General features: G+C 50.7%; 3 protein-coding genes and 1 long non-coding RNA gene across 8 annotated transcripts in view; 2 read left to right on the top strand and 2 right to left on the bottom strand.

Annotated features, from left to right (window-relative positions):
- Nucleotides 1–399: 399 nt before the first annotated feature.
- On the top strand, nucleotides 400–4,779 carry rad52 (RAD52 homolog, DNA repair protein). Of its 5 annotated transcripts, XR_010331225.1 has the most exons (13): nucleotides 400–541; nucleotides 850–962; nucleotides 1,208–1,309; nucleotides 1,414–1,507; nucleotides 1,590–1,657; nucleotides 2,076–2,194; nucleotides 2,705–2,780; nucleotides 2,940–3,196; nucleotides 3,375–3,580; nucleotides 3,768–3,866; nucleotides 3,945–4,190; nucleotides 4,288–4,441; nucleotides 4,567–4,779. XR_010331225.1 is itself a non-coding variant. In XM_064343400.1 (12 exons), exons 2-12 carry the CDS (start codon nucleotides 891–893, stop codon nucleotides 4,629–4,631), a joined length of 1,401 nt encoding a protein of 466 aa, XP_064199470.1. In that variant the 5' UTR covers nucleotides 400–541; nucleotides 850–890; the 3' UTR covers nucleotides 4,632–4,779. The 5 variants fall into 5 exon arrangements, 4 of the variants coding, with proteins under 4 accessions (XP_064199470.1, XP_064199467.1, XP_064199469.1 ...); XM_064343400.1 differs by lacking the exon at nucleotides 4,288–4,441 and having other exon boundaries at nucleotides 3,948–4,190; XM_064343397.1 differs by lacking the exon at nucleotides 4,288–4,441.
- Nucleotides 4,780–5,757: 978 nt separating this feature from the next.
- On the bottom strand, nucleotides 5,758–103,982 carry wnk1b (WNK lysine deficient protein kinase 1b). The gene is given in 33 exon segments (XM_064343396.1): nucleotides 5,758–10,778; nucleotides 11,976–12,184; nucleotides 14,976–15,017; nucleotides 18,620–18,712; nucleotides 19,903–20,097; nucleotides 20,357–20,559; nucleotides 21,061–21,557; nucleotides 21,743–21,819; nucleotides 22,048–22,084; nucleotides 22,821–22,907; nucleotides 24,061–24,141; nucleotides 25,219–25,773; nucleotides 25,775–26,586; nucleotides 26,842–26,985; nucleotides 27,311–27,353; nucleotides 27,506–27,628; nucleotides 27,919–28,035; nucleotides 28,400–28,562; nucleotides 29,243–29,334; nucleotides 29,835–30,086; nucleotides 33,089–33,220; nucleotides 33,751–33,786; nucleotides 34,027–34,110; nucleotides 35,934–37,202; nucleotides 43,838–44,019; nucleotides 44,481–44,814; nucleotides 45,280–45,499; nucleotides 48,020–48,108; nucleotides 54,818–54,975; nucleotides 56,891–57,111; nucleotides 61,123–61,295; nucleotides 99,007–100,287; nucleotides 102,425–103,982. Coding segments are annotated over 32 exon segments (7,818 nt in total). The 5' UTR covers nucleotides 99,760–100,287; nucleotides 102,425–103,982; the 3' UTR covers nucleotides 5,758–10,433.
- A 5,510-nt stretch (nucleotides 103,983–109,492) lies between these two features.
- Nucleotides 109,493–113,690, bottom strand: LOC135259253 (uncharacterized). The gene is made up of 2 exons (XR_010331224.1): nucleotides 111,388–113,690; nucleotides 109,493–110,955 (listed from the first exon to the last, which is right to left on the bottom strand). It is a non-coding gene; the product is annotated as an uncharacterized LOC135259253 (long non-coding RNA).
- A 6,320-nt stretch (nucleotides 113,691–120,010) lies between these two features.
- Nucleotides 120,011–121,896, top strand: part of ninj2 (ninjurin 2) — a 23,461-nt gene continuing 21,575 nt past the window's right edge. The window contains exon 1 of the mRNA XM_064343394.1: nucleotides 120,011–120,266. Coding sequence (XP_064199464.1) covers nucleotides 120,234–120,266 — 33 coding nt within the window. The 5' untranslated portion in view covers nucleotides 120,011–120,233. The remainder of the gene's footprint in view (nucleotides 120,267–121,896) is intronic.

Raw genomic sequence — 121,896 nt, 5'->3', positions numbered from 1 at the left:
CAGATCTCCATCTTTCTAGGCTCTACATCTGCGGTTATCTCTCCGGGATTCATTTACATTCGCCAAACACGTATTACTATATGATTACTTGTTGTTGTTATAGAAATGCAGTTTTTGTATTAACACTGTTAATAATTTGGCAATAATATTAAAATATGATTAAATAAATGCAAATTCGCGAAATGGCGACTCCTTACCGTCGTTTGAGTAACTAATGCGCATGCACAAAGAGCCTCATGGCTGCTTTAAAGCGTAAACATAGCTTTTTTATTAGACGTTAGAATGCTAGTTTGCTACTAATGTTCTAAGCATGTCTAATGTAAATTCGAACGTTCTAAACATACTTTTCGCACTAAAAACGAGAGATTCTTTCTTAACTTTTGCTGCCTCTACCAAGATGGCAGTAAACGTCCACGGGCGCAAGTTTTCTACGTTCAGTATCCCCATCATGCCTTGCGCTGTTGACAGCCTGAGCGGGAAGTTAGAAAGACAGATGTGCTGGGGTCCAGTTGTTAACTTAGCTCCTCATTTGTACTGCATGGTAATGCATTTTCTGCTTTTCTCTATCTGGTTATCAAATTCTCACATACTTTCGCGTTATATAGATAAACGATATAATATGACATAAACATACTATGTTTCGCTGCATCTGAGAGATGAGTCAGGAGCGTAGGCTAACTTAGCCTAGATCTAGATATTATTCGGCGATTATCTGGACAAGCTACCCGAATTTGCATCGCCAACATATTAGCTAGTTAGAATATGTAGCTAAATGGGAAACTATCATTCAGACAAGTATATTTTAGAAACTAGATATTCCAATTTCTCACAAAACCTGTTTGACTTCAGCCATCTGAAATTTTATCCGGAACGCCCAGGAGTGAGCGAAAATGCACAATGAGACCGGTCAGCATAGTGACAGCAAGGACGACGGAGCCTCCACCACCATGTCCTTCGGAAAGGTCTGTGGATAGCATTGGCTTTACCACACAAAGCTCTGTATTTTGTCCCACTCCCACCTTTCCCTTTCCAAGCAAACTAAAATGTTTTTTTTTATTGAAACGGGCAATTTGTTAACTTACTTGATTTGGGAAAAAGCTGCTTTATGCATAAATGTACTCTTTTAAAAGGCACCGTTAAAAAACTAAGAATGGTAGACAGTAAAGACGATGCACTAGTAATGCAGTTAACCTGTTGTCATTAACAGTACAAGTACACCGCCGATGAGTACCAGGCGGTCCAGAATGCACTGCGACGGAACCTTGGACCAGAATACATCAGCACCAGAATTGCAGGAGGTGGTCAAAAGGTTAGTTGTTATCTTTCACTGCTAATTCCCGTTCTACTTCATACATGTACTACTATATGTCCTGTAAGCAACATGTGGATTTGTGCTACATTTTTCTGGTTAAGGTCTGCTACATTGAGGGACACAGGGTGATCAGCCTGGCGAATGAAATGTTCGGGTACAATGGCTGGTCACACTCCATCTCCCAGCAGAACGTTGGTGAGCAGCAGAGTACATAATTTACGTCTAGGCCTTTATTGGCCAAACAGAATGTGATGTCATTTGCTGTTCAACCTTGCAGATTTTGTGGATCTCGTCAATGGCAAATTCTATGTTGGAGTCAGTGCATTTGTCAAGGTCCAGCTGAAGGTAAGCACATTGATTGGCAGAAGTGCAGAAATCATTAATTGGGTTTAGTAAATGTTCTTGTTAAGTGTGTATGGTGGTAAACTGTACATTTAGTAAATTTGGCATGTACAGTAAAATAGAATCTTAGGCTGTGTGAAAATGAAATGTCGCCATCTCCAAGTAACTACATTTCACTAATGATGGTAGTATGATAAAACATTTGAAATTTAAGCTCATAACTTAAATATTTTTCACTAGCCTAGTTGTGCAATTCCTTTGATCTGTAAGCCTATGTTTTTACTCTGAAGGCTGAAATAAGAGTGCAATCCATCCAGTGGATTGTTCTCTCATTAAATGTCAAGTATGAATTCTTTTATTGTATGTCCACATATGTGCTTGCTTTTTCAGAAATGAGTTTGGGTGTCTTCTCTTGTTGCAGGATGGCTCATACCATGAGGATGTGGGCTACGGTGTTAGTGAGGGGCTCAAGTCCAAAGCCTTGGCACTTGAGAAGGCGAGGAAAGAGGCTGTTACTGATGGTTTGAAGCGAGCCCTCAAGTAAGACAAATAACCATGCTGTACCACATACAGGTGTGGATCAGGGAGAGCTTGAGGCCTGACTGGAATCATGTTTCATAAACAGAACTGTCCCAAGGGCTATTATTCCTACTTTACATCACCTGAATTCAAATATGTACATTTCAGAGAAGTGTCAGCTTCACAATACCCCAAAAGTACACCAGTCACTTCATTGTCTTTGATAGAAAAGCTATTCTTAACCAGACTTGAGGTCAGTTGCACTTAACTATCAACTATGATTTTTTTGAAACTTCAAGCACTTGTTACTGTTGCTACACTTGCACCTTATTGAACCTGTGTTTTGTAGTTGTCCATCTTTGCTGTGACTGCTTCACGATTTCAGTCAATATTTTCCATGACAAACACCCAGACTATTAATCCTTTAAAAAACACAAAAAAAACAAACCATTGCACTTTTTGCCAATTGAATATTGTGCAGAAATTCTGTGGTATTACTGTACCCATAGCAATGATGTGATCTTCTCCAAGGTGTTTTGGAAATTCTCTGGGGAACTGTATCCTGAACAAGGAGTACCTCATGGCCATCAACAAGGTTCCCAAACAGGTCAGGATTCCCAGGAAATATATTTAATTAAATTTTGGATAAAAGGAGAAAAAGGGTAATGGATGTGTAACATTTTTAAAATTTCAACGACATGGAAAAGAAACTGTTGAGCATATGTTATGTTAGTAAGCTTGACATTGTGGTGCTGTTATGATTTAGCCCCAGCCACCCCTGGACCCTGCCCAGACAAAGCGCTCAGAGGGTGAGCCTCTAGTGGAGAAGGCGAGGTACTGCAGTCTGCAGCAGGGGGACAGGTGTGGGAGTGGGGCCAGCAACAGCTTAGGAACGTCGGTTAGGGGCCCTGTGGAGCAGCCCAAAGCCGAGCCGGGGCTCCAGGAGAACGGGGGAGCCAGGAACCCGCCGCCACAAACCCCTGCCCTGCAGGACAGCGAGAACAGGCGCATCAGCACCTCCAGGTACCCCAGCAGCACAGTGAACCCACTTAGGCCCCCAGTGCAGCTTCTAGAGCACACATTCTGCTACTCCATTCTTGGCTGAAACCTTGTTTTTTTTTTTCCAAAGCGCCACCCAGTTCCCTTGTTTATGTGACAGACCACCAGCCTATCATTTCTCTCTCTCCATGTGCCTGGGTAGAGAGTCAGCAGCAGACGTGGGGGACACCTCTGGCTTCTCAGACACGCTCACAGACCCCAGACAGCAGAGGAAACTTAAGCAGCAGCAGCAGCAGCAAAAGTTTCGGCAAGAGATGGAGGCCAAGAAGATGCAGAGCGGGCAGCTGCAGCCCAAGGCAGAAAATACAGCGCCACCAAGGGGAGAGGAGGCACCAAGCAACCTCCAGGGTAAAGAGGAGCCGACGGGTAGTGATACGGAGACTGGCTTGGTGTTATTTGCCAACAGTAGACTGTATCTACTGGCTGTCAGTCTGTATACATGCAGTGTTCTTTTGTTTGTGGAGTGTCAGGGCATGAAGGCATTACTGTGTGGTTGTCGGGGTGACAGGCTCAGGTGCTTCTATGTCTGTCTCAGGGCGGTCAGGCTCCTCGGGCCAGGGTGATTGGCAGGTCGACCACAGCACGCCCGCCGGACGCCGAGCGACCGCGACCGCGGAGGACGAGTTCCTGGCAGGTACAGAACCACGCCCATCGCCACATCCGCCGTTACACGCGGTTCCTGATCCTAGCATCCCACCCCCCCTCTTTCCAGAAGACTCACAACTGTGGGATTTGAACCTGGAAGACATCGACGTCCTGGAGGCTCAGGCAGGGGGCGCCAGGGGCGCGCACCCATCCACACAGGGCAACGGGCACCACCAGATGACCACCCGCAGCAGGACCCCACAGAGAGTCCAGTCACTGAGACCTCCCGTCAGACCCCAGCCCCCGAACAGCTACCAGCCCCCACACTCCACTGCCCACTCCACTGCCCAGGCAGACCATACCGCCCACAATGGTAACAATGTACCAATTCTTAAACAATTTACAATTCTCAAATCTCTCTGACCACGTAATACGATAAAGCCACTGTACATACTAATCACTCTTTACAGTGGTGCAGGGGTGACCAGCTGTGGTCCTGGAGAATCTGTGGAGTATTGCCATTTCGGTCTGTTCTACAGAACACTGCTCTTGGAGCAAATAAAGCGGTTGATTTAACCGTTTCCTCAGCTGGTTCAAGTCTCTCACCTGGCTCCCGATTTTAAGGTGGGAACAAAGACCAGCACACCTGTGGCTCTCCAGGCTCACGGTTGGCCGCAGTCAGTCTGGGAACATTCTGTACTGCTAATATCCTGCTTGTTTAAATAGGCCCCATTTCTCCTTCAATGCAGGAGCTTCCGTCAGCCCGTACAGACAAGGACAGCACGTGAAGAAACGAAAGCTGGACCCCAGATGACTGCATACTAGAGACATTTAAGACTGTTCCTACAAGTTACACATGTAAATATGTTATATAGATAATTTTAAATGATATTTTATTGAGTTGTTGTGTTAATAAATAAGAGAAAAAGGATTGGATTGGCTTTTTTTTGTAAAATCAAGAAGGGAAGTTATCTTAGAATTTTTTAACATGAGAGAAATCAACATTATTGTTTACTGGACTAAAATGAAAGTTCACGTGTATAAAACCAGTACAGTACATACTGGTTTAGGGACTCTCGTTACACCCTGTACTTGTACTGGGCATGCCCAGACAAGCCGTCTGTAGTGAGCAGTGAGCTGAATGCAGGAGACGTGATTCAGCAGGGCCTCTAGAGGCAGACCACAGCACACAAGACAATAAGGACCTGCTGAACGAAGCCAGACATGGAAAACTACTAACCAGGATGTTGCTCTGCTAAGATCTGACACACTTGTCTCATATGTTCGGTAACCTGGACCAAGCCTGTGTGTTATAACACACACAGCTAGTCACTTCCCCAGTAACCAGTTCAGGTTTCCTTCTGTTCTGAGCCTTTTATATTTCACACTGAAATGAAATGACAGCTCTTGTACCTTCTGCTTATTCCCCCTTTTCTCTCCAATTTATAAATACCCCGTCATGTAGATCAGTGCTCTGCTGCAACCACCAATGTCAGCTGTCGCTTCTTAGCACACTAATTCAGGCTCACAGACGGGAGTCTGAATAACGCTGCATGCGCAGCTGAGCAGCTCGACTTGCAGGCTCCCGACGATCCAGCAGAGGTCACCAGTGAGCAACGAGGCGCTGTCATCCGGGCCAACCGAAACCCTGCAATCACGGGGTGACGCTAGGGCCAGCTGTGTTGTCCTACGAGGCTGCCAGTCACAATCAGCACTAGCGGTCCCGATTGAAAACCATGCACCAGAATTTTCCCTCAGCAGGACGAGCCACCCAGCAGCCCAGTGAACGCTGTAATAAAGCAGGGCGTCCATATGAGGGTTTGTAATTAACAGCTAGTTTTAGCTCCCCGTTGTTTCTCTAATAGATAATGCTACACATTAAAGGGGTGGATGGGCACATGCTGTGCGCAGGCAGAGCTGGGGAAAGACAAGACACTCGGTTCATTTGAATGATTTTTGTTTATTAAGTTTACAAATAAGGTAACAAATTTCTTTTATTGGAGCGCAAAGCGCAGTTTTATATGAAGCTTGAACACCCTATACTTAGTGCAAACATACAATTAAATGCTGCCAATGATTCCCTACATGTTTTGTTTTTTTTTAAACATTTTTGTACAATGTTAAATAGCATACGGAAAACCATTGACGAAAGTCACTAGAAGATCTAGAGACACAAAAGAGTAAAACAAGAAATCAGATAGTAGTACAAAACAAAATAACTTAATGACAGGTCAGTAGCAGTAAGTAACAGTATTGTTCTGTTGTACTTTTTTCCACAGGAGGGCTATCTGCAAATAAAACCAGTTACTTTAAAACAATGTTTTCATTCAATGGACTTTATGCTTTGTGTGTGCATTGTTTTTTTTTTTTCTTTATAGAAGTCATTTGTGTGAATATAACCAGTGACATAACTTAGCATGCGGTTTTTTTTTTGTCGGGATAAACAAACAAGGTCATTACTGAAACCCGGTGCGTTTTGTTACTGCATTGAGAATGGCGTTTCTATGCATCGGCACGTTGCAGAGCATTCATTACAGGAAGGCAAAGGAATAAAATAAAAAAAAAACAAGGAAACAAGTCTGCATTCCAAATAATAGAATATTAATACACTTTTTTAAATTCAGTAACTTCCCTCTGTACAAGTGAGAAACCGTAAAAGGGTCTTTCTGCTAGGGCACTCCCTGAACACTGCGTAGTCTACACTGCAGCCACGGCCTCCTGTTCAGTTCCAAAGTGAGCGGAGTCTGCTCACGTTAACTCTGCGTGGGAATGGCACTCAATTGGCATTGTACACATTTCATTTTCTTTTTTGGAAAGCAAAAAAAAAAAAAAGAAAAAGAAGAAATGCGATTTCACAGCTTAAAAAAAAAAATCATGCTATGTAATACTGTACTGATTCTTTTCCTGTAGGAAAGTACAATCTGCAAGTGGGCAAAGCAATGTTCTGTGAAGTGGGAAGAAAAAGAACACTTGACCACAAAACTAACATACCCACTCAAAGACTCAAAAATGTACTGTAGAGGATCCATTTATCGGTTTTAAGAGAATTGACTTCCTGTACCAGATGTTTTACTGATTTAAGAACAGCTATGCGGTAAGAAAAGCCTTTGAATCTAGCAGTCCTGGTAAGCTATCAGTAGTTAAGGTGACAAGTGTTAACACCACAAACTTCACTTTTCTAAGGTATTCACTTTAAACATCGACCCAGCACTGCACTATGGCTTTGTACAGTCCTTGACTCTAAATGAACTGTTTTTTTTTCTTCTTTGCTCTACAGGTATAAGATCTGACTAGTCCACGACACCCACCCAGATGACCAGAGACACAGTTGCTACGCTATGAGTCGACATCCTGATGTCACGTGACTGGTGCAACAGAGAGGAGGACCTTTGCCGGAACGTGGAAGTGCCGGCCATGTGCACGTTTACGTTCTCGGTTCGCTTGTTTGCCTGCTGCTTTTATGACGCTCTAGCCGGTGCTTTGGAGGCGTGTGGAGAGCCGCTTGTCCCGGTCTCTGCCCAGCCAGGCTTGGGAGCGTGTCCTCGGGTGCGAGGTCATGTTCTTTCTGCTCTGCGTAACCAACCGCAACGAGCACAGCCAGAGACGCCGTGGTGACCTCTCACAGCAAACGCACCGCCCAGGTTAACCCGCGACCCACACCGACCGGCACGCACCAAAGGCTAGTTTTCAGAATGCTTCAGCTACTGTACGCAGGTTAAACACAAATGGAGGAACAGAAACGTCAAGGAACCACATACAAAAAAGTAAACCAATCCAAGTGTGATTGCTTAGTGAACGGCGTTATTACTGAAGAGAATTCCCTTGAAGAGAAGCTACTAACCTGTGCTAATCACAGGGACTGCTGAACGCAAGGACGGCACAAAAGGAAGTAAGGGAACTGGTGTGCTTGCTTGACAGAATACTTGTACTGAGCTTCCAGCAGTGCGTGTGGGACGAACCATGCAGCACACCTTGAGCCTTGAGTTGAATGTCCCTCTACTGCCCCCTCTGGTCCTACAGTAGCACTGCACTTTCACTGCTGACATCATTCCAAGGTCAGTCACACCTACTGCCTGAAGGCTCCACACACGGGCCGATGACTGAACCTCCAGGCTGCCTCTTCAGGAGCCTGAGCTCGGCTCCGTGTGGGAGAGTTAGTACTAGAGAACGACATTGTTAATTTTCTCAGACATCCACACATACTCTCACACTTTTGTTATCGACTTTCCTGACGCAAGCTCACCTTCTTTCCCCTTTCTTCTTCAACACAAGGCTCTCGTGTGCTGCCGTAATAGATGGAACTTTAGCGAGGTTTCACTTTCAGCTTTCTAAAATTATGAAGGGTAATACGAAAGCCAAATTGGGATCATTTCAATGGTAATCCACATGTAGGTAGGACCAAAGGGACTGAGCGTGCCTAATATGTTATAGAGCTCAGAACCAGGACAAACACGCGCGCGTTTTCAACTGCATTAATGTAGTTTTCAGCTGTACCTACCCCTGTTCTTACCAATGACATGCACTGCAATGGGGTGCACTCACCTCATATATAGCTGTCCAAGCTTCAATACAACTCGGTCCGACGCTCAAACGAGTCTAGGACGCAAGTCATCAGAATCCAAAGTTTTTTTTTCTTTTTTCTCTTAAACAGAATAAAAAATGGCACCAAAACAAATCCCACCCCCATGGTGTACCTAAACCGTTTGCTCAATCCACAGGGCCAGTAAAAGCACTCCAATTTTAGCACAAAGTGTTAGTGCTTCCGCTACTCAACGTCAAACCCAAAGCAAATGAAAGATGCAAGGCACTATAGACTCCAGCCAGCATACTGGGTTATGGGGGAGGAAAGGACCAGTTATTCAAGTACATTAATTGAAACCATTTTACATTCACATTTATCTAATATAAAGAAAGTACAAAGGGTAAAGTTTAAAGTGTCTCCAATAAGCATTGTATAAGGAAATAGCTAGCCTTACTTTACTCTATTCTTAATAACCCTCCAAGTTCCACTTTTTTCGTGAATTTTTTTTTTCTTTTCTTGCCTTTAAACTAATGTTGTCCAACAACATTTATAATAATCACAGTGTTTCAACATCAAAAACTGATGGGTAAATACAGGTCCATACAGAACACTTATCTTTTTTCTTTTGCTTTTTTTAAATATACATTTCAATCAAACTATTGACAGAGGCCCCTAATGCTGTCATGATTATAAAAGCTGTTACCATAGTAATAGATAATAGATTTTGTTTTTTTTTAAAGCTTTAACAGCCTCACAAGCATCGTGTGCAGAGGCACCAGGGCTTTTATATACCATGCAGCCGACGGTCTCCTAGCAACCTTCCGCTCCCCTCCCCTACACTTGGCCAGACAGGACAGATGGAACTGATAATACTATACAACCCCTTATTTCATAACCAATCAAATAAGACAAGAAAGCAACTTAAGGACATACTCCTCCACTGATGCCGTAACTGAAGTGGAAACAATCTGGCGATTTCTCAAATTAGGCACCTTCCCCCCAGAAGAGGGGGTAAGTCATACCCCACCGTATTCCCAGACCGGGACGTCCCGCTCGCACACCCCCAGTCTGGGGTATAGATGCTGTGGTGGGAAGGGGGGGGTGTGACGCTACAAACACAAGCAGGGATGCCACGCCCAACTCCTCACTCTCACTCGCTCACCCAGCTATCGGGGGTAATGCAGAGAGGGAAAACAACCAGAAAATAATACAGCTCAACATAAAGGCAAACATAACCGAAAAAAAAACTAAGACAAAAAAAACTGTACATGGACATTTCAGATGAAGGCCACTTCGCTTGTTTTTTTTCTTGCGTAAAAACGGACACGTCGCATTACACCGATTATTGCATCGCGTGGAAAATACACTGGTTTGGGGGGCGGGGCTTATTTACATCTGCCGTCTGACCAGCAACGGGGAGCCAGTACCGACTCTTGCTCCAGCCCGCGTCCTAAAACGACAGGCCTGTCTCAAACTGGTGCGTCACACAGCTTGCTTTTGTAAAGGGAAGCAGAGAGCGTGTGCTTGGGAGGAGGGAGGTGGGGGGGGGGGGGGCGGGGTTAGAGAAGGGGTGTAAGACGGCCTCTTTACGGCGGCCCACACCAGCCCAGTGAACCCTGCGAGCAGCACCTCCTGCGGGCTCGTCCCGCTGTGGAGCAAACGCCGGGGGTCCACAGGGACCTCCGCTGCAGTCTCCGTCAACGCCTTCTTTGGCCGCTAAACATTGCACCCTTGTGTCCATTGGTTTGCTCTGCGTTGCCGCGGGTCCCCTCGCAGACTGTCCGGGACCCCTTCAGGGGAGGGGGGCGTGCTCTGGAGAGGCGCACCCTCCAGCGCGTGGCGGTGGGAAATAAAAATAGTAACAACAAAAAAAAAAAATAGCAGAAGCGCTGAAGACGATGAAGACCCCGCCTGGCTTTGCTTCTGCCCTTACTTCTTCCTCCTCCTCCTCTGCCTCTTTCCGCCCAGGGAGGGGAAAAAGAAAAAACAATTTCGGAAGCAGTCCGGAACCTGTCGCCACCCTGTCGCACGCACGCCCCCTCCCCCTCTGGCCTACCCCTCCCCTCTGTCTGGGCCCCGGCACTACCCCGGGGCCTACGTGGTCCTCAGGTTGGGGCCTCCGGGGTTGCTGACGGATTTCTGCAAAGTGCTGATGTGGAAGCCCTGCAGGGCGGCCCCGCCCACGGGCGGGAACTGGGCCAGGGGCTGCGAGGTGGCCAGCAGCCCGGCCTGGGTGTGGCCCGCCGAGCCGGCCCACTGGCCGTAAGGCGCGGAGGTGAAGCCGTACTGCGGCGTGGGGCACAGGGAGCCCTTGCGGGTCCCCAGCGAGGTAGCGGGGGTGTTGGGGAGCGCCGCCGAGCCGCTCAGGGAGGACCCCAGGGTGGGGCACAGGTGCCCCGGCGCCGAGAACTTGCGCCCCATGTTGGCTGGAGGGATCATCTGCAGGACAGGACGAGAGAGAGAGAGTAGAGAGAGAACAGAGAGATAGAGAAATGGAGAAAGCACAGGAAAAAAGAGGGGGAGAGGAGGGAGGGAGAGAGAGAGAGATAATTAATAAAATAGCAGCTTCCCCTCATTAGAGACCACAGCTTGGTGAGCCAACTTCCTGTCTCACTGCTGGCTGACCCTACCGGCTCGAGGGGCAGAGCCCTGCTCACAGCGCGAGCGGCTAATGCTAACACACGAGAGAGCGAGGGAGAAACCTGCTCACAGTGCGAGCGGCTAATGCTAACACATGAGACAGCGAGGGAGAACCCTGCTCACAGCGCGAGCAGCTAATGCTAACACATGAGACAGCGAGGGAGAACCCTGCTCACAGCGAGCGCATGCTAACACACGGAGAGCAGAGAGCCCTGCTACAGCGCAGCGCTAATGCTAACACATGAGACAGCGAGGGAGAGCCCTGCTCACAGCGCGAGCGGCTAATGCTAACACATAAGAGAGCGAGGGGGGGAGCCCTGCTCACAGCGCGAGCGGCTAATGCTAACGCATGAGACAGCGAGGGAGAGCCCTGCTCACAGCGCGAGCGGCTAATGCTAACACATGAGACAGCGAGGGAGAGCCCTGCTCACAGCGCGAGCGGCTAATGCTAACACATGAGACAGCGAGGGAGAGCCCTGCTCACAGCGCGAGCGGCTAATGCTAACGCATGAGACAGCGAGGGAGAGCCCTGCTCACAGCGCGAGCGGCTAATGCTAACACATGAGACAGCGAGGGAGAAACCTGCTCACAGCGCGAGCGGCTAATGCTAACGCATGAGACAGCGAGGGGGAGAGCCCTGCTCACAGCGCGAGCGGCTAATGCTAACGCATGAGACAGCGAGGGAGAGCCCTGCTAACAGCGCGAGCAGCTAATGCTAACGCATGAGACAGCGAGGGGGAGAGCCCTGCTCACAGCGCGAGCGGCTAATGCTAACGCATGAGACAGCGAGGGAGAGCCCTGCTCACAGCGCGAGCGGCTAATGCTAACGCATGAGACAGGGAGGGAGAGCTCTGCTCACAGCGCGAGCGGCTAATGCTAACGCATGAGACAGAGAGGGGGAGAGCTCTGCTCACAGCGCGAGCGGCTAATGCTAACGCATGAGACAGCGAGGGAGAGCCCTGCTCATCACAGGGGCACACAGGAGGCGGTCCTCACATCGTAGTTGTGGCCCTGGGAGGGGGGCTGCGGGTGGGAGGACTGCTTGGAGCCCCTCTTGCCCTGCGACAGGCTCATGGCGTCCCGGGCCCAGTTGTCCACCAGCTTGTGCAGGTCGTCGGTGAAGGTGCCCTTGCGGGTGGCGGGCAGGGTGGCAGGCTGCTGGTTCTGCTGGCCCGCCCCGCTGACCGTGTTGGTGCTGCTCGTCCCTGGAAACACAAACAGGCACCCAGAGAAGGGGGGGTTACGCACGGGCAAGGCTCTCAACACCACACATCGTCACGCAAACCCAACCATTTACAGAACTGAAGAAAAACCTGAAAAATGAGCGCACCTCTAAGTCCTCACATCGCATTTGTACTGATCTGCAGGGGAGTTCTGTGACAAGCCAAACGATTGGCTGATTTCATCTGTCGAAAACTAGCAAACGCTTTCATATCAGTTTCTTTCTTCCTTGTAATGTTGCCGCATTATCGGTGCTGTGCAGTAAGAACACGGCATACTTCAGGTGAAATTGGCCTCCATTTGTAGTCTCAAACTGCAGGTCTGCACTACGACAGCAGAGGGAGCTCTTGTACAAATAATGCTTAAGGCACTGACCGTCAACTGCCACTCAGTCTCATTCCAAACATAACTGCAAAGGTCTTAGTTTGACATGGGCTAAGCCTCCAGCACCAGAACCAACACAACTTGCTACATAGTGCATCAGTATAGTTAAGATATAGCAAAAAGAGTGATAACTGTATCTATATGAGGAAGCTGAGAAAACATGACTGATTAAGTACAAAGGTTCTCAAACTATAAATGGCTCCCAAGTGTCCAATGCCATGCGAAATCAGTCAGATGATAAAATATGAACCTTTCAGCAGAAAATACAGGTACACAGTCATGTAATCTCGGGGCGAAAGACGAGCATTATGGGGCAGCAAGCGAGACTGGCATTCGACTGCACGCGGTTGTTAGGGACACATTCTGACCGGCAGGGAGAAAACGGAAAACAAATCTGAAACAAATCGGGCAAAATGTCAACGTCTGGTGGCAGCAGGTGGAAAATACCTCAGCCCCTTTTCTGCCCGGCCACTCCCACAATGCACAGCGCAAGCCGTCTCTGTGCCTTACGCACGCATGCACGCCAGAACAGGCCACAAAGCAGGCATGACTCAACGCTCGCTGCGCCGACCAATCCCAGTCCTCAGCCGCGCTGGTCGGAGACGAGCAAGGGGCTGACGCACTTCAGTGCTATTTCTACTGCGCAGAGCGGAAGGGGAAGGCAGGGACGGCCCCGGGACCTTCTCACCAAACCAGAGACGCGCTCGGCGCTTATAAGTCGACAAAACTTGTAAGCGGTTAGCAGGCACACATTCGGCACGTATGAAGAGAACCTTTAGAAAAGGAACAAAAGGAAAGAAAACAATATAATGACTGAGCAGCTCGGGAGGGACATGACAGAAGCAGAGAGACGCTGCGCAGCTGGCGAAGTTCCAGTGGGAAGCTGGGTAATGTAGTCTACGTAGCAGGCCATGCTTGGGGTAGGCAGGCTGCACACAGCTTAACTTCAGCATTCACTGGATGACCCCCCCCAGTTCGTTTAGACGACGATAAAGCTCAGCGCCCCAGAGGGCCAATTCCCTCCCTGCCTGAGCACAGATGGGGGGAAAATGGATTTCTCCTGGAGGAGCGAGAACACAGTGTCACGCTGCCGGAATGTTCTGGAGAAGCCCGCTTTAGCGGGGCGTGCCGTTAGCCAGCCGCAGACAGCGTACACTGCTACCTGCAGCTAAACAAAGGAGGCGTTCAATTCAAATGTGATCACGGGATGTGCAGGAACAGAGCAGGCCGCTTCTTAAAGGGACCACGGTCAGAGCAGAGCACAAAGCTCCCGCAGGGGGGCTGTAATTGGCTTGGATGTATTAGTTTCCAGACTATGAACATTCAGTGCTGTGCTATAGACTAGAATGGACTCAAGTGAACAATGTTCCCTCTATAAAAAATGTTAGTTTGTAGTCCTGAAACCCAGAAGTGAGTTTGCATTTTTGAGCCATGGGTTCCCTTGGCAGATCTCCAATGCTTTTTTCCCATAGGGATTTCGTTTTCTGTAGAAAATAAAGTCTGTGGTGAACGTAAGCCTAAGTTCTAGGTTCTACGTTTTGTTGAGATAAATTACACCCATTAATGATTCAGCTGTGAATTTTGAAGTTATGTGTTTTTAAAAAGTAAGTAGCTAAAAAGGCGCTACTTTGAACCTACAACAACGGCCGCATTCTGGCGACCGCCACCCAAGGTTCCATACTAGCCCGCCTGCACGCGACAACCGTTGTAGTTTCAATGTAGCAACTTGTTAGAAACGCACTTCTTTAGAGAATATAACAGCCCCTCAGAATTCATGGCCAAGATATTAATGGGTGTAATTTATCTTGTAGAACAAACCACAGACCTTACTTTCTCCGCAGAAAACTAAATCCCTTTGGGGGAGAAAGCACTGGAAATCTGCCGAGGGAACCCGTGGCGGAAGAAACTTCCGAGTTGGCCCACAAAAAGAAGTTATCACTGTGACACTCCACTGGGGAATTCCCCCCACAGAGATCAGCAAATTCCAAAACTGTTTTTGAGAAACTTATTTCCGTTTGTTCAGATGAGTTATTTCATCTGTGGCTTGTGGCAACGCAGGCACGACGCTGTAAGATGTGTCATACGACGCACAGCGCTCCACGTGCGCACTAGCGAAGGACAGACGGGCGCAGTACGGACGCAGTACAGACGGCGTTGGCGAGCCGCGCGTGGCGTACAGACGTGCTTGTGCAGGGTCATCGCAGCAGAAATGCTCGAGTCAGGCTGGGAGCTGGCGCCAGGCAACGGCTGTTAAACACGCGCGCTGCGGACCGCAGACAGACAGACGGACGGACAGACGGACGAAGCAGGGATCGCGGGGGTTGCCAGGTGTAGGGGAGGAGGGCGGGGCAGGGGAAGAAATGCTCAAATAAAAAAGAGAGAGATAATTACTACAGAGCTGGTTGCAGGGGCACACTTTTTTCACCATCTTCCCTGAGGCGTGGAGAGAGTATGGGGGTTGGAAAAAGAGCAGCGTTAAATCAGCCCTCCAACATGGCGAACTCACACGAGTGATTCAGAACACGCGTTCCTCAGCGCTAACAAACGCAGTCCTCTCTGCAGTGCACCCCCTCCGGCACTCACACACCCAAAAAGAGGGGCGTGGGGGGTGTGGGGAGGGGTTGGGCTGGGTGGAGTGAGCCACAGGGAGGAGCTAAACATCTGCTCAAACTTTACATTCAGGAGCTCGCTGCCAGCCTCGTCATTCCTGTCTGTGAGGGAAAAAGGCCCAGACCAGGCAAATGCTGGGCGTTTACACAGAGCCCCATTAATCAGAACCCATACAAACCCACACTGTACCGTGCTGTATGTAACAGGAGTCAATCAACCAACCAATCCAAGCCTCTTATTTCAAACAGCTGGGAGAAGGGACATAGACTGTTGTGTTGGTCCGGGCAAATTTACTGTCACATTTCAACTGAAGTTAAACGAATCTGCCCTTTTTGTCTGACTTTAAGGACTGCCTTGATATTGGCTGGAAAGATGCACCTGGGGCTCAGGAGAGGGGCTTCTCCGACACAGGAAGTGACACGTGCACAGCTGGCCCTGGATGTAAAGCTAGCAGATGTTCTACATTAACACTTGTACAGAACAGGTTTGCGACTGTACACCTGATACAGGTAGAGTCACTTCAGAAAAAGAAATATCAATTAATCCATCAATCAAATCTAACAAAATGAACTCCTGATGAGTCAAGAGTTAAGGTTTATCAAAAAAAAACCAAAAGAATGAATGAGACTAAATAAAATAAAGAAACCATTGCGCTGGTTTGGCAGGACTTGTGTTTGACAGTTTTCTCTGGCTAATTTTAGCTTAAAAGAGGTTCTGTGAGTTTCAGAGCCCTGGTAGTCTGGATATCATAGACTGTCTGCGTCATCACAAGTCCACGCCAGTCTCCATGGAGACCACAGTGCACTATTCATGAGCTACACCCCCTCCCTCCTGGACGGAGGGCGCCAGGGAAACGCTGCGTCATCTGGCCTGTGTTTTAAGCCAGCGTCAGACGCAGTGCAGTGACCTCCATGAATGACCTGCACTGTCGATGTTAAAGGTGAAGTCACATGGCCGGGCTGGGTCTGCAGTTTGGAAGAGGAGGTGGTGGGGAGGGTTTGCATTCTCCAGTGCTATTACAATAATACTAAATAAAATAATAATAAATAATAAAGGCAATTACACAATTACATTACTTCACCATAACTGCATTTTCACATAAAATCAAGTAGCACTTATATCAGCTTGAAGTGTAAGACTTCACACACTGATCAATGCAAAACCGAAAATTGAAGGGGTTCTGGATTAGGAATGTTACGGTGGTGCTCGATTAGGAATGCTGGGGTGGGCATGGCTAGATTAGGATTGCTTGTTTGGGTATGGCTAGATTAGGATTGTTGGGGTGGGTGTGGCTAGATTAGGACTGTTGGGGTGGGTGTGGCTAGATTAGGAATGCTGGGGTGGGAGAGGTTGGATTTGGGAGGTGGGTGTGGCTACTGTGGGGGGGTGAAAGGCTTTGCTGCAGTGAGGAAACAGTGCGCTGCTACAGTATCTGAGAGGCAGCACAAACGTCACAACACGAGACTCATCTCCTAAAACTGCAGACGTCTCAGTCTGACCTGGGCTAAGGCCTCCAGCACCAAGCCCTGCATAATAACGCACTACACAGTGTATCAGTGAAGTCACAGCAAAACCAACAATAACATTAACATCTCTACGAGGAAGCTGATAAACCACGACAGCTACAGTACAAGGTTCACCATCTATAAACGGGCCGACTCACAAACGTCCAGTGCCAGTCCGGGGAACGGTCAATCTTTCAGAACCCTACTCTCAGTAGGATTACAGACCAGCGCTGTTAAAAGGGTCCAGAGACTAATCAAATACAATTTAACTTACTAGTTCATTTAGCAAAGTTAATGCGCATTAATAACATTCCTGTAAATGTGCCAGTTAGCCAAGGAGGCTAATTTTCATCTGTAGACCTTGGGCTACGTTAGCCTTAGGCTTTTTTATTCTTAAAATAAAAGATTTTTATCTTAAGACTGACAGCCAAAGAGAACAAATTCAAAAGGAAAATGATGTGTATATATTTTTGGCTGCGGGTCTGAGGTAATGATGTTCAGCACGGCGTCTGTGTGTGGCCAGCGATGAGAGCAGCAGTTGGAGCTGCAACTGGTAAACATGAGCACTCGCCTCCGTTTCCACACAGAAGAAACAATGTGTTGCCCTCTGCTTTTAAAATCCATTTAACGCTCAGGACACACTGTCCGCAGATTTTCTGCCACCCACTCTCTTTACGAGAGTCTAAATTTCATCAGGTTTCAGAGGACCCACAATGTGCAGCAAGACACAAAGGCCATTTCGCAAAGCTTTCCATCAGGGCTGCCCAACCCTTTTCCAGGGGATCTACAGCCCTATAGGCGTTCACTCCAACCCTAACAAAGCACACCGCTCTCCACAGCTAGAGACCTCATTGAGCTGCTCATTAGCAGAATCAGGTGTGATTAGGGTTGGAATGAGAAGCTATGGGACGGCAGACCTCCAGGAACGGGGCGGGGCAGCCCCCGCTCTAAGTAATGCTGTTCCTCTCCCGTTTCCCTGTCATGTGTGAGAAAGGGCCTCCTGTCACTCAGCCGCTGGTTTCATTAGCGATAAAGCAGCACCCGCAACACGGCCCCGCCCACACCGTCACTCAACAGCATCTTTCAAAGGAGCGAGGGCTCGCGGGGCTCCACCACATTCAACAGCCAATCACTGAACTCCTCTCAGGAAGATCTGATGACTGCTCCATCTACAAACAGAATCCCTATTTCAGAAAAACCAGGACAAACCAACATGGCCAAGCCCAGTAAACAACACCGTCCAGAGTTTAAAATCTGCAACATGACATAACATACATAGTCCATAGTACTCGGATTACACCGTATATCACTACATATACATAGCTTCAAGTGGGAGCATTGTGGGGACAGGGTTCAACATAAATCGTCATTAAATGAGCCGTGTTACTTTACAGTAATCTGCAGTTCTCTACCTAGACGTGATCACTGGATAAAAGATCATGGCTTTCACAGTCACTTGCAGTGTGGACACAACCATAGAGAAAGAACCACCACACACTTCTAAGTGGCTTGCGGCCTATGCCTATATGCTGTGGTTTTAAAGTAGAACTGGAGCAAAGGATAACGTTAGCGGTGTTTGTACTGTTTTTGCATTACATGTAACACAATTAAATGACATCTGAGTTCTTCAGAGAGAACATTGTCCCCCAGCAGGGAGCATGAACGGAAGACCAAAAAAAAAAAGGGATTTTGAAGGTTCTGCCACCTCACCGTCAGCATTTCTATAGATGTGCAACCAGTACGAGTGAAGTATGAGAGCATGGTACTATATTCATGTATAAATTAATACAATTAAGTGATGTAAGGAGACCAGCGATGAAGTTTCCCAGGACCAAAGGAAAGAAATAAATGAGTAAAAGAAAAGTAAATGAAACATTCACATGACAGTGAAGGAGAGAGACGAGGAAAAGCGTTACACACAAAGAGCCAAGCAGGGCGTACTCAGAAATCGGGTCCTTCTGCCACCTGGTTTGAAGGTCACTCTCTCCGACCCACAGCTGAACTTTACACAGCCTGTGGCACAAAAACAGGAGAGAGAGAGAGAGAAAGAGAGAGAGAGAGGGAGAGAGAAAGAGACGTACACAAATACACAGTAAGAATGGCACACAACTCGATAAGCTATGAGGAGCGGAGGGGAAGAGGTGGAGGTGGAGGGAGAGGAAGGCTGCGAAGAGATGAGAACTGGAGCAGAGCACCGGAGGCAGGAGGGAGGGCAACAGCGCCCCCTGCAGCCGAGCTAGTTTAAACGCCTGCCTTACCCCGGGCAAGACGCGCAAGCTTTTATCGGCCAGAAACGTGAATACGGCGTCGGACGCCGGTGTTCCGGCACGATAGGGTTCAGACAGGACTTTGGCGGACAAAAACACAAACGCTAAAAAAACACAACTGCGTATCCAACCGACCAGCAGACCCAGCTAAGAAAACAATCAGGCAAGCTCCTTTTAATGACATGGAGAGCAGCCAAACGACTAGACAAGTCTACTGAGGACTGGAGAAAAAGCAGTCATTCCAAACAAGAATGAAGTAAAAATAATCGTGCAGATGGAAGCAAATGAGAAAAAATGGGGAAAACGGGTAATGGCTTTTTTACAGTCGAGTTGAAAACTGGACAGAGTGGAGTCACATGACTCTGGTGGCCCGTGCAGTTCACGGCTGAGAGAGAAATCTGATTGGCTGGGCCTCCGTTCCAGATACTACTGCAGCAAAGCTGATTTAAACACAGGCGATGATGTGAGAGACACACACTGAACACACAAACACACAAATCTGGTGCAGTGGAACGCATTGGGGGACATTTTACAGTCATGCCCAGCCTTGGTCAACAATAATTATGTTTGCTATGACACCGCAATGGATATGGGATGTGCCGTTACTATTTTCCCCTTTCAATTTTTGACAGAAAAAAAATGATAAAAAATACAATTAAACAGAATACAGGAAAACAACGAACCCACCGTTTTCCCCTGGGGTGTGTTTGTAGCATGATTCTGTTACACTGAATTTCACAACAGCAGTCTTGGACAGCCCAGTTAGCCTCATGCACGGCCTTACTACACGCTGAAACACGACTGCAGCCTTCAGTGCTCTGTAATGCGACAAGACCCTCAGCATACCGAGCCCCTTCAGGAGTGACAGGACACAAAAACGGGCCTAGTCCAGAGAAGAGGGGAGGGAAAGCCTGGGGCTCGCGGCGCGGGGCCTACCTGCTGTGGGAGCGCAGAGGGTGGGCATGGACAGGGCGGCGTCGCTGGTGTAGGCCGAGCACAGGTTCTCGCTGGAGGGGGACAGCTTGAGGGGCTGCAGCATCGGGCTGCTCCCCGAGTCAGGGGTCCCCCCGGGGGTCAGGAGGGCCTGCTGGGGGGAGAACCCTGCGGGGGCGCTCTGAGTTGCTAAAGTGCCTGCACACAGAGCAGAGATGGGGGGGTCAGAGCAGGCAGCAGGAACAGCAGTCCACACAGGCAGAGACTGCGCTGCAGCAGTATACACCAGGAGCTACCATTCAATTCAGCTAAGGGGAGAAACCTGCTAGCTAAACAACTAGTGTGTGCACCCAGAGTGAGAAACAGTCTTCTATCAATCAAACCGTCGGTACAAATGAGTGTTGCTGGGAATGTGACCGCGCAGGCAGGAAGTTGGCGGCGGGTGCAGTTCCGCTACCTGGCTGCAGGGGGCTCTTGCTGCCCTGTGAGCTGCTGCGGCTGGACTTGTTGCCCTTGCTCTTGGTGGGCCGCCTCCTGCGGCTGGCCGGGGCCACCACGGGGGGGATGACCACCGGCGGGGGCACTTTCCCCAGCCGGGCGAACAGGGCGTCGATCTCCTCCTTCTGCCGCATGTGCAAGGCCTGGATCTCCTTCATGTGCCTGTGGGGATGGGGAACGCAGCCAATCAGATAAGCTCAACGGAACAATGAGTATGACACTGCAGATCGTCCTGCTATTCACAGCTGTCACTGCTACTATTACCTCAACCACTGCTGCTAAAGCAGCGGTGTCAAACTCAGGTTCTCGAGGGCTGTAGCGTCCGCACGTTGCTGTGGTTGTGGATTGTGTCGCCAATCAACAAAAAAATATCACTGGGCTGAAATGCACCGAAACCAACTGACACTGCAGCCCTCCCTGATTAATTCTGATACCTGTGTACTAAACCACATAACTGCATTACTTTACTGCCATTTAGCAGACAAAGCAACGTCGCTACAACTGCTACTGCTCCAGCTAATAAGAAAACTGAGGCTAGGGCTCGGACGTGGCGCTCTGTGGGGCACAGGGGTCTGGCTGAACACTCATCCGCTGGGCTCAAAGGACGCCCAGCCCCTCCTTCCGGCAGTGAAACGTGCGAAAGCGGACTCCAGAGGCACTCACTTCTCCCGCAGCCGGTTGACCTCCCTCTTGAAGTCCTCGTCCTCGAACTCAGAGTCGTTGTCGCTGCTTGGGTAGGAGTTGAAGGAGTTGTTGAGGTTGGGCAGGGAGGCCTTGGTGTCCGGGCTGAGGGCGGGGCCGTTGGGCAGGGTGGACGGGGGGGCGGCCGCGGGGGTGCGGACGGGGGGAGGGGCCTCGTCCTGAGCCCGGCTGACAGAGAAGCGGCCCACCTTGGTGTCCGCGCTGGTGGTCACCTGGAAGCGGCCGATGGTGGTGGGCTGTGCGCCGGCGGCGGCGGCGGGCTGGGGGGGCAGGCCGTCCACCACGTCGCCCCCCGACCCCCGGAGAGGAGGGGAGGCCTTGTGCAGCGTGTTCTCCGGGCTGGAGGGCGCAGAGGAGGAAGAGGAGGAGGAGGCTACGGAGCGCGTGGTGGAGGAAGAGGAGTCGTCCGTTGAGGTGGGAGGGGCGGGGCTGTGGGCCTCCTCTGTAGCCACAGACACCTGGATGGACGGAAAGGGGAGGGGCTTCGGTGAAGAAGGCCTGCCCTATGATCTTCTGCATCATTAACACAGAACTAAGCATAGGCATCCAGGAGGGTGTCACTCAAACTGCTGGGATAGGGAAGGGGGCGGGGTTCAGGAACAAGGTGTGGAGGTAACCATCAGATCACTGTAGGGGGACTCACCTGGAATCGTCCCAGTTTGAACCCTCCAGGGGCGGGTGCGACCACCGTCTCCGCCTCAGCAGCAAGAGAGAAGGGCACTGAAACAGTCCCAAACAGAGAGTTAGCCCTAAAGCCTTTATTAAACCTATTATTATATCTACTACCTCTTTCATTCTGCACTAATATCTGCTCTGTGGTTAAACCATAAGAATGTGAGGGCAGAGATAGGCAGCATGTCTATATCAAACCCAAAGTCTGACACAAGCGCCCCTACACTGCCCCCTGCTGGGATAAAAAAGGCTTTTGTTAAGCAGCGGTGTACACACCTGGCTGTACACCTGAGGACACTCCAACCACCGGAGACTTGGGGGGGAAAGAGAAAAAACAAACAATCAAAAAACAATAAAAATGAAAACCATTACAGACATGGGAAGCCATGTTTTCATGGGGCAGTGCAGCTGTGATGACATGCATTGACTTCATAAGAAATCTCATGAGCAGGATCAACTCCTTAAGAGGGGCCAGCTCATTTTGGAAGAGAGTCCTATGTCATTTGCAACAGCAGCAGAAACGGGGGCTGCCGGGTGGTTCATGCAGATAAGGCCCTGTTCTAGTGCCTTTGGATGGGGTCCCACTGACTCCCACACGGACTGCAGAAACTGCAGCAAGAAGCGCGGCCCGTACACGATTGGCCATTCAAAATACTGGGTGAAAACGCACCAGATGAAAGCAGGTAATAACATCATTAAAAGGAGAAACAAAAATAAGTTAAAAAGGGCTGCAGCTATGACAGGGTCCAGGAGCAGCTGCCCTGAAGAGCAGGGGCCCCGTGGAGCAGGGGCCCCGTGGCGCAGCGGCTCTGTGGAGCAGGGGCCCCGTGGCGCAGCGGCTCTGTGGAGCAGGGGCCCCGTGGCGCAGCGGCTCTGTGGAGCAGGGGCCCCGTGGCGCAGCGGCTCTGTGGAGCAGGGGCCCCGTGGCGCAGGGGCTCTGTGGAGCAGGGGCCCCGTGGCGCAGGGGCTCTGTGGAGCAGGGGCCCCGTGGCGCAGGGGCCCCGTGGCGCAGCGGCCCCGTGGAGCAGCTATGTGAGGCGCACTCGTACCTGGGTCGCGACGCTGCTGATGGGGACGGTCTCCGGGCTCAGGGCCCGTCTCAGCTGGGCGTCCAGGTCCTCCAAGGGCTGCTGGGACTTTGCACGAAAACACAATAAACCAATTAGCCACCGAGCGGCAACTAAGCCCCCCGCTCCCGTCTCAGACGACTGGGCACCCAGACAGCGAAAAATGAAACGAAATCAGCTTAATGCCTGCTTACTCCCTGTCAAGTCTCCATTCATTTACGCCATTACGGGATGGACTTGGTGCCAAGCCCGAGCTACGACTTTCCCTTTTTCCCAACGTTCAATTTGAGAAATTGCCTGGGCTTCCAGTGAAACCTTTAATTGGGTTCTGCTCAGCTGCGCGAATGTGACCTTTAGCCTTGGTTTGGAGCCAAGACTTTTCCTGGAGAGATTTCCTATGCAGAAGTCGGGCATTGTAAATGAAACATAAAAATTTACGAGACTTGCAAAGGCGACGTACACAAGGCCTTTCATGAAGGCTGCCCTACGTAATAAAGCAATAAAAAAACATTGATATCCATAAAACACCACGAAACACTGCCAAACTATAAAATCTCTTTTGGCTACGTTAGGCTTACACCTGTGTCTTTTGCACATAGATTTAATGTTAAACAAACAGGCTTTTAATATCTTTGCGATTCCTTTTCCCCACAAAACAGTATATGAACCCGTAGCTGAGCAATATTGCCCCGGTATGACGCTCTGGCATAGCCTTTAACGGCTGTGAGAGCCAAGAGAAACTCGGCAGAGACAAAAACTGTAAAGTGCACAATGCGGCAGATTTCCCTTCCTTTCATACATCAGCCAAAATGTACGCATGAGAGATTTTGGTAAGGGGGGGGGGGGGAAGAGATCTGCTGTGGTATGTATATGCTAAAACACACATACATATTCACACTGCACAGGAGTACTGCAGATTCCGGCTCTTTCCTGAGAAAACGACTAGAGGTGCCAGCTGTAGAAACCTGCAGGGCACGGCGCCTCCCCCTGGTGGAGAGGGAGCGGCGCAGGGGTGAGGAGTTAATGAGAGAGAGGCTCTGAGTGGAGAGGTCATGCTCCAGAGCGTTTACAGATAGACGCTGGGCTCATGCACAGGCCCGTCTGATCAGACACTGTTTTGAAGGGAAAAGGAGGAGAGGGGGAAGGGAGGGAGGGAGGGAGGGATGTTTTGATGCTAGATTTGGCGTGTGGGGGCGGGAAAACTCAGGAAGTGGAGAAGCACCTGAGTTAGACAAGGTCCAGGGAAGGGTGCCAACTGCTCGATGGGTGTGATGCCAGCCTGCTCTGAGCCAACAGGCAACACCTGACAATGGAGAGGAAGATGAAACAAGGCCACTTCATCACAGGAGAGAGAGAGAGAGAGAGAGAGAGAGAAGACCAATGCCCAGAGGGCGTGCGCTGCTTATGGGAACCTGCGTGTTTAAACCTCAAGAATTTAATGTTTTTACGATCGCGCCAAGTTACGGCAGTAAGTAGTTCTCTCGGTGTGTAATTAAAATATTTGATTGAAAGTGCTATACATATAAAAAGCAGTCTATTTTTTTTTTTTTTGAGCAGCAAAACAACTGAACAAACTTTATATATTCCACAGATCTCCTGCAGGACTCACATAACAGAAACGCTGAAGCAAAACCTGCTCGTCTACTCATGTTTCAAGATCTGCATCAGTTCATTATAATCTAGGAATGCGACAGCTGAGCAACACTCAGGTCTTCTTCTTTAAAAACATCAGGTCATGTAGTTCTAATCTACAATTAAATCAGAAATTAATAAGCTCAGAAAATAGTATTATATCAGCTGAAAGAAGCTGTGGCATGCAACAGTGTGGTACATACTCCAGAAGGTGTTAGGAGACAAGACACTACTTCCAGCCAATCAGGGGTTAATGAATAAGAAGTGTTAAGAGAGGAAGTTTGCACCAACATTCGGAACGGGGACCCCGGTGGGGACATTAAAAGATTTCTCATCGGAGGCCTTTCAGAATAAAAGGATGTGTGCATTGCACCCAAATATTCCCCAAATATTCACCATACTTTCCCATTCTGAAAAGCAACGTTCCTGCAAGTTATTTCCCATTTACACACCGATTAATGGATGTTAGTCCGAAGATCCAAGTAATTATCTGACTGAGACAAAGTAATTCAGTTGTCCTCTGCCTTAAATGTCACAGGGTGTCATATGATACATATTAATTGTGTAAACTCAGTCAGGTTCGGCCATGTTGGCTCACCGGGACTCTGGACAGTGTGCCATATGATACATGTTAATTGTGTAAACTCAGTCAGGTTCGGCCATGTTGGCTCACCGGGACTCTGGACAGTGTGCCATATGATACATGTTAATTGTGTAAACTCAGTCAGGTTCGGCCATGTTGGCTCACCGGGACTCTGGACAGTGTGGCCTTGGCTGGGGTGGTCTGGCTGTAGGTGACCGGGGTGGCAGTCTGCCCTGGGGTGGCTGCGGGGCTGGTGGTGAGCTGCCCGCTGGGGCCCAGCGGTAAACTGGTGGGGGGCAGGGGGGCCCCTGAGCCAGAGGAGATGGTGTTGGTGGGGGAGGAGGTCCCGGGGACGCTGGGGGCGCCAGTGGGGTCGCCCGAGGCGTCGGGCTGGGGGGAGGACAGGCCCGAGCCCAGGTCGCTGAAGAGAGAGCGCAGCTTCTTGTCCAGGGCCTGGATGTCGTCGATGCCGGGCGCCTTGGCCTGCGGGTCGCCCTCACACTCGCCGCAGTGGGCGTGGGCCTGGTTGGGCGTGGTGGAGGGCTGCGGCTGGCCGTGCACCAGCGTGGGCTGCACCACCGGGATGGTGGCGGTGACGGGCAGCAGCCCCACGCCCGGGGGCAGGAGGGGGGCTGCGGAGGACGGGACGAGGACGGGGGCGGCGGCGCCGGGGACGGCGGCGGTGGTGCTGAGCGGGGGGGCCTGGGTGACCGTGGTCAGGGCGGGGCCGGGGGCGGGGGTGGCGGGGACGGTGGAGGCCGGAGGCTGCTGCTCGGCGCTCCCTGCTCCAGCGCCCCCGGCCTGGGGTTCGGACACAGGGGGCTGCGGGCCGGGAGGGCCGGACGGAGAGGTGAGGGGAAGGAGGCGGGGGTGCTCTGGGGCAGAGGCGCCGCCGGAGGGGACGTGGAGGAGGGGGGCTGGGGCACAGTGCTAGCAACCGGGTGACGGCAGGGGGCACAGAGGGCGGGGCCGGCTGGGCGTGGGAGGGGGCAGTCGTGGGGAGGGAGGCGGGGGTGGGGGTGGGGGCCGGGGCCTGCTGCACGACGGGGGGAGGTGAGGAGGAGCTGGGGGGGCTGACGGGGGCGGGGGCGGGGACAGGCTGCTCTGGGAGCTGGGCCTGAGCCTGAGCCTGAGCCTGGGCCTGAGCCTGAGCCTGAGCCTGAGCCTGGGCCTGGGCCTGAGCCTGAGCCTGAGCCTGAGCCTGGGCCTGAGCCTGGGCCTGAGCCTGAGCCTGAGCCTGAGCCTGAGCCTGAGCCTGAGCCTGAGCCTGGGCCTGGGCCTGAGCCAGGGCCTGGGCCTGAGACTGGGCCAGGGGCGGGGAGGTGATGGGAGCGAGGGGGTGGGCGCTGGGCGTCACGCAGGTGTCCACCACGAGCCCCCCCACGCTGAGCATGTTGGGCAGGTGGACGGAGGCGGGGGCGGTGCTGGGGCCCGGGTCGTACTGGCTCCGCCGCATCTCGATGAAGGCCTGCTGCAGGCTGACCGCCGAGGCCGACAGGGACAGGCCCTGCCCCACGGCCACCGCCGGGGCTGCTGGGAAACCAAACACAACACGCCATGAGTCAGCACCGCGCCCACTCACTCAGTACAGGCTTCACCTTCTCACAGCTCAAGGGTTTTTTGGGGCTATGTGTTGAGATCCCGCCATCCGCCCGCCATGTCAGCCAGTGATGCGTACGGCTGACGGGCAGATGCAGGAAAGGAGAGGAAAAAAAGAAGAAAAAAAAAACAGAAATATCAGAGCTTTAAAGATATTAACAGGAATGTCGTCACCACTCTGGGACCCACCTGCTACGGGGTCTTCCTGGACTGGAGGGGGCGCTGCAGGGTGCGCGAAAAACTGCTCTCTGAGCCGGGACTCGGGCACGGGGCTGACGATGAACCTGCGGCCGGCCGAGTGGACCACCTGCGTGGTGGAGCTCTGAGAGTCACCTGCACACACACGGAGGGGGAGGGGGAGGGTCACACACCGAAACACGGGCAGGGGGACGGGCCAGCCGCGAGCGAGCAGACGCACCGCAGACGCTCTCGCCTGAGCGGCTGCTGCCGCGGCGACTCAGCTGGCTTTGCTCTAAGGAGCGCGGCGGTGGGCGGCACGGCCTTACGCTCGCTGTGTGCGGCGCTGACTTTAACCTCCAAACGCACACAATGCAACAAATCCACCCCAGAGCTCACGTGACCCACAGCCTCCGACCGGGACCATGCACGGTTATCTGTGATGAGACTAGTGATGAGTTTGGGGGGGTCGGCAGCTCACCTGACTGGAGAGGAACAGCAATCGCGGGCACTTCCTGTGCCATCTGCAAGAATTCAAATTAACAACACCCACATTTCATTACTACATCCTACACTTCACACACGCTCTCAAAAACGGCTGAACCAATAAAACGACAGGGACCAAGACACACTACTGTGTTAAATGTAAAAAAATAATAAATTTCGGGGAGGGTACCTGGCTGTACCCTTCCTTCATGCCCTCCCGTTCCAGGCCTGTGTCGTCGGCCATGTCGATGACCTCGCGCACCTGCTCGATGAACGACTCGCGCTCGCTCTCCAAGATGAACTCGCTCTGGACCTGCGCCAGAAACAGCACACCGCTCAGCTACCGCACAGACGATGCTACAGAGCCCAGGCAAGCCCGGCCTGTGGAAACCCATCCACCTCAGATTAATGTGAAGCTGCACTCAACAATTCACATTCTTCACAGATTTGATTGGACTGAACAAAGCCGTTCTAAAGCCCAGGCTTCAAGCGAAACCGAAGCATAAATCTGATTTACCCGGCTCTGAAGCCAGGCTAATGGAACGTACGGGAAAATTCACCCACGGAAAGAGCGCATTTACACAAAAATTACAGACCAATTACCATGATCTGTGCAATTTCCTCTGGGTTGTCTCCGTCCAGATCGAACTTAAAAGTGACCATTTTCCTGTTGTGCGTCTCCAGCTGGCATTCGGCTACTCGGTCACCCATGCTGGAGATCTGCGCAGAGAGAAACAAACACGCAGAAGGGTTAGAGAGAGAGAGCGACAGAGAGCACGCCGACCAGACAGGCTCCAGCTTACATAACCAGGCGTAAACGAGGGCGTTTCATCAGCCTTTAATCTGTGACCTACAGCCAGGGACGTCTCTAAACGAACATGAGCCTTCAACAAGAGCATTCATCAAACTAATGACACGACATTCGTTCCAAAACAGCCAGCAGGAAACCAGCAGTGTCCCTCAGTGCGTATGACACACATATTAATCAGCAGAGCGCAAGTCCACAGTTAATGACATCACAGGCCTTTATAATGATGATTAGAAATAGAGCAGTGCAAAGGGCCCGGCGGCGGGCCGCTCTCACATTGAGCACGTTCAGCTTGGCCTTGCCCGTCTTCTCGTGGCGGGACCGGCTGCGGACGGACCGGCGCTGGTGCCGCTTGGCGGAGCGGCCCTCGTGCCTGCCGCCCGTGGCCGACGCCCCCTCGTTCCCGTCGCTCAGACCGGACGCCACGTCCGAGTGGCCGCTGGGGGAGAGAGAGAGAGAGAAGGAGGGAGAGAGAGAGAGGGAGAGGGAGAGAGAGGAAGGGAGAGAGAGGGAGAGAGAGAGAGACGCTCACTTCACACCTCAAAACTCTGGCATTCCAACCCAAAATGGTAGGGCTCCCCATTTATAAAAAGAATTATGGAAGGCCTGTGAAAACACACAGCTTATATCTTCATTACCAACTCACAGGACTCTGCGCCAAGATTTTTTCCAGAACATTTATGAGCACACCCAATTATTAGAGGTGTTCCTAAATTAATTATCCAGTTGGCACACATCAGTTCTCACACATCTATTTAGGAGAAAATGGGAGCACTGTAGAACCCTGATTCATCATCTGAATTACCACAAAATATACCCAAGGGCAGGGCTGCCCAACACAGTACCTGGAGATCTACTGCCCTGTGGGTTTTCACTCCAACCCTAACAAAGCATACCTTATTCAACAGCGAGAGATCAGGTTGAGCTGCTAATAAGTATAATCCATTTTGCCAAATTAGGGGGGGGGAAGTGAAAGCCTAAAAGTCGTGTTGGGCAGCCCTGCCCATGAGCAATCCAGACTCGGCATCTCTCTGTGGCATGTTCAGAGAGCACACTCCAGCAGCTCTCACTCTGCAGAGAGCAGGACAGTGCAGCCGGGCTCTCCGGGCCTGACCCTACCTCTCCATGGAAGAGGGCACCTGCGCCGCTTGTCCCTGCGTCGGCTCCGATGGCACAGGCTGAGGCTGAGGCTGAGGCACAGTCTGAGCCGCCTGCAAACGCACAACCAGAACAAAGAGTGAACAAGAAAAACAAAACACCCAACACACAAAGGGCATTCTCTCTACTGTCACCGGGAGGAAGGGAACAGAGAAACGGAACGCAGGTGTAGGAAAGCGGGGGAAAGCCAGCACAGGCAAAAAATGGAGAACCGTTTAAAACGTTAAAAAAGAGGGGAAAGGGGAAATGAAAGAGTAGCAGTATTAGCTCAACAAATCCGCCAGCCAGCCTTGTTTTGCGAACAGAAAGAAACCAAACCAAACCAAACCAGAAATGAAGATGATAAAGTCCTATGGACTGTGGCAAAGCACGGAGAGGGACAAAACCTCAGCGACTGAGCACTACCCACAAGCCACACCGTCTATGTGTCACGCGTGCTGCTTCCCAAACTGCGCTCTCCATGCGGCTGGCCTCTGAAAAGGTCCCGGGACGGCTGAGAGGGGTACGGGCGTGAGGTGGGTATGGCATGGTCCCGGCTCTGGGACGGGGATACCTGGTGAGCAGCGTCTCCCGCCTGATAGGGCAGCTCTGCCGGGGCGGCGCCGGCGTGGACGGTTGGCACGGCGACGGGGGCCAGCGGCTGAGGCATCGTTTGAGGAGGCAGCTGGGCGGCGTTAGGCGGCGGGAGCGCGGCAGAGGCGGGCGGCGGCACGGGCAGCGCCGCGGCGACCAGCGACACCGCCGCGGGGGGCGCCTGCGCGCCGGGCGCCATGGTTACCGGAAGGGAAGGCGGAGGGAAGCCCACCTGCGCGACGGAGACACGCGCCGTTGAGGAAGGAGGCGGAGCCAGACCGTAGGTCTGGGGGTGACACGGGAGGACGGGCGGGGTCAGAGAGGGGAGGGAGGGGGCTTCCCCGCGGCGGGGGGGCATTGACGGGGACAGTGGAGGAGGCTTCTGGGGTTTAAAATAAAAAATTCCCATGGAAGAAACAGCACAAAAGGAGAAATAGAAATCACTACACACAGATGACACCAGCACCAAAACTACACCGAAAAAGGGGGGCGGGGGACTTGCGGGATGCCAAAGTGCAACGGCTTGTGCAACGTTCACATGTGCAGGCTGGGGATGCAGGGACACGGGACCGCGTGCACGCTAGCAGGGTAACAATAATAATAATAATAATAATAATAATAGTAAATGTATTTTATAAAGCGCTTTTCACAGACTTTACATGGGTAAAAGAAAGCGGTGCTTAAAATGAGGCGGGGACTTGTCTGAAACGCACAGCGTGTGTTACTGTGGCCTGAGAGATGAGGTCCAAACGTCACCTTCCTCTTCAGCAGATTCAGGGCAGTCAGAACTGAGAGGAGGCTAACTGCACTGCAGCCACACACTGGTGCCAAGCCTGAAGCAAACTACGTGAGCATATGCAACAGCTCAATTAGGGCTTAGCACCAGTGTGCGGCTGTATCATTAACCCTGAGCATATGGACAGCACAGCCCCATTCATTATAACTGTGCCAGAGCAGCAGTCTTTGTCTAATGGCTGGGACTCCTGGACACAAAGACCAAGAGTCTGACAAACTGCCACCGCGACAGAAAAAGGCTGCCACACTACAAAACAAAAACAAAAAGGAGCCAGCTCTGATTATAATGAAATTGGAAACACAAATAGTACAAACCATGCACTTTAATGCAAGGGGCAAGAGGGGAAAAAAAACTACACACAACAAAAACACTAGGGGGTACACCCCCTGCCTTCAGTGAGAAAACACACAACAGCAAACACAGCACACAAATTCTCACTGAAACCACAAGCCAGGGACAAATGCCATGCTGGAGGCTTTTCACTTCACACAAAACTCCCTGTGCGTGTGGGGGAGTGGGAGGGAAGGGGGGCGCAAATCCCAAGACTAAACAAACAAACAAAAACATGTCAAACACACACCGACTACAACTATCCCTGGAGGACGACAGCTAGCCCAGAGCACGAGCACGAGGTGAGTTAATGCACACACACGGACACGCCCTCTGGGGGCGGGGCCTGGGCCAGAGCTCCGCCCCCCCCAGGCAGGGCTGTTATTGTACCTGCACCACAGACAGCTGCGCGGCCTGGTAGAGGAAGTACAGGTGCTCTGCGCTCGGCGACGGAGACACAGCGGGAGGACTCGGCTCGCAAGCACACAGCTGACGGCCATGCAACGCAGGCAGCATGCCACCCAGAGAACACAGCCACACAGGGGAGGAGCCAGCACAGCAAGAACAGCCATTAGAGAGCAAGAGAGAGAGGGGGAGAGACAGAGAGAGAGAGGGGGGAGATAGAGAGAGAGAGAGAGAGAGGGGGGAGATAGAGAGAGGGCAGAGAGACAGAGACCGAGAGAAGGAGAGAGAGGCGTATGGCACTAGCAGTCTGATTAGAAATAAAAGCAGACATCACTACAAATGCATGCATTAACACAACTTCATGATGCAACAATACAAGAATTGCTTTCAATTAGTCACTGAAGACACTTTGTCCACTGGTGTATGGTGGTAGGGGGTCTCTGTCCAGGCCTTTTCCCTCTCATTATTGCAGTTTTCAGTTCCAATCATAATTGCATAATTGAATTTAACCAAGCTGTCCTTGCGTAGGCACTTCAAATGTCTGATGAGGGATGACTCGGCTCTTAGGACTGGAGCAGGACTCAAAGCTTATGGTGCAAGCACAGGGACTGCTTCCTTAGCTTTGATCCATGGCCTGTACATACTCTCTCGGCTGTCCCAAGTTGCCTTCTGCTTTCTGAAGGTGCATAATCACCACTCAGATCATTTCCATGGCGCATTATATTTGCAGTGGAACGTCTGCTTAATCTTATCGGACTAATTCTATTAAAAATTCAATTAAAGACCTACCGGAGGCTGCCGGACGGTGCATTCGGCTAAGGCACCACACTGAGGTGCACGGATGAACCTAACAGGCTCAGATGGACCGAGTCTGGACCATGCCAGTGCCGACTGTGGCCGGTAGCTCCATAGGGCAACGCGTGATTGCGTGAGCCGCATATGAAAGGTCCGTCTCAGAATCCGCTCTGCGAGCTTAGCCGTAGTCTGCGGTGTGAAAAGAAGCAGCTGGCGACACCACGTGTTTCGGAGGAGGACCGTGGACGTCTACACTCTCCTGAATAGGCAGTGGGGTGTGTATACGGCTGCACTGCAGACGATTCCACTGGGAGCTGGATATTCTCAGGCCCGCACCAAGTTTATTTTAAAAAAGAAAAATAGAAAGGAAATTAAATCAAAGATCTGACTAATAACCTTCCAGCATTACAATATGTATGCATGCCATTAGGCATGCAAGGGCTTCTGGGAAATGCTGTTTTTATCAATCTGTACACTGTGTGTGTGTGTCTGATATATGACTTTAATAAATGGAAATAATCCCTCCTCCCTCATGTTTGCAATAATTATTTCATGACTTCCCCCATTAAGCACTGAAGTTTTTCATTTCCATTGGAAACAGTGCACTGCAAAGCACTTTGTGTAAGTTTTTCTGAACTGATAACTTGTATCAGTGTAAGACAGAAAACCATGTCTGCTACCTGCGCGTTTGTGCGTGTTAGAGTGACAGACAGAGATGTGGCGTCTGTGGGTCTAAGTGTGAGCGTGTGCACATGCATGTGAAAGCGACACTGTGCACACGTGTGTGTGTGTGTGTGTGTGAGTGTGTGTGTGTGTGTGTGTGTGTGAGTGTGTGTGCGTGAGTGTGGTGTGGTGTGTGTGAGTGTGTGCATGTATGACCCTGTGTGCACGCCTCAGGGATGTGTTACCTGTGCAGGCAGTGGGCTTGGCTGCAGGTGGGGCTGTGAGCTCTGAGTGACAGTGGCGCCGCCCTGCTGCTGTAGGGGCAGAGACGCAACGGGCTGGGAGGGGAGGGACACTGGGGCCGGCTGGGGGGCCACCTGGAGGAGAGAAACAGGCACTGTCACACACCGGCCAGCATGAGCGCACACACACACACAGTCTCTCCTTACCTGGGTCACACACATCAGAGGGGGCGGGGGTGAGGGTGAGAGAGGGGGGTGGGTAGGGTGGAGAGGAATTTAACCAAGCACGTCTCATCCACACGAAAGTTTGCAGCACGTCTGGTGAAGCCGTGGTTACAACACAAACTCAGCGGGCGTTTTTTTAAGGCCGCTCGACGGGGCTGCAGCGAGCCTGCTCTCCGGCCTGAGGCAAGGGCTCAGAATATGCACATCCCTCCTGTGCCATTACCCCAACACCCTGGAGCGACTTACCTCTCGCATGCGCCCCCCTCCCACCCCACCCGCTCTGCACTCAGCTTTAAGAGAGCGTGAGTGTGCAGTAACCCATGGAAACGGCAGGACATGAAGCACAGGGTCAGAGATGCAAGGACGTGAGTGACAGCAGCAGAAGTAAAAGGAGTGATTTTGTTTTTTGGTTGTTTGGAAAGAAGAGCTTTTTTCTCTACCTGCGGAGGGAGCGCTGGGACGTAGTAACCTCCGTACTATAAGAAACAAACACAACACACGTGAGAGAGAGGCAGCGCGGCCGTCCGCAGCTTTCACACGCAGGAGGAGGAGGAGCCAAAACCACGACGCGGCCCCGAACCGCGCGCCTCCGGTCTGACCGCGCCGGCGGGGGGTGGGGGGCGAGCGGTTAGCGCTCACCTGAGTCTCCAGCCCCACAGAAACCTGTGTCTCTGAGAGACGCACACACTGTGAGAGGGGCGAGAGAGGGGCTTTACCTGCTGGAGGGGGACGGGACCCTGCTGGGAGCTGGGGGCCAGGGCTGTGGGCGGGACTGAGGGCGGGGCCACCGACACCTGCTGCTGCAGCGAGGGACAGGGAGAGAGGCAGAGGGGGACAGGATCAGCACTGGTGTCACGGATTGCTGAACCAACCACACACAGGCATACACACACCCATACACACACACACTCTCTCTCTCTCTCTCACACACACACTACTTCATCATACAGAATCTGGGATGCTGTGCATGTATACACACAGCGCGGTTTCTCTGGCGTGTGGTCACGTGGCTCAGATGGCCCGCGTCCCCGTGTATACATGCTTGCACACTCAAAAAAACAAACAAAAAAAACAAAACAAAAATACTAACAAAAAAAATGAACAAACACGTGTGTTAGTTAGAAATGAGTAGGTTTCATGCATGTGAATTTCTAATTGATTTGTTGCTTCTGTGACACGACTACTGGAGAGCACAAGAAAGCATGTGGTGTCGGTAAAACGTTCGGCAAACAGAAAACACCTGGAACGATCTGGCTTTCGTTTGCTTTCGCTTTAGTCACCCTTTGCATCACACGATCACTTTTTTTTTTGCTACTGAACCAACCCTTAGAAGGCTGCAGGCAAATATACTTGTTCTTCAGCTCTTCTCTCAGAGAGCTCGCACAAGTATAATTGCACCTGGCGGACCTCCTTACCTTGCGCCTGACGTCGGAACGAAGAACGCTTTCGCAAAAAGAAGAGGCTTGTGGGAGCAGCGAGAGTTAAATACCTTTAGCCGTTAAGAACGACGACAACAAAAACAAAAAAAACACAAGAAACTAAAATACAAAGAACACAAGAAAAAAGAAGAAACAAAATGCTGCTCAGAGCAGAGAGGCGGGGTTTGCAGGGGGATGCTGACAGATCCAGCATTCTAAGGGTTAACCACCTTTTTCCCTGTACCGTAACAGGCTAGGCTAAGCCAGGCTCCAGAGGCTCCCCTCTGACCTAACGCACAAGCAGCGATTTCACACTCCGTTACTGCTACTGTGATTGGTGCCCTCGACAATAAGACAAAAATATTTTAACCATTTCCAGCCAACTATATCACAAATGAAATAGGTGGGTGGGAATAAAATACTGACCAAAGGAAAATAATAAAATGCTTTTTTTGTTACCATTAAACCGGTCTAATCCCCACATCTTTTGGTGCATGTTTCTGTGTGTTTGATCATATCAACCTTCAAAGTTAAGATTGGCCACCTTGTCCTTTCCAAACTGAACCATGACATATTAAACATACTTCTTACACAGAAGTGAAAATTTCCCTTTGTTTGTCTATCAATTTCTTACTGATTATTGACTGATATCAACAAAACAAATATATTATAAGAGATTATTTTTTCCTCTTTTAGGCCAACTGAACTTTGGAGTTGAATGTATGATATACAGAAATACAAGAGTATAGTGTATATAAACGCAAACACACATTTAAACATATATAGTAAAAATATATGCACATACACACAAAATTTTACTTAGATTCAACAAAATTATATACAAGAAAGTTATGAACAAACATATGAACAGAAATAAAACCTTTAAATTCACCCACAGAAGAGACAAGAGAACTAAAGATTACAAACAGGTGACAAAGGGGGATTTATACACCAGGTTTAACTCTGCTCTGATCCGAGCTCATCCAAAACCATAAAAGCCTCTCGATAAAGGAAAAAATAAGAAAAAAAAATCAGTGTAAAGTTTATAATGCAGAGCTTGGCTGGAAAGGGTTAAAACCCATGATGACAAGACAAATAAATCAAGTACTCAAGAGAAGGGCGAGGGTGGGAGGGGAGTTTTGGGAAGGGAGAAGGGAGAGAGGAGGAGGAGGAGGAGGAGGAAGAAGAGTGGGTTGTTCTAGTACCAAAGCGGAGCCCTGCAGTGCCAGGGCGGACTCGTGGTAAGAGAGGTCGGGCTGGTAGGGGGCGTGCCGCGCCCAGCCGTGCAGCAGGGCAGCGTGGGAGGCGGCCGTCCCCGGGCCCTCCGAGGGCGGGAGGAACAGAAAGGTGGGCTGGCTGGGCGGGTGGGCGTCGGCCGCGGTGCTCTCCGCTGCGTAATAGGAGGCGTGGGGGATGGACTGGGCGGCGGACGGCTCCCCGGAGGGCGGGCCCGCGTGCGGGGGCGGGGAGTGGAACTCGCCGGCGTCGGAGGAGGCCAGGGAGTCGCTGGAGGGCTCGGGGCTGCGGTCCTTGGGGCCGTGCAGCAGCAGGCTCCCCGGGGGCAGAGGGAGCTCGGGGCTGGCGTAGCTGTACAGCTCCTCGGTGACGGGCTGCAGGCGGCCGCACAGCGCCCCCGCCGCGCACGCCGGCTCCTCCAGGTTCAGGTCCATGGAGCCGCGCCGGGCCCGGTACAGTCTGGAGGCCAGCAGGGCGGGGTCCGCCGACACGTTGTGCAGGTGGAACTCGAAGACGCCGGCGGGGACGGGCTCCCCGGTGTGGGCCAGCAAGGGGGGCGCCGAGTGCGGGAAGGAGACCTGCGGGTAGCAGGGGTCGGCGGCGGACACGGGGCCGGGGGGGGCCGAGGAGACCGAGCCGGAGGCGCTCATGGGAGGCAGCGTGGGGACGGGGCTGTGGGTGAGGCGCACGTGGCCCTGCACGTGGGGGTGCAGGTAGGCCGGGCCGGGCTGCGGCGGCTCGTAGGCCAGGCCGGCCGCCTGCATCTGCTGGTGGTAGCCCAGCTGGCTGAGCTGGTGGGCGGAGACGGGGAACCCGCCGTACGCCATGGCCTCGAAGTGGTCCAGCAGCGCCGCCTGGTTCAGGCTCAGCCGCCGCACCACCTCCTCCTGCGGCTCCGCCCGCGCCTCCTTGTACCCGTACAGCTGCTGCTCCGCCGCGCCCTGCCCGTGCAGGGCCTCCACCAGCAGCAGCGGGGGCTCCGCCCCGGCCCCGCCCATCCCCTCCGCCCCCGCGAAGGGGTGCAGGCTGCTGCCGTAGGCCCGGTAGGCGGGCTGGAAGTGGCGCGTGTGCGCCTCCAGGATGGACGTGCTCTTGCGCCGCTGGACGTTCATCATTTTGGGCGGGCAGGCGGGCGGCGGCGAGAAGGAGACGGGCCGCTCCAGGATGGTGGGGAAAAATATCGGGGGGTCGGGGAGGGCCGGCGCCCCTCCACTGAACTGATGAGTCACAGACTGCGGCTGCAGTGATACAACAAGATACATCATCTTTATGAAGCAGAGAGCAGCAGGATACTCATAAGAGAGAGAGAGAAGCAGAGAGAGAGAGAGAGCGAGAAAGAGAGAGAGGTAGACAGAACAGCAGTATCAGCACAATGTGCGACAGAGCGCGTAAACCCCACCAGAATAAAAATAAAAGCCGATTTTAAACCCCCAAAAAAAAAACTTTCAAAAAAACGAAGAGTCAACAGACAGGACACGCAATAGGACGGTTTGTGTGGACTGTAATTAAATACAGGTGTGGCACCGGCACACTGGTCTCAGGTCACAGGCCCGCTGCTCCTCACAGGAGCCAGAGCAGACTCCTCTCACACAGCCCTGAGCCGCCAGGCTGCAGAAAACCGCCTTTTACTGGACTGCACCGGAGTTCGCCGGATTAAAGTCAACGGGGCAGTGATTTTAAATAGCATCCGCTGAATGTCTGAATTACAAACTGAAAGAAGAAAAAAAACTTATGTAAACCAAAAGTCCAATGGAATAAATGGGAGTGGAGAATGGCTGAGTTTATGGAAACGTGACTCTCTTTTTTCAGAAAACAAAAAAGAACTGAAAAGCATTTAAAAAAGGCACTAATGCTTCATACTCATCTCTCCTGCCCGACCCTTAAATCAGCCCCTTAAATGTGCCCCTGGTGGGGCCGGAGCGCGTGCCCCCTGTGGGCGCGGCGTGGCGGTGTGACCTGGTCCTCAGAGGCCGCGCGGCGCCAGACAGCGTGTATTTAATGCGAGCGCAGGACTCCGGGTGAGCAGGCCGAGCGGAGGAAGCGCACTGGAGCCAGGAGAGCCGGCTACGACGCTAGCTAAGCTGACCCAGTTCCCAAGGGTTCAGTCTATAAACGGCTAAAACTAGCACACATAGTGGGGCGTGATAAGGGGGGAGAGGGAGGAGGGAGTCAAATTTCTTTAGCAAATCAAATTGCAGGTAAGCTAATTACAACATGTGGGAGCAGCCTCGCCATCAGAACACTGAATCACGGCTGGTAATTTGCTTAATTTCCTTTTTGGGTCAGATCAGGCTTAAACTGGAGTTCAGTTTCAGGGTCATCCCATTCTAACGGTGGATGCAAAACATCTATTTAAAAAAATATTCTAATTCCTCTTTTTACCTCATCACTTTGGAACAAGCTAGTGTTATCTTTATAAACACTGGCCACTAACTGACAAATGTATGAAAGTCTATGGCTTCATCCAGAGCAACTTACACACCTAACAGTATTACATACCACCATCCATTTACACAGCTGGATGCTTTAAATAATTGGTAGTGGTGGTTGCCAGACATGGAATATTAACTGCCGATCTCTAAGTTACAAGCGCAGCAGCTTTCCCACTAAAGCACACTGCCACCCACTATAACTGTTCTCTCTCCTGCCCTCTGGTGGACACGCGCAGTACTGCTCCTGGGCCCTGTGCCTGCTCACTGGGCGGTCCTGGGTCACGCCACCCTGTGGCCTACAGGTGTGCCGACATACAGGGCTGGCAAAGAGGGCCGGGAGGCTGGCCCGTCGCCGCGGCGGGGCCGAGTGCAGGGGCAGGACGCACTCCAGCGCTTTCGACAGGCGTCCCGCAAAGGTGTCGCCGTCAGGGCTCCCGAGGCGGGGCGAGAGGGGGGCTGGCGGAGGAGTGGACGGCTGCTTGGGAGGGCAGGACAGAGGAGGGGGGGCGGAAACGCAGGGGACACACAGTGACATGCTACGGCCACGGCGTCGGGCAGGATGAGGAAGAGGAGGCGGCTGCAAATGGGGGAGGGAGGGAACCAAAATTAACCGGCGTGGACACACTGTTGAAATGGGAACAAAAAAAACAATGCATGTATATATGTCTTAAACACAAGAGAAAGAGTGAAAGGAAGACCGAGATGAGCAGATAGAGAGACTGGCCTGATCCAGTGTCAGTACGAGCAGAGACACACAGCCAGCAAGAGAGCGCAGCCAGAAGATCTTCAAACAAAATCAGACGATTCAAAAGCAATTTTTTAAGCTCACAAGCTTCAGTTGAGAGATTTATTATAGAAGCTTTTCTAGATTGAAAGTGGCTACTTTACAAGCAAGCCTTTTAGTATCTAAATAATTAAGAACTATAAAGCTACAGATCATTTCATTTTCATTTTTTGGTTAATAAATCAACATGAATGTATGCTATGCTACTGTCTGATGCAGGCTACATTAGCCAAAAGACCAGGGCTGGCTGAGTTTACATGAGGAAACGAAACTAGCCAAACAAAATATCTCTGCCAAAAATCCTTCCTGCTTATCAAAAAAGACATTTGCGTACCCTTTAACCAAAAAGAGCATCTAAATCGAGTTAGCAGCTGCAGTGGAGGAGGACACTGACGGTAAGAGCAGTAGCCAACGCTGTGTGTGTGTGTGTGTGTGTCTGTGTGTGAGTATGTGTGTGTCTGTCTGTGTGTGTGTGTGTGTGTGTGTGTGCATGTGTGTGTATCTGTACATTACAACTCCCAGGGCTCTAGGCTTAGGACATTTTCCTGACAAACAACCTGAACTCCAGGCACCAGAGAAACTGAGGCACACAAGCACCATTCCCAAGGTATTCACAGAGAAACATCAGCAGAGGAAATAACACCCTATTAATACTATAAAACTACGGGCTTTATACTTTAGCTTGAAATCCTGCAACTTTAATTTTAAAAAGAATTACCTGAACCCTAGATGACCAGGCACTGAGTTTAAAAACCTGCACCAGAGCAGGAACACACCCAACCGTGCATGCAGCTGACAACCAGAACCTCACGTAGAGCTGTACACATCTGTTAATCATTGAGCAGATTCCAGGAGAACCTATAGACACGGGAAACCTGCTGGGGACGGGGTGCTTTCTCTATTCAGAGGGCTCAATTCAAAAGGGGGCGGGACCGAGGAGGGCGTGTAGAATCTCGCGAAAAACCCCTCTGCCGAGAGAGCGGGGGCAGGGGGGGTTAGGCACGGGGCGAGCAAGCGAGGGGGCAGGTCCCACCGAAGAGCCCGGAGTCCGCTGCCGTGCCCCCCCGCCCCCGCCATCCTCTCCCGTGAGCTCCAGCAGTTTTCACGCGGGCGACCGAGACTCCTTCCCTGCCTTACGACCAAAGCCAGCCCATGGAGAAGAGTTAAAGAGCGCTCCTGTAAGAGTTAAAGAGCGCTCCTGTAGGAGTTAAACAGCGCTCCTGTAAGAGTTAAACAGCGCTCCTGTAGGAGTTAAACAGCGCTCCTGTAAGAGTTAAACAGCGCTCCTGTAAGAGTTAAACAGCGCTCCTGTAAGAGTTAAACAGCGCTCCTGTAAGAGTTAAACAGCGCTCCTGTAGGAGTTAAACAGCGCTCCTGTAGGAGTTAAACAGCGCTCCTGTAAGAGTTAAACAGCGCTCCTGTAGGAGTTAAACAGCGCTCCTGTAGGAGTTAAACAGCGCTCCTGTAAGAGTTAAACAGCGCTCCTGTAGGAGTTAAACAGCGCTCCTGTAAGAGTTAAAGTAAGCTCCTGTAGGAGTTAAACAGCGCTCCTGTAGGAGTTAAACAGCGCTCCTGTAGGAGTTAAACAGCGCTCCTGTAGGAGTTAAACAGCGCTCCTGTAGGAGTTAAACAGCGCTCCTGTAGGAGTTAAACAGCGCTCCTGTAGGAGTTAAACAGCGCTCCTGTAGGAGTTAAACAGCGCTCCTGTAGGAGTTAAACAGCGCTCCTGTAGGAGTTAAACAGCGCTCCTGTAGGAGTTAAACAGCGCTCCTGTAAGAGTTAAACAGCGCTCCTGTACGAGTTAAACAGCGCTCCTGTGAGTTAAACAGTGCTCCTGTAAGAGTTAAACAGCGCTCCTGTAAGAGTTAAAGTGCGCTCCTGTAGGAGTTAAACAGCGCTCCTGTAGGAGTTAAACAGCGCTCCTGTAGGAGTTAAAGAGCGCTTCTGAACACATCCACCCGGGCGCAGGCGCTCACAGATGTTTTACGGTGTGCGAGCGAGACGCGCGTTAGGCAACAGCGGTCAGAGAGAGGGCGGCAGACAGATCACCACAGAAAAACAACCGACGCAATGCTGCAGTGACAAAGAGACACATAAAACAATGAAACAAATCCATAAAAAACAACGGGCATGTTTGGCAAACTTCAAGAGCTCACCATCAATCCCTCATTCCCCCTGCAAATGCTCAACCAGTCATAAACAGTGGGTGGCTTTGCACCATGAAACAGACAAGTCCACAAGACCCACAAGTTTTTTGAAAGCGAACAACTTTATTTGTATTTTGTTCCAGTAATACTGTGACACCCAACCTAGTTTGTTCATGAAAACGGTGGAGAAGCAAGAAAACTCCATACCTAATTTTGGAGGAGAGGCTTTTGGTGGTTCAAATGCATGAGTCAAACTGAACGAAGAACTAGTCGAGAGGATAGAGAGGGGCTGATTGCTGGGGCAGGATAACACTGTGCTAAACGGTGCTCTGTGCATGGGGAACTGACCAAGCTGTGCCAAGGAAAGCCTCCTGCTGGCAACCAAATAACGAATGTCAAATGGCCGAAAAGCTAATAATAAGTGAAGAAAATGTGCATACATGTGGCAAGCGTGTGAGTGCATGTGACACAGCCGTGTAAAAGCCGACCAAACAGACAGGCACATGAATCCAAACATGCGTGCCCGGCAGGGATGGAGCCCTCGAACCGCGGTGGATGTAAAGACCCGTGTGATCACATGACGTTCTCATGCTTTAAGTATGCGGTTTAGTCTATCTCCAATCACACCCAGCCACCGCATCCCGCTTGCTGGCATTACAGGGCCAAAGCCTCTTTTAAAGCTGCTTTAACTGCCGTAAGCTGTCAGCATGCTTTATCTGAATGACGGAGCGGCTCGCCGTTGATGGGACAGTTTGATGGCTCTGCGGGTGTCCAGGCCAGCGAGGGTGAAGCGCTACCCTGGCAGCGCGCACCAGCAGGGGAAATAAGAGGATTGATGGGACCCCCCCTGTTTGCACACAGCTCCCTGACGTCGCAGGGCAGTCCTATCGCAGCCAAGATGTCGACAAATGGAGGCAGTGCCAGTGAAGAGAGTGACACAGATGATGGACGTACAAAAGTAACAAAGAGCCCTATGAGGTAAAATGATAATGTCGGAGATGGGAGGGGGAGAGGGAAAGCAGCCAATGAGGGCGAGGGGGGCGGGGCAGGGCAGGATAAATGACAGCTACAGAGCAGCGGCGTGTCTGCCCTGTTCAGGAAGGGGATCAAACTGAAGGTGGTGTTCTGCTTTAGTTTGGTTTGGTCTCTCAGCATGCATCATTCTGTCACGACAGTATTAATAAAGAGTGTGCATGACGCAGGCTGGTCATGTTCCATCCAAAACCCAAAGAAGAAATTAAACTGGATAAACAAAAACAACCAAAATAAATTAAAGAGAAAAAAAAACAAAAAAAAAACAAAAACACACATACATTTTTCAGGCAGGGTAGCACAAACATGGTGCAATTCTATCTGCACAAGCATACTGGCAACACAAATCACATTTTCATTACAAACACTCACTCCTTGGTTCAGTGTTACCTGTGGCAGGGAGTACAAAAAAACAGCAGTGCAACAGTCCGTGATGCTTCGTAGCGGTGAAAGCCCCTTACTCAACCTCCGTGGAGGGGGGGGGGGGCAGTGCTCACATCTCACTCAGGGGTCCAGGGCAGGAGGAAAGATAATAAAGGCGAGCATTCCATCTGCTCATTAACCTTTCACTGCATACCGTTGAGCGCTTTTCAAACGGGCTTAAGTCAAGCCGAGGGGGGGTTTCAGATAGAGCAGGCAGGCTTTGACCTTTGACCCGCCCCCCCCATCCCCCCTCCCCTGGACCCCTGGAGCTGATTGTGCGGAGGTACAGTGAGTTCTCACAGCCCGTCCAGGGGGGACGTGTCACTCTGGGGTCAGTGAGAACCCAAGGCCCCCCCCCCCCTCCCTGTAGACTAAAACAACACCCCTCCCTCACTGCCTCTGACTGGGAGCCCAGCGGGGGACATCTGCCTGGAGTTCCTCAGGAGCTTCAGCGGTTCTGTTAGCGCAGCGCCGCCAAATCCGCGTTTCCGCCAGCTAACGCTAATCGCTCCCGCGGCTAATTGGCTGCGCTCGCACCAGGTGGATAAGGGAAAGATAAGACTAGATAAGACTCCAGATAAGAGTTAAGATACTAAAGATAAGGCTCGGATAGAGCAGAGAGGTACTTTAACTCAAATCCGGTTTGTCTGCTCGGTTAGTCTGCTCGCCTTCAGCGCTAGAGACGCGCTGCCAGGCGTTTGGGGGCCTGGTTTGGCAAGCAGCGCAGGCCTAAGTGTGTGTTAGCACAACCACTGTAAAACCCGATCACTGGGTAAGCCAGAAAATTGCTACTGTGGGCTTGTAATTTATTTATTAGGGGATGACTGGGGCTGAACGCACAGCTGTGGATCTGACCGGCCTGACGAGCGCGAGGCCACAGGGGCCCGGGGTCGCGTTACCCCCTGCCTCAGTAAAGGGGCTGGGGGGGGGCACTGAAAAGCGTGCCAGTTTCCAGAAACGAACCCCACACTTGCCCCCCACACCGGGCTCACCGCACTGCGCCTCTCTGACCTGACTGACGCGGGCTGGCGCGGCTCCCCGATGATGTCACTTACCATGGGCTGCTGCGGGTAGGCGGCGTGCTGGGGGGTGGGGGGCGGGTACGAGGCCTGGCTGGAGGGCAGGCCCTGGTGCTGGGGTTGCTGGGGAGGCAGGGAGGCGAAGGACATGCCGGGCTGGCTCTGCTGCAGCTCCGAGAACACCGACGACCCCTGGCCACTGTCCACCGTCCCGTCCGCTGGGAGGGGGAGATGCACACATGAGCCCAGACACGCACACACACACACATACAGGAGCCCAAACACACAGACAGACACCACGAGCCCACACACGCACACACACACACATACATGAGCCCAGACACACAGACAGACACACGAGCCCACACACACACGCACACACACACACCACACACACGCACACACCACACACACACACACACACACACACACACACACACACACACACACACACACACACACGAGCCCACACACACACACGACACAACACACACACACAGGAGCCCACACACACGCACACACACACACACGCACACGCACACGCACACACACACAAACACACACACATACAGACACATACACACACAGGTGGTCAGATGCTTGCTCGGTGATGAAAGGGCGAGAGCGCGTTACTCCACATTAGCACAGGGGCTGGGCCCGCTCCCGTCCCCACACGTACATGCCATAGAGATGCCGGGCTGCTGGTAGTGCAGCTGCGGCGGCTGGTGTTGGTCCGCCTCGGGCTCCTCCGCTTCGGTCTGCGCCGGGGCGGGGCCGGAGGTGGCCGGCTGGGGGGCGCCCTGGCTCTGCGGGACCCCCGAGGCCCCTCCGGAGGCGGCCTGGGCGGCCTTCTGCAGCTCCACCTGCTGCCGCTCCTCCTCCTGCTTCCTCTTCTCCTGCTCCTCCCGCACCAGCTGCCTCTGCTCTCGCTTGCGGCAGATCAGCGACACGCGGTCCTTGATGGCCTTGGCCATGGTCTTGTGGTCCCCCTCGCACACGTAGCCAGACTCCACCTGGGGCACAGCGCGCAGGGGGGGGGTGAACGGGCGCACGCTGGAGGGGGGGGGGTTGCTTGCACAACAAGCAGGCCCGTTACTGGGCCACCATTACGCATGAGCATGTAGAGGGACTAGTTCACCCAGGAGCTCGGGCCAGGAGTGACATTCACGGGAACTCTCCCCACCCAGAGGGGGGTCTTAAGGAAGGAAACACACAGAACACAGCAGGGACTGCAGGAGCATGGACTCCTCATGCAGTGACCCCTCATAACCGCGTATGCCCATCCTGCTGTGAGAGTATGCAATTAACCAGATATGCACTTAACACAAGGAAGGAAAACAAATGGGACTTGACGGTGTGCAAGTCAAACGGAGCGCGCCATTCCCCAGAGCGGAATCGCAGGGAGCTGACGGTACAAACGGCAAAGACAGAGCGGCAGGAGCTGCCGCGTGGGGCTCCGAGAGGCCCCTCAGACCTACCATTTCCTGGGCCACATCTTCGGGGACGTCCTTGTTGAGGTCGAAGGAAAACTCGATGGCCTCGTTGTCCTTGTACTTGCCCTTGAGCTTCTTGACGTCTTCAATTCTCAGCCAGAGCTTGATGGCGATCACCTCCCCGTCGTCCTCCTCAGCCAGCTCCACACGCACCCCGGTCTCCTCCTGGAAGAAGGCATGGTTCAGCAGGTCCTTTATGGCGTATCTGTGGGAGAGAGCAGAAGGACGGGGTTAAGCCAAGGAGCCAAGGAGCCAATTTGTTCCACACACTCTAGTGGCAAAGTGCTGCAACTGCAGGTCACAGTGGAGGGAGCCACTCAGGGAGTGAGACAGGAAAATCCTGCTTTTATGAGGTCATTTCCTTTAGTCACATCTTATCTTGCAGGTATTACTGAAGTGGCCATAACATCTACACGGCTCATTAAGTTCAAAAAGCTGTTGCAAACCGATACTGAAACCTACGTGAAAAAGCTATGAGAATTATTTTACATGCAGACTTTACACCAACCCAAAGCTGCTGTTCAGCCTGTCTCAAACATTGCTGACCGCAGACAATGCTGGATATTGAAGACTCGGTGCAATCAAAAATCAAATGACCGTCTCGTGATCAAACTGAAGTTTATGAAATATAAACGTTCAGCTGATAGATACAAATACTGTGACAGCTTTAAGAAAAAAAGAAAAATAAAGAGGTCACCAAAATCAACAGACCCTGTGAAAAAAAAACAAAAATATCAGAACTACAGGGATGAACCAAAACAATCTAATTTATCAATCATGGAACTAAGCTGTATATTGAGTACAGTACAAAAGCTCCATGAAAACACATGGACACAGACGCACAGTCAGAAACTTGGAGATGAATGCAGCACACCGTGTCAAACGGGGTTAACGGACCTGATTTACGGCTAGCTGTGAACGCTAATGCTTTCCACAAGGCCGCAGACCTGGGCTGCAGGAGGAAACACACAGCCGTCTCTCCTTCCCTATACGACCCCATACCACAGCAGGCTCCGAACCAGGGTGCCAGATTTGGAGAAGTCATAAAGTGGGGGGGGGGGGATAAGGAAGGCTCCCACTTTTTAAACCTGCCTGGATTATTGTGAGTGAAGACAACAGGGAGCCCTGGGGAACCGGCCTGAGAAATAAACACTTCACAACGCATTTGTGTATGTGTGTGCGTGTGCCTGTTTGTGCGCATGCGTGTGTGTATGCGTGTTTGTGCGCATGTGTGCGTGTTAGCGAGCGTTTTTCTCTATGCATTCCAACATTCCCACCTGGCTCACATGAACAAGCCGAGGTCAGCCCTTTTCCGGGGTTTCTGCAGAGAATCACCACAGAGCTCTGACTCAGTCCAGACAGACTAACTGCTTGTGTATCATACATCACATCCTGATGCTTCAGATTCTTTCGGCTTTTGTTCTTCCGGAAACAGGTCAGAGCCGGTGTGGAGCGTTTCCTCTTCCATGACTCATTTCCGGAGCTTCTGATAAACAGCATTCATCAAAAGAGCTGCCAGAGGGACCGGACTCCATATTTTTGGGAAACATGGCAATACGACAGAAGAAAAAGACAAATTGGGTCTTCTGTTAACAAAGGCCTCAGTATCCAACAGCCTGGACCAAATGCCAAGTGTCCGAGGGCGAGATGCACGTTCTCCTCGAAATGTCCCTTCCGTAAGCAGCCAGGATAACTGAGCGACTGGAGCGTAGCGCACGCAGGACAGAAACCCGGGGAAGAGAACGGTGTCCAGGCTCCCGTCTGGAATGGAGTCGCTGTGTGGCGGGGCAGGAGAGGGGGAGTCGCTGTGTGGCGGGGGCAGGAGAGGGGGAGGCGCTGTGTGGCGGGGGCAGGAGAGGGGAGGGCGCTGTGTGGCGGGGCAGGAGAGGGGGAGGCGCTGTGTGGCGGGAGCAGGAGAGGGGAGTCGCTGTGTGGCGGGGCAGGAGAGGGGGAGTCGCTGTGTGGCGGGGGCAGGAGAGGGGGAGGCGCTGTGTGGCGGGGGCAGGAGAGGGGGGAGGCGCTGTGTGGCGGGGCAGGAGAGGGGGAGGCGCTGTGTGGCGGGGGCAGGAGAGGGGGAGCCGCTGTGTGGCGGGGGCAGGAGAGGGGGAGCGCTGTGTGGCGGGGGCAGGAGAGGGGGAGCCGCTGTGTGGCGGGGGCAGGAGAGGGGAGCCGCTGTGTGGCGGGGCAGGAGAGAGGGGAGGCGCTGTGTGGCGGGGCAGGAGAGAGGGGAGTCGCTGTGTGGCGGGGGCAGGAGAGAGGGGAGGGCGCTGTGTGGCGGGGGCAGGAGAGGGGAGGCGCTGTGTGGCGGGGCAGGAGAGGGGGAGCGCTGTGTGGCGGGGGCAGGAGCGTGGTGGCGGGCAGGAAGGGGAGTCGCTGTGTGGCGGGGGCAGGAGAGGGGGAGCCGCTGTGTGGCGGGGGCAGGAGAGGGGGAGCCGCTGTGTGGCGGGGGCAGGAGAGGGGGAGGCGCGGGGGCGGATCAAACAAAGGAACGAAGGTGAAACTGAAAAGGCAGCGCTACCTCCACACCCTCCCCTCCCAGGCGAAGCATGAATGTGGGGAAAATCCCCATCTGCAGAGACGGTGCGCACTGCACAGCAGGGACCAGGAGCGCACAGTCCCAGGCCCAATCCCAGGCCTAGCTTTCCTGCCTGGTCAGGCTCGGGTCAGCAAGCCCCGCCCTTTCTCTGGGACTCGTGCAGGGTGTGTGTGTGGGGGCGTGGCTCACCTCTCATCTTTGTTCTGGCGAATGCACCCCTCGATGATCTCCTTCACCTCGGGGATGGCCACCTTGTCAAAGCTGCCCGGCTTCACTCCCTGGGGGGGGCGGGGGAAGGGGGGAGGGGAGTGGACACAGAGGACTGTGAGGTCAGCGTGCACGCAGGACGGGACACAGGCTCCAAGCACTTTGCTCATTAAATAACAGGGGGAGTCTGGACTGAAAATGTAAAAGGCACAACACCCAAAACAGCCTTAACTTTACTGGCAATTACTCACTCGCAAAATATTGTTCACGGAGTGTTATGCTGTAGTTATACACTATTAAGGTCGTGACGCAGCATGTACACTAAAAACCTTTACATTAATGTCTGAGTTCAGGTGACAGTGCAGCTACCTGTGGCCCCAAGTATGTAAACAGTGACAGGGCAGGCATGCACGCGCACATACGTGCGCACATACGTGCACACACACGAGTGCACACACACGAGCGCACACACCCGCGCAACACGCGCGCAACACGCGCGCGAACACATGTGCACAGGCGTGAACACTCACGTGCGCGCACACACACGATCCGGAATGATCAGTTAGGTAGAATAAAAAGCCAGGAGCACAGAATGGGCGCTCTGTACCCCCCTAGCAGGGGCGAGTGAGCAGGTCCACACACACAGACCACGGAGCGCAGCTCCCTGAGGCAGACGCAGCGACCCGTATGTGTGCAGCCCTGCAGGGCGGCCCAGCTGAACACAGGGCTTCAGAAACCACCCAACCCGTCTCCCCCTGCTGGAGCCAGAGGCATCGCGCGCAGAATCACCTCATCGATCAGCACAGGACTGCTCCCGGCCTTATCAGCAAACTACTGTTTAACAGCACCCACAGATAAGAAATATCCTGGATAACTGAGAACAGGAAAGTACACTTCCATCCTGAGTTATAACCAGAGGAGCTATGAAAACTAAAGTACTCCAAATTTAAATTTTTTCCCCTCCGTGACTAATGCCAGTTCCACATCCTGGAAGACTGTAATCATACTACAACTTCAAAAACATTTAATCGGTTGAGGCTGATACTAAACCCAGGGACAAAATCAGTCTTGCGTTTCAGGCAGAAGAAGACTACGATCTTCAAAGGCTTTGAAGGAAAGAACATGCAGCTTTTGGATCAGAAAAAAGACTCTAAAGCAATGCGGAGGGTGAGGCAGCCTAGCAGCAGCACACTGTGGTTTCAGGTCCCTGTGCCAGACGCTTTCAGGGGAAAGTGTGCAGAAAAAGCCGGGACAGCCAACAACCTAGGCTCGTCAAAGCCCAAAATATCACACTGGAATCAGTATAACGTGAGGTGGGGAAAAAGGGGTACGTGCACACCTCCTCCGCAAGAAAACACTACTACATCCCAAACAACACACAGAGCAAGAGCCGTTATTTAAAAAAGGCTTCCCCAACGTCCCTTCCATCTTCATGCCAGCAATCATTAGGACCATCAAGTCATCTTGTCTTAAGGACTTAAAAGAATAATCTGACACAAAACGCGACTTCAAAAAGAAACTTACCCGACGTGTGAGTCAGAGAGTTGGGACTAAGCCGAGGGGTAACCTGGTACAGAGAGTGCCTGGACCTCTCTGGCGCCCAATGATGTGGTCCGATGCGCTATTTACCGCCCCCTCAGGGCCCCTCCCCTTACATAACACCGTGCCCCCTCGGATTCCGGGGCCAAACAGCATCAGAGCTGACGGAAGAGCTAACGGAATTAAGTCAGAAAGGCAAAGTACCCAAATAACAGGGCGATTAAAAAGCTCATTAGCGACGCTCAGAACGGGCCTCCCCCAAGCCGGATACTCTCCTGCTCCGCGCCAGGAACAGAGCTAAATTAAACATAATCATTTCGCAATCATTCTTTCAAAAAAGAGAAAGCGAAAGGAGAGAGGAGGAGTGAAGACCTGAACAGTACTGAAGTACTTTGGAAAGGTCACCCAGAGACAAAGAAATGACAGCTTCCCAACTCTCAGAACCAAGCGCCTCTCGCGGCGCGGCTGCTATTTTACGCTGAGAGTTAATTCAGGCGCTCGAGCTGTAATTGCTCTAAAAGGGCTGGTGGATTAAGCGCAGTTCTCCCTGAGAACAAAGAACAAGCCCTAAAATCATTTAGGCATTATGCACACATGACTGGAGCCCAGTGAAACTGTCAGTGGCGGTAAGATCTTGAGGGAGGAGAAAGCTCCAATTAGACCAGAGCCCGATTGTGTGCTGGAGCAAACGTGCCAACCCGCGGGGGACTCAGCAAGTCAGCTGACGACTGCAGCTCTCAGACTCTCCCCGAATACCTCACTTAAAGATCACACTGCTCACATAACCACACGTTATATCCATGCGGAACAGAACTGAGCTAAGACACGCTCCATTGCACTTGCCAGTGCTTACGTATTTCTCTTTTTACAATTAAGTATTTTTACATGTGCATAGTTCAGTCCATAAGTTGAGCTTGACTCCCGATTAATGGCGGAACCCTTGACCTAAGAGCCGTTTTGTAAACAAAGCTGTGTCGTGTCACTGTGCAGTGTAGTGTTAGATTATGCCGTGTCATTTCGAGCTGTTTTGTGTCGGACTGTGCCGTGTGTACGCCCTGAAAGTGTGTCCCAGCTGATATAAACAGGAGAAGCATGCAAGAGCTACACAGGCATCAGTCACTGACTGGCCCATTTCTCCAGCTTTTCAAAACCTGAAACCAGCCAGCAAAATGAATCGACTCTTGACCGAGCAGATCAAATCTGAACAATGCATACAGGAGCACCGACATGCGGCCCATATAAATCAACTACCCATTCTCCTTCCTGCTCTTAATATGATCAAACCCACTCGCAGTCAGAGCCCCCAACTCTCATAAAAACCCTTCAGCAGGGTTGGGGATCGATCTCCTGCTATGGCCCCTCCTGAGCTGCGAGTCCTTCTCTATCCATTACTCTCGACCTTCGCTGTCTGAATAAAGCAAAGAACATGAAAGGAGAGCAGACCGTCTGTTCCTATATTTAAATTCACCAACAGTGCAATTTCTTTTTGTGAAAATATGCTGCATCAATCTTGAGTAAAACGCAGGGGGTTGATGTCACACTCTCTCCTGAAGTGCTACTTCTGGCAGCCGACTCTAAACTGAATTTAACCATAAAATACAGGAGGATCTTGCTTGCTAGCCTCATCCGTGGCAAAAAAAAGACTACATTGAAGCGTTGGAACCTTCTAATGCTTATAATGATGAATGGCTGGGTTATTTTTACGACATTGTTCTTGTGAAAACCACAGCGAGAATTCACAGAGCTCAAAGCAACACAAATGCAGCTTGGACTATAGCTGCGGACAAAGTAGCCACTTCCCAAACAGGAGGAATGACTGCAGTTTTCAGACCCGCTAAATGCGAGGAGAGAGAACTCTGCACGAGAGAGAGAGAACGCGGTTCAGTAATGAGACCTGACGTGTGTGCGACTGACCTGGAAGCAGAGCTGATAATTAGCGAAGGTTGGTGCAACAGACCAGGCAAGTGATGCAATAAAATTTTGGCAAGCGATTAGAAAAACAGCAAAAAACCAAAGTACTAATTTAACCTCAGTGTCGAAAAAGCCTTAACTAGAAGCACAAGGGGCCAATTAGAAAAAGACCCCACCTGTTCTGTAAAGGATGGCTGTAACAACATTTGGACCGTCGGCCTCGGGAGTCTCTGACAGGAGACGAGGTCAGGTACTGCCCACTTGAAATCCATTCTGCAGTAAGCAAGGACAAGCTATGCTTCTGCTTATTAGCAAGCTATTGCTTTGCCACATCACAGTGAGGGATGATGAGTGTATATTTCATCGATGAACTCAAAGGAACTCAGGAACGGCTGCCTGCCAGTGATATTTTTGTTTTGTTTTAAAAATCTATTATAGACACAAAGGGAGCACACTGTCTCCTAGAATAACCAGCGGCTTCGACGCTCACTGCAGCCAAACGGTCAAAGTTAAGCAGGGGTGGGATTAATTAGTATTTGGGGACCCAGGGCACTTATCGCAAAGAGCAGGGGCCTTCCTGGTGTCCTGACCAAATGCACAACCTACAGGGCACAACCTGAGCATGCTGCTGGGAAATGGCTGCTGGCCTCACACCACTGTGTGTGCGCGCGCGCGTGCGGGTGTGTGTGTGTGTGTGTTTGTTTGCATGCGCATGCACGAGTGAGAAAAAAAAACATATAAAATATAGTTTTCTACAAATGGCTCTGAGCAGCTAAAAGGGCGGGTGTGTACAGACCAAAAGGCCGATGACACATGCGGTCTGTACCGACCCACAGGCCAGGCGCTCCACGCTAGGCCTGCCTACGGAGGAATGAGCGGATTACGCGCTTAATCTGATCATGCGGGCGGCGGATTCAAACCGGGTCGCCGTGGAGATGTCACAACAGCCCGCTCGGATCCCGCCGGGGGGGGGGGGCCGCGGCTGAGCACCGCTACCTGGCCCGGGTCACCGCTGCACTCAATCCACTAATCACCTAAAGCCCCTGAGCGCCGTGAGCAGTGAGCGGCTGCGTTTCATAACTCTGCAGGTGGGCTTAGGGCTCGTAATCAGAGCGCCGCGGCGGCGGCGGCTAACCGGGTATCTGTGGGCCGGGAATGGGCTCTGGACGTCACCGCGGACGTCACAGCGAGCTCCGCTCAAGTGCGTTTATCACCCGCCGCCCCCCTCCCCACCCCCTCGCCCGTCACAGCCGGGGTGGGTCTCATTAAGAGGCCTGAAAATGCTGAGGGAGAGATGAGGAGCAGTGCCCTGAGATCCCCCCTGTGCAAACAGCTGCACACCCCCAGCTCGTCTAGACAGCCAGCAGCGTTTCTGGAATACTAAGAGATTCACCCCCCCCCCCAACGACTCTTATCCTACCCCCGCCCCGATCCCCGCAACGCTCCAGAACCTTCTTCAGCTCACACTGTCGCAGAAAAGCAGCCCGAGACGACTGGTAGCGTTTACACCAACAAAACACAGTGGTGCTCCTGTGACTTCACATAGCACATACTGACGTGTTATTACCAGTGCTCTCTGGCGTGTGCGTGTATGTGTGTGTCGGCGTGTGTGCGTGTATGTGTGTGTTGGCGTGTGTATGTGTGTGTTGGCGTGTGCGTGTATGTGTGTGTTGGCGCGTGCGTGTATGTGTGTGTCGGCGTGTGTGCGTGTATGTGTGTGTTGGCGTGTGTATGTGTGTGTCGGCGTGTGTGCGTGTACGTCGGGGGCACGTATACACGTATACGGGCGAATTCCCGGCAGCCCACAGGGCCCGGCGCATGGGACAGTCTGGGCGATGGATCGACCTCACAGGACACCGCGGGAGACGGGACGAGGCACCAGAGCCGAAGGAGACCGGCGAGGTAGTCACCTCAGAGACATAAACAGCTGAGACGCGAGGAAAGCAGCGCCGGTATTCTGAGAATCTCAAAGACGTCTTGCCAAGACGGTGAAATCCGCCCGTCGCCCGAGCTGCAAATCAGCACGCAAGGAGCCACACTCCTCTCAGTAATTCTGTCTCCAGAAATTTTATTGGCAAAGCAAAACAATCAGACTATTCAAAAACGATGGTCACCAACAAAACAAGACCAAGGGAATAATGTTCATTTTCACTCCTGGTTACTCCAGTTTCGAGTGTCAGCAAATTGCAGTTACTTGGTTGAACTCCTTCCTTCTCGTTTAAATCCAAGAACAACCTCAATGGCACACAAACAGTGGAGCCCCCTGCTGGAGAACAGGCATCTCTGGCTTCCATCAGAAAAAACTAGTTGTTTTCCTCCATCAGTCCACTGAAGCATCATATGATTTCTCCAATCGTGGACCCCATGACTGACTTATTTGTCAGAGCAGTGTAAGGTAAACAAATTATTTGGAGAAGCAACAAGCCGTCCGCTCTCAGCTAAGTGGAGCAGCGCACACTCTAGATCCGGAGGGCACAGAGAGTGGAGACTAACCGGTGAAACCAGTGCGGCCTTGAGCAATGGACTAAGACACGCCTAAGACTCTCAATCCCCCATTATCCCTTTAAAAGCAGACTGAGTAGTGCTATGACACCTAGCAGAGCTACAGACGACTGAAATCACAGAAGACGAACAGCCTCCTGGTTTCTAAAAAAAACATCAGACAGAGCACTGAAAGATCAATCCCAGATTCATACCTAATCTAATTTTACAGAAAAACGTTTCTCAATCTGGAAACTAGCTGTGGGATTTAAAAATAATACTCCCGTCAAGGCCGAGATATATGAGCTCAGAAAGAGGATCGCAGGCGTCTAACTACATGAAAACGTCCGCGTCTGTGACAGTCCTTCTTTCAGACTTGTAAGGGGCCGGCGGTGGCACTGCCAGGCGAGGTGCTGTTCAGCGCCTATCAAAGAGCGCGTCAGAGTCTACAGTTTGACAAACTGAGGTTTGCGGGGAGGAGCTCCATGACAGCCTTTCTGTGGCGGCTGGCTGGAGGCCAGCGGCGGAGGCAGTTTGGCTCAGCGACGGGAGCGCGGCAGTAGATCTGAGGAACGTGTGGAGCTCGGGAGAGATTGACAGGCTTTACGGCCGTCCCCCTCCGGGCCTGGTGCGGGGCCAGGTTCCGCGAGGCCTTCGCCCCGGCCCGGTTACCTCACGAGAGGAACTAAAAAAAACCCGGCTGGCGCGTCAAAGGGGGTGAGTGGGGTCGCGAGGCCGAGAGCCACTCCGGGGGAGAGGGGGCGCCCCCCAAAAAGAGACAGAGGGGAGGGTGAGAGGAGGGGGGAGGGGGGGTTGGTGTGCGGGGGCGGGAGGAGAGAGCAGACTTACGCTGGTGACTCTGCGGTAGATCTGTGCCGCGTTCTGGCACTCGGAGTACGGGTACTCTGAGGTAGCCATCTCCAGCATACACATCCCAAAGGCATACACATCCACAGACTCGTCGTACTTCTCCTCATACATCTCAGGCGCCATGAACTCAGGGGTACCTTAAATCAAAAGAACGATTCAGAACTCTCAGTGCCTCAGACAGCAGACTCCTCAGGCCTACTCACCGCGGAGGGCGAGGAGGAGGAGGAGGAGGAGGAGGAGGAGCAGAGGGGGCCGAAGGGCGGGCCGACGCCGGGCTAGAAGCACCTGTGAGGAAAGAGACAGGGGAGCAGAGGAAGGGGAGGGGCAGGAGGCAAAAAAAAAGAAGAAAAAGAAGAAGAAGGAAAAAAAACAAAACAAGAGGAGGGGAAGCTAGGCTCAGTTATTCTGTAGTGAATGAAGCACAGGTTTCTCTCTGTAAGGCCTTTTCAGGGGGGGTGGCTGGGGTGCATTTTTGGGGGCTGGTGTACAGAAAGTCGCTGTGAGGCCCGACTTTTGTTATTTGGCCTTTAGTGTGGAGTAGGAGCTACGCGGCGCAGTCAAAGGGCGACTCAGAGGGGTGGTGAGAGGAGAATGCAACAGGAAGAGGGTGTTAAACCAGAAACACTAATTCCGTGTCAGTCCCCTTCCCAACAGGCGCCTGAGTTTGGCTTCTCCGCTTACGCCAAGGTTAGTGAGAAAGTGCCAATGGATAAAAGGGGGGCCTTCTGCACTTTTTTCTGTTTTTTTGCATTAGTTTAATAACAAAAAAAAGAGAAAGGAACTAGCTATGGAACGTGTGTCAAGACCTTACCACTTACAAACAAGCATTCGATGTATACATTTTCTCAGAGAACTTACCTTCTTTGTCAACCTGTTCCTAAGTTAAAGGAAGTTAAAGCAGTTAGAGAAAGAGCAGATCCCATAGCTAGTGACTTAACAGCGAAGTTCTGTACACCAGGTAACGTTGGCAAAAAATGTAAAAGGCCCTACACAGAAAAACAATAATTTTTGAATTATGAATTTTTTTTGTTTTGTTTTTGAATAGGTCACATAGTGCTTTTTTCACTTACCAGAACCTTTCTCTGCATACTTACTGTCAGAACTGCAGTACAATAAATAATCCATACTGCAGAGTGAGGGAGAGAGCTGAGGTAACAGCCTACAGTTAAAAAATACTCAAGAATGTGGAAAAAAAGAAAAAAGGTTGATTAAAGGAAAACAGCGGGCAAATGACCAGACAGAAACGAATCACGTGATCTCAGAACGCTGAGGAGGGAGAAAAAGAAAAAAAAAAAACGAAAAAAAAAAAACAATGAGGTAAACCTTTTAAAGAGAGATGCAACACATTATTGGCAGCTTGGTTATCGTCACCCTATCTCAGAACAAACAGACCACAAGTTTTCCAAACCAGCATACAAAGATGACTGAAAAAAAAACAAAACAACAAAAAAAAAGTAGCTTCCGAATATGCGGCTCACCCCTCTGAATTTGCTCATATCCACAGGATTGCTCTGACTTCAGGAGCTTGGAGAAACGTTCAGGACGACGAAACTTTTACACAAGAAGGTTTACATACATTTCGGAGAGAGAGTTTAAATACCACAGTCGTTTTTTGGGGTTAAATCGTTTCTCTCCATTCCCATCTCCCTCCCTCGCCTACAGTAAACAAAACAGGCAGCTCTTAAGACGCCTCTTCAGAGGGGGGGGGGGCCTGGGTCCTCCAAGCAATGAAAGTGCAGCTCGGCCTGTGGCTGAGAGAGAGGCTGAAAACTGTGGTCTGCTTCTCACAGCAGCAAAATCAAAATAATCCAATCAAAGGCACATAGAAAACTGAATTTAAAATATATTTACCGTATGCCCCACCCAGAACCCCAACATAGCCAGCCAAGAAATCAGAGTTATTTTAAATGAACGATATTAAAAATATATTTTAAATTCAACCACTCAGGGAGGGGGGCGGGGGTGGGGTGAATCATCAGTGGTGTCTTTTTGGCACCGCGGGGGGGGGGGAGGGGGTAAGAGTGAATCAAGGCGGTAGAGGTCTGGTCGTACCTATGACACTTTTGGCAAAGGAGGCCCTCTTCAGCGTGGCCAGGCCCAGGTCGCCGATCTTGACGGAGCCGGTGGGGCCCGTGATGAAGATGTTGTCGCACTTGAGGTCGCGGTGGATGATGGGCGGGGCCCGGGTGTGCAGGAAGTGCAGGCCCTTCAGGATCTGCCTGCACCAGCTGCGCAGAACTTTGATCTTCATCACCTTGAAGCGCTTCAGGTACCTGCGGAGACGCGGACAGGCGAGGCCGAGCGGGTTACACCACAGCCAGAGGGATCACGTTGCATCATGGGTACTCCGAGCCACCGAAAACAACACATATTAAGAGCGCAGCTGCACTCTGTCTAAACAGAAACACAATGACACTTTTAATGAGCTGCAGTGAACCATCTCTTAAACAATCTAGTATCTCTGCCAGGGCTCGGGCAGGCAGTCTGCTATTGGCTGAGATCAGACTGCCACTTCAGGATTCGGCAATAGCCTCTGATAAATTTTGGTCTCCTCCATAATTGATCCGTTTATATGAAGCAACACCCTCACCGAGGGGCTCTTAAAACTGCACGGCTCAAACTTTACATGTGTTTTATGGAAAATGAATGTGTGCGCGCATATTTTACTGAATCTGACTGCAGGGTGAGTCTGTCACTCCCCCACCGCTGTGCCCCACCGCTGCCTGGCTGTATTAAATATGAAAGCGACTGACAGGCAGAAGATGAGTAAGCGGCTGATGCAGGCAGCCCCTCTGAATGCAAAGCCGAAATGACATCACGCTAACAGCGAGCGGGAAAGGCGCAGCACGGCTCCGTGTGACCCCGCTGTTTTTGACGGTAACCCCGCAGGGCTGGGCGCACTACCCAGCCTGCCCCGCGGTTCATATTCCCCGTCCCCCCCGCCCGCTGCTTTAACGCAGGAGAGAGAGGGAGAGCCCCTCCCTGCCCGTGGGCCAGCGGGGGCAGGGAAACGAGGCCTCCTGCCACTCAAACCTGGCCGGCGCTAACATGCTAACCCGGCTCCGATGCAGCGCCATGCACCGAGGGACCGTCCGTTCTGCAGAGCCCCCCGCCGTCACTGCGGGCAGCGCCCCCCCCCTTCGACGGGGCCGCGTGCTGGCATCCTCGAGACTGAACCACCCCAAAAGGCCTGTGAGTACCCACATCGGCGGCTGTGCTTGGCCGGACGACCCCTCGCCCGGTGCGGGGCAAAGCGTGCCCACGTGCGAGCGTTAAAACGGGGCCTGCGGAAAAGGCGCCGCGCCAACACAGGCTGCTGGCAGGCGGCGGCTGCACTCACGAGCGGCGGATTAAAACCTCTGACAGGATTCCCACAGACGGGGCGGAATTAGCCGCCATATTGTGCCTTCGGGCGGCGCTGCGGTTTCCGTGTTTCGGTAAATTAACAGTATCCCCCCCCCCTCCCATTGCTTCTCTGTGGCTGTCCCTGTGGAGGCCCAGACCACACCCTGTAACAGCACACTGTACTGAGTGCAGATTAGCAAAACCATAATGACATCATTCAGAGCAGAGCCACTCATTAGTGCAGTCTGCTCTAATACAACACCAGGTCCATACTGCGCAGCACAACACTGCCTGGAGAGGTGAGTGTGTGTGCGCACATGCGTCCACACACACACACACACGTGTCCGTGTGTGTGCCTGAGCCTGTGTGCGTACAGCATCCCTACACAAAGACCCTCGCAAACTCAGGCCAAGCTGAGGGCGGACAGGCGCTGACAGGAGCTCGCGCTGCAGCGCTCCCTCTGAAAGCCCCGCCCCTCCGGCCGTTCCCCTGGGTTCTGCTCCGACCGGTCTGACTGGAACTGAGTAAGTAGCGAGCGAGCCGACCGCGCTTCCTCTCGGCGGCGCTCCGCTGCGCGTCCCGGATGTTTCCGTTTGCAAAGCCCGAGACGAGACTGAGACACGCCGGCATCTGAGTGGCCCGGCACGGCTCGCCTGCTGCCTGCTACGCAGCCTGCCGCTCGCTAACCGCCTGTAGCCCGCGCGCATTCAGAACGGCTATGCCTGAGACGAGGCTGCCGTACCGCCTGTAGCGACTGGGACAAAACCCGTCGGGTGTAGAAACGGGAGGTCTGCGCGCGTTGTGAGCACTGGAGCAAAACCCTGTGATGGAGTGTACGGCTGGGCGAGCTCTGTGAAACTGGCAAACCATGACTGGAGGTGGCCCGGGTGCGGGCGCTAGTGTGGACGGCCAGAGCGAAGAGCTCCCGGTGCTGCCTGGATCAGGGCCCAAGGAAACTGTCACCACAGCTATCACCGGACATCACTGGCCTCCGCTCAACAACACATCCTGAACTTCCACCTCTCCGCAGAGCGCGCATTTGCATCTCAAAACTCGTACAGTGCCTGCCGTTCCAGAATTTAAGAACACAAAAAAAAAAGAAAAAGAAAAAGAAAAAAGTTGATGTTAACTTCTAGATAATATCTGAATAACAAGGCCATCACAATGTCTGATCAGAACACGTCTGAGTAGAACATGGATTGTGGGCCTGCGTGTGTATACACGAGTGCATGTGTATAACTGCGCATGCCTGCATGTGGGCATGCATATGCGTGCACGCGTGCCTGTGTGTACGTGTGCACATGGGCATGCATGTATGCATACGTGTGGGTATGTGTGTGTGTGTGTGTGAGCCTGTGGGTATGTGTACGTGTGTGTCTGCCTGTGTGTGCATGTGTGTGCATGTGTGTGTGTGTGTGAGCGCGCGCATGTGCCTGTGTGTGTGTGTGTGTGTGTGTGTGCGTGTGAGCCTGTGGGTACGTGTACGTGTGTGTCTGCCTGTGTGTGCATGTGTGTGTGTGTGTGTGTGTGTGTGTGTGTGTGTGTGTGTGTGTGTGTGAGCCTGTGGGTATGTGTACGTGTGTGTCTGCGTGTGTGTGCATGTGTGTGCATGTGTGTGTGTGTGTGAGCGCGCGCTTGTGCCTGTGTGTGTGTGTGTGTGTGTGTGTGTGAGCGCGCGCATGCCTGCCTGTGAGGGTGTGTGTAAGCGTGCGTGAGCCCGTATGTGGGTCACAGTGCTGTTGCCTGGCGCCCTGGTCAGTTTATCTGTTCCTGCAGGCAGTCATGCAGAGAGGCGCACAGCACTGCCGCGCTGCGCGGGTGACAAGCATGCGGCGGCAGCGTGTTAGCGCAGCGTGTTCCCTTAGCGTGCTAGCTCACATGCCCCGTTAACCCTCTAACAGCTGCAGGGACCATCGGGCCAATTTTACCCGCCAATGCCACCTCAAGCATTTAACTGCCCATGGCTTCAGCTCCTCTCTCTCTCTCTAACAGCACTCTGCCTTTTTTCCTCTCCTCCTTCACCCTTTCCTCCCCTCCCCTCCACTTTAAAAGCCAGGAAACAGGCAACTGCCCCAAGGGGGGAAAAGAACACAAACACATTTGTGCACAGTATTAGTTAATGAAATACAGACCACTTTTTTTCCCTTTCCCCTCCAGCCAATCAGAGAGTCTTTCCATGAACCCCCTCACCTCCCCCCCCTTTCCCCCCTCTCCCACAGGCAGAGAGCAAGGCAGGACAGAAACCCCAGCGATCTCACCACCTGTGGTGCGGACAGCTGAGGGGGAAGTGCGTGCCCGGCCCCACGAAGTCCCGCCCACGTCCACTGGAGGGAGCTGCTGTTCCTGCGTCCCCCCCCCCAGGGCCCTGCGCTGGTCAACGCGCTGTGGACCGGAGGACGACCCACCCCCCCTGCCCACCCCCCTCCCGGAATGTGTGGAATCTGCAGCTCCCACAATGCACTGCTCGAGCAGAAAGGCATACTCTGCCACTACTTCAGCTGCTTTTAACTTCTTTAACTTTTTTTTATTTTTTGAAATCTGTCCACTTTAATAACGGTTAGTGTAACCACACCCACAGATTCAAAGCAGAAATGCTCTGAAGAGCAGACAGTCTGGCATCAGTGGCACTAGTTTACCATTTCAGGCCCTGTTCCAAAAAAACTACAGCACCCATATACCCCTCAGCGTCACACCTCGCGCCTGGAAGTGCCTCATTTATAACAAAGCAGGCAGGTCGTTCCAGAAGCCACTTAAAGGACCAAGAGGTGTCCGTTAACTTCTGTTTACAAAAAACAGAAGGAAAGGGCATGACTCAGTGTCAGATAACGAGGGAAGTGCTCTGGCCGGGGGGCAGGACAGTACTTTCTGGCGAGCGAAGAGCGAGGGGAAGGGGGGGATCCAGAGGCTTGGGGGGGGGGGGGGACCGCGCCACACTCACGTTTTGAGGGTCCCGGAGGTCATGAGCTCGGTCACCAGGACGATGCACTTCTTGCCCTTGGAGGGGGACTCCCAGGAGTCGTAGAAGCGCACGATGTTGGGGTGCTGCAGGCCCTTCAGCATGCCCGCCTCCTCCTTGAAGCGCTGGCGCTCCGACTTGGACAGCTTGCGGTCCTGCGGGGGGAGGAGAGGGGAGAAAGAAGGGAAGCAGATTAAATGAGAGGAAGAAGCAGCTGGTCAGATATGAACCGGAGCGGTCAGGCTCCAGTCTCGCAGCTCAGAATGAGACGCTCAGCTCAGGACCGACTGCATGGTTAGGGCCTCACGAACACCAGGCTCTCACAACAAGAACGGCCTAAACCCCAAGGCCTCATCCGAGCCTGCCACCTCGTCTGGTCTAGAAATAAAAAATCCCAAACAGTCTACTTCCACTTTTTCCATTATTTTTCGAGAGCCTCATTGATCGGAAGAACAAGCTCGGACAGCAAATGAAGAGCAGGGAGGAAGAAGCGTTTCCCAAAATGCACTGCGATTGTGAAAGCCCATCGGCTGGCTTACGTAACCCTACTTGCACAGCTGAGAATGGTCTGAGACATGGCATTCTTGAGACACTGCTCCACTCGAGGCTCTCACACATCAATCAAACGCCCCCCCGCCAGGCCCCCCCCGCACACGGAGCGCACAGGACACAAATCAGCCCCGGGCCCCGTCCACCTCGGACGTGAGAAAGCGCAGACCCCACGCGGGTGACAGGCATGGGAGTGAGCCTGCACAGAACGTTCCGGAACCCTTTGAGGTTTCGTCCGTCCGGGATCGGAAAATAACCCCCCCCCCCCCACCCCCCACACCCCACACCCCACAAAAATCGTCTTGGGCCCAATTCCATCCTTCCCGCAGGGCCTCGCCACCCGCGACGCCTGTCACCAGACTTTGTCAGGGGGGCGTTTTTTGGGAGAAGGGGCTGAGGAGGAGAAACCCTGCGATGGCGAGTGGGCCGCTCCATCGCATGGCTTCACTTCTGCTCCAAACAGAGCGGCTCGGCGGCGTGATTAATTACCCACATTATTTATACAGCTTGAGAGAGGAGAGAACGTTAAAAATACCCCCAACGGCCCGACGGCCCAGCTCCCTCCCACTGCGTCCCGCCGGCAGGGAAAGGGTTCAGCGAAGCCGTTCCTTCTTTTTTGTTTCCTCTTAAATCACAGCTACGGATCACGCGTTACCTCAGCGAGAGGAAACCTTGGAGCGATAAAAAAAAGCCGTCGTCTGGTCCAGGCATTCGAGGAGCCTGTTCCTTCGGCTGGCGCGCAAACACGTAGACAGCGTCCGTCTGTCTCGTCAGTTGTCGCGGAAAACGCAGCGGTGTCCGTCTGTCCATCTGTCCAACCCCCCCCCAGACTCAAGCTGCGAGCCCCACCTGTCAGTCTTAGACATGGACCCTGTGAGGCAGGAGATCTACCGTCCTGCAGGGTTTCATTTCAGCTGTAACAAATCACACCGGACTAATTAGCAGCTCAATGAGACCTCTCGCTGTTGAATGAGATGTGCTTTGTTGGGGTAGGAGTGAAGACCTGCAGGAATGTACATCTCCAGGAACAGGGCTGGGCAGCCCTGCTGTAAGGGCTGACAGAGGAACCCTCTCCCAAGAGGCCCTCCGTTCTGAGAAACGCACGCGCAAGCCGTTAGCATCCTCCACGTCAGCGCTCTGAGCTCAGAGCTCTCAGAGGAGCTGTGGGAAAGAAGGCTCTCAGAAGGAGGCCCGCTGACGCTGGGGGGGACCGCGGGCCCCTGGGGCTCTGAGTCACCGGCCCGTCTCCCAAACCCAGGCTCGCCTCAAACCGCTCATTCCTGATGCGTGAAGCGAGCGCGTCACTGTGCACCCAGTCCAAAATCACGCATCACAATTTCGGGTACGGCTCTGTGGGACGGCACAGACAGGTTCCTGCCGGGAACAGACTCCCAAACGCACAAATCGGCAGGCAACTCGAGGCATACCGCACCAGAGGGGAGGAGGGGCGGGCCCTGGGCTGGCAGTGGGGGCATTCTGAGACACCGCTGTCTATGCAAATGGGGGTGACTAAGAGTGAGAAAAGCCTCATCACTGCTTTCCATCCTGGGCTGAGAATTAGCAAAACTCCCATCTACAGAACTCATTCAGCGCATCTGAGCGCCCGCTCGCCCGCGCAAGGCGCTGGCGGTAAACAGAATGAGCGAGCGGCGAGCGAGGCCTGGACGTGCTTATCTCCGGCGTGTATGCACGAGCGCTCCCGCTGGCTCACCAGAGCGAGCGGCCGGCGACACATTTAGCACGCGGCTGCTTAAAATACGCCAGCCGGCCCGCGCGCATTTACATACCGCCCAGCACGTGAGCCCGCTATTTTAAGACCCATCCCATGACGGGATCCTGCGATCAGCTCACCGTGGCAGCGGGAGCAGCGCTGCTGGAGGGCACAGTGTAGCACGTGAGCCGGACTACTGCCCGGGGGGGAGGCTAACGGGCAGCCCCACAGTGGCTGAACTTCCCATGATGCCGCTGTGACGATACACATGGTTTGAGCCCTGCCTCCGGCGGTGGGACATGTGACCGCTGTGCTGCAGCGCGCCCTCCCACCCCCCCGGCAGGTCCCCTCCCCCGGGGCGAGGGCCAGACTGTGACCATCACCAAACAGCCTCGTCACCGCCGACACCGGGACGACGGGCGCCGTGGAAACGAGCGCTGCGGACCGCGCCCAGCGTTTGGGCCTGCTGGCGTGTCTCCTGGCAGGACGCAGGTCTGCCCGGGCGAGGTGGGCGCGTGCCACCCGTCTGCCACCTGCTCTGTGTGCGGACAGACAGGGGTGCGTGGCGCGGTGCACGGCTCCAGCTGGCACAGACCAGGAGGCTCTTTCAGTAGCTCATCCCCCCCCCAACCTCCCCCACCCCCCCGTCCAGTCACACGGCCCGCCCCCTTTCTGTCAGCGCCGCCCGGTCCACCATGCAAGATTCTTGTGTTCAAACACCAGCCCACAGAACAATCAGCCCCTTATTCCCCCCAACCCCGGGCTGCCCCCCCTCCTCCACAACCTCCTTCAGCTCCAGGCCTCGGAGAGGAACCAGCCACAATCAAACAGACCCAGGCCAGAGCACTACAGGGCCTGGGCAAGGACAAAACTACAGGGCCAGAGCAAAGACAAAACTACAGGGCCAGAGCAAAGACAAAACTACAGGACCAGAGCAAGGACAAAACTACAGGGCAAGAGCAAAGACCAAACTACAGGGCCAGAGCAAAGACCAAACTACAGGACCAGAGCAAAGAAAACTGCAGGGCCAGGGAAAGTCCCATCACATTTATAACAATAAGCTCCCTGCCCCCCACCATAACTGCCCCACAAGGGGAAAAATGTAATATATATTATATTAAAAAAACAAGAAATGTCTGCCTGAATCATCCTGGTCAGAAGAACTCCAGCAGACCCCCACCTCCCCACCCGACCCACCCCCATCGGGAGTTTTCCAGCTCCCGGCTTTAGCAGATGCGGTTTTGGCTCCGGCCTGCATCAGCACTGGGACAGCCCCCCTCCCCCCCTTCACTCAGGACGTCTTACAGTGGGGAGGACAGGAAAACAAAGACCAATCGCAGCGGGACCTCGAGGGCACTGCTGAATTCCATTTCCACACATGAAATATTCATGCAGACGCCAGTCCGGGATCCAGCTGCATTTCTCCCCCTTTCCTCGCCGATTTGAGGCTCGGCTTTACCGGCAGGCGCGCGGCACATACGCACCCGGCCCGTCCGGCAGGGAGCACGAGGGTAACAGGTTAACGAGCGGGCCAGCGACCGAGCCGTCCGATTGGCTGAAAAACAGCGCATCGGCGACCACAGCAACACAAGCTGACGAATCCACTCCAAATCACAAGAGGTCCCAAAAATAACACTCTGAGACCGCTTAGCGCACACGGCGTTTCACACATGGAGCTCCAGAGAGAGGGAGCGAGCTCACAGGAGAGTGGTGCTGGTGAAAGCCCGTGGCCGCAGTGGGCAGGCGGTAAGACTGAGTGATGAAGATTGATTCCGCCCTGGCGCCTGCACAGATATGAGCGCTGCTCCTCATATCGGGCCCGTCGCTGCTGTAATGCCCTGGCCCCCGTCCCAGCAAAGCCAGCTGTGGGGAGGCGCTGTACGGGAGCCTGCCGGGGCGTTTCGGGAATGGGGCGTCCGAGCGGCACCGACAGCGGGCCGGTAAGACCCAGCAGGTCTCAGAGACTGAACCCCTGCTTGTGCCTGGGGAGGTGTGTGGCGCTGGGGGGGCATAGCGTCCCTGTTGCACTCTCTGATGCCAGCACAAAATGGAGAACCGAGAGCTGACTGTGGGAAAACTGGTAATGTCATAGAAAAACACGTGACACGTGACCAACACGCACGCGTGCACACGCACACACACGCACGCACACACACTGTAACCGTTTGGACACAGACCATACGGACAGCGCAGCTACAGACACCATTAGCCTGCTCTCTCATAAAGGGGCAGCTACAGACACCATTAGCCTGCTCTCTCATAAAGGGGCAGCTACAGACACCATTAGCCTGCTCTCTCAAAGGGGCAGCTACAGACACCATTAGCCTGCTCTCTCAAAGGGGCAGCTACAGACACCATTAGCCTGCTCTCTCATAAAGGGGCAGCTACAGACACCATTAGCCTGCTCTCTCATAAAGGGGCAGCTACAGACACCATTAGCCTGCTCTCTCATAAAGGGGCAGCTACAGACACCATTAGCCTGCTCTCTCATAAAGGGGCAGCTACAGACACCATTAGCCTGCTCTCTCATAAAGGGGCAGCTACAGACACCATTAGCCTGCTCTCCACTTCTGTGGCGCTACGCTGGCTTCTGGGCAGCTACAGACACCATAGCCTGTTCCATAGGGCCTGCAGACCCAGCTTTCCAAATAGTTTACAGGACCACAGCTGGCCCGGGACGCCGAGCGTGATGCAGGCGCACACCCCCCCCCAGGGGCGGGATGGTAAACAGCGTTAGCGCTCTGCTGAAAACGCACATCTGGGCTCCGCAGCGAAGCCCCACCCCCGCACACGGCCGCGGGATTTCGAGGAACGCTCTGTGCTGTCTATTGCAACACTTCTCCACAGCTGTAATAATAATAATGCATATACACACATACATAACGAGCGTCTCCTTCAGAGGAGGCGAGGAGGAGCAGGCTGTGGAACACACCAAACCCGCTCACCCCGAGCAGAGCTGGCCCCTCACAAATTAATATTTCACAAAAGGGCAGGGGTCTGAGTCAAAGTCTGACATTCGCCTTCCAGAAACGCACGTCGCTGCCGCGGCCTTCCGGGGCAGGCCTGGGCAGAGCCCCGATAGGCAGAGCCCCGATAGGCAGAGCCCCGATAGGCAGAGCCCCGATAGGCAGAGCCCCGATAGGCAGAGCCCCGATAGGCGGAGCCCCGATAGGCAGAGCCCCGATAGGCCGGCCCCGAGCACGGTCCACACAAAAGAGGGGGACCCGCGCACGCTTTAGCGTCCGTGCTATTAGCATGCGCTACCGCAGGGTAGCACGCCGCTCAGAAAGCACGTTATTAAGAGCAGGAGGCGGAGCAGCGGATTAATCTACTGATCCCCGCTGCTGCCGCTTGCTTACGCACCGCCGTCACATGACTGACTGAAAGTTCTCGGTTCCATTTCCCGACTGCACTTAGCAACGTCCCCGATGAATTCCATACATCAAAAACTTCTGCCCCTGCCCCAGGACAGAAATATATTGCATTTATACATGAGTCTATTACTACAGAGCACGGGCCAGCGGTGCAGAGGAAGCAGAAATTGGATTTATTAAATTTATGAAGACAGCGAAGGACCGAGCTGGTATTTGAGCTTAAAATGCCCCTCAGCTGTACACTTCATGAATACACTTTTTAAAAACAATAAATGGCAAACGTCACATTCTCATCACCGGGATCGAACAAATGAAAATTCGTTGAGACGGCGGCAACAGAGAGCTCTGCTGCGTTGAGTTATTTATGGAAAAAGGCTCAGAGGAGGCAACAGCCTGGACCTGCATCACACACCGAAGCAGCAGCGATGTCACTGTGGCGCAGGCTGAATGAATGTGCATGGCAGCAGAAGCAGGGCCACTCCACGCAGCCGGTGTGCGTGAGGGACACTAAAGCTGAGTAGGGCGTGGCTAAAGCTCTGCGCTCCTCCGCCTCCCTCGGGCCGCGGCAGGTCCTCCTCGGCGGCGCGCCGCTGACAGCGTGTTTTGGAGTGACCTGTTTACACGCGTTCACGTGCTCGGCCGCCGCAGGGGCGCGGAGTCCGGGCCGGCGGGTCATGTTTCCCGTGCTCCCGTGCTTTGCCCTTGACCAATCACACGGCCACGCTTCGCCCTCTCCTCGCCTGTCACGTTCGCTGTTGTGCAGCGATGGAAACATCATGGCAACGGCCAGTAACAGCAGTGGGTGTGCAGGCAGCGGGTGAACAAACAGAGGACACGGAAACTGTGGACGTTAGATGAAAGCGGACGCTTTTGTACGTTTCTAAAAAGCCGCTCTTCTAAACACGCCGGCTCTGAAACTGGAGGCCAGGCTGAATGTGTAACACTGAGGACACAGAACGCTGAGACACCCTCGCTTACAGGCCCGCCAGGCTGCTGCAGTCTCCGGCGCTCGCCAACGCGACCGAAAGGCTCGAAACCAGAGAAACGAGGGAGGAAAAGGGAGGAAGAAGGGCCGCAGTCACACATCTGCTTCACATAAACGTAAGCAGGCCAACGTTCAGCTTCCATTTGGATCAAACCGAGAACTCGCTGCGGCGTTCAAACAACTCTGTCGCATTCCATAAACAGACATTTTCACTGCCGAGTCCCATTAGAGGCGGACACGGCCCACCCACCCCCACCCCCCCACCCCCAGGCCCGGAGGGTTGGGTTTCTGTTCAATCAGCGATTCACAGATTGCTGAAACCAAGACCATGTGTCTTTCCCGCGACCTACTTTTCACACTTGTTATTTAATCCTCCGGACCCCAGGGGTCGATGTGGTGTCTGAAGCGAGCGGCACAATGATTCTTTTCACAGCGGCCCAGTCGATGTTCTGTCAGACTGTCATCGCCGCACGTCTCCGTTCCTCTCCGTGTGTCCTGGGTGAGGGGGTGCGAGCACACCGGGGCGCGGAGTATTTGATCAGGGACTGGGGGCTCGCCCAGGATGAGGGGTGAGTGATAAGGGACTGGGGGCTCGGCTGGGATTCAGAGTATGTGATAAGGGTCTGGGGGCCTGTTCGGGATGAGGAGCGTGTGATAAGGGTCTGGGGGCCTGTCCAGGAGGAGGAGCGTGTGATAAGGGTCTGGGGGCCTGTTCGGGAGGAGGAGCATGTGATAAGGGTCTGGGGGCCTGTTCGGGAGGAGGAGCGTGTGATAAGGGTCTGGGGGCCTGTCCAGGAGGAGGAGCGTGTGATAAGGGTCTGGGGGCCTGTTCGGGAGGAGGAGCGTGTGATAAGGGTCTGGGGGCCTGTTCGGGAGGAGGAGCGTGTGATAAGGGTCTGGGGGCCTGTTCGGGAGGAGGAGCGTGTGAAGAGGGTCTGGGGGCCTGTTCGGGAGGAGGAGCGTGTGAGGAGGGTCTGGGGGCCTGTTCGGGAGGAGGAGCGTGTGAGGAGGGTCTGGGGCCTGTTCGGGAGGAGGAGGTGTGATAAGGGTCTGGGGGCCTGTTCGGGAGGAGGAGCGTGTGAAGAGGGTCTGGGGCCTGTTCGGGAGGAGGAGCGTGTGAGGAGGGTCTGGGGGCCTGTTTGGGAGGAGGAGCGTGTGAAGAGGGTCTGGGGGCCTGTTTGGGAGGAGGAGCGCGTGAAGAGGGTCTGGGGGCCTGTTTGGGAGGAGGAGCGTGTGAGGAGGGTCTGGGGGACAGGTGCAGCTGTGGAGCCGCTCGGCGTTCCTGCCCTCCCGACGGGCCGGAGGAAATCCTCCCCGAGCTTTCGGCCGACAGGAGCCAAGAGAGGCGGGCCACCTGTCCCGGGGAACCAGATACCCCCCAGCCCCCCAGACCCACCAGCCCCCCCCAGACCCCCGGGCCACCAGCAGTCAAGGTAACAATGAGCGCAGTGGGGAAATTTATCTCACGCTGGAGCGTTTGCGGCAGCCTGACTTTTACGATCGCCTTCACGCGGCGGTGCACAAAAATGACAAGGTGCCTGGGAATGACTTTACTGCGCCCCGCACGCACGCCCCTTTCTGAAGGGTAATGACATGAGCCCAAGCCACTAAATAACTCTGTAGCTACCACTTACCGCCATTCATTAAAGCTGCCTAACTACGTTCCTAATACGCTGCGCCTGACAGACACTCTTCATTTCTAAAGTACCTCCATCTCCAGGAGCCATAAACAGCAATTAGGCCAGTAAGTGGCATCCATTTCGCCCTCATCTCCATAAGCCAAGTCAACAGAGATATGAGAGTGATGGCGCTCGCGCTCGCAGTCTCCGCAAAGCCGCTGGATTACCTTCCTATCCCTGCTTTTCCCAGCCCCGCTCTCAGAGCTCCAACACGGCACGTTCGCAAAGCTGCGCTAGCCCAAGCCCACGCTGGCGGAGGCTGTATGGGCTCCTCGCCCCCCCCCTTCCTTTAGCCAGGGGTGGCGCACAAACAATAACACACGAGCGGGGAGCAGGGGGTGGGGGGACGCGGGCACACAAAGGGAAGTTCTCAAAACGGGGGCTTTACTGTAACTCTGCTAAAAATAAACCCGCAGAGCACAGAAAGCTGCCCGTCCCTTCTGACCCCGGGTCTGACCATGAGCCGGCCCGCTGGCACCGGCGGCTGGGAGCCGGGGGCCGTGGCAACAAGGCGCGGCAGTGTGTCGGCCCGGCGGCGGTCCAGCGGGTCAGGAGGTCTGCTGGTCTGTGCGGGACCCAGGCACACAGTGCGGCCGTGTCGCTTGGAGACAGGCCCCATTGTTCACACCCAGGGCCTGGCAAGAGGAAGCCTGCGCAGAGAGCCGTCCCGCGCCCGTCCCTTTCCTCTCCTCCCCTCCTCCTCTCTCTCTCCATCCATTCTGAAGGCAGACCCTAGAGCTGCTGGCCAAAAAGAAGGCAGCTGCTGAATGGGAGGACAGTTCCTGGAGAAGATGGCCTTATGGTGCAAGTCCCTCAATCGACTGTGAGCAGGGACCGTACAGGTGGCCTGAATGAGATGCTCGTACCACCAATACCAAGCGCTTCCAGCTCCAGCCGTACGAAGAGGGCTGGCAACCCTTCACACGGAAAGTTCCGGAAGCACACAGCGGGGAGGCGTGAAACACACAGGGAAGGGGGCGGCACACAGACCACGTGACATCCTCAACTTCCACCGCTTCCAGCCGCCGTCCGGATTTTCCCTTGAAGTGCCAGTGGCTACGCGACGTAGCGCTACCGGTGAACCGACCGCCGGGAAAGGCCTCTCAGGCCGAAGAGCCTGCACCCGTCTCTCTGAGAGAAACGAAGTGAGCAGCTAATCAGCGACCTCCACCAGAGCCACGCCCCTCTCATTCCCATCCCGTAGACCCATTTTGGTCACCTGCCCGCGATTATTTAGTTTCATACGGCCGCGGACGACCGAAACAGCAGCAGGCTCCAGCTTTCACACTACAGATTAGGCCAACAAAGCCCAGCATTGTGCTGGGAAATGTAAATCTCAAAATCATATTAAAGGGCACACGCGCTGAAAAACATCCCGATTGCGGCACAACGGATATTCCTAGTCTTATGACAATGCTGAACGGCTAAGGCTTCTCTCGACAGCTAGGCATGGCCTGCAAGACCAATGTCAGATGTCACGATGCAGTGGAGTGACAAAGCTGAACAGTATGTTCTGGAACACGAAAATAAACTTGAAATAAACTTTGTGCCGTCCCTATGAGTCAACACCTCAGAGCTGAGAGGGAGAAGCATTTCAATACACATATTAAAAAAATAAAAAACACAGCAAATACTAGATTCAGGAAGAACATCGTGTAACATCCATTTCACATCACCCCGAATCTCTCTGTAAACTGCTGAGTGAGAGATCACATGACAGGGTCAAAATATGAGAGGCACGCGACCAAATTTGGCACAAACAGTCGCTCTTGAACGGGTCGAGGTGACATTTCGGGAGACGTGAGCCGCTGCCAGAAAAAGCGACTCCCTGCGACGGTCGGCGTTGACCGCGTAGCGCGTTAGCGACCCCGGGGCACGGCGCCATGGTCGCGGCCACCTCCTGTCCCCCCCTCCAGATTAGAGCGACTCAATCCCATCAGCCCTGCCGCACAGAGAGGAGGAGGAGGAGGGAGCCACGTGTGAGCTTATCTCCCTGGACCCGGGCGAGCCACGTTTATGGCGCACTATGGAGCATTAGATACCGCCATGGCATTCACGCGATTATCGCGTTATCGCTATCATAGCATAGCGTTAAGTGCGCTCGATATCTGATTTCACCGGCGAGCGGAGGTGGAGTCTGATCAACTTTGCTCTCAGCCAGCTGAAGTGTTCCTGCTCCGCTCTGCTGCTCGTACACAGTCGAGTTATTTGTACTTGGTGCTGTGTTCCACGTTTCCCATGGAAGTTATTCTGAGTAAAAGCATCAGCCGAGTAAACGATCACGGACGTAACTAAACGCAAATGCGACTCGGTGAGGCGACTCACTTGTGCCCTACTAATCCCGAAGTGACGTCACACAGGCAGAAGGGGACGCAAACACGGCATTTCCACAGCGCTGGGAAGCAGCCAGAGGCCGCAGCACAGCAGGGCTGGCAGGTAATCCCCTCGGGTAACTCTAATGGGAGGGCCCTGACCTCGCGCTGCGCTTTACACTAACGCTCTCAAACGAGGAGCTGAACGCACAGCGCGCCGCTCAGGTAGTCGGGGATTACCATGACATCATAAAACTGTCCGTATGAAACAATCCCGAGAGTGCAGCTGGCAGGGCTCCACCGCTGTGACGTGCCCTGGAGCAGCGGAGAGGCTACCGTGTGCCAGCACGGGGGCGGAGCCACGGCCGTGTGCCAGCACGGGGGCGGAGCTACGGCCTGTTCCAGCCCTGGAGCAGCGGAGAGGCTACCGTGTGCCAGCACGGGGGCGGAGCTATGGCCGTGTGCCAGCACGGAGGCGGAGCTACAGCCTGTTCCAGCCCTGGGGAGGCGGAGCCACGGCCGTGTTCCAACACGGGGGCGGAGCTACGGCCTGTTCCAGCCCTGGGGAGGCGGAGCCACGGCCGTGTTCCAGCACCTTGGGGCAGAGCCATGACTGTGTTCCAGTGCCGGGGCGGTGGTGCAGTGAAGAGGCGTTTAACTGGAACCAGAATGAGGACAGCAGTGGCGTCCAGTTGGATAGACAACAGTTCTTTTTTTTTTTTTTCCTCCCCCAAACTTTTTGTGCCATGGCCTACATAGCGATTGAAAGTATCCAAAACTGTGGGATAAAACCACATTTTAAAAAAATTTATAAACTGAGCACTTCCTTTGACACCAAAAGCAGATTTTAAATGTTCTAAAAGAACAATCTCCAAGTGGGTCCCTGTGCACACTGTACCAGCAAGCCAGTAACTGGTAAAGCACCCAAAAAACAAGGGGTGCTGGGACAAAAAGGCAAGGGGGGAAGTTTGCAGTCATTCATGATGGGACATAGTTCAGGAAATGGCTGAAACACACAGAGGCCTGTACTGTGGTTCTAAAGCATTGCAGAAGTGGGAATGACTGACAGCTATCTCCCCCATTTTAAAAGGCAACGCAACCTGTGGGAGGCGGGGCTGCAGTTGCGGTAAAAGGCAGCAGGAATCCAAAGATGTCGCACATATGAACGCCTCTGGCATGACCACAGCCCCGATGGCAGGGGGGTGTGGGGGCGGACGGGGCGGACGGGGCAGCAGCTGCACCCAAGGACAGCCAGACTCGCTGATCTGCACATCCGCGCGGGACGCGCCCCGCCCCGCCCCGTCGGCCCGGGTTTTCCCCCGATTCGTCCTGTTGACTCACCGCTCGAGAGAAGAATTCAGGTCACTGGAAAGAGGACTGAAGTTCGCTTGTTCCTTTGGGGGGAGCGTTCGACAAGGAGAGCACACCAGATTTATTAAATCTGAGGCTCTCTGCACACACACACACACAAAAATAAGATAAAAGGAAGAGGCCACCCCCGCCCCACCCCCAAGACCACGTCATGAGTTTCTCTCTCATGCTTTTAAGAGATGCCTACCCCTTCCTTTCACTGTCCCAACACCAAACACCTCAAAACCCTTCAACAGTTTATCAGTGAATTATTCAAGACATCAAGTTAAAGTCAGGCCACTTGAACTGAATTCCCACACCGATGAAAAACATGTCAACAATTCAGTTCATTTCTGGCGTTTGCTTTGTACTTCCAGGAAAATTGAGGGTGGGGGGAAAGGGGGAAAAAGAAAAGGGACAGCAACTTGGTGCTTGGTAGGCTGGGTGCTGCGGTGGAAAGGAAAAGTAGGCCATGAAATGAGGAATCTAAATAATTAGGGCTCTCGGAAGGAGGCCACCACAGCTGCACCGGCAATTATTCAGCCAGCCACACAATGACACAGCACAGCAAGGAAATGACACACCGCCTGCCCTCCGCAGAGTTCACTCAACCGGACACGAACCCAGGCCTGGGCTTCCAAAATACTCTCTCTCTCTCACACACACACACACTCCTTCCTCACACACACACACACACTCCTTCCTCACACACACACTCCTTCCTGCTACCTTCAGGTCACGGGCTACAATAAAACCGGTCGCCCTTTGGATTTGTTTTACATTCCGCAAAATGATAAAAACAGGTCATTCAAATTCTTCGAGGTTCTTCCAAGCAAGCGCACCAGCACTACGTAGTTACATTCTTTTTACGGTCATGATAATTTCTCTTGATAATTCAGAGAACTGACGGTCATAAATCCTAGGTGTAAATTCCTGGGGATAACAGCTAGCGAGATAGCAGGAATCCGCTCAGCATATTGCACCTCGAGGAGATCTGTCGTCCCCGAGCGCTCTTGATATTGGCCAATAGCTGCGAAAGCTCTTGAGTCACAGCGTTTCATAACAATCCTGAAATGACATCCGCTGACCTACTTATCTCTTCCCAGCCTTAACCTCTGACCTTCAGCAGCAGGAACAAGCTACTGCACCCGCCCGCTATCGTTGCCAGTGTAATCAGGCTCATCTAAAAACGCCTGGAATTCCTGCTCTCCCTGCACCAGGTCTGTAGCAAAAGACAGTAATGAAGACAGGTCCTTATCAGCTCCAACCGTTCTGTGACTTACCCAGGCTGGAATATAACACCGTTCTGCCATCTTGGGCTCTGATATGAACGTATCAAACGTGAATCCACAGGGGGGTGGGGGAGTTCACGTTCCCCATGTTTACCCTGTCCTTCTCCAGTAACTGAGGCAACAGCTTTGTGAAGCTACACCTTCACAAGTCAACTGTGATATCAGTGTATAACCATTCTCTGTGTGCCAACCCAAGGCACACGCTTCAGAACTCGATGGAAAAACACTCTGCTCTTTCTGCACCAGCGGAAAAGCATGTTGTGCACAGAGATGATGAGGTGGATCAGAGACAGTCATCACCAGGCCCACAGAGGAGCTGCGTGTGCAGAACACTGAGACTCGCTCGGGGAGGCCATGTCCCCCCCTCGGGCTCCGTGCAGCAGCTTAGCACCAGCTGCCCCCACAGCTAATGAAGACCTTCCTTCTTCTTCAGTACCAGCGAGCTGCAAAAACCAAACCCGCTTCCGCCTCTTTCTCACCAAAGCAGGAAACGCACCGCGCTAAGACGTACCCGCCGCAGGAAGGAGGGCGCGCGTGAAGGATCAAAGATTACAGCTGCAGCTGCAACCGGGGAACGGGGCGGCCAGGACAGGCCAGCGTGACACACAGCTTCAAGACACAACCGTCACATTTCTGTCAGGACAGGCTAGAATGATTTTGTCATGACACAACTGTCACAAGTCTGTCAGACACTTGGCCATAAATATTCACCACCACAAGGCTTAAAAAGGCTCCCAGCAGATACAAGGCTGAGGGAGTGACACTGGTGCAAGTGTTTTATCAGCAGGAGGTCTCTGCACCACCTTCCCAACATGGCTGGTGGTGCCAGGAGCGCCTGAAAGAGGTCCTGAGGGCAGCCTGACCCCCCCACCCTGGTGCCAGAAGAGGAGCGAGGCCCATTTCCCATCAGCCCTTTCAAATCTGAGGAGCGGAGCGGAGCTTAATCTCATCCGAGACAAAGACAAAGCACTATTATATCTGAATAATGGAACTGACAAATACAAAAGAATTACTGACTCAAGCTGTAATTCCACAGCCTGCCATTAACAGTATGTGAAGTAATAAATAGTAAGAATATCATGCTTTCAGCTAACCCACTAATAAAGCTATTAGCTTATCACATGGGCCAACAGCGGTTAGTTAACATCCAAGACTTTGGAGAAAGGAACAAACCTCCTAATTAGAAATACAACAATAGATGTCTCCTCTTTTTGTTCCCACCAACGACAGACTCTAAAATGGGATTCACAGAGGCCCTTTGAAACTCTTTTTTTTTACGATTCTTCCTCCAGCAGAAAGCTAATGAGCTCAGCTCAAGGCTGTGTTCTCCAAGACAAGTCTTCCAAGTTCACCGAGAGCCAAAATCCAAAACACAGACAGGGTTTCGCTGCGCCTTCAAACGCTCGTCCCGTTGATTTCCTGCAGGGTAACGCTACACAGCGTGCCCTCGGCCCATGAGCACGGACGCACCGCTGACTCTCTGCAGGGGCAGACTACGCAGTGCTCAGCAGCGCTTCTGCGCGTGGCGACAGGACGTAAACTGAAACCAGAGCTGAGCGGGGCAGGAGAACGAGTCGAGCGTGCTCTTCCTAGAGGCTCTCAGCGCCCGGGCTAACCTGGATGACAAACGGTGACAAACTGAGCGCTCCAGTCACCGCCAGATGACAAGAGGAGCGCCTGTCACCAAAACAAGAAAAGAAAAAAAAAAGGCCGGCGGGCTTAGAACCTGGAGGGAGAGGCAAAATAAACAGCCCCCTCTCCCCCCGCACCCCCGCGTGCCCCTGGAAAACCAGGATTACATCAGCGCCGGCCACGGGTTTACTACGGTTCACAAAAACAGAACCGCTCCAAAAAGAAAAAAACAAAGAGATAATTCCTCCAAGCCCAACGCTGAGAGGTAAGCTCTGCTTTCTGAACTGTGCCCATCTCCGCAACACCGCAGGCTCTCTCTCACTGATCCACGCCCTCCAGCCAGGTCCACCGGGAAACAAATATCAGTTAAAAATATCTCATCTGCATATTAAAATGAAACTTGCTTTATGAGAAGGTTAAAAAATAGTGCTACTGGAGCCGTAAACATCAAGGAACTGGAAGAACCCTGTTGCTGTGGAGAAGTGTGGCTAGCCTGGGGGGTAAGAACACGCTCCACAGCCCGCACGCTCCTGTGAATGCAGCCACGGTAATCAGCCAAAAAACGCTCAGACCAGGGCATCTTTTTTCCTCTCCTCTCCCCCTCCCCCCCCCACAACACATTCTATTTTCCCATAGCCCATAAGCGAATAAATCTGACCGACTAGATCTTTTTTATGAACCCTTTAAACCTTTACATGAAACAAAGGCCTAAAGAAAGTAGACTGACTGACTGGGCGCTGGTTCTCTGTTCCTCTGACAGAGGGGCGGGTTTTTCGGCGATGGCTCAGCTTCAGCCCCTCGTGGGGCCCTAAGCACCCGCCGACAGACGGGCCGGTCTGGCCCCCGGCCGACGGAAGGGCGCTGTGCACCTGGAGAACAAACGGGCGCGGCGGAACGCCGCGGAGCTGACGCGGCCAGATCAGATAGGCAGCGCGGACGAAACGCGGGACGTTCCACAAAAACGAGCCTCTTCTCGTTTAAAGACGGAGCGCAGGACTGAACCGACGCCGGATCCCAGCCGTCATATGGCCCCGGGGAGCGATGGGCCACACGGCACCGCCGTTACCCACGCCACAGGTGGGCAGAATTAGCCCCAAAAAAAGTAACTGTACAGAACTGCAATACCATGCGGTCATTTACTCAGTTTAAACCGTCAGACTCATTTATTCCCCGGGCAACAGGGGAGGTGATTATTTTTCTCACATTAAGTCATTTAATGACTTTTTTCCTTTGGAATAAAGGAGGTCCCCAGGGCTTTACACTGTGGAACCCTCCTGTCTTGCTTTATTAAGTGTCCAATCAGCACGCAGGCCTCTGCTGGCAGCGACGCCCAGAGAAACGCCCTGCGCAAGCCGGCCATGCTCTGAATCAGTTCTCCTTTGCCAGCTGAGTCCAGCGTGTTTTCTCCCACCTACCCACCTGGCGCAGCTATGGATACAGCGGGGCCACAGGAGGACTAAGGCCGGCCCCAGCTCCTCCAGGGTGCAGTCGCCATGACAACGTGGTCGCAAAGCAACACAACGAACGTTCTAAAAAAAAAAATTTCAGCACAATCCCACCTGCTCACAATTACCGTTTTCAAACTCGCGGGGTACCGAAGTGACACGCGCACGAAAAAATGGAAGGTAATTTCGAGTCATTCATAGTCCTCTACAAGCGCTTCTTCCCCGCCCTCAGGGGGGCCCAAACTGCTGCACTATGGCAAATACCAAGCGCTGCCCCCACGAAGGAGAAGTGCAGAGGGGACGCCCGGCGAGGCCTGTCCCGGAGCTGACTGTGATGCATACAGCGTGGCGGAGCGCGGCGGAGCCCGGCGGGAACTGAGCACGCTCCGCGCGGCGGCCCCCGTCCCCAGAGCGGCCCGCCGCTCAACGAAGGCGGAGCGGGGGCCCTGTTGCTAGGCTGCGGCCCCTGGTCTTCCTTCCCCTTATAGAACATTAATCAAAAGCCAGAGGCACCGGAGCGGGGGGAGGGATCTCCAGGGCCGTTGTCCAATGGGAACGGTGTTTCAGGCAGAGGGGTTGGGATGACTCACAGCGCACTTAATATAAAATAAATAAAAATGTAAAATAAATAATGAAAGAACACATGGCTTTTTTACATTATTTTGGGTTTAGTGCATGTTTTATAAGGACACAGACAGTACATGTGCAATTGAGGATACTTATATATACTTCTAGAAGTTTCTGGTGATCAGTCAGCTTTACAATGGAAGGCATTCAGGCATCACGGTTTAAAGCAAGAAAAACATTTTGATTTCCACCAGAAAGCAGCTCGTAAAGCAATGCAATATTTCCTGAGGTCGTAAATAAGACCAGATTAATTCCATTGCATTTATTCACAACTGGCCCTTTGTCAACCCTCTCCACGCTTTGAGCAATAGAGGTTAGTTTTAAAAAAGTGCTATGAAAACGAGTGATCTGATTGGTGGTGAACTAGCCAATAAAATATAAGAAACGGCTTTTAAAACATGCCGGTTCTTCTCAATTCTCAGCTCTGAAGCAGAGCAAGCGCTTCACTGTAATAAACCCGCGCAGCAGTGCTGATACAGGGAGCTGTGCCCCATTTCCTTGAGCACACTGCTTTCCATTTGCATGCGCCCCAGGCAACAGTTCCAACCCAAAATAAGATTAAATGTTATTTTTTGAAGTATACTCTGGTACTATACACAAATGCAACCACTGGAGGCATAATGTCACTGCACAAGCTGCTTGTGTTACTTGAAGAACATTTTTTTTTTTTTTTTCCAAAACCACAAACCCCAAATGCCCCCATACCAGCTCTATTAAATGATCTCCATTACAAACAAAAACTGTACGGACCAATCACAAACATACAGCATGAAATTTCAGTAAAACTCTCAAAAATGGGCCTTTGTTGTAAAGAGTGGGCTACTTCCAGTTCCTTTAAAGCTCACAATACACTAGAAAACACCTGCTCTTCATATTCAAAACGAGACCAAATTCCACTGAGGACAGAAAGAACTGGATGTACAGCGAACAAGGCGGGGGGGGAATTTAAAATAAGAAAGCCAAGAAAGTTTGCAGCTCCACTTCAGAGTAAGCAGGGCCCACTCCCCTGCCATGCCATGGTAAACTCCAGACCCAGGGCAGTCCTGATGTGTGGGGACTCAGGGGCCGGACCAGGGGCCAGCGGGCTGAGGCCTGGGGGCCAGCGGGTCGTACAGACGGAACGGGTTCCCTGGGGCGCAAACAGGCCGCCGCGCTGTCGTGAGAGGGTGTCACATGACGGAGAGAAGCCCTTTCTGCTGAAGCAGGAGGCTGCTCTCAGGGTCAGCAGCCCGGGGGCTCGACTGCCAGAGAGGATCCAAACACATTTTATTCCATCGAGCCTGTCCCATTACTAAACGGCCCTGTCCTTTTGAACTGGGAAAAAACTAGAAAGAAAACAGGTCTCTTCACATGAATCAAAACCTGCATGCCCCCCTCCCCCCCCCGCCCTGAGTGCCTTAGTCATTGCGGACGCTCCCGGCTATTACAATGGCACTGCTAGTTTAAGTCCAAGCAATGTCATCAGACCAATATGACCAGGAAGCCACTGTGGCGGAACCCAACCGCCAGTTCAAAATGCAGGGCTCTACAGTGCTCCCATCTTAGGAGCATGTGCTCCTGAAAACTGATGAGTCCCGACAGGAAACGATTTAGGAGCACATCGACTAATCGGGATGCATTCCTTTAAATCAAATTAAATTCTCTTACATTCTTAAACTGAAAATCATTGCAAATAACCGGATCGATGCAAAAATCACTGAGCATTCAGGTATGTGCAAGCCAGCAATCTGTCAGAAGCAATATGGAGAGCTGAGAGATCACATTACCCATAAGCATGCACAGGACCTGAGATGCACTACAAACCCCAGCCTCCACACTGCAGTCATTGTGCAGCTCCCTCAGAAACAGACACTATAAATCCCTCGTATTTCATAGATATAATAATTCTCCATTCAAGCAATACGCCCCCTCCCCCTTTTACAGTTCAATCAACAACAGACTGTTCTTTGAGGAGCTGCCTACCCAACCCCCTTCTGCACAAAGAGGGGGAAGGCAGTAAACATTCCGGTGCGGCTGCAGGAGCAGACATCATCAGCGCATCAGAGAATCCCCACAGGGCTCTGACACTCGCCTCTGCACCGCTGGGACGCGCAACCCGATAGCCCCCCCCCCCCGTACACAGTCAATCACCGATGGTACGATCCAGGCAGGCACACATGGAATTGGTTAGGGGGGCCTGGGTGGTAGAGACAGCCTCCAGCAGGAGGGAGGGAGGGAGGGAGGGAGGGGCGGGTGGCTCTGGTGGATCAATGGCAGCAACAGTGTTCATTTCTGAGTGAGGAACGGGGAGGGGGGAGCTGCTGGGCTTAAGAACATTACGAGCAGTTTTGGCTCAGTATTACTCACGCTGCAGAGACAGCAGAAACGCATGCGGTGCAGTCACTGGAGGGAAAGAACCGGGGAAGCCCCTGCAGAGCTTCCTCTATAACCTTAAAAGCTCACCCCTCATGAAGAGAACCTGTAACCAATTAGATAAAATGCTTCTGCAGGGTCAGATGTGCAGGGGGGAGTAGGGACAGGCATTTCTGACTGAGACAGGATTCTCAAACTCCGCCCCCCAGCCCACGGCAGTCCCACCCCACCCCCCCAACACGCCTGGAGGGGGAAATCGGATCTGAGGGGATTCGTGAACCCGTATCGGCTCCCACAGGGCCGGCGGACCCGCTGGCCCCGCCTCCCGCTCAGCTGTCGAGCCCAGGCGCAGACGGGCGCGGTGTCACCTGTCACTCACGCAGACGGACGCCGCGCGTCACCCGAGAGAGCGCAAGCTTAGGTCAGGTCACCTTCAATTAAAAAATTTTATAAAATATTTTTGTTTAAAAGTCCCCGAAGCACCAAACCACTGACACAGGTTAAGCTGGTGAGGGAATCACCGAGAGCACCCAACCGCACTGAACAGAGAATGAGGAACTGCAGTCTTTCCCTGGGCACCTACGCAGGCAGGTGCGTGTTCCCCTCGCGTGGGAGAGGGTGAGTCTGAGTGCCAGGCTTCTGAGCGCGCCTCCAGCTCCACACGCACCAGGTGCGTCAACACGGCCCCAACATCGCCGTGCCCTCCGGTCTGAAACAGAGCTTAACGAGCGCGTAAAAACGTGCGTCTTCTCTACGGAACGCTCGCCGCTCGGCCGGGGGAGTCTGACAGACATATCCTCCATCTGCATTCCATACGTCTTTCAAAGAGCACCCCCCCCCTCCCCCAACTGTGCTCACACAATGAATCTTTGTGAGGCGATCACCCACCAGGCTCTGGACAAGGTAAAGACGGAACGCGAGTGAAGCTACATTTCTTCACCGCGCAACCCTCCCCAAATGCACACAGATTAGCGTCCGCCGTTTTTATTTATGGGCACCGAGATGTCTGCGAGACGGGAGGAAGTAGCAGGCGCACGCCGATAGCTCAGAGACCCGCCTCCGCGCCTCTCGTCCAAAAAAAGCCCCGCTGGACGTGCCAGGGAAAACATCGTAAAGAGAGCGGCGCAGCATCAATGACGGACCCGCCTCCTCCAGGAGCCCGCGCACGGCTGCTGCTCCAGCCAGGGGGCCTGAGAGAGCAGCCTGAGCCAGAGCCAGAGCCAGAGCCCGAGCCGCTAGCCTGAGCCAGAGCCAGAGCCAGAGCCAGAGCCAGAGCCAGAGCCTCCGCGCAGTAAAAACATCTCCCGGCTCTTTGAACTCACGGACAGGGCCTATAAAGCAGCACCGCTTTAAGAACACTGATCCAGAGGGAGGCAGAGGGAGGGAGGGAGGGAGGCAGAGGGAGGGAGGGAGGCGAGGGAACGGGAACTGCACACCCACCATTAGCGCTTCTGCAGCGCGCTGCGGCTAGCGCTTCGGAGGCACACTCCCACTGATAAGCGCCCGCAGTTCAGAATGGCGGGGCGTCGTTCCTCTCCATCACACACGCTGGCTTCAGTTCCGCAGCAGGCCCCAGCGGCCCAAAGTTCACTCCCAACTGCTCCTTTCCTCGTTCTGATAATGGTCCTCATCAGCCATGGCCGTTATTTCAATATTAACCATAAATGGTAAGTCACATAAAGCCACCACTGGCCACTTTCCTCTCATTTCAGTCAAGATAAAATTATTTAGTTAAAAAAACCCCCCCAAAGACCAGAAAAAAAGTATACCTAAAAAAGTAATAAAAAAAAAGTATTAAATCTTTATTTTATTTTTTTATATCTTATTTATTTCTTATTATTTTTTGTTTTTGTTACAAATGGCCAAACCACAGTATTAGAAATGTCAGCACCTGCTTTGTCATAAGGAGGACTCCTCTCAATAAAATCCCCCAAAAACTTTTGGCTCCGTACAAACCTGTACAACAGCACCAGGAAAAATAAAAATCAAATTTAAAAACCACCGATGGTAAGCGAATCACAGTGTCAATTGTGCTTGCGATGCATGAGCAAAAGCAGTGGAATTTCCTGAGCTCTTATCAGCTATGCGGTGATTCACCGAGCCGCGGCGGAGTGTTTGCGCAACACTGAGAGCTATCTTCTCGCGAAACCTGAAAGAAACGAAACGCCAGGGCCTGACTCATCGGGGTATGTGTTCAGACCGTGATCTGCCACGGGTTACACGCTGGAGGCCAGCCAGGAGCGGCTGACAGGCTGCTCAGGCGAAAAGTGTCTGAAAAATGCATCTGGGCACCTCCACGTCCCGATCCAGCGGCGATAAGGGCGCCGCGAGCGCTGCGCTGCCGGCTGAGCGGCCGAGCGAGGCCAGACGCGCTGCGACTGCACGGGCGCAGGGAGAGAGGGTGATTCACGCTTCACGCCTCTCATATCCTCCACTATGCTCCGGTGAGAAAGGAAAATAATGCAGACTTCCTTAAAATAGGTGGCCTTCGCTATGCCTGCATACAAATCCCCCCTCCAAAAAAAAATGTAATCATGGTTCTCATGCTGGAGACAGAGCGGGCTGCACACACAGCTGGCCCCACTCCTGTGTGGTGCACTCAGAGAGATCGAGGTGCTGGAAATGTGCACTGTGATAACCCAGTCCTGGCATTTAGGAGATTGGGCTCCTAAGAACCTTACATTCCCAAGATCTAGTTCCACAGCACAGTGAGCGAGAGCAGCAAGTGGGCGGGGTTGGGTTGGGGAGGGGGTACGGCAGGGGTCAGGGGACAGCGGTAGAGACGGGGCAAACCCACACACAGCCTCAGTGCATCTGCTGCTTTGCGCCTGTTTATTGAACCTCCTCCATTCTTTACTGGGAGAGCGGCCTACGCAGCAGGGTTCAGCAGGGGTAAATAAATAACGCTGATGAAAATGTAAACTACGAGAGGCAGACACCTCTCCCAGAAGTGCTCTATCGAGAGAGAGAGAGAAATTATATGCATATGTGTTTGTATGTATATGTATGTGTATATGTGTGTGTATATATATGTGTGTGTGTGCGTGTGTGTGTGCGTATGTATGTATGTACATATATGTGTATACATATATGTACGTATGTGTATATATGTGCGTGTGCATGTATATATATGTCTATGTATATATATATGTATGAGTATATATATAATACTCTTATTGAGAAAATACTTTTTTTTCAATTAATTTAATTCAGTTAACTTAATAGATAAGTATTATGTTCCTATCATTTATGCTGTTATTGTTGTTGCTGCTCGTCTTCTTTTTTCTTTTTAATTATATAGGCTATTCTTACTGTAGTTGACTACTGTTATCACTACACTTTGGCAATATATATTTTTAAATATGTCATGCCAATAAAGCATTTGAATTTGAAAGAGAGAGAGAGAGAGAGAGAGAGAGAGAGATGGGGAGATCTCTAGAAACAGAGCTCTTCTGAGAGACGTGAGACAGAGTTGGGAGGGCAAGAGAGAGACTGCTCAAGCTAGGCTCACACAGACAAGCTGAGAGATAAAGGATTTGGCAGCTGAACAGAGTGGAGCTGGGGGGGGTTCATCTGATCAGTGCCGATTCAGCGATACACTGAAATGGGGATATGGTGAGAGGAAGTGAGCTACTTGATGGATTCAGACAGGTACTGTGGGTGGCTGAGCCTGGAGGAGAGGAGAGGAGAGGGATGGAGGGAGAGGGGTGGAGAGGACAGATGGAGGGAGAGGTTCATGCCTGTACTTCCGCTAACCTCACCAATGTTCCATTTCCTCAGTATAAAGCACAATGAAAACACCACCACTGATTATGCCTCGCTATGGTGTGAGTTAACGGTGGGTGAAAGTAATGAGCCAGGAATACGCTGCTGATTGGCTGTCTTAACACACAATAGGTTTCTGTCCACATCAGGTAAAATCTGAGAAAAAGGGGCCACATGGTGGCGATGGCGATTACAGCGCTGGATAGTCACGCTCGCGGTATGCGGCCCAGCCCCAGCTCACACCTCCCGCGCTCGTCCCCGGGCTCAGTCTGAGCGCTCCTCTCACTGCTCCCCGTGCAGTCTGAGCGCTCCTCTCACTGCTCCCCGTGCAGGCTGTGCGCTCACAGCCGTCCTCCCCTTCTCCTCCTGGCTGCTGTAACTACTCCCCGCCCAGCACATTCCCACGGCGTGCCAGACACAGGGCCGCGATCTGAAGCTGAGCCACATCCTGATCTGCGTTCACCTGACTCACTGCTTACTCAGCGGGCCCCGCTCCAAACGCGCGAGTCACCCCCCAAACCCGCCAGCCGCCGCTGCCTTTCAAGCTCCGCCTCCGCCTTTCAAGCTCCGCCTCCTTCCAAGACCAACAAGAGAAAACACGAAAGACATCGATATCCTAGGTTTATTTAACCTAGGAAAGTCAGTTAAAACTCATCTTCAGCGAGGGCCTGACAATAGCTTAAGTATTAAATAGCTGCTCTTCGAGCACAAACAAGACAAAAACATTTAAGGGCAACGAAAACTGCAGAGAAGGGTCCATTGAAATCCACTGCTCTATCTGGACATGACAGCAATAGCCAGCAGAGGGCCTAGCATCTGACTGAAGCTGGTCAGGGGGTTTGTGAGATGGTAATGGCTGTTACAGTCTCACTGCAAACACTGCACATTTTTCACCCCCACAACAGTGGCAAGCCCTTTCAAATAGATTAACAAATGTATCACTTGGATTATGATTAAAATTACTGAGGGGGTTAAAGGAGTTCATTCAGCAACAATGCGGTCACAGCACAAACGGAAGACTCCGATTGGCCCTCGCGCATGAATGGGATTTCTGTTCCTCTGATGAAGAGCTGGGGGGGAGGGAGGGTGACGCTTGGGCAGGGCTGGTGGAAAGTTCCAATGTGGCACAGCAGCTTATATTTCAACCTATGTTCTGTACACCATACACTTAAACACCTCTGCCCCAAAGAACAAAAAGCATTATAATCCAAGGGGGCATATTAAAACATAAAAGAACCAAAGGAGCTGGAAGATTCCCCCCCTGAAAACAAAGCTGCAATAAACTGCGCTTCTATGGTGCCAGGAGGAAGTGGCTGGGTTTGCTTTACTTCAGCCACTTCCTGTGGGAGGCACAGTCACCCACCTGCACGGATGACTCAAGCATCGGCTCTCACCTGCAGCCAGCTAAGCAGTGTGAAACCAGCCTGCCTTCCTGAATCAGGGCAGGATTACACAACCCCCCGCACTCAGCCTGCTCAATTAGACCAGAGTGCCACGTCCAGAACTTAAGACGAGAAATGATCTCATTTCCATATCTTTGGATAGACCTTCTCAGGCAACTCCAACGGCGTGATTAGGTCATCCTCAGTGGCAGTGCTCCAAGAAATCATTTTATATATCTCTTTGGGGCAACAGCATTTGTGCTACATCACTGAAAGGGTTAGAATCAGCCAATCGCTGGCCTCGGCCCGGGGTGCCATGGCCACAGATGACCCTGTAAGGCTGCTGCACCAGGCAGCTCAGTTCAGCTGCACCGCGCTGAAGTAAAACCTGAAACCCACACAGTTCTTCAACAGGAAGCTGTACGTTTCCCTTTTCCGCTACAAAGAAACACACAATCTGAAGGGGCTGGGGGCGGGGAGAGCGCGCGGTAAGAGCGAGAAAGATTGGGGGGGGAGAGAAAATAAATAGCAAGTCTCAAGAAAGTCACAGAATTAACCGAAGCGGCTCGGCGGTGTTGCAGGTGCGGTCGAAATTTGGGGCCGCAGAGCAGAAGTACCCTGCTATCACAGCATCTCTGCAGAAACTGTGAGGCTACCTGTCTGAAGTGAGAGCCTGAGAGCCTGCATTACGGGGTCAGAGTGCTTGATATGACAGAGAGTGGAGACTCACACACTCACACACACACACACACACAGACACACAGACACACACTCACAGGGCTTCGCAGACAGGCCCATCTTCCCTGCTGCAGGCACACACAGCATTGGGCTGTGCTGAACCACATACCCAGCCAGGCGCTACCTGCAGAGCTGCCAGCAGGTTCCCTTTGTATTTCAGTCTCCCCGTCGCGTCTGTGACGCATTCTCAAAATGCCAGGGGGCGGGGCCGTCCCACCGCTTCCATGTTCCAAATGCAGCCGGTTGCGCTGCAGCCACAGGGAACGCATGCGCCATTACCCCCCCTAACCCATCACCCCCCCCCCAACCCCCCCCTCCCCAGCTCATCACCCCCCTGACTGACTCCATGCACGGATCTAATACATCACTCAGAGCAGACTTCCTGACTGACGGGTCTGTGCCTTGGGCAATTATGGCAGCCGCAGATATGATCGATATGGGCTGGAGGGGGAGGAGTTCAAATGGCTGAACGCAAAGCTAGAGCTACATTTTCAAATCAAATTTTTCCGTGTGCAAGGGGGGGGGGGATTCTTGTAAATGGAAGAAAATGAAGAAGAACCCAGGCTGGGTTTCCTAAAAGTGTAATGTAGGTTCACAAGTCAAGGGGGTTTTCACAGAGCTCAGATTCGGGGCAAACTGTAGCCAAAAGCAGAAGTGTATGTGAGGGCAGACCTGCTCACAGGCACACACACAAAGGAAGTGGCAGTACAGAAAGGTCAGAGGTTAAAGTCAGTAACACAGGAAGTGCTGCACTCGGTCCCAGTAAGAGAGCGAATCCTCACACAGAATTCTCCACCAAGACTTCCCTGCTGGGATTACTGAACTTTTCCAGGTGCTCACGGATTTGGGTTCCAATAAGCAATAAAAATGACTGTCATAATTCCTAACGGCTCAAAGGGCTCAGCCGTGTGAAGTATTTATTCCCTTTCCCCGCATGTGCCCTCGCAGCAGAACCGCAACACTGCGCCAGATTGCCAAGGCCTGGCGATGTTTACACAGGCCAGGGTGTGCACCAGCAGGGACAATAGAGTGATCTGGTTAGGACAATCAGAGAGCCCCTCCCATGTCCGCCCCCACCCCCACTGCAGCCTCTCCAGGGTTAACGTCAGGTCACCACCATGCCAAAATCTCGTGGGGAGTGGGGGGTGGGGGTCCTGGGTGTGGATTCCAGCCCCACCGGGCCACCGCATTCCACGGCATTCCGCAGCGTGGGCCGGCTACGAAGACCCAGCATGCCCCTGGGGATATATATAACACGGGAGGAAGACCGCCATCTGTTACAGTGCGGCTGGCCCGCGCGGGCACCGAGAACAGCCGCGGCGCTCCAGAGCTCCGGATCTGCCCCTGCCCACCATGTGACCACCGCGGGCACCCTGCCGGGATACAGCAACCCGCAGAAAAACGCCAAAGCCGCTTCTGACAGCGAGAGCAAATCTCTGACGACAGGCTTCACCCTTCACAACAGCAGCCTCTGTGGAAAAGGGCCTTTTGCATGCAGCCGCTGTGCCCAGGAGGCCAGACGACCGTAAAGCCTGATCAATAAGAGACCGCGGCCATAGTAACGAGGGCGAGGAGGTTTCTCACCAGCGCCGGGCCGGGCGCGCCAGAGGGGGAAGGAACCGCTCGGTCGGCCGTACGGAAATACGGCTCAAACCATCTGGACAGGTCTTTCTTATTAAACAAATGACAACAGTCCAGAAACTGAAAACATTTTTTGCAACTAAATACAAAGATGCAAGATATTCTCCCCCCCTCCGGAAAAAAAATAATAATTCTTCACGGCTTCAGCGTGCTATCAAGGGAAACTTGCTGCTAGGCAGAAAGTATGTCAGCTCGATGTGACAAGTTTCCATGTTTGAATGTGGAGCCTGAAATATTGCAGGGTGTTAACATTCCATTCTCTCGCTCTTTATCTAGGTCAAGGACCCAGATCGGCTCCGGCAAACTGCACTTGTGGGATCACAGGGTTACTCACACTCCCCCAACCGCCTCGGTCTGCTCAGGGGCATGATGGGAAACACCAGCCAAAAGTGCCCCGTGGGTAAAGCACCCAACTCCAAATGCAATGCTTCTGCATGCAAGGGAAACAACCTGGGTCAAATATGTATTTCTTCTGGATTCAAATACTTTTCTGTGCTCTATTGATCTTGCCTGGTGTAATTGAGCCTGCCAATATGACCAGAATGTGGGGTTTGCACTTTTTGAAAGCATTTCATTGGTTCCAATACACCAGACAAGACCAGTAAAGCGTAGAAAAGTATTTGAATCCAAAACAAATACGTATTTGACCCAGGTCTGGAAAGAACACATTCATCTTTAAATAGCCAAAACACAGAAAACGCAAATCCCAGTTTTAAAACCATCACTTCCGATCCAAGGCCAAAGTGCCACTCTCTCTCCAAAGCAGTCAAAGCACACTACTGCTACCGGTCAATATAATTCTGTGAGCAGCAAGGAGGGACGGCTTCAAAAAAGCTAAATACCGAAAAGATGGCAAATGCGGGTTTCTCAATCTCAATGAAATCTCAAACACACCTGCTACAGGGCACTGAGCTAGGGCAGGAGAATGCCAACCGAAAGGCATGTCCTACATACTTCTGTTCAGGGAACTTTTTTTAGGGGAGATTTAGAAAAAATATATACTGGGACGCTAGGTCACCTTAATTAGCAGGTGGCAGGGTGGCACTGCCGTCACAGGTACGCTGTGTCCCGCTCACAGGTACGCTGTGTCCTGCCGAAGTTTCTGCGGGACCCAAGTCATTATGAGCTGCAGCTAGTCTGCTCCACTTCTGACCGTGCAGCAGGACAGCCCTGCCAGACGAGGTCCTGCTATTTATAGGGCCCCGAAAGCGCAGACTGTCTCTGCCCAGCCAATCGTGCAGAGGAACAACCGGCCAGGGCCTCCTACCGACGCGCTCCTGGCACGGGCGGCCGTTGTTCCTTCAGACAATGGCAGAAAAACTGAAGGAGGCTCCTCAACAGCACATCGCCAGTAACGGCTGCTGCGTGCTTCTGAGTGAACCCGCTGACAAAAACGACTTCCTTTCTGGTAACAGCCTCGCAAACTGCAGTTCATATGATTAAAATTTGTACGGCTAATTTAGCTGTCCGTCTGTTCCTCTTTACTTATTTACCGCTCGAACTTCCTCGGTTTCCAGTAAAGCAGGCGCCCTACTTTTACCCCTTGTCGGGGGGTAACACAAAACTCAAAGTGATGTAACAGCCTCTGACAGCAGCACCCAGCAAAGCCACCTAGTTTCAGGGGAGGGAATGTATGACAAAGAGTTTGAGCGCTTATACGTGTGCGTGTGTGTGTGGGTGCGTGTGTACCCGTGTGTGTGTGCTTGTGCATGAGTGTGTGCGAGTCCACCTGTGACTGAGTGATTGTGACCGGATATTTAACTCAAAACAGCCCTCTCAGGTCCTAAACGGTTCGGTCACTGCAGCCCTCGACAGTAGGACAGGCCGGGACCAAGCTGTGGGTCTGTACTGGGGAAACTCACTGGCTTAGGACAGTGCAGAGGAGTTCACGTGCTTCATCTGCAAAGCTATTCACACAGGAGGAAATAAATACTGGGATGGAGTGATGTTCAGGAAACATTCCACTCAGACCAAGCACTCCGGTACAAAAGCTCTTCCTGCTCCAGCAGTTATTCTGCCTCCCCCTTCACCCCACAAGGCCAACATATACTTACAATGTTACCTGGAGTTAAGGCAACAAACATAGTTAAATTCCCCGAGTTCCAGCCATGCTTTCTGTTCATACATTCTGTCTATGCGCAGGCTTTATGTTCATACTGCTCTGATCAAAGCACTTTCTCAGGGCCTGATACGAAGCCCAGACTCCCCCATATCCTGGCGCGCTCCAATTTCACAGGCATCATGCGACTTGATTTATATCTGCACGTGGAGTGGAGCTTTCCACCCTCGGTCAACGGGAGGTGACAGTTAGGGAACGCGCATGTCCGGTGCGTGAGGTGTAAATGCCTTCGAAAAAAGGAGAAACGCATTAACCAATCAAAAGCAGGCAGCTAGAGAAGAGAAAACAAGGCCGCAGATATCTCAGAGATGAGCGCAGCTCGCGCACGCTCTCCCCTTATGGTAAACGCTGGTCTTTGTTTCCACTTCAGATCTCGTTAAGCTCGAAAACCGCATTCGGTTCGACCCCAGCCACGCTCTGCAGAAAACGGAATTCTTTGCCGAGTTAGCGTTCGAACGCACGAATAATAACGGCAGGGTAAATGCGCTCCCGCCTGTTCTCGGTAGCTGCAGCCGTTTGCCTGAGCCCAGGGCCCGTCTGCTGAGGTTAAAAAATCAATTCACCAGAAGCACATCAGTGAACTGCCAGCCAGCAGGTCTGGAGCACCTTCATTAGTCTGAGTGGAGAAACGCACAGTGACTGTGCTGCCTCCCATTGGAGGGACCGGGAAGAACAAAAGAGTCTGGAGTGGCAACTCTGCTGCCCTTTTTTTTGTCCCAGCAGAGCGCTACCCCCTCACACTACGGACTGACGTCCTGCCACAGGAATCTGAGGAATGTGGGAGGGCAAACAGAAAGCCCCCCCACTCCCCACTCCACATTAGGGATGACTGGCCCGGTGCAGCCCCCATTCACATACTGCAGCAGTTCCTGTCCTCTCCTCTGTGGTGTGCACACCTAAACTCACCCCTCTGGGTTTCCGTTCTGCATAGCACCCTTTGCAGGAGGTGCAGAAATGCAGCCGGGTGAGATTCACATAGATACATTACAATAAGAACATCAAACAATACAATCCTGCGCTGCGACTGCATGCATCTGGAGGCTGTTTCCACACTGCCAGCACTGCAGACAGCAGTCCTGCCCAACCTTCCAAGATTCAACCTCTGTGAACTGTGACTTGTGCGATTTGAAAATATGCGCGTGCAAGCAGCAGCACAATGGAAGCGCAGACACTGCAGCCTTAGAGGCTCATATGTGGCTTCGCTGGCGCTGACAGTCGAAGGGCACGCGGCCCAGCGCGCCGGAGACGGCTACGCTTCCCCATCAGCCCCTGGCGCCGCGCCAAGCGCAGAAAATCAGAAACGGGCCTGAACCAGAGCGGGGGAGGAGTCACGTGAGGCTCCGGAATGGGCAGGGAGCCCGGATGGGACGAGGAATAACGGACAGGTCGACTGACCAATGGCAGGCCTTTCCCCCCGCCTCGGGGCCGGGGGACCGTGTGCACGCGCTCGGCATCGGCTGCACTACACGTCCGTCACCGGCAGGTCTGCGGCGCTCACAGGGATCGGGTTGCAGTTCTGCCGGCCAGGACTGGGGGTGGGGGCGGGGGGGGCACGGGTGCGGGGGCGGGGGAGGGAAGGAGGGGGGTGTGAGGACTGTGGGGGCGGGGGTTGGAGAGTTCGGGGGGCGGGGCTGGGGCATGCTCATGCTTATTAGGGCGGTTCCACGCTGCTTTCCTTCAAGCAACAGCTAAGCACAGATGTGAAATAAAGCCTGGGCTTCCACACACACTGGCTCTGCTGAAGCAGCTCACCAGCTCAGATCAGGGAGGATGAAGTTAAAGTTAAATAGTGCCTCGTCACCAATGGCAAGCTGCTCTGGATAACAGCAGCAGCTAAATGCCTATAATGTACATGCAAACACAGCACACACTGCTGCATGGGGAACTATTTCATTCAATATCATTTTGTTAAGGCGATATGATGCTACACTGTTACCATGTGCATTTTAAATAAAGTTAATTTAGGAAACTGGAGTACAACTTCGTTTTGTATGCAGCGATAGCAATCTGTCCAGCAAAGCTGCTCCTTTTGTACCAATCTGGAATGTCATTACATCATTTAAGCAACATTCCACAGTTTCACGAAACTCAATTTTTTTCTATCCATTTGAATCAGAAACGCTCTTGATCTGGAGAACAAAAGCTGCAACAGGAACATGAGATTATAATCAGCGGAAACAAAGGGAAATGATTAAAATAATAGATGGCGAGAGGCGGTGAGCGGAGAGCGAGCGGAGCGGAGGACGGAGCCGCTGTGGGCTTTACGCTCTTACAGCAGGGCTGGCCACGGGGGCCAGGCCACCCGAGGAATTTACTGCCTTCCAACCCCTCTCAATCACGACCTTTATCCTATTTCAGCTACCTGAGCACAGACTCAGGCAGGGTGGGTGGGGGTGGAGGGGGCGGGGTGGAGAAACAGTAAGGGTGACAGAGTGCGTGTGAGAGAGCGAACGAGAGAGAGACAAAGAGAAGAGAGACAGAAGGCGAGAGAGAGCGAGAGACTAAGAGAGTGAGCGAGAGAGCGAGCGAGAGAGAGAGAGTGAGCATGAGAGCAAGAGAGAGAGAGAGCGAGCGAGCGGGCGCGAGCAAGAGAGCGAGAGAGAGCGAGAGAGAGAGCAAGAGAGAGAGAGCAAGAGCAAGCAAGAGAGTGAGAGAGAGAGAGAGCGAGAGCGAGCGAGAGAGAGAGAGAGCGAGAGCGAGAGAGAGCGAGAGCGAGCGAGAGAGAGAGAGAGCGAGAGCGAGAGAGAGCGAGCGAGCGAGCGAGAGCTTTTCTTCATAAGCAGCAGTCTTGACCCTAAGGAAATTCTGTGGAATTATAGCACACTTCATCACATGCTGTAGATCACCGTCTCACAAGAGGAGGAGGAGCAGAAGGAGGAGGAGGGGAACAAGCCTTGGCAGGCCGGCTTGCTGAGTTTCACAGACAGGCATGGAAATCTACTGGAGATTACAACTGAGACTTAGAGGCCTTTCCCTGTTTTACGTTATCCGCTAAGCATTTGGCACAAGCGTTCAGAGAGCTGGGGGTTGGGGGGGGGATAGGAAAAGGTCTGCACAGTCGTTTCCCATCCAGAAGCCCCCGCCTCCCGAAACCACTCATACGGTCCCCCTCAAAGGGTTACACCGCAGAACGCGTCCAATCATGCACATTATTCAATTGCAAATGCGCTCCGTGCCATTAGAATTTTCCAGGAACAGTCTGTGGGCCTGGCCGCAGCTCTCAGCTTGGCCCGCCTCCCTCTCTCTGCAGAGGTGAACTCTTCAGCACACCATTGTGATACAGGGGATAGACTCTGTACCGGGCTCCACATACAGATACACATGTTCAGTGGTTAAAGGTGCGAGAACTTAAATGAAAAAATGCAAACTATCCAATTCCAGTCTCCACATTTATTCAGTATTCTTTTTCTAAAATCACAATTTATGTTACTAATCAAAATCAGTTTTGTGAAAGAGATTATCTTGTGGCAAGTTTGCGAGCACCAGCTAAGAACTTTCCCTACAGCTTCCCCACTTAAAAATTAATAAAAAATAAGAAAAACACTTCAGAAAACATTATCTGGTCCCCTTAACCACATGAATATTCTTGCTGAAATATAAAGCACTTTCAGTTTTATCTGCTTCCTAAAACTAAAAACTCAGCTGGTGACATATAATGCCATGGAAACAATTTACCAAGCCAATCTGACCCAGAAACACTTCCACTTTTTCAAAATTAGAACTGAGAAGTACATGTCTTTCAGAATCTTTTAGAGCTAGTTTTTAATATGTGCACTACAAAAGTTAATTACCTGATTTAATTCAAATAAAAACACCAAAAGAAACAATGACAATAAATCAGCCCACCACAAAGTCTTCAAATGAATCTCTTTCTAGCCAAGAGCTAGTCTTGATGCCCTTCTCTGAAACAATCCTAAAGCCTTTTCCCCACAACAAGACCCAAATGGACCGATGCTTTAAATGTGGAGTACCCACAGCATCATGAAATTTAAGCATAACTACCTTCCTACTGCTTCTACTGCTTGGGTTTTGTTATAGACAACCAAGAACTAGGCGATTTGTTCATGTTGTGTATATTAGATTTGTGTCAATCAATTTGTAGATCCACAAGAAAATGTCAACCCATTTAAATGTCAATGAGATTACATGGTTGCAAAGCAAAACCATTTAATTCCATTTTTGAAAATTCCTTTGAAAATAGAGGCTGCATGCATTAAACTGGGATGCCACTGAAATCAGATTTATATTTCATTTTTTATGACAGTTCAAAGTCATTCTGAGGATAAATATAGCCGGCAGTGTTAAAAGTAGACTGGATATGGGTTATAAAGGAACTAAGGGGGAAAAAAACTCCACCATGGGGGGGCAACTCAGGCACATGCGTTTGGTGACATCACACAACACAGAAAGAAAACGCCACAGTATTACAGCCAGGGATTCAGATTCACCCAACACCCCCCCCCACCACCCAAACCCCAGGATTCAAATCCTCCCTGCCATCATTTGCACAGCTACTTATTATTTAAAGATCAAATTATGCTTTCTGAATGTTCAAAGCACCTCATTTGTGAAGGAACAAAAAAAAAAAAAAAAAAAAAAAACAGGCCTGATTCGGCACCGGCGTCAGGACGATAAAATGCAAAACCCAAAATAACCAACCGCCAGCCGCGTGTCACACAATGTGTCAGAGTAAATTTCCATCCCTGACGGCGTCCAGGCGCGCTAACGTGCTAACGTGCTGGCGCGCAGACGCGCGCTGGAAGAGGAAGGCCCGCGACCACGCACAAATGAAGGAAGCGCTCTTTCTCCAGCGCGGTCTTCATCCCCGCCTGACTGCGGAGAAGCTCAACAATTAAAGGGGAAATGGCGATGGCTCCCATCCACGGGACGGGGCTCCTTCCTCCCGTGTGCACATCCTCTGCGTTACTCGCACGTGACCACATCCTCCTGTGCCCCGCCAGACCCGCCGGCAGAGAGGCTCCGCTCCGCACAAAACGCCGCTGTCGCCACGCGACTCACAACACAAACGGGGGTAGTGAAAAAAACAGACACATTTTCATTTACAACATTTCTCCCTCTCTAATCCAACGACGACGTTGAGTAATAAAACATCGGCGCGCATTTGTGCGTAGGGGCCTTCCTCCTTCTGCAGCAGACTGGTCTTCCTCTGGCATGGGTCCTATACAAAGTGGAAGCTGGAAGGTGTGCCAAGTTTAAGTGGAGCGTCTGTGATAACCAGCTTGTAGTTTCACCGCGTGACACCATTACAGCAGCCTGACACACGCAAGGTCAGAGAGGCTCGGCGAGCCCAACGGAAACCCGTCACCGGGGGCGGGGCGGGGATGAGGCGGGGGCGGCCGTGATATCTGCTGGGAAGGCTAACACAGTAAAAGAATCTCCTCTGTAAAGCGCAGGTCAGGCGCTGCTGCTGCACACAGGCCCCATTCGGCCCATTCCAGTGAAAACGCTGCTTTGTCTCTGCTTTCTGCTGTCTCACGGCAACAGTAAAAATCCGCTCGCTGCCCCCCCCCCCTGCCCCCCTTCACCAGTGCCAGGGAGCGAGAGGGGCACAGAGGCGCGGGCCTTTAAAGACCGTGATGTCACCCTCCGGAGCCATGCGTGCAGTTAAAGGGACAGCTGTGCGACAGCGCGCAGGGAGGACCGCACGCTGGCCACCGCCGGCGCGCTTTCAGAGAACGCATTCCTCCTGCCGCTCGCCAACTCAACCCCGGAACTGGAATAGGTATTTAAAGTAATGATTCAGCTAAATTGCTTTTTCAAGTTCCTGCCATGGGTTGAGAAAGCAGCAGTCACGAGGACCACTTCTCCCTTTCAGTACTGTAAGCATAATTCTGAATAAAGCGCCCACATGCCCCCCCTGCTGCCCCCCCATTCAAAATAATCAATGCCCCGACCCCAACTGGAGACGGATAAACAGTCAGCGTCCGCGTGGTCAAACGAAATAAAGACACCAGACGGGAAAAGACAGCGTTCATAAATCATCACTGAATTCAGCAAGCCAACCCCCAGAAAAGTCTCCATTAAAAAAATAATCAACTGTGAAAAATATGCAGGCTGACGTCAACTTCTAAGACATGCATATACCCTTGTGTCTTGCATAAAGAGAATTAAACAAAAATAAGTTTGAATGGATGAGGAATGCATTTAAATAGCAAATAATTTGACCTGAAACTAACAAAGAGAGAACCCGTATAGCCACTAATCTATTTCTGGTGCAAAATTTAGCAGAATTTATTTCGTAAATCTTTTAAAAAGCAGAGTTATAACCAGATTGCAAGATTGGGGAAATGATTCCATGAATAAAAATGATAATGGACCATCTGCTGAGAGAAAAAAACAAATTCCCTTCTACAGACATGAATGAACGGCATTCAAGCACAAATCCTCCACTCCATTGCAAAACTGGCTTTCTCCCTCATAGATTAGTGCTCCTGATCCTTGTATTTTCCTATAAACACCACTGACCAGATTAAGCCCTCCCTCCCCTGAAAACAGAGACCAATTAAAGAAGCCCGCCTGCTCCAGCTCACGGGCCAAACTACCAAAGTTCCTCAAGGACAGTTGAGGCAGGACAGACAGCCCTCCACATTCTGCACCCCCTCCGCTTGCTGCTAACGGCTAACAGCCAACCCCCCACCTCCCTCTATCAACCCCCCTCCCCCCTCCCCCCTCCGAGCTGGGACCTCTCGCTCCCCCTACAGAGACTCGTGACCTGGGGTCTCGCACGTCCCTCATCTTCTCATCCTGTCTCCTGGAATGTTCCCCTCCCCCACCTCCACCCTCCCCACCCCCACCTCCTCGAACCACCCCAGAACAGTTCCAGATGCCCCTCAGTGCTTAGAGTCCTTGGGCTCCTGTTGCTACCGACGGCACCAAGCCACCCGAGGCTCCGCAGGCGGATTCCCTCAACAGGGCCTGTAAAGCAGAGGCTTCCCTCCGCTCCTGGGGAATCTGAAGTGCTTTCCCTTTACATCCACAGACACCCCTACACCAAGGCAGCCCAGCCCTGTTCCTGGAGGTCTACGGTCCTGTAGGTTTTCACTCCAGCACTGACAAAGCACATTCAACAGCGAGAGATCTTAAGCTGCAAATTAGTTGAATCAGGTGTGCCAAATCAGGAATGAAATCAAAACCTACGGGACGGTGAATCCCCAGGAACAGGGTTGGGCAGCCCTGCCCTGTATTACGTAACTCAGAACATAACCTCACATACTTTATTTCTAGATATTCTAGTGTCATCTTGTAGGAGCCCATTGGCTGCTGCATGTTACAGTAGGGCCCATATATTTCTTAGGTAGTGATTTCACATAAATGAGCAGCAATTTGGGAGAATCTGAATGCATGTCATTTCTTAATTAAAACAACATACTAAAAATATAAAAACAAAAGTAGATTCTACAGCACATAATCCAACATGTTTTTCCATCACGACTTTAACAGTACTTTCAATAGCCACTAACTGTCCTGCGTTGGAAGAATTGCCTTCTTAGTAAATTATACGTCATTTACCAAGAAGGCAACTCTTCTAAATACAGGACACAATCATTACAACTTTCCCCTAAAATTCCCCAATAATTTCAGAAACAGTCATTTTCCATTTGAACTGATATCTTTTAACGCCTGCCATATTAGTTGGCAAAGCAAAGACTCCAAAGGTGTCAGGCCTAACACTAACTAGCCAGCAATCCTCTGAAGAATCACCTGGAGACTGGGCACCAGCAGGGAATACTGCAAAGGGGGAAGGTCCCTATTCAAACAAGGCAAAAGGCCCCGCGAGAAATACTGCCATTAAGACCCACTCGGCCAATCCTGAGGAGAGCCTACATGGGGGGGGGGCTTGTGGAAAGGAGAAACCTACTGGTCATGCAACAGCAATACTCTCTCAAGTGTGATCTGCAGTAAAAACAAATTACACAACTCTCCAAAAAAAAAAAAGCCAATGAGTTTAGCTCTTATGACTTTCAGAAGAATCTTGTGATGCAAGGGATGGGAGGAGGGTGGGAGGAAAAGACAACTCTGTTCCGGTGGTCTGATCAGTAATGAGATAAACGAGTTCAATTTGCACTGACAACCCCTGCAGTTATACTTGTAAGTAAACATCTGATGTTTTTTTCTTTTTTTTTTTCCCCTCAGGAGGCCTTCTCATCCATTCCCACCCAATCCACAAAGCCAAAAGAGGTCTGACCTTTCAAAATCTTCCTTACAAACTCATTTCTAATGACCAAGGGATACACACAGCAGTCCCAGTTTACACCCACTGGTCAGCTTTCCACACTCTTATTCCATGAAACTAGGAGACCAACGGTTATGGAACGACAACAAACAAATCAGTACGTGCTGGTACTGGACATCTGCAATTACACAAATCTACCCACCATTCCTCAAACATCTGGGATGGGCCCTCTGGCCACACTAGCACAACCCACACAAGTCCATTCCCTCTTGGTGCATCACAAAATACGCAATAAAAACCCCCGTCAACTCTTAATGCAACTACAACAGCTTTATTTTGGGCTGTTATTTATTTTAAATTAATCTGAATTAAACTTATATTGTGCAAATGTTCTGTGCCCAAGGAAACGTCTTCTGACGCAAATGTACATTTGCTGATTAGTTTTACTTAATTTGCTCCCGGGGCTAATCCATTAATGACCTCCTGCTTTACCAAATCCGTAATACAAAACTAGGAAACAGGACAAATGGCAGAGCACATAATCTCATTATTTCAGACAATGACCCAGTATACGGCGACCCAGAGACTCCGTAGCTGTTACTCGCTGAATAGGAATTTTCATCGCGGCCAACTGGACTTTAGCCTGAAAAGGGTCGTTCAGGCACGGGACGGACGGACACGGTAGCGTGCGGTTTCTCCACGGCGACGCCGGGTCTTACCTGCAGCTCACACCACGCCACCTCCACCGTCGTCTCAGTGTCCAGGCCCTTGTACACGGTCTTGAAGGAGCCGCGGCCGATCTCGATGTCGAACTTTAAGAAGCGGCCGTCGGGCGAGGTGCCCACGGCCTTGGTCTCCACCTCCTCGATGTCGTCGATGACCTTCTTCTCGGCTTCCCGCTGCTCGGCCTCCGCCCGGGCCTTGGCGGCCCCCTTCTCCTCTTCCTCGCGCTTCTCCGCCTCGGCGTCCTCGCCCTCGGGCCCTCGCCCCGGCTCGCTCCGCGCCTCCTCCGCCGTCCCGGGAGGGGCCGAGGAGGACCGCTCCTCCGCCCCGTCGAGCGCGTCCCGCCCCGCCGGGCTCGCCTCCTCCGCCGCGCCGTCCGCCCCGGCTTCGCGCCGCCCCCCCGGCTCTTCGGCCACCGCCTGGGCGCCCGCGGCGTCGGGCTCGGAGGCCAGGCAGGGGGCGGAGCCGAGCCCGGCGGCGGCCACGGCGGGCTCGCAGTCGGGCGGGGTGGTGAGGATGCAGGCCTTGCTGGGCAGGTCCAGGGCGGTGGCGTTGGAGTCGCAGATGACGCTGCGGCGGAAGAAGCGGTGCTCGGCCGTCTTCAGGTCCCGGTCCATGGTGTGGCGGCGCCGCCGGACGTCGCCCAGCTTCTCTGCAACCAGCGAGTCGGAGCTGGAACCGTTACCGTTTTTCGGGGGAGGGGGAGGAGGGGCCAGGAAGGTCACGACCTTGTTGGGGTTTTCAGACATCTTTCTTTCTTTCTCGTTTGGGTTAACGTGAGCAGCAGCAGAAACGAAGACAGACACAAGGAGAGCGGCAAATTACTACAGCCAACCGAATTTTCCTCTTTTCAATTTCGCTGTTCCTTGAGCTGAACTCCTCTTCAAAAAAAAAACTCCTGGGACGCAAAAGTAAAACTATAAAATTAAAACAAAAACAAAAAAAAAAAGAGAAAAAAAATTTCTCTGAAGAACTCTGAGGAGTTTGTGGGGTAGCCCCACCTGTGTGTCACTGATGGTTAATGCTTTTACAGCGCACAGGGTCCGGGCCCAGAAGAGGGGGTGTTCTTTTATAAATGGAAAAGAACAAGACAGAGTCACAGAATAGCAGGCGCTGATGCTGACACACAAGGACCGTCAAATCCACACCATCCATCCTGCAGTAACCACGGCACATTCATTGAGCAAAAGAGACAACCGTTAAGAGCGGGGAGCTTGGTCTTCTGTCCGTCAATGTGGGCGACAGGGGTGCACAATCAGCACCTAGGTCCAGGATCACTGAAAAGAAAAGAAAAACAGAGAATGGGTTTAATTGCGCTGTTCTGCACCCGTCTTACACAGGGCATCTCAGCAGCCCGGCAGGCAGCGACACCGGAGAGGGGGGGGGGGTCGAGGGATGAGCTTCAATGACCTGGAAGCGATTCTCTGGCAGCAATCAGGCGCCCGGATCAAAAATTCATCAACCAACAATAATCCTCACGGGGACGCGGGTGGCTTATCTGCGCAAGTGCCTCAATGGTGATCAAATTACACGGCTCTGCTGCATGAGGGTGGACTGCACCAGCTCCAAGACCAGCGCCACCGCCGCCATTCAAACCAGTCCATACCAAAGACACAGAAACCCACAGAAAGCTCCAGAAGTCACTTCAAACTTTGCAGTACCAGCAGGCTTTCAGCATACGCGTACGGAGTGAAAACACTTCCCCTGTCAACCCCTGTCTGAGGCTCAGAGAAGCACGGAGGAGTGTGTAGCTGGTTAATAGAAGCAGAGCCAGATGAGCGCTGCAAAGGCAAGCACTCAAAACGTAACGTCCTGATAACCTTTATCAAAAAAATAAATAAATAAACCCAAGTGTTCAACTCATGTCCTGGAGACCAGGTTTGTGTTACAGTGCCACAGCATTTTCAACAATTCATATGCATGCCTGTCACTTTTTGAAAATAATAAAATAGGTTGAATGGTCTTCTGCCATAAAGCCAGGAATTATAACACAAATAAAGTGTCTCAATTAAAATGCATATTGAATTTCTGGTGCATTGAGATCATGTCCACATATTTATGAACATGCCCTACAGGAGATGGTTTGTCTGAGGGGAACAAAGAGTTAGTGGTTAATTTCCCCCATCCTCTAACATCTTTAAAGATCATGTGAAAATACTCCTAACTACTACCTGCTCCTGCTGTTGCTGCTACTACTAATAATAGTAAAACATTACTATGTCTACTATTATTAGTAAAAAGATTAGCGAAAGGCAAGTCAACGAATGTATTTTACTAAGCCATCTGAGCCCAGCCCACTCACGGACTGCTGTAGGCACTTCACTTCTGAGAGAAACGCTGGTACTATTTCAGCACCGCGCGCATGCAATTTTCAAATTTCAAAATTTAATTTCCAAATGACACCATAAAGGAAAAAGAAATCAGAAGATCTTTCCATATTCAAAGATACGTCGAAAACACTGGTGAATTCAAAATGCATGATGTTTTCAACTACTGAGATGCATTTACACGTTCTAAATACGCCCATCGTTACAGCTGTGTGCCTTGTGCTGTCCAACCACCAGGACAACAAGTCAGACCCGTATACAGACATATTTAACAGAAAACGTATATTCAATCCAGTTACAACATTGTTTAACTTTACACTTCCATTAGAAAGGAAGTTTCTTGAAGCCTGCTGCTACCGCTGGGGCCATAATCATGCAGAAATCAGCAGACACAGAGGCTACAGCTCTGGCCTAGCCCGCAGTTCAGATACCAAATTTAAGTCGGATTAGTGCCCGCAGTGCTTTACCAGTGTAGACTAAAATCAACCCAGCAAGCAAGATGACAGTTGCGGAGCAGTCCAAGCCGACGCTAAAACAAATGTTGCCTACTCCATATGAAATCTGAAACGCTCAGAATGCAGCGTTTTAATGCCTGTGGTGATTAGCCAGCTGGTTATTAACCGACGACTGTGCACATCTTGCCAACGATAGCTAAACAGAGTACAAATAATTTAAACAGCTACCGAAAAACATTTGAAAATAAGTACCCAGCCAACAAGCTAGTTAATTAGTCGCACAGTTAAATACTGATAAAGTGCAAAACATGTCGAGTACCTCAGCTAACTATTAAAAAAAGTACCACCATAACGACGATAAGCACTTATTTAAGCAATACAATAGTATCGACTCCCATTCCTCCTGGTCGCCTGCAGAGCTGAAAGCTAGCTAAATTTCCAATGTAGTAAGGGGGTAGCAACCTGCAAGTATTACCAAAGTAACAAGTGAGCTGGACAACTGAACTGAAGCGGGTCATTTCCCTGTTAATAAAATTTTCTGACTAACTATCCAACTAGTTTTTGTGACTCATTGGCTTTGTATTAAGCATTGAACTATCCAGCTTTCTTCATACTCAGTTAGCCAGCATTACCTTTCTTGTCGTCACAGCCATTTTTCTTCACTTCGGATTAGTCTGTAGGCAACTGGAATGCAGTGGTATTTCCAAGCAAAAATAAATGCACAATATATGGCCACAACTGGTCTTCCAAAATGTGCAAAACGATGAACTAACATCAGCTAGAATGAGATGACCGCAGATCCGAGCACACGCGTCGTTAGCAAGTAGCTAGCTAGCATGCGATACATTCCATAGCGACAGTGTTTGACGGGTGTATTTTTAGTAAGTTAAAACCACGGCTGGAAAAGGCCACTTCAAGATTGAATACTTAGTATGGTTTACGTTACAGTAAAACAATAACTGTGTAGCAAGCAAGCCAATCAATGTTACTCCTTTGACTCTCGTTAGCTTCGGCTCCGGAGTGCCAGAAGAGAGATGGGGGGATGTTGTCTAGTCCCGTCCGGCTACAACTAATGTTTCGGTTGCGTTGACCTCGATAATTTCTTCTGCGTTTAGTTTTCGCCATAAACTATACTGTAGTTCACGGTCATCAAGGAACAGTGCACAGCAAAATCCACTGCGGTTCACCCCTTTTTTTAGTTCGTCCGGACTAGACCAAGATTAGAACGTGAAGGTCCTTTGTTTTCCTAACAACAGACAAAAATGACAGTTCCGAGTTTCCATGTGTGCAGTTTCTCCTTAGACGTAGCTACAGCAAGCGGTTAAAAGCTACAACGATCAGTCGAAGTCATTTTTTGCCCGGCACGTTGTTTTATCCATCGACACACTAGTCCGAAACGTTTGTTGTGGCGCCGTCTGAACGCGTGTCCGACTCGACTGAATACTGACAGTGCTACTGCAAGCCAGACTTTATCAAACACACAGGCCCGGGAAGCCGCCTCCCTCCTCACTGCGGACGGTACAAAACTGTCACACGGTCAAGACCTAACTAGCTAGTCAGAAAAACCAAATAGCCAACGTTACTGTGGTGATGAAAGCGATTATTGATTTAGAAAACAGGTTGTACGTGTTCTACAAATATCTTCGTCTTAAGCTAGTACGCTACACGTAATTGCAGTATCCATAGCATCGCTAAATGATTTATTAGTAAGCTAAGTTCGCTGACGAATAAGCTAGCCAGCTAACTGGCTTCCGAACACATCACCGATACCACTGGCAAGCTGCCTATCTATTACTGAACACACCACTGGCTAGCTAGCTAATGCGATGTCGTGCCGGTTTCTCACTGAGACTGGGGAAATAAACAGACGCAAAGGAGAAAACACCACCAAGATATTAATAAAGAGCCATTCAAAAAAAAAAACTTAGCAACGTATCACACAATAGCTTGCTAACTAGCCAGCTGCCTGCATCCACCACTGATAACGTTAGTTTGCGCTATTTAGTTCGCAAACATAAAGCAAGCTAGCTTCCTAGTATCTTTCAAACAACTAGTTACACGAAAAGCAAAACAAGCCTAAAGCCTTCCCTCAAAACATAACATAATGCTGTGATTAATTTCTTTATTTTGGATTAAACTCCATCTACATATGCTTGCTAAGGCTCGTCGGTCCTATCAGCTAAATGGCGACTTTACCTCTTAAACCGACAGAGCCTCCCCCTCCCGCAGCTTCAGATAGGATGAAACTCTTTCAGCGCCTGCGCAATAGCAGAATGAGCTCACCAGCGTTCATTCGTGAGGACAAAGCTTCCTGGTTTGGTCGATGGAAATATACTACATTTCCCAAGTTTCATAATCAAAACCCGCGCGACACCGTAAAACTCTTTAACGGACACCGGCTTTGAGACAACAGTATTTTAAACGAACGTTCGACGCACTAGTCTCTGATTGGTCAATGTACTCTTCAGGTTTAGAAGTTCATAATTTAATTTAATCGTTTGAACGTGTTGAGCATTCTTGAACAAAAGACACCGGTCTTATGATTTTAGTTGTTCATAAGATGTTTGTGTTATAGACTACGTTACATTGAAAACACTAGTTTTGCTTTCTCACCTGGGCTAATTTGCTTCCAACATTTTTATGTTATCAAATGCACTGCTGAAATGCAATGCGTGGGATTAGTGTGTTATCCAGTTTTGAATACAATATTGTGTTGAATTATTTCTTCAATCAAAATTGATAGTTACGAGTTTAGTATTTCATTTACTGATAATGGGCCTGTTGTTCACATTATAATTTTTTTTTAAATCGGCAGAAAGAGCATAGAAAAACCGATGGCCTACAGTCCTCTAATACCACTCTAATACAGTGACAATATAGCCCCGTGCATGTAAATAGCATGAATCTTTAATTATTTTTCTTGACCCAAGCTGCTGCTCGGAAGCAAGCACCGGAAATTAGGCTAAGCTACAAAAGTTACGTGCAATGTTCCAAATGGCTGTTTTAAATATAACTGCATTGATTTAAGATCAAATGAGCATGTAATTATATCTTGAGGTTCACTTCAAATGCACAGGTCCCTCTGGCCTTCAGTATTTGCAGAATGGAGCAGAATTTTCCCTTTTATTCCACATTTTTAGGTAAAATATTTTTCTGTGACATAGTAATTAACTTTTACTGTGAAATCTGCAGTTAAGACATGTTGTAGATAATAACAACATCAGCTAACTTGTGAATTTACATTATGGTGTCTGAAAAAAGATAATACTGTGTTCCACAAAATACACTAACTCCTTTGTAGTTTACAATTTTCTGTCCAGTTCAACTATTTATTTATTTATTTATTTTCTTTGGGTATCTGTACTGTTTCACGTTCCCTTTGGAATCACAAATTGACAGGCTCAGGAGTAGGGTGCCAGACCTTTTAATTATCTGTCTCATAAATGCACAGTCATAAGGGTACTTGACAACTCTTAAGTGCAGAAAATGTTTTTTATTTTATTTTTACATCAATCAAAGCTCATTTATAATAGCTATTTGCACAGCACCAGTGCAGCAATCCCTTGAGGTCTGCTTCTGCTGCCTACAACTTTCTTCAGCAAACAAGAGAATCAAAACAGAGGAAGACAGGCCTACTTTTTTAGCTTTCAAAAGACTTCAACAGCAAATTAAGACAATCTGGCAATGCAATCAGTTAGTTAAACATATAAACTTAAAACCAATGTTTCAAAATTATATTTCTGATGTATCAGGAGAAAAGCCTAGCTTACACACCTATTTTTCAGATTTGTAGATATGTTTGGTTGAGTATATTACAATACATTTTACATGTCTTAAAATGAAATAGGTCCTGCTCACATGCATACGAATAAACATACATGCATGCATAGTACATACATACATACATACATACATTACCTACAGTAGTATTTTGAATTTAATGGCCTCTATTAAGGTGGATCAGTTCACAAGAACAAGAGAACATTTCATTACAATAACAGGGTATGTACCAAGCAACTCTGAGACTCTGGAATCCAAAGTATCTCTTTAGCATTTGCACACTTCATATTGAAGAAAATAAGGCTAACTGAAAGATCAATGCGGTGTCTTCAGTCTCAGACTATGTGAGTGCACTGTATCCTTGTGGGACCCTCTCTCAGAGCATGCCTGCAGCTTACTTTGCTGAACTAGGCAAATGGATTGATGCTCCTTATCTGACCAAATGGATGTATGCTAGAATACTAAAGTGCTCACAGAGGTACTGAATTCAGGCGTCCATTTTTGTCGTTTTTATGAGTGTCAGTGTAACCTGACAGAATCGTGTCCTTCTGTGACATGAGGACTCAAAACAAACTCTCTGAGAGAGTGAGAAAGAGAGACAGAGAGAGAGGCATTTCCTGTACCATTAAAGGCGGATGTTACAAAAAATTTTATGTAAAGCATTCATAACTCTTGCAGTCTGCAAAGTGGTTTTGCACATATCTTTACTAGAGGATGATTGAAGCAAGATTTGTTGGGAAAACTGACATAGTAGGGACAAGGTATCTTGAACGCAACAATGCACTCAAGTGCGTTTATTTCTCTCTCAAATTCAGGAAATTGATGAGGCCCAAATGAAAATTCAGAACTGTGCATGCAGTGCCAAAACATTGTCTCACCACATACTTCCTGTTCACGCGTTCAGCAGGAAGTGAAAGTAGCCAGCCAGGCAGTGAACATGGCAGAGTTCTCAGTGTTTGAGTTGCTTTGGCAATTGTTACCACATTCAGCACTGAGAGAACCAGCATGTCAGACTATGGCTTTTAACTGTCTGCTACTTCCTGTGCTTCCTTCCACAGAAATGATTCTGTTCTGAGTAATAATACAACTAAGTTTCCAAATGACAGTATTGCCATTCAGATGAACTGACTAAAGCTAATATTGATTAAGGTGGTTCCATGTTACTGTAAGATGGACATAGATCATCTGCTGTACTTTTGGTGACAATAGCTTCCTCAGACAACCATTTATAATGTTTAGCAAAGGCTGGGTTGAACGGCAATCTAATAAATGTTATAGGCATCATTTTCACAGATAAAACAAAGCTGTAGAGAAAATTGAATTTTTTTGGTCATGCAGAAAGGTCAGATATTGCTGCCAAAATGTACTTTTCCATTCATGGGGTGGTTAATGTGCCATGAGATTTCTTGTGTCTCAGAGAGAGAGAGAGATGAGAGCAAAAAAGAGAGTGCTCCTCTAATTGTCCACTTTTCTGTATGGTGAGTAACACAGGTTTGCTTTTCAAGGATAAAAACACCTATGTTTTATATATATATATATATATATAAAATCATAGCCTCTGCAGCCCAAGCATTAAGCTATGTTAAAAATTATGTTGTTGATTGTGTTGATTATGTTATATTGCTTCCTTGATCACACTGAGGAAAAAGGAAGTTGCATGGTGGAAGAATGTAGTCACAGGTCAAAGATACAACTATGAAAATGATCCTAATCTATATTGATATGTCAATTAAGCTAAGATACAAATAAACAAACCCTTCCCAACAGGAAATTCACATCTAACCTAACACAAAACAAAGCATATTGCTTTTAAATTTAAATTTTGTTAGTCTATGAACACAAACCATATCACAATTAGTTCAAAGTCTAAACAGATCAGACAGAGATAGAGATGTGCCCAGAACAAGCTTGCCTCTTATGTTCAGATCCACAGTAAAAAGAATAACAAATAATTATTTATGAAATGTTGTGGAATTTCAACTATTCACCCCTCCAATACTTAATTATAACATGCTTAATATTTTGTCCCCTGAGAAGAAAACCTTAGTCAAACTCCAAGCTTGTGACAGGAGATTATTCCAGACAACAGTAAAGCAGTAACTCACGTTGCTAAGTGAGTGCGGCACCAAAACTCAAAATTGTGGAAACATTCTGTGCTCACTCATCAACGGGAAGACTAATCCCTTGCAGCTTTAAACGAGGAGTTTCACCGCGTACCCACTAAAGCCCGGAAGCACACAGCAGGACTTCTGAAAGTAAATGCCTTATAACTGGCCATTACCTGTCATGGACCATTCAAGCACTGTGGAATCCCTGGCTTGAGAGCAGACTCATAATGTGCCGCAGCTGAATTTGTTGACTCATAGTTTGCGTTATCTGCACTTCATTCCGTAGCTTTGTGTATTCCTGCAATCTTTCCGAGCCATTCTCCTGTCGGCGTCTTCCAAGTTTTTTAAAAGTACTGAACATTACGTCAGCCTTGTAAAACTACCTGCTGTTTGTACTGAGCCATGACAACATTCATTTCAGTTTATCATGCCTCTGTAAGTTTCCCATAGTAGGCCTCGGCTGATCAAAGAAATGATCAAATAAAGACATTTTCTTGAAACGGCTGTTCTTAGTTTTCTTTTGTCCCCTATCCAATATACTGCATGATTTCGCTTTAGTGCAAGCATCTTGTTGCACCACTGAAAAAAAATCTATTGACAATTCTTTGGCCTGGATACACTTTCATTGCAGGTCAGAACCCATACACTTCAAAGATATATAATCTTAAACGGATATATCATTTCTGCATGCAACTGACACGATTAAATTGTAATCAGGGGTAAATGAATAGCAAACTCAGAAGAGCCAAGCTGGGGTAAGAACCATACTGTGAATTACAGTCACAGCTTTGGTCACACACATCGATATCCTCCCCTTACTGTGACACGGAGCTCCAGCTGGCTGAGTTTCCTGGTTAGAGCCAGGAAAGGATGGCCCAGCCCTGGTGACGTCACAATGCCTGAGGGGATGAATTGAGCAATAGGATGAGGACTGTCAGAAAAATTTAAAACACACACAGAGGACATTTAACACACACACATGCATACACTCTCACACACACACAACACACACAAATATACAAGCACACACATGCACATGTAGACACACAGACACAAACATACACAAGTGTTAGCAAGAACACACTCACAAGCATGTAAACATACATACACACTGACACAAACACCGAAGATAAATGCTTTCCTAAATTTCAACTTAATTTGACACAGACAAAGGGCATTTTCAAACATTACGGCAAAGTGTAGAAGCCAAATGATTTACCCTTCTCCACTCTGGTCCCCGCCCCTGCCTAGCCCTGACCTGACCCCTCTCACATGTGTCAGTTCACACTAGCACTTCCACGCCAGTGTCTCTGCTGTGGCCTTTCAGCACAGTCCCTGCTGAGAGTACAGATGTGCCTCTAATGAAAGACCGTAGGAATCCCGCTTCGCTCTCATGTTTCTGCCTAAGATTGTTGCCTACATCTTTCACACTTTGCATGTGTTGCATGCCTTGAAATAAATTTGGCAAGTCCAACTGAGTCAAAATGAGCTCTAATGGTTCGGCTGAAACAAAGATGAAAATGGCCATCACACAAAATTTTAATACATATATATAATATATACAGTATACACTACATTGCCAAAAGTATGTGGATGCCTGACATTCAACATCTCATCCAAAATTATGGGCATTAGTATGGAGTTGGTCTACCCTTTGCTGCTTTAACAACATCCACTGTTCTGGGAAGGCTTCATACTAGATGTTGGAGAATTGCTGCAGGGATTGTCGTGTCTATGAAACGACAGAGTTCCACGCCAATCGCCAATCTGTAGAAAACAATTTCAGGAGGGAAAAGACACAACAGCAGCAAGCTCTTCAGAAAGTTTAGACTTTATTGCACAGGTGCACAAAGCCGGATCAATTCAGGGGAATTGAACCTCGATTGTCAGTTTTGCATACATTTTATACACAATTTGTGCCCACAACCCCCCTTTAACACATTTCTAAAAATATCAGCCCTCTGGCCTTTTCTGGCACAGCAAGGAGTTTCACTTTCCTGTTCGTGGGTCAACTTGACCTTTTTGGCATAAAGATGATTTTCGGTCCTTATGATGTTCTTACTGTATTAGTAAGTATTTTTATCATAGTGGTCAGGTGCTCCAAAACTGATTTTTAGTTCTATTGATGTCTTTAATTAATCTTCATCAGTGGACAGGTACCCCAATTTTCCCTTACGTGGTACTTTCCCACTTACGCATACACCACGTCATTGCTGTCTGTATTTTTCCAATTTTCCCTTACTCTGTACTTTTTCACTATGCATACACGTCATTGCTTTCTGTATTTTTCCATTATACATACAAGTTCATAGAGCTATAGCCTCCTGTACCTTTTTTTACTTTATTCAGGTTACACATGGGTCACTGTAAAGTATTAGTTTTCTAGCATATCTAGTTGGCACTAATTTTCTGCTGAGTAAGTATGGTTTTTTTAAGCCTTCTGCGTTTGCCTTTTTTCTACAGTGGATACTGTGGTTTCTTGCGTTTCCATAAGCTTTGCTGCAACTACTGATATAGAGTTATTGGATTACATATTGATTATATTAGTATATAGTTATACATGTGATATATGAGTGTATATAATTTTTATCATGAAGCATTGAGAGTTTGGAGGAAACAGTCTGATCAACATTGACAGGAATACCCTTTAACAAAAAAACTTTAACATGTGACGTCATCACACTCATGGGGAGTCTCAAAATTCTCCTACATTCCCCCCTTTCGGGGTCAAACCTCATGGCCCCGAAAAACACCCCTCGCTGTATTCTTATTCTCAGCATCAGTCAGTGTCGGGTGTGCACCACCCCATGTATATTATGTTGGGTGCCTGCACATCCCCTGCTGCCATAGCAGCATCCAAATGTATCAGATTCCTCAATGTAACGTTGTTCCCATGGTTCCTCCAACACTCTCTCCAGTCGCAAAATTTGATTATACATATCAAAGCTGTATATATTATTCTAAGTGACCCAACAAAGTTATTATACACAATTTCTTAACACGTTGATTCGTAGCACGATGTGTTGCTGCAGTCCTCATAGGTGGTAGGTTCCTGGTATATCTTCCCATCCAGAGTACGCGGTCTGCGCGTCACTCCACTGGAAAGCCGACCTGCGATTCTCGTACTGGACCCGCAGGGGTGCTGTTGCTCCCTGGGCTGGTGTCAGCGCCCGCAGTCCCTCCGCTCTCCCCGTCTTCTGAGAGCAGAGCTGCAGCTTCTTCCTGGACACCTTGTGTCCCCCCTTTTGCCCCCCTTATGTACTGTTCTTTTGTATCTGCACATAGTATTAAGTCATCAACATATTGCAACACCACACTTTTGAGATTTCTCGTTTTGTACCCTCTTCCCACGGTACCCTCACCATTTGGGGCTTTCCCCACATCTGAGCATTTACCATAATTTTGATCATTGTTTGATCTGCTGTGCACCAAATTAAAGAATTTTCTGTTGGCCTGAACTGGAGCTCTTCTGCTCTCTTAACCATAGGTCCTACGTCCTGCGCTTGGTACCCTGGATTGACTTTTAACGTTATGTGTGGGGCCGCACGTTCCCCCTGAAACATAAAAATTCTGTTGGTTCCAATTTCTATTTTGCATGTTGTTATTCTGATTCAGCTGCCCTTTCCACTGATTATTTTGACCACCATTCCCTGGCCCTCCCCCCCTTTGATACCCACCCGGTTGGGTGCCCCCCCCTTTCATATTACCTTGCATGGCCACTGGGTGAGGGATGCCGGAGAAGTCGTAGACCACCGTCGGCTGGGGCACCATCCGGCTGCTCCGTGGTTCAGGCGGGGGGAGTGGCTTCAAAGTCAAAGAATTCATTGTCCATATTCTGTATTTTCACCGATGCCACTTTTTCCGCCTCTTTTTCTTTGGCTCTCAGCTCCTTTATTTCTCTCGCCTCTTTTTCTTTGGCTCTCAGCTCCTCCAGCTGCAACTGCAGTAGCTTCCTTTGAATGTCTTTTGTTTGATCTTCCAGCTTTTTCCCCTCTTTCCGCTGCCTGTCCACAGCGTGCACCACGTGATCCACAAACTCTCTGTGTGTCATGGTGTTCAGTCCCACCACCTCATCGAGGCGGCGCCCCACTTCCGGTGACATCCCCTCCCGGATGGCTTTGCGGAAGAGGGTGGTCATTATGGGATCTGCCTGTACGTCCTTTTCAGTTAACAATCTCCACCTGCGCAACTGCGTGTGGATGTATGTTGCCGGTGGTTCATTGTCTTTTAACGGCGGTCCCGTTAAGGTCGTTATGTCCGGTCGTGCGGGATACAGGGTTCGCAGAGCAGTCCAAACAACCCCACGCACGTTATCAAACGGCCCACCGTCCACTGCTGGAGACTGCGCATGGTTTCTGTCAAAGCCAGCCTGCTCAAATATGTCCAGCATTGTTTCCATCCCCACAGCCTTTCCCAGGAGAGCCTTCAGGTCCCCCACAGCCAGGATCCGGCCTGTCGTCTCCTCCTCCAGCACCCTGATCCAGTGGCTTGCTCCATTCTGCAAATCAGGGAGATTGGTTATTACATTCTGCATATCTTGGGTGGACCAGGGAATGTATCGGGGTACACCCCCTTCCTTAATCAACAATGGTGCTATAGTATTGGGTTTACTAGCATTATGGCTATATCCTTCTGCTGCAGGGTTACGCCGGGTTGGCGGCCTTTCTCTTGTGTTTTGATATCGCCCAGCTAAATCTCCTCCCACCTGTGCAGGCCCCTCTCCCCCGTCTGACTCTTCTGCCTCACTATTGTTTGTCTGGCATGCCTCATTGTCGCTCGCCTCACTTTTTTCTGCTGGGGAGAATTCCTCCTCCCCTTTATTGTATTTATATTCTGCTTGGGCGATTTGCTTTCTATTTATAATGTCTTTCGTCAAATATGGCTTATGTTTTTCTCGGGACTCTGTTCTCTTGGTAATTTTTGGCTTCAGCTCTTCCCATGTGTTATACGGGAGCTTTTCCCATCTAAAATTTCCCCACCCCGCAGTTTCGCATTTTTTAGGTGTTTCCTCGTCCCTTTTTGACCCCACCTGTTCAGGCTTTTGGCATTTTTTAGACGCTTGCTGTTTTTTCTCAGTGTCTCTTATCTCTTTTGCCTTTTTTATTAACCGGCTATGGTATTCATCATACTGGTTATATTTTTCTTTTAACAGCTCTTCTAACTCCTCTACCTCCTTGTATTCTCTCCTTAGCTCTGTTACCCTTTTTTCTATTTTTCCCTTTTCTTCCTCGAGCCGCGCTCTCTCTATCTCGAGCTGTTCCTCACTTTCCTCATGTTCTACCCACCCTTGTATCTGAACCTGTCCTTTTACTACTGGACACACTGTTACTGCAGATGTTACCGGGCCTATTGGGTACACGCCCTTCTCTTTTATTTCCGCATGTCCTGATGACTGCGGGGTATACGGAGGGGGGGTCATTTCTTTACTGCGACCCCCACTCATTCCTACATATTTTTCTAGGGAAGCGGACCTAAACCATCCTAAAATTCTTTTTTCCTGTTCTCTTTTTCGCTTTCTTTTTTCTGACTTGTCTCCTGTTCTATAATTTGCTATTACCCCTCCCATCTGATCGCATATTTCTACATCAAACGTGCCCTCTTTAGGCCATTTTGTCGCCATTCTTTTAGTTCTTTTTTTCCATTTTCCTGATATATGTTCTATCTCCTTTTTACAATTAGGATATTTTCCTGTGATTATTTCAACCGGCGTTCTCTCTCCTTTTTCCATTATTTTATGTTTACTTTATACTTTTATCCTATTTCCCTATTTGAAGATTTTATTATATATTTAACCTTTATTTTCCCCTTTTTTATACTTTCTACACACTTCACGTTTCTTTACTTATTTTCCTTTATAGTTGCACCTACACATAAATCACAATTTTTCCTCAATACAACGTTAGTTCCGCGCAAGCACAAGCATCTAATCTAAGCATAAACACAGTTGAACAATATTTTACCTTACCAACAATACTTTTTTCTTACTTTATACCTCAGAGGACAGTGTTTTTCCAAACACGTTTACCAGAGCTCTTGCAGGTGGCCTTTCTTGGGTTTCTCTCCTCCCAAGTCTCTGGCACCTCTTTTTAAAACAACAGCAACAGTGTAAACCTTCAGCAGCAAAATATTTCAAATATTATTCCTAGTTACAGCACATTTTGCAACAAAACAACAGCAACAGTGAAAACCGCACATTTGCAACAAACACAACAGCGAACCTTCAGCAGCCACAATGCATTTAAACACTTATCCTAGTTTCAGCACATTTTGCAACACACAAACATATATTGTCCTGTTCTTATACCACACTCAATTCACTCACGGTTCGTAGCACACGTTTCTGAAGAGCTTGCTGCTTTTCTTTCACTCAATTTTCGGTGTTAGTGTCCGGGTTGGTTTTACGAAAGGATGGTACCTTTTTCGTATCCCGGACGAGCCCCCAAATGTCGTGTCTATGAAACGACAGAGTTCCACGCCAATCGCCAATCTGTAGAAAACAATTTCAGGAGGGAAAAGACACAACAGCAGCAAGCTCTTCAGAAAGTTTAGACTTTATTGCACAGGTGCACAAAGCCGGATCAATTCAGGGGAATTGAACCTCGATTGTCAGTTTTGCATACATTTTATACACAATTTGTGCCCACAACCCCCCTTTAACACATTTCTAAAAATATCAGCCCTCTGGCCTTTTCTGGCACAGCAAGGAGTTTCACTTTCCTGTTCGTGGGTCAACTTGACCTTTTTGGCATAAAGATGATTTTCGGTCCTTATGATGTTCTTACTGTATTAGTAAGTATTTTTATCATAGTGGTCAGGTGCTCCAAAACTGATTTTTAGTTCTATTGATGTCTTTAATTAATCTTCATCAGTGGACAGGTACCCCAATTTTCCCTTACGTGGTACTTTCCCACTTACGCATACACCACGTCATTGCTGTCTGTATTTTTCCAATTTTCCCTTACTCTGTACTTTTTCACTATGCATACACGTCATTGCTTTCTGTATTTTTCCATTATACATACAAGTTCATAGAGCTATAGCCTCCTGTACCTTTTTTTACTTTATTCAGGTTACACATGGGTCACTGTAAAGTATTAGTTTTCTAGCATATCTAGTTGGCACTAATTTTCTGCTGAGTAAGTATGGTTTTTTTTAAGCCTTCTGCGTTTGCCTTTTTTCTACAGTGGATACTGTGGTTTCTTGCGTTTCCATAAGCTTTGCTGCAACTACTGATATAGAGTTATTGGATTACATATTGATTATATTAGTATATAGTTATACATGTGATATATGAGTGTATATAATTTTTATCATGAAGCATTGAGAGTTTGGAGGAAACAGTCTGATCAACATTGACAGGAATACCCTTTAACAAAAAAACTTTAACATGTGACGTCATCACACTCATGGGGAGTCTCAAAATTCTCCTACAGGATTTGCTTCTATTCAGCTGGAAGAGCATTAGTGAGCTCTTATTGGGCGATTAGACCTGGCTTGCAGTTGGCTTTCCATCTGATCCCAAAAGGGTTGGATGGGGTTGAGGTCAGGGCTCTGGGTAGGCCTTTCAAGTTGTTCCACATCGTTCTCGACAAAACATTTCTATATGGACCTCTCTGTGTGCATTGTCATGCTGAATCAGTTAAGGGAAAGAGCAGAATAATTTAGAATGTGATTGTATGCTGCAGTATTAAGATTTGCCTTCACTGGAGCTGAGGGACCAATCCCAAACCATGAAAAACAGCCCCAGGCCAAGGGGTGTCCAGATGCTTTTGGTCATATAGTGTGTATATATCTGGGACTGTGTGAAACTAGCTCTGCAGACCACTTGGTAAAAAAAACAATGGCAGGAAACTCACAGGGTATGGGAGATGGTACAGGAAATTTGCATTGAAAAAGATGCTTTCCACGAAAGCATTTGCATCTCATGTCAACATGATCTGCTAGCAGTGGGTAAAATGCAGTACTTGAAAGAAAGGAAGAAAACAATCTGTATCAGTGTATATATATATATATATATATATATATATATATATATATATATCACTGTGCAAGGCCACAGTAGATAGATATATCATCTTTCCCTCATCTTTTTCACTCATTGCAAGAAGAATAGTGAGAATTTAAGCATTCAGAGGGAGGAGATATTTATCCGCATTTCCATATAATGAAGTCCCCTTGTTGAACAGAAAGGAAAGCAAGCCATTTGTCATTGCCCAGAGCCAGCACACATCATGCAGGGCACTGCCCTGCTGTAGGACAGCTTCACTGCTATCTGTCCTTTCACCAGCAGGTGGCGACAGAAAGCCCAATTATATTGTCAGCGACGATGCAAAAGATACGAGGCCAGTTTCACAGTATTTGACTGGAAATAATGTCCCTTAATGTGTTTTCCTGTGCTTTCCTTTCTGAGGTATTTCTAGCTACTGAGAAGCTCTTTGGTGAGTCTTTGTCAGCACTTTAGCAGATAATCATGCAGCAGAATGAAAGGCTGTTTTCTAAATGAGTGTGTCCAGTTATCCTCCGGTTAGCTGGTCCTGCCTGGGAAATGGGGCAATGCAGCGGTGCTATCTTGGGGTGGGTAGTCATGCAATATTAACCACACATGCACACACATGTACATTTACAGAGCACAAAGCAACAACAAGCTACTGCAATGCAATGCAGAGTGATAGAAAGAAAAGAATGCTCTCTCTCTCTCTCTCTGCCTCTCCTTCATACATATCCATAGAAATACATAAAGGAGTATATCATAAAAACAGTTATATGTTGGTGTATATTATTGGTAATGGACAATCATAACAAGATACAAAAGCAGTAATTATTTTGAACTATTCGTCTTTTACCACCCACTCTGACCAAAGAAACATCTCTCTCTCTCTCACTCGCTCTCTCTCTCTCTCACTCCCTCTCTCTCTCTTGCTCTCTCTTTCTCTCTCTCTCTCTCTCCCTCCCTCCCCACCTCTCTCTCTCTCCTGCCCCACCCTTGTCTAAGGCTCATTTGCCGTGTAGGTCAAAGCCTGCGGGGCTCTCCAGATTCTCTGGCTATCCTCTCCAGGCCAGAGAGTAGGTGTGCTCTCAGAAGACAACCCCAAGGAACCTGGCAAGAACCACCCCGATTGAAATGACATTGTGGTTCTACAATCTGTATGATTAAGCAACAGACAAGGACGTGTCAGTTTTCGCTGGGTGAGAATCTCACACAGGTCATATGTCAGGTAGCAGAGTCATTCTCACACAGATGGAAATCTTCTCAAAGGGCACCTTGTGCAAAGCAGACTTGATCAGGGGTGTGTCATGCCATAAGAGAGGAATGTGTAAATTGCTATGGTGCCCCATATCAAAGTGTCCCTAATTTTTCTTTGGGGGGAGGGGGGGAGGTATTAGACGTTTTGACAGATGTGAAGAGCGTTGAGACACCTGAGACTTGTTGTTCTGCCAGGTAAATCTGTATTTACCCTCATCGTGCCCAGCAACAGGAGAGCTATGTTTTCTGGTGGGGGTGCAACTGCCTGCCTCACTGTGCCACAGAGAGGCTGGGGGGTGGGGGAAAAAGGAGAACATCCTCCAAGACCAGAATCTCTGCACACTGGCCCACTGCTCCCGTGTGAGATCATTTCACAGAACAGACTCTCTGGTCCAAATTCAGGGCTAAAATTCTATGGTTTATCCCAAAACACATCCCAGGGCTCCATATCAGTTGTCATTAGAAGGGGAAATGAGACGTTGGCCTGCTGCTATGCGAATCCGTGGCTCCGTCTCTTAGCGCTGTCAAATATATTACATTTGCTGCTGACGCTGGATCAGTAGAGTCCAGTCACAGGCCTGGGAAATAGCTGGCACCGCTATTAAAATCATGAGTGATAACGTGACCCCTCACCCCCCTGACCCCATGAACTGGATTTATACTGAAACGGTTAGGATAGGAATAGTATTTTTACATGGGGCGCAACACAGATACACCGCATATCTTCTCCAGGAACATGACTCACTGGTGCTGTAGCTGCAGCTGCCTTCTCCCCCAGCTGTCTGGCAGACAGCCCCCCCTGTGAGAACAAGGGGAGCACCATAAAGCCTTTTTAGAGACTGTAGAGCCCCGACTCCCCCCCCCCCCAATCAGAGATGGCACTGACTGCTCTATGGGATGTCATTGTAAGCAAATAAAAGCATATAATTCTTCCACAAGCCCCTAAGTCTTGTAATCTCTTTTGTTACAGTTACGAATGGAATCTTCTGCAGTTACTGTACTTTTTTTTTTTCTTTTGTTGCTCCTTTTTGAAAAAAAAAAAAACTCTTCTTTCACCAACCATAATCTACATCTCCCAAAAGGAGAACATTCTGGACTTTTCAGTATTAGTTCAGATTTAGTTCAGCTCAGAACCTGTACAAACAGAAGCCTGTTTCTCACGCCTGCGCCGGAGAGCCGAGCTGAATGGCCCCTGTGAAAGCACTCAACCGCCACACCCTCAGCTAAGACGTCTCGGCTCCAGGCAGAAAAGATTCAGATCTCTTAGTCCGTCATAATGTGACATGCCTTGCCTCTGAAGTGTACATAATTATGGCCATTGTTATCATTAGTGTTATTTCTTTTTTAACATTGTTACTGTAGTCAGCCTTCAAAATGCACCCAGCGGAGGTTTTTTTGTTGTTGTTGTAAAAGCCACTTAAATGTCAGTGAGAATACAATATATAATAAGGTTACAGGTTCTAAAAAGTTTCTGTGACATGTTTGAGACATAAGGACCATGTTTAAGGCTTTTCGAGTCGAGTCAAACTTGTTACAACAAGTAGAAAAAACACACCAATTCACATCAATTACGCATCATTTACACAGTGACCTTACTTTGACCCATGGCAACCCCCTGTCCTTTTAGTTGTTGGTATTATTATTATTATTGTTGTTGTTGTTGTCTTATGAAAAAAAAAGGTTAATACATATTTATTAAATTAAAAAAGCATTAAAGTTATTTCACAAGGGAATGTTAAAAATATTGCATTTATTTTATGTTCAATATAACATTTTTAAACATTCATTAAACTCTTAGAAGACTCTAGGCATCACCACAAGACAAGTAGAGTTTGCAGAGTGATTGGATTTCAGGTGGGGATGGGAGAATGATGTTTCATGAAACCAAAAATTGGCTGAGCTATGATAAAAATGGGTGACTCACTGATGTGATTCAATCACTTTGTTCATTGCTGTGGAGAGAAAAACCCTTTGATGTGTTTAAACAAGTCAGTGATTGTCAGCTCATTATACCAAAACCCTTTATGGGGCTTACCGAACTTGTCTTTCCCATCAGTGTGTTAGAGTCTGTGGGCTATATAGATAGAACAGGAAGGTTTTCTATGATAGGTGTCTCAAGCTATGTCCTGTCAACAAAGGGCAAAGTTTAATTTTTTAAAGTTTTAATATCTAAAATTGGAAATTTATAGTAACACAAGTCAAATAAAAAGTTATCAATACATCAAACAATTCACCTGCATTTATGACTGAACCTGACACCCATGGATACTGCAACATGTGATAGAGGGAAAACTTTCTTAAACAGTTCTGTTGCTCTGGTCTTAATGGCTGTTTAGATAATTATAGACATGCCAAAATTAAGTAAACGTCCTGAGGTCAGTGCGCACATCACAAGTTCCTACATTCAAATGCAAAGCTAATAAAAAATTAAACTATTACTGATACATGCTTGTATAAGTGCATAGAGTATTTACATTATGTAAGGTCTGCGGCTTGAGAACATACATCATGGTACTGTATATTTAGTTATAGTAGAGCTGAAATAAAACAGTGGATTTAAAAAAAAGACAAATGTCATGGCTAAGCAACGAAAACAAAAAGTGAAGTTTGAAGAAAAAAAGTAATAGCAGGTTCATCGCTCATTGCATGTAATTATCTTCTGGGCTGTTTTCTGCAGGTTAACCCTTACTTAGCCCCGTCTGTGACAGAGCAGGTTAGGAACAGGCCAGTCAGACAGTCCCTGTAATGCTACAGTGCAGAAATAAAGCAGCAGCCAACCATGTAAATGCAAATGGGGCATGTAACCACATGAGAGGGAAGCTTGTGCAGGGACCCTGGCCCCAGTCCTGGGACACATGAAGCATTTTACGCTAATGATACAGCAGCGGGGGCCATCAATGCTAAATGCAAAGCTTTATGATCTTTGTGCTATTTATAAATGGAATCCAGTGTGCTTTCTGGATTTGGTTTCCCATTTGGCATTGAGAGCAGTTTCTTTTTTTTGTCACGCCTTTTCGTCCCACTCCAAGTGCCGTCATGACGGGCTTCGAGCGGGAAAAAAAGGAGAAATGAATAGCCCACTTGTTTATCGGTCTGTCCCTTGCCTGGTGCTCTGAATTTCTCTGTGTTTTTTTTGCCAACTTTTTTCTTTCTTTACTCACTAACTTTCTGTCCGGCCAGAGGCAGCAGAGGTAGGGAAAAAGACGCTGCACACCCTGCACGTTCCACACGCTGTACGCTGAACACGCTGTACGCTGAACACGCCGCACGCGCCACACGCTGCACACGGTCTCAAAGCCATTGGTCACCATGCCATCGACAAGAGGACGCGCCGACTTGCAGGTAAGCAAGAAAGACCAGTGGGAACTTTTGGAAGGGGTGGGATAGTGTGTGTGTGTGTATGGGAAGGGGGGGGGGGTGCTGCTGCTGCTTTTCATTTGTCTAGAAGGTGTGAGCTTCTCCCAGCCCTGCCTCCTCCCACTCTCTCTCTCTCTCTCTCTCTCTCCTCCCAGTTTGTTTTGACACTCCATGGCAGTATTTCTCATCCTGTTTGGGGGAGATGATCAGAGGGTGATTAGGTGTCTCTGTGTGTGTACCTCTCTCTCATCCCTGCCTGGGGGGGGGGGCGTAATGCGTATTGCATCCATCAAATATCAATTAGCGATGGGCTGCAAAGATGAACAGAAGCCTTAATGTACCCGGGGGTCAACACAGCATACACTTACCAACCAATTAAAGGAACAGCGGAGATTTTAACAACGTCCCGCTAGCCGCGGCTTCCCATGACTTCAAAAATGCGATCAGAGACCGAGCGTGTAGCTGTGCTCTGCCTGACAGTGCTCTGTAGAGAAATCGGGAGGAAGCCTACTGCAGTGCACCATGTTCCAAATCAAAGTGAGAAGGGCTCGTGCTTATTAATATTTTTGGATCTAACCACAGAGTGCAGAATCTAGGCTAGGACCGAAGCCAGGGATCTGGGCGATGGACTTTTTTTTTTTATCGGAACAGACGCTCTAAGCTAACTTTCTAAGCACAAATTCCATATTTTTCCCCCCCTCTGTTGCGTTTACATTGGTGATGCAGACCAGCTGTAAATCTCGAGAAGGAAATAAAAGAACTGAAAATTCAGCCTGCATAGGTTTTTTTTTGTTGGGGTGACAGTACCACGTTTCCTCTGGTCCTTTGACCGAAGGCGACGCTGAGGCATAGTTCTCGCTTAGATAAACGTAGCCCTGCGTGCTTCTATCCCTGGTATTCCCTCACAGAATCCCCGCGCAGGAAATGTGCCCCTGGTATTCGTCCAGCGAGGCCGTGGCTTGTGTTATTATTTCGGCCATCTGTCTCACACATGTTGCATCAAATAACATTGTTCTGATGCGCCATTTTTCACCCGTGTGCACGTGATGACAATAAGCTCTGGTGCGATGACAGCGGAGAGCTCTGTAACTTCAGGAGCGCTCTCACGGAAGATTTAGCTGTCGGCTTGTCCCGGTTGCACGGGAGTGTTGGAACAGGCCTTAGAACAGTGTCATAGAACGGCGTAGAACGTGCATTAGAAACAGGGCCATTAGAAACAGTGTCATTAGAAACAGTGCCATTAGAAACAGGGCCATTAGAAACAGGGCCATTAGAAACAGTGTCATAAGAAACAGGGCCATTAGAAACAGTGTCATTAGAAACAGTGTCATTAGAAACAGGGCCATTAGAAACAGTGTCATTAGAAACAGTGTCATTAGAAACAGTGCCATGAGAAACAGGGCCATTATAAACAGGGCCATTATAAACAGTGTCATTAGAAACAGTGTCATTAGAAACAGTGCCATTAGAAACAGGGCCATTAGAAACAGTGCCATTAGAAACAGGGCCATTAGAAACAGGGTCATTAGAAACAGTGCCATTAGAAACAGTGCCATTAGAAACAGGGCCATTAGAAACAGTGCCATTAGAAACAGTGCCATCCCCAGGACTGGGC

The sequence above is a fragment of the Anguilla rostrata genome, chromosome 7 (assembly GCF_018555375.3).
Source record: "Anguilla rostrata isolate EN2019 chromosome 7, ASM1855537v3, whole genome shotgun sequence".
NCBI lineage: Eukaryota > Metazoa > Chordata > Actinopteri > Anguilliformes > Anguillidae > Anguilla > Anguilla rostrata.
This window is presented reverse-complemented; position numbering and strand designations above follow the sequence as displayed.

Excerpts from the sequence above, each read along its gene's own strand:
- rad52 (XM_064343397.1), top strand. The coding sequence starts at position 891 with ATGCACAATGAGACCGGTCAGCATAGTGACAGCAAGGACGACGGAGCC. Across the intron at positions 2,195-2,704 it reads GGTTTGAAGCGAGCCCTCAA|GTGTTTTGGAAATTCTCTGG; the intron begins GTAAGACAAATA and ends ATCTTCTCCAAG. Across the intron at positions 2,781-2,939 it reads TCAACAAGGTTCCCAAACAG|CCCCAGCCACCCCTGGACCC; the intron begins GTCAGGATTCCC and ends GTTATGATTTAG.